Source organism: Coturnix japonica, chromosome 1, assembly GCF_001577835.2.
Source record: "Coturnix japonica isolate 7356 chromosome 1, Coturnix japonica 2.1, whole genome shotgun sequence".
Taxonomy (NCBI): Eukaryota; Metazoa; Chordata; class Aves; order Galliformes; family Phasianidae; genus Coturnix; species Coturnix japonica.
In genome coordinates this window covers 13,844,060-13,988,238 of record NC_029516.1, presented here as the reverse complement: position 1 = coordinate 13,988,238, position 144,179 = coordinate 13,844,060, and the positions used below count along the sequence as shown (strand labels likewise).

At 39.5% G+C, this 144,179-nt stretch overlaps 2 protein-coding genes across 4 annotated transcripts in view; both read right to left on the bottom strand.

Annotated features, from left to right (window-relative positions):
• Positions 1–23,930: 23,930 nt before the first annotated feature.
• On the bottom strand, positions 23,931–106,732 carry CPNE8 (copine 8). 3 transcript variants are annotated; one of them, XM_015851701.2, is made up of 20 exons: positions 106,315–106,723; positions 94,618–94,658; positions 88,101–88,147; positions 78,195–78,298; positions 75,980–76,019; positions 75,128–75,204; positions 66,206–66,269; positions 62,160–62,263; positions 61,152–61,256; positions 58,494–58,535; positions 52,850–52,925; positions 47,946–47,999; positions 45,805–45,866; positions 37,893–37,939; positions 36,988–37,169; positions 35,992–36,119; positions 34,840–34,942; positions 32,516–32,573; positions 30,458–30,531; positions 23,931–25,924 (listed from the first exon to the last, which is right to left on the bottom strand). In XM_015851701.2, exons 1-20 carry the CDS (start codon positions 106,452–106,454, stop codon positions 25,736–25,738), a joined length of 1,737 nt encoding a protein of 578 aa, XP_015707187.1. In that variant the 5' UTR covers positions 106,455–106,723; the 3' UTR covers positions 23,931–25,735. The 3 variants fall into 3 exon arrangements, with proteins under 3 accessions (XP_015707187.1, XP_015707198.1, XP_015707208.1); XM_015851712.2 differs by lacking the exons at positions 66,206–66,269; positions 75,128–75,204; positions 75,980–76,019; ... (2 more) ...; positions 94,618–94,658; positions 106,315–106,723 and adding an exon at positions 65,499–65,661; XM_015851722.2 differs by lacking the exons at positions 23,931–25,924; positions 30,458–30,531; positions 32,516–32,573; ... (8 more) ...; positions 61,152–61,256; positions 62,160–62,263 and adding an exon at positions 65,499–65,687 and having other exon boundaries at positions 106,315–106,732.
• A 14,462-nt stretch (positions 106,733–121,194) lies between these two features.
• LOC107308092 (sucrase-isomaltase, intestinal-like) overlaps positions 121,195–144,179 on the bottom strand; it is a 43,794-nt gene continuing 20,809 nt past the window's right edge. The window contains exons 10-21 of the mRNA XM_015851689.2: positions 144,125–144,179; positions 141,090–141,207; positions 138,007–138,175; positions 137,362–137,478; positions 134,778–134,926; positions 131,820–131,904; positions 130,079–130,135; positions 128,286–128,416; positions 127,693–127,781; positions 127,082–127,131; positions 124,070–124,228; positions 121,195–121,355 (exon numbers count right to left, since the gene is read on the bottom strand). The exon at positions 144,125–144,179 is cut by the window's right edge and continues 30 nt beyond it. Coding sequence (XP_015707175.1) covers positions 121,296–121,355; positions 124,070–124,228; positions 127,082–127,131; positions 127,693–127,781; positions 128,286–128,416; positions 130,079–130,135; positions 131,820–131,904; positions 134,778–134,926; positions 137,362–137,478; positions 138,007–138,175; positions 141,090–141,207; positions 144,125–144,179 — 1,239 coding nt within the window. The 3' untranslated portion in view covers positions 121,195–121,295. The remainder of the gene's footprint in view (positions 121,356–124,069; positions 124,229–127,081; positions 127,132–127,692; positions 127,782–128,285; positions 128,417–130,078; positions 130,136–131,819; positions 131,905–134,777; positions 134,927–137,361; positions 137,479–138,006; positions 138,176–141,089; positions 141,208–144,124) is intronic.

Below are 144,179 nucleotides of genomic sequence, written 5' to 3'. Positions count from 1 at the left end.
CCAGGGCAGCCCTGCCATTACACAGCACTGCTGGCTCTGAGCCCGGAGATGGGGACAGCATGATGAAGGAAAGCTTCCTCTTGCTGTTTAACCTCCCCATCTGAAATGCGGTATTTTTAGTGCTTCATTTCCAAGCATTCTTCCTTCTCATTTAGTCAAATCAGTAATAATCACTTGCATTTATGTAGCAACTTTCAGCTAGAAGAAGTCTAAAATGCTTTCCTGATCCAAGATGTCTATTTACACAGCTTTTATTTAATCCTCCGTATGCTCTGCTTGGGGACAAACCAGTATCAGTCCATTTCTTTCTGCACTCCTGAACTTTCATGATCTGTGACTGACAACTTTAATAATCTCCTTTATAAAGCCCAGGCAGCATCCAGAGGAGCACCTAAACGGTCCCCAGGAGCTGTAATTAAAATTAAGCTGCCCGTGAGTTGCTTTGATTACAATGGGGCCCGCCAGCTTAACCTTCAATTTATGCTGACTTGAAAGATGGCTCATACAGAGAACCTGTGTGCCAGGCATGGATTTGAATTAATTATGCTGATTCTCTGGTTGTATTTTGCTATCTGATTAGGCTTACAAATGAAATCACAGCCCCGTCCTTTGCGGGATCTCTGCTGCAAACACCACGTCCCAGTATCCTGCTGTGGGATGCCCACCTTCTTCCCACCCCTCCCCATATGGAAGGGCCAATTTTGGTTGGAGATGGGGACTTTTGGGCACCTGCTGCTGAGTTGTTGGCTGCAGACACAGAGCCCCTAATTTGATCCCATAACTGATGGGCAGTGAATGGGTACTGAGCATCCCTGGCATATCCCTGCAAAAACTGAGTCACAGTGCAAGTCCTGATTACCAAGAGCAAATCTTCTTTCTGGCGTTGCTTGTCTTCCAGCTGCATGGAACAGGCTCTTAATTAGAACCAACATTATCTGAGAAAATAATGAGAAAATACAGTTTCCAGTGTGAGGATTTTTTCTTGTGTCTGCATATCAAAATACACGTTCACACCAGGTGTTCTGCACACATTAAGCCAACGTGTCTCTCATGTCATGTGGTTTGAAAAGCCGTGGCTGAGGGGTGGTGGATGCACTTGAGCAAGACTGTAATTTTGCTGCAGTCACTTTTAGAAAACGTCAAAACAGAGACATGAAACTTTCTCCCTCCCAACAAGTTTCCCAAACCCACAGACAGAAGATGAGTGACACGGAACGTATCTTCCTATCAGACTTCTTGCTTCCTAACTGTTATATTTTTAGAGGTTTCTGTTCTTTTCTTTCCTAAAAGCTCGTATCACACCTGAGCCACGCTCTCCCTCAGACAGTGTTGTCTTCCCTTTGACTGGCAAAATACGTCACAAGAGCATTTATTCAAATGCCTGCTTCTCCTCTGGCAAAATAAAACCCTTTATAGCAGCAGAGACAAGGGTTGTGCTCCTGCTGCATTGTGACAGATCCAGCTTGCCCCTTTCATCGGTGCCTTTTGACACCAAACAGACAAGAAGCTGCTATGACCCTTTAATGGTAGGTTGGAGTTAGGAACAATTTCTTTCAGAAAGAGCAGTGAGGCAGTGGCACAGGCTGCCCAGAGAGGTGGTGCAGTAACCATCCATGGAGATGTTCAAGAACTGTGGAGATGTAGCACTGAGGGACTGTGGCCAGTGGGAAGAATTGGTGGGGGTGAGCGGACAGTTGGACTAGATGATCTTAGAGGTCTTTTCCAACCTTAATGATTCTGAGATTCTATGGCAGAGCACCAAAGGTTTTGGTAGGCAGGTCATGCAGAGTTCAAGTCCAAAATTCCTTTCCTTTGTCAGCTTCAGGCAGAAAAACTTCACTTCAGAAAGGCAGCTCAGGAATTCACGAGATACTTTGCTTATTCTACACTGGAACCTCTAGAGTTTTTCTGCTGTTCTTCTGGGTGTTTCAGGAAGGCCTTGTATGCATTGTCAGAGCTTTATTTTCTCATTTCCACAAATTATTACATTGCCAATCTTTATATTGCTGGTGAAATCCTATTAAAATATTTCAAATTACCATTACAAATTGAATCTTCTCTCACATGTCTCATGTACTGTGAATCCTATTTTATTAACACTGCAATATTTCAGGTCTAGAATTAAAGCCAGAAGGGTTGATAGTAATTAGTCCTTGAAATAATTATATCTACAGAGCTTTGATGCCATTTAATATTCAGTGAGTTAATGGCAGAGCTCTTCGAAGAAGCAGTTCTGTCTGCTGTCTGATATAGAAATTGGTTTAGCTGATAAGAGGCGGGGACAAAATTGCCCATGGCAGTTGAGGAATGTCTTTGGAGGGTGGTTTTAAAGGTAAGGAAAGGAGAAGTTTTTGCCTTGCTTTTGGAGAGGTGGGGGAAGGCTCCCATTCTCACTCCTCTTTGAGGACAGAGCTTCTCCATGGAGAAGGGATGGTCTAGAGCTAATATCCTGTTTTCTTAATGCTGGCAAAAGCTAAAGTTGCAGTTTTTACCATTAATTACCTGAATATATCTCTTGTGCAGGTAGGTTAAGTTTTAATTTAGTTCCTGCTGTGTCGGTGAAATGTCAAGAAGAGAAAGTGCATTATGAAGCACCACATAGAGCCAAGATAGATGTGGGAGATCAGCTAATGGTTCAGAGCCTTTTGAAAAATTTTAGCTTTTCTTTTTAGAATTCAAATTAATACTGTTTCAGGGCTGATTTTATCTTCTTACTGTGGTTTTGCTTCTTTCCTAGAGCTCTGAAGGCATCCTCAGAGTACCACTGCTAGTCTGATGCTAACTGCTAATCACAGGCTATTAAGTCTCTGTGTTACCCTGTTCTCCCCACACGGTGTAAGCCAAACTGCACAGACTCCTGCTGCTATGGAGCAGTTTTGGCTAGTGACACCTTCTCACACGCACTGTGAAGATGACATCAAACAGTCCTATCACTACAGAGATACTTCTGCAATCAGACTAATTATGTTCCACAAAGTGTATCAAACAGAGTATTTCAACCATGCCCTAACAGGATTTTATTTTTGCTCTGCAGTTTGTCTGGCTCTCCAGCCATGCACACACACACACACACACACACACACACATATAAAGATATTATATGGCAGATTTCTCCTGGGCATTTTGCAGGGTTTTTATATCAAAGTATTATTTCTCACAGTCTTGTGACCTGGAAGCAGACAGAAGTATAGGTCTTCTCATGATGTCCTTTTGTTAATTCCTATGGAAATTATTTGCAACTGATGATGTCAAGAGACAGGATAGGCTCAAACTCAGCACACCAGTGTCCCAAGAGGCATTTCTTCAGGTCCCTAGTTTCTTCAGAAGTGACCAGTGAAGGAGGATGGAGTCTGAGTAAATGACCGAAGCAATGGCTTACTGACATGATTTATACCAGCTGAAACATCAACCCCAAAACTTGTTCAGCAAGAGCAGAGAGAGAGAGAAAGGGACTGCTCCCCTATTTATCAAGGGTATATGCCCTGATTTCCAGAGAGAAAAGAGAGATAAGGTGAAAGTCTGGATAATGATAAAAGGTGAAAAAGATAATCTGAGATGCAATGAAGAACAAAGATTGTATAATAGGTCAAGTAATTAAAGAGGATGATCAAAGAATGGCATGAGACTGCAGAAGAAAATGATATGAGGGCAAAGTTTGATGACAGAGACTGAAAAATGGTAGAGTTAATAGCTCTTAGAAAAAAAAGTGGGAGAATTAAACAAAACCAAATCAACCCTTCAGAATTAAGAAACACATTTCAGTAATGAGGGACACACAGCACAACATAGGTTGCTGGAAAATGGTTTAAAAGCAGAAATAGTTCAGAATACCAGTCAGTTCATCATTCAGGATAATGTTTTGGATGCTGAATCTAACAGAATGTAGGCAGGCTGGAAATTGCAGAAAGAGACTAGTCTGGATAAATTCCTGGGCTTCAGTGAACTCATACAGAGAGAAGTACAGAGAAAATGGTCATGAGGTCAAGTGAGTGAGGATGAATATCAAAGGACAGCATTTGCTGGAGGGGAAAAAATCAAATTCAAGTGGAAAAGAAATAAAGAATAGAAAAAAAAAGCCACACAGGAGGCATTAATGGAAAGAGAAATATCAGAAGACACACTGGTTCTCTACTCAGCGCAGAAGAAAAGATAAAGGCAAATGATACTGAGGAGGCTGAATGGCAAAATGCCTTTTTTTGGCTCACTTTTCACCATGACATCTGTAGAGATCAAGCAAAGGGAAATGGTACAAACTCGGGCTAAAAAGAAAGTACAGGAAATTGAAATACGTTAGAAAGTACAGAAATACTCAAAGAGTTTTGAAATTGTTGGAGCCTGATGAAATTTGTGAATCTGATGCTGTCCGATGGCATGTTGGGAGCTGGTTGAGCAGTTCTGGAGTGTGAGATCTGAGGAACCAAGAAACTCCAAAAAAAAGGAAATATTATTTCTCTCTACAGAGAGGCAGAAGGGGGTCTGGTAAATTAACACTGCTCAGCTGAATTCTGATCTCCAGAAGAAGTACGGCAACAAACAGATTTCCAATTTGCAAGCATTTTAAAGATAACAAATATAAAAGTAATGATCTCTATAGATTTGTTATATTCTAATGTAAAGGCAGTCTAATCTGTTTCTGTGATGGGTGATTAACAACATACAACACACAGCTGAGCTATAATGAAGTTTTGATGCCATCTCACATGGGATTTTCATTAGTAATCAAGGTAGATAATTCCTAGGAAAGTGTGAAGGATGATCACAGGTCTGGAGTAAAGACCAGTGACTGTGAGTGGGCCAGCTGTTTGTTTGGGGCTCCTCACCAGGACCAGGGCCCCATCAGCATTTTCACCCATGACTTGAGTGACTGGAGAGTTTGCACACTAGATTTTAAAAGCTGCACAATGTTGGAGGAGATACAAACACACCAAAAGGAAGGGAGCAGGGCTTGATGTTTACAGGGCAAATTGTGATAACAACATCAAATTTGGAATTCAATTTAAAAAAAAAATAAAAAAAATGGGAAGTCTTTTGTATGAGTAGATCCATCCAAACGCACAGATGGATGGGGGATGCTTCAGGGCACGTGGCAGTCCCACAGAAAAGGGTATAGGGCTGAGATGAACCAAGCAGAGGAGGCTGCTGGGGATGTGAGACCATCACTGAGAGTGATGACAATGGCTTGCATTAGCATCATGCCCTGCTGTATGCCCCAGACTGCCAGAAGTTGTGGGAATGGGCTTGGGCAATAGTCAGGGCTTGGGGCTGCTATTTGATCTCTTTACCAGCTGATGTGTGAGGGATTTCAAAGGGGCAACTGCCCTGCTGGTGCACTCCCTACCTGAAGGTGCTAAACAAGATAAGCAAAATATGAGCAGTCCAGCGTGGAAGTTGGGGATGTTGAGCCAGAAGGTGTTGCAGGATGTATAGGGATTAATTCAAATCATTGTCAAGCACTATCAGTGCGATGATGGAGGGAAACACAGTTTACACGCATCCTGCTCCAACAGATCTTGACACTTTGGCTTTCTCCTAGTAGATCTTTCAGAGACACCTCAGTAATTTTAACCCTGGCTAGAGATCAGTGTCCTTCAGCCAATCTTAAATATTATCAAACACAGTCAGTTCCTTCCAAGTTTCTTTGCTCAGATGCAACTAGCAGAGCCTGCTCCACACAAATCGGTCTATGCTGTGTGAAAACTAATTCATGATCACTGTCAAGGAACTTGGGTACAATAAAAGAGAAAGAAAGTGTTTCTTGTAAGCCATTCTTTGACTAACATTAAAACATCTTCCCTTTCTTGTTCTCCTTCAAAGAACATTTTAACGGGGCTCTGTAGGTGAAAAATCCATTAAAAGCAATTATCTCTGTAATTACTATCTTGCTTCTCTTGACCTCAGAAAACACAATCTCACGCTCACTGTTAGGGAATTGTTGCAGGGAGAGATGCATATGTAAATGGGGTCAGATGCGCAAGGCATTTAAGATCTACAGATAACAGGAAAGGAGAGGGACTGGTGAGCTCTCACTTGCAGAGTAATTGTAGCATTTCTTGTCCTGGCTGCTCAAGGCACTGACAACATCACTGTGCCACTAAAGCTGAGCAGTGCAGTGACTGCCCCACTGCAATTCCATCCTGGACTGCTTCCAAATACTGCACAATTCACCAGCACGGAAGAGTGTATACAGGTAACTGTAGCTTCTGTTCCCACCTACACTGGTATATGGCACTTTGACAGACAGTCCTGGGAGCCTCTTCCTTGTCACACAGTAGATGATCAACCCCAGCCCAGATGTGCTGTGCAATCCAGCAAATCTGCTGATGGGAAACTCATGTGTAAAGAGTTGCAATCCACCATCTAAATATGATGAGAATAATATTTGTGGCAACAAATGCTGAATTAGTATTCAGTATTTGTTCCCATTTCCAGTGCCTCCTGAGCATGTCAGTGGATGTGGACTTTGGCTACTCATCTGTCTGGGTGCTGCCCATCACATTCACTTGTAGGGTACTAGATTTTGGGTACTGCCATCTGGCAAAAAGCTGAGCAGAGAAGGAGAGGCTGTCCTGCTCCCTCCTCGGCAGTAAGTGTATGGAATAGTTCCTAACACACTGAGGCAAAGAGGACTGAATGCCTGAGGGACTACTACAGCCATTACAGGGAGGCATCAGGGAACATATAAGAAAGTGTTCTCCAGGTCATCCTTCTACTCCAGGGCAGGAGGGAATGGAGGAACTGAAGTCACAATTCCCAGATCACTACAGTAGCAAAGACACTCCCAGTGGCTGCAATGGTATTTGCCATTGTTACAAAATGTGGTTTGGAGATTTGAGTGAAATATTCCCTGAAGTGCTATATCTACACTACATACTTAATCCATTGGTTACATTCTCTGTGTCCATCCTTCCATCAACAAGAAGAAAGTAGCTGTCTGGCATACTGGACTCTGAGACCAGAAAGGGCATTAGAAGTTCTATTGGGCTGGTCTCACTCCTCAGAAGTTCAGAAGGAAGTAGTATTTTATTGCTGGTTACACTTCCAGTGCCTCTTGCTTCCAGGAATCATTTCACCCTCTCCCTGCCTGGCAGTGTAATGTTCAGGACTCTCTTTGCAGACACCTTTATACATTTAAATTACCATGCAGGCATCTTGCCAGTTATTTTTCTCCTGTTTTCTTGGAAGAGGATTAGACGTATTTATTTTCCCTGTATTTGTAACTGTGGCAAAATATCTTACCTTACCTTCTCTGATGCTTATGTGATAACACTGCTGGTTTTCATTAGAAATATGTCAAATTACATCCAAATGCTTTTAAGAATATTAACATTTTTATAGGCCCCTTTCATACAGCTATTCTGTATTTGAACGATATGATCTGTTTAGAAGATTTTAAGCTTGTACTTTGCAATGACTCAAGTCATGCATTTACATGACCAAGTCTGGACGTCAGTTACTTTGGTAGTGGAAGCACAGGAGGACTGTGGAGGAACGCTGTCCTGCCCCAGGAATATATATGTTCTTCAGCAGCTCCCCACCCCCAGGGCCCATCTGCAGCAGAGAAAGATGTGGCAGTTTCCACAATGATGTTCCAATTGAAAAACAGGGCTTCTGGTGGCTGAAAACCATCAACAAAGCACAGCAAAATGGGAAGCACAGATGGAAAGATTGTGTGAGAGAATGGGTAAATGGAAGTAACACACAAGAAAAGCAAAACTCAGGAAAAGTTCTAGATACAGCCATGGTTAAAAAGGAGATATATTGGAAAAATATTGCAAACTTCTGACTCCTATATTAAATAATTATCTCCCATTAAGGTCCCCAACACAGCATATTTTCTTGCTTGAATCTGTGACCTCATTCAATTTCAACTGATTAAACAGAACTAATTCAATTTAGCACATCTTTAAAGATGGCCTGCAAGAAAAAGAAGCCATATTTCTGCTGCTTCATTATCAGCTCAGCATCTTATTTATTTTAATGTCACCCACACTTCCTGTAGTCTTTGCTATTTTTAGTTCTTCGTTTTCCTTTGGAGATTTGTAATTAATTTTCACAAGGCATGTGTGTCCTCTCTGGTGTGCGCACTTATAATCGGATCATGTAAGCCATATTTTACTGCAGAACTGGAGAACTGCTGATAGGAAAAGAGAACTGCATTGGAACGATGGGGAGCAGAAGAAGTTTGGAGTTAAACAACACTATTTGACTATTTTCTGTGACTTCCACCTCACTCTTTGCACAGGGCAGCTGCAGACAGGGACAGAATCCCAGTGGCTGAGTCAAGGGGGTTCAGCACCAACGGCATGGACAGCTCCCCCAGCAGCACCACCGGCATGGACAGCACCCCCAGCAGCACCGCCCGCTTCCCTATGGGAAAGGGTAGAGCATCCTCCACCCTATATTACTGGGCTGGTGGGTTCATGGAGTACTGCTTCTGCACAAGGAGGGGAGATGAAAAAGAATGGGACTGGCTGTCTCAGCAGGTTTGAAAGGCCCCGAGTTACCAGAGGGCCACAGCAGTCTGTGTGTGCAGATACCCACGCCTGAGCTGGACCTCCTTCAGAGGCAGCAGGGAAACTGGCACAGGCTGTGTGGAAATTCGTTTCATCCTAACGATGATGCCTAAAACAGCACTGCTAAGTTGCACTCTGCAAGAGCCTGTTTCTCACTCCTCACTAGACAGGGAGCTCGGGGTGATAGGATCATCCATAGATATTTGCACTGCAGACGTCTGATATGAAGGCAGATGAATCCTTTGATTTCTCTGTAGCTGGCTTCTGTTCCAACAGCTGCCTCTCTGTGTATTTTTTCTTGTCTTCAGAAGTATTGTGTGACTTATAAGATAAGCTTCCTCAGGAAAAGAACAAACAAAATTGATCAAAAATGAACTATACCCTCTAGATAAAGTAAATAGACTGAGATGAAATAAGAGGAGATGAAAATCTGTCAATATTTAGAGGCCATATAAATGGATAATTTTGGCATAGCTGTGCTAATTTGCAGCCTGTCTCCTGCTGCAGAGTCCAGAAGTGGCCCCTTGCTCCTGTTATTAGCAGTCATTGATTTCTGCTGTGCTTCAGACATGCAAATGGCTTTGTGATCAAAGAAATTGATCTTTGGAGAGGTGCACTCCACAAAACTTGTTGACCCCCCCAAAAGTGGAGTCCACTCAAGCAGCAGCAGCAGCAGGCTTTGCCACCTCTGGGGGCTGGAGCCTAATGAACACTCAGACTGGTATTAATAGTCTTTTGAAAGTGTTCATGCTTTGAAATCCCAGAGAACAACTTACCTTTAAGGAGGCAGTGTCCCAGTACAGAAGATTATTCTGCTTACACAAGCTCTGCTGTGTATTTCTGATTCCTTCACTGTTTGTTGCCTTTTAGCTTTGTCCAAAAGGATATTAATTAAGGGAATTGGGGCCTATGGTTTTACAGAGGCTCTGGGGGCCTTTCTCCCAGATGCTGGGCTGCTGGTGAGAATGGTTTGACATGAGGGGGCTTAAAGCTGTGAGAGAGAACAAAATACATAGTGTGATCTAAGCTCCTCAGAAAACAGATTAACAGTTATCACTCAGAAGAAGCAGTCTATGCTCCTTGATCCATGACAATTGGAAGAAAACTTCAAAGACATTTGTGATCACAGAACAGAGAATAAAAGTAGATTCCATCAGTAATTAAGGACAGACTTGAGAGATGAAGGAAAAGCCACCTTGCCCGTGACTGACCACAAGCAAGAAAATTGTGTTTACAGTTGACTAGTGGAATGGAGGTAGGATGGAATAGATCATTTAGTGCAGTACTTGAAGCCTGACGGGATGTAGGACCAAAACTTGCAGCCTGCAGAACAAAGTCTGAGATAAAGGAGTCCTGTGCATGGTGCCATCAGCAGCCAGTGGTGCTCAAAGACCTGCATCACCTGCTGGGGACAGTGGTTATCCCAGGCTGCAGAGAGTCTTGATAGCACTTTGGGAACAGTGAGCTGCAAAGATTTATTATCTATCCTATAAGGCCTATTTTCTTTCATCAGTTTTAATTTACAGAGGAGTTACATTGCGCTCTTTCACTGTATCGCCTTGTTCTTAGGGGAAAAGACTCAGAGAAGCACCACATTTATCTTTCTTCCAGCATTTACTGCTTTCTGCCTACCACTGCACCTCCCGTATTTGTCTTAGCTAAAGCCTAACTTGGTTCCTTCACATAGCAGTCCCAAGATATTGCTAATGAGAACAAATTACATATTGGGATGAAAGCTTTGAGATCCAGGGGGAGGACCATGGTACAATAATCTAGAACACATATATCAATTTGTACAATGATATTAAAATGGAACTCTAGTGACAAATATCTGATCCTAGATAAATTTAAGGTAGCAGGAACATAAGGACTTCCAGCAGAGTAATTCATAAGTAAAATGAATGGGACTGTGGAATACATTGTATACAATGAAGATCAAGTGTTCCCCTCCAGAGGCGTGAAATACTTTCATTTCTCTTCTGGACTTTAAATTTGCTGGGCAATTCCCCTTTACTGTTTCTTTTTTCCTTCAGATTTGTGTACTTCAGGAAAGGTTCCTTTCTGTTCAAACAGAAATTAGGACAGGGAAGTGCACAGGGAAGTCCTGTAGCATGGACCATGCCAAGGGGAAGTCTGAGTGGTTGGTATTTCTCTCTCAAACTTATATGACCAGTTTCAAGTCTGTCCTCTTCCCTGAATCCACTCTGCTGCTCTGCTGCCATGTTGTGTGCAGTGTGTGCGCAGCAGATGTGTCCCAAGTGATACCATTCCCTCACAGTGTGAGTAAGGTGAAGTTTGTATTGTGGGTTTCAGCAGCAGCGAAGGCCTTAGAAAGAGTTTGATGTCGACAGATACGTATGGAACAGGTAGCTGGTATTGAAGGCCCATCTGCATGATCAGATGTTGATGGAAGTGCATTCCTACTTGCCCTGTGTGCTGCTAAACTTGGGCAGTGCTGGTGCAGGAGCCACCCAACATTTTGGGCAGGGAGGCAAATGGGAGCCCAGGACTTAAACGCATTAGTGACCCACATACTCAGAGGAAGTATGTTTGTCAGTAACCACAGAGAGCTCACCTGGTGTTTGACAAGCTCATGCTGGAGAAATAGGAGCGCCCCAGCGAACATAGACTGAACCTGGGGCCTTTCTCTCCCTGCAATTTGAGATGAATGACATGGAGCAGACCCAGACATTAATTAACACTGCTGACAGATTAGACAAACCTCTTCTGGAAGTGGCTGAAACAAAGGCCACCATCCTGATGGCTTCCTGAAACTGTATCCAGCCCAATTCTTTCATAGTTTTAAGAGCAAGGTGATCTGATTTGCTTCCATACCTGGGTCACTAAGACATGGGGACTGGATTGAGCCTACTTTGAGAGCTCCCAAAATCCTTTCTGTTTTCTGAGGAAAATCTGTTTAGATTAAAAAGCTGCATGGTGGAATCCGAGCAACACCACAAGGCTTGGCAAATGAGCCAAGAACCAGCTGTCAACTCAAACGTATGGTGATGACCAAAACCAGCACAGCAAAGTGAGATTTCTCACTTGAAACCTTTCCATTCCCAGCTGACTCCTGGTTCTTCAGGCAGATCTATGAGCTCTCATCACTCCAGTAATTCACTGGAAATGGAACATGGTTTATTACGAGCTGTCTTTTGTCTATTACATTTATAACAGAGGAAAAGTCCTATCCTTCTCTGACGGTAAGTCTATGCTACAGAATAGAAGAAAAGGCTTGTTTTAGCTTGCAATCCAAGTAAACTTGACAAGGAGGGAACAGAAGGGCAAAACAACAGGAAAACATTTTAATAACGTTAAAAAAGAAACAAGACAAAAGAAAACAAAAAAAAGAAACACCAAATCCAAAGATGACAGCTGAGACGTTTGAAGTGTTAACGCTCAAGCAGTCTCACTTCTATTTTATTTTCCCATAGTCACTTTCTAAATAAATAATGCACAAACAGGCCTGCAATCACCTCAAAAGCATTTGGGAGCATGCTTGCAGGTATTAGGGATTTAGAAGAAAAGAGGAGAAATTTGTATGAAATTCAGTCTCCTAACCGTAAAAGAAACCAGCCTCACTCCAGTGACTCTGGATTGCCCTTGAAACCCAACAAAGGCCCCGTGGCACCTGCTGCACCTCATCTCCATCATCTGGGTGAACAATGAATTCAATTTTTAAGCATCTTTGCCTCCCACATTTGATGAATTGATTGATAAATCTTTCATCCCAGTTAAAACTGAAAAACATACACCTTAGGATGTGAATTTTGTCATATATACCAAAAAAATGCAATCCCTAATTTCTAACTTTGAGTTTCAGTAGGTGAAATACTGAAGTTCAGTTTTAGCATAGTTACAACACTGGAGAAGTCAGGCAGCGGAACTGAATGTTTGGATCAGGTAAGGAGATCCCACTGCAGATCTCAGATTACCCTTTGCTTAGCATACATTCTATGGCAGTGACCACAAGCACCAGGGGTCCATGCTGTACTGTACCAGCATGACATGCAGACACACACACTGAATCACTGGAATCACTCAGTTTTCGAGGCCAGAGGCTGTAGGGCATTGATCACCCCCACAATGATGAGTTGATGGTTGGGCTTGTGGTGTTTTCCAACCTTAATGATTCTGATTCTGTCATTTCACTCTGAACAAGCACAGCTGGAGCCTGCTCTGCAGAATCACAATGTTGTTATCACAAAGCCACCACCAGCTCAGCCCTCATTCGTATTGTGGTGGTGACATCTGTGCATTCAGCAAGCCCAGATCCCTGCTGAAGAGCTGACTAGGGAAGGGAGTTTACTTCCATGTTGTTTCCTTTGGCTGAAGTACCCTGTACCAGGAGGGACTAGGTGCAGATCAACTGGGGATGGCAGTGGTGCTTCAAGACACAAAGAACAGCAACAGAGCAGGTTGCAGGTGTTGGCAGAGCACCTTCTCATCTTCGATGCTGACACAACCTCTGGTTAACTCTGAAGTGCTTAAACACAGGAGGGAAGAGACAATGGCAAGGCCAAGTTTAAGAGCCAGTGCTTCTCAGTCTCCATCAGCAAAAATATCAAACAGGGATGATTAAATAGATTATGCTAATTAAGAGATATAATACACAGAGGAGAACAAGACAGCATTTTCTTAGCAGTTGCCCAGGTGACAAATAAAGTTTTCCCAGCTGATCTGTCCTGGCTAATGTCCATGTAGACATGCTGTAGAATAAATTAAGCAAAATAATTGGCTTGGGTTTGTATCTGCTCAGTTACCCCACACCCTCCTGGACTTTTCCTTTTTAAGCTCAGTCATTAGAAGAATAAAAAATATACCTAGTAATTGAGAGGAAATATAATGCTGTGCTCCCAGCCCTTGGTAACACAGGGAGCTGCCTTGCATTCAGCCCGTGCTGAACCTTGTCTCCACCAGCAGTGCATATGTAGATGATAGCATGAGAGGCCTTGAGTTGTGCCAGAGGAGGTTCAGATTGTATGTTAGGAAACATTTCTACTGAGAAAGAGAGGTGAGGCACTGGAACAGGCTGCCCAGGGGGGTGGTGGAATCACTGTCCCTGGAGGTGTTCAAGAAACATATGGATGTGGCACTGAGGGATGTGGTTCAGTGGGTATGGAAGGATGGGCTGACAGTTGGACTAGATGATCTTAGAGGTCTTTTACAACCTTAATGAATTTATCATTCTATGCTGGAAATTTTTAGCTGCACCACTCTGGCCAGGGCACCGAGGTGGCTGCTCTCAGATTCATCACTGTCCTGCATGACACATAGCCACGCTGTTGCAGGCTGGGATCCAGTTCTGCAGTGCCCTCAGTGCTGCAATTACTGACATCTGCACCATGATGGTGATTGCAGGTGCCAGGAACATCTGTCACCACTTGTGCTTTTTGAAAACACAGCAGCAGGACCTGAAGCAGGGCAGGAGTGAGAACCAGAGCTATGAAACTAAGCAACACTATTAGAAGCAAGACAAAGGCCTTGTTGGTGCATCCAAGCCGAGCACTTCTTGACTGGAAATGCTGCAAGTAGATGATACTACAGAGATCTGTTTGTAGGGTTTAGAGTGTCTCTTCAGCTGGAAACCCTGTGGCACTCCCCAAAAACACACGCTGCACTATGGGGTTAATCAGCTGTGTGGAGCCTCCCTCACCTCACCTGGAGGTCCTGCAGCCCAAAGGGCCCCACAGTGCTGTGACCTGTGCTCACATCCAGCCACCATACGTGGCCCAGCCCTGCGCTCTCACAGCAGCTGCTGCTTGTGGGAAAAGATGAATCTTCCCTTTGGTCTCTGTTCTCCCTTGTGCACTCTTCCTGGATAGTGACAGGTTTTTGGCTGCTCAGATGAGTCTTTCATTTCTATATTAACATTTTCTTTGGCCTGTTTGTTCAGTGTCCAAATGTTTTATCACTGGTTGTGCTTGAGGGTAGTCTGTATTTTTATTATCTACTTAATCACATGAAATAAGGTGCTTTTTTCTTTCTTCCTTTTTGTTCTTCTTCCTTTTTTTTTTTTTTTTTTTTTTTAATATTATTTGTTCTTAACTAAGAAGATGCCTAAACTTGTTGTTCAAGAGCAGCACAGCCTTGTAGCTCCCAGGCAGGAGCAGGCAGTGCTGCCAGGGGAAATGTCTCGCACACAATCTTCCTTTCAGATCTGGTTATAAAAGATAAGTGGCACTGACATGACCAATGTGATAAATGTCAACTGCTGACTTGCTGAAACTGAAATTGCACTTATTAGAACAGCTTATCACTGTTCTCTTTTATAGACAAATACATAAGCTATATGCCATTAATGCACCGAGACTTCTTTGAGATCAGTATTGATTTCAGCAAAGCATTAACATGTTGAAAGAGAGAAATGTGAAACACAAAAGCTACGGTTAAAGTATAAATAAAATAATAAATATCCCCTTGAAGTGCTCCTTGTACTCCCAGACCATCTGCTTCCCAGCTGGGGTGAGCTCTGCATTGCAGCAGGAACACAGCCCTGGCTGGACATCAGGCACCACTAGAAAGATCTAATTTTACAGTGGTTTTCCCACTACTGCTTTTTGGTCAGCAACAGCTCATCAGTTTTCACACTTTAATATTCTCTTCACAGCTTTCCGTGGCACCGTTATCCCTTTTGGGAACTGGTGCTGTACTCTTATTTCTTTCCCTGTCACTACATAGAATTAGACACTAATTCTTCTGCAGCTCCTCGAAGGGAACCCCTTTAACTGCACTCTTCGTGCTGTACCAATTCCTGCACCCCAGGGCATCCATTCCACATCCCTACCCTTGCACTCACCACCACATCTCTCCCATCATGCAGACACCTGAAGCCCGATGCTCCTCCAGCTGGCCAGAAGGATACAAAGGTCCTTGCCAGCCTCAGCCACTCCGTGATCCCATGAGAAGGGATTTTCATGAGCTTCACTAAACTGTCAATCACAGCACTGAGGTACTGAGTGTTTCTATTGAATTTAACCCCAGAGACTTCCTTGGAGAGGCTTCTTGGAGATCAGAGTCCCTTGTGAAATTAGTTCTGCATCCTTCAGGGACACCCAGATGTCAGTGGAGGCTCCAGGCACAGCCTCCTGTCACAGGGAGTTCATGATGCTTCCAAAATGCCTGGTTACCCCTTGCTGGGGTGCACAGCTTTGAGGCTCCATCAATTAACACCCTCCTTCCCTACCTGTTCTCCCCCACATCCCAAGTTTACTGGCATCACTGTTTCTTCATGCAAGAACTTTAGGCAGTCTGCATATGTCCTCTGCTTCACTGCAGTGCTCTGAAGAAACTTAATTGAAGGCTTGGGGCCTCCAGCACAAGGAGGATGCAGTGCTTTTTGTGCAGGTCTAGAGGAGGGCCATGGAGATGATGAGGAGTCTCCCATCCTTTGGCATGGCACAGTGATGTGTTATTATTGCATCTTCTGTCCAGAAGCTGGTGTCTTCCTTGTGATAGAAGTGACTTTCCAAAGACCATCAAGGCTCTGAGTCTGCCCTCATTCCATTCACAATGCCACAGAACAGATGAGGTTGGCGGGCCCCTCTGTGTCCCTCTGCCCAACCCCAGCAGGGACACCCAGAGCAGGGTGCCCAGGGACATGGCCAGGCGGCTTCTGGAGAGGAGATCCACAGCCCCTGGCAACCTGAAATTCAGGTTTTGCATGGGGTTAAACTGAAGTTTTGTCAGCAGCTCTGCAGGTATAACTCAGAAATAGAGCTGTGTGTGACTCACTCAGCGCTGCAGCTCATCCCATCCCACCAATTTCTCTGCTAGATGCTGCTGTCTCCCAGGAGGTAGTACAGCAGCCAGGGGTGCTGGACATTGCTCTCCATAGGGGTTTTGGCACCAGCAGTTTGGAGACCATCTCTTGCCTCCTGTAGGGTCAGGGAAATTGTTGCAGCATTGCCTCCACCCACACTCTAATGATGCCCATGAAAATATGAGAAAGCAGTGGAGATTGCTCCATTTGTCAAAGGGTGCTTTCTGTAATGAGACTGCTGGAGGACGGGGTCGTTCAGCTTCCTTAACAGCACTCACAGTTTGGATATTCCACAATCAGAAAGGAAAGAGAACAGCAATTGGAGTGGCTCACCAGCTTCTCAGACCCAACATGAGACCCGAGTTCGCCAGGCAGGCCCTGCCCTGTCTGGACACCTCAGAAATTCAGCTCATCAATCATATCTTGTCATTAAACCTTCTTGTTTGGCCCTAGCCCATCTCGTGGGGCACAGCAGTCCAGAATGTGCTGAAAGCTGCAAGGGACCAGACAGCCAGCAGCCACTAAACATCAGAGCATCTCTCATTGCATGCACCAGGCACAGCTTGGTAACACCCATCTTGCTTTCAGTGCTGCATTCAAGCTTGGAAATGTTATCCACACACTGAAAGCGTGGGGCTGAGAGCACCGCTTTCCTATTTTACAGGTAGGTTTACCCGCAACTCTCACTATAAAAACAGAGAAAATTCCTTCTTCACTGTATTGACCAGTGTGTTTGCATTTCTTTTGCAAACATAGCATCATTGGTGGAGCAGAGCCCAAGGACAACCCTGCCTTGTCTTCTTTTCCTCCAGAATCTACATTAATTTTGTATTCAGCTGCTGTCACCTTCCCCCTAACACACACGCTTTTAAAGCTCTCTCAGAAATGCCTCTGTGTAAGCTGCATTCCTGTGCCTTTTTCCCTCTGTCTCCCCTTTCTCCAGTGGTTATTTCTAGTTCTGTAGCGACTGGAGAAGTTCAGCAAGCTGTGAAACACAGCAGGAGGTTTGTTTAGGTACACAAGCAAGCACAGGCAGAGGAAGATGCATTCTCTCCCTCACTGAGAGGTCCTGGGATGGGAATAGTCCTGAATAGTCAGCTTTCAACTTACTGCTGTGACACTCAGGTGAATATCCTCAGATCTGAGCATTGTACTTCTCTTCCCAAAGCAGAGCCATACCAGTGCAGGATGCCGGCACACGTATGTGAGGCAATTGCTGCTCTCCACACACCAAGCTGTGAAATGAGGGAAAGTGGTGTTTGTGGCATCAAATGGCCTTTTGGCCCTAGTAAGGATAAGCACCAACATGGAGCCAGCTGGGGGCAGGAGCTCTGAGACAGGTTATGGAGGAAATGGAGGGAGGAGGAGGAAGGGCGGTGAGGCCCTGGCACAGCTGCCCATAGAGCTGTGGTTCCCCATCCCTGGAGGCGCTCAGGGCTGGGTTGGATGGGGCCCTGTGCAGTCTGAGCTGGTGTGGGGCAGCCAGCCCACGGCAGGAGGTGGGGCTGGGTGGGCTTTATGGCTCCTTCCAATTCAAACCATTGTGTGATTTTATGAATCTATGAGGCAGCATTTGCCCCCTGAGTACAACAACCCTTTAAATATCCTTCTGTTTCTATTTCAGTTTAACAGGTTAAAAATACAGCACCATTTTGGTTTGTTTTGCCTTTGTTAAAAAGAGCTTTTGGAAGCCTGGTACTTCCTTGGAATGACAGATAATGGACATGTCTATTGATAACAGCACAGCGCATGCATCAACAAGCATTTAAATCCCTCTGTACTGTTAAATATCTAACAGTGCCAGAAGGAACTTTGCTAATTCTGTGGGTGTGTGGAAAACGTGTCTCTCTGTTCTTGTTAATTCTTCCAGGGCAGAGGGAAATGTTGCTGTGCAGCTGACAGCCTCTCTCAGGTAATGAAATGCTGCGATTCAGTGCTTTCCCTCACTCACAAAAGCATCATCTTCTTCCCATTTGTATTCCACCAAGAGGCTTAGCAAGACGAGGAAAATAACTTCAGAAGCAATTGCTGTATGTCTGCAATTCACTTCTCGTTCTTTGTGTGTGTGTGTGTGTGTGTGTGTTTCAAGGCTTTATCTGCTTCAACACCTATTCTTATGCTGAAGGGAATTCAGTGAGGGGTAAATAGCTAATTTCATTAGCAGGTGTGATTTCTCCATAGTGTGAATTCTACTGAGTAAAATGCTAAAAAAAAAAAGATCTAAAAAAAATTCTATTCTAAGCTTCGTGAAGGGCGACCAAAAAGTGACACCTGCAAAGGAGGCTCGTATGGATCTGACTTACAAAAAGGTGACACATTCTGAGGAGGTCTAGAGAGCATAAAATGAGGATGAATCAGTTTTAAAGCCGGTGGGGTTTCTTTTGTCAAATACTTGTCACGGTTGCAACAAAAGAATGTCTGCAACTCCAGCCAGAGGAGCAAACCATTAGCTCCAAAAGAGGTCAGTGGGAGAAGAGTGTTATTAACCAGTCACTTCCATCATAAAATGATTTTCCCTCCAAGTGAAGAAGGCATTTATCTCTGAAGCTTTATGTGACAAACATGCAAAGCACAGAGTTAAGGGCATCTGACAATGTTAGTCCAATTATAGCTCTGTTCCAACGCCTCTTAAAGGCTGCTGCAATTCTTTTATCAGAGAGCTAATCCTCTATCGCAAGTGAGTGAATTAGAGATATGAGGAAAACGCCATTTGTTGGTACAGAAGGAGCAGTGTTTCAGTATCACCCGGCATTATGAGTCCTGCAGATCTAACACACTTCCTAAGTCCTCACCAGCCCATGGTAAATCCATCTCTCTGAAGCTGGATGATGGATACACTTACAAGCACACACACTTCAGATGAAACCTCATTAGGGCCCTCCATGGCTCTCCTGGTGCCTTCCTACCACCTCATCAAGCCACCCCAGCATTGTCATTCCAAGGTCCCATCTTCCCTTTTCCATGACCACACCTTCTGCCCAAGTACTTCGCGGTAGATGACATTTTCTCCTGTTGCTGTTTTCCAGATGAAAAACTGATTTAGCAAAGGAAATCATCATTAACCCCAAAGTGCATCTCATATCTCTCACTCCAACCCTCTGTTTCCTCTCCACATGCAATATTCTTTATTTTCTCTTAATTAGGTTGCCTGCATATGCAGAAGTAGCAGTTAGTTTTTGTCTGTCGTCCCACATAAGCCTTTCTGGCTGCCAAAAATGATAGCTTCGCCTGTCATCTCTGACCTTTGCACAAGCACACGCATTTATCATGGTCCCTCTGGTCTTTTGCATATGAAACATACCCACTCCATGACTGAACACAGCCTGCTCTGTTCTCTCCTGGACTTTTATATTATGGTGAGGTCCAGACACAGCACCAGGCTAAGGCTCAGCACTGCTTGGCGCAGAGAAAACTACCACTGATAACATCATCCAGGGTGATCTTTGCTTTTTATCTAACAGAATCACAATTTGATTCACATTAAGTTCAGAGTGCAACTGCAATCTGAAGATAATTAACTCCAGAATGCTGTTTATCCAGGTATTTTTCATTCCACTCATACTTATTTATTCCCCTCTTGAATGCAGCCCTCCCTAGTTTCTTTTTTCACAGCAGTTTATCTCACTGGTTCCTGACCTTCCCTCCCACTTATCTAAAACATTCTTGAATTCTAATCAGGCCTCCCAGCCTGTAACCCCGGTGAGCTGACATATTCATTGGTTTTATAAACGTAGCCTCTAATTCTTTGTTAATAGCATTAATGACAATATTTAGCAGCAATAGACATGAGAGACTCCTGCAGAACTCCCTTTCTTTCCTCCAGATTTGACAATCTATTGGTATTTTCCCTTCCTCTTGCTCACAGAAAACAATTAGTCAAGGCTGTGCACTCAATTCTGTATTTTTGGATGCTTTTTGCCAATGGAAGTATTTAATGACATGGTGAGGGGATTATTTACTCTGTTCCACTCGGCAGAGAAGTTCTCCAGCCTACAGTATCTCAGTGCTCACGGAAAGATCGGCTTTTCAGGACCTTCCCTCTCCCTGGTGATTGCTTCCTGATGGCCCACTCAGCTGAAGGCAGCCTTCATTGCTAATCACTTTGCACATGCAGTCAATTGCTTTGACTTCATGATCAGCCCCCCAAAAACCGAAACACATAAGAGCCTGAGGCAAGGGCAAGCACATGTCTGCCCTGTTATTATAACAACGGTGCTCTTCTTCAGGCCGGGTGAGATTTTGCTCCCTGGAGAATGGACCAGTATTGAAGTGATGAAATCACTCAGCAGAGTGGTGGCTTTAGAGGGCTGCTGTGACATCTGTGTGGCACGAGGCAGTGGCACCTTGTGGCACATGGAGGCAGGTAAGTCACACCATTCGCATTTCAGAGCATTCTGTGGCACGGGGTACAGATATGAACGCACAGTTGGCTCAATGCCTTTGATTTATTTGCAAAATGAATTCGTCAAATAAGAACCCCAACAGTGCCTGAATTCTGTCTAGTGTTCAGTGGCAAGTGCATGTTCAGAAATACAGTGCTCTGTGCCCTCTGTTTAGAAATCCACCCTGAAAATAGCAGTCATCTGCAATCAGATGACAGAAGACACACACTAATAGCAATGAGCATCAACACCCCGGCTTGAAATTAAACCTGAAATCATGCCATATCAAGTTAGAGGCAAAGAAACAATAATCTGTTATGCAGAGATGAAGGGAATTTGTACTACTGCTGTAAAGCGCTGTGAAAGCAAGAAAGAGCACACTTGATGTGGAAAAAAAAGGAGAGCAGTACGAAGCAACGGTCTAATGCTCTACATGGGCATGGTCAGCCTTCCTGGAAGTATGTCTGCCATGATAACACCCCTCTTCTCTCCACACAGGGCAAGTTTCGATCTCATGCTGACCCTTGCTGTGGAAGTCCACTGTGATCTTAGAAGAGTTAGAGCCAACCTCTGGCAGGGAGGCCACCCCCGTGCAGTGGTACAAGACACACCTTTGGCCACTTTCTATCTGCTGTCCCGCTGCTGATAAACCCTTCCTGGCTCCATGCACTCTCCCAGGTGCATGGTTGGTGGTTGGTGACCCTGCATATAGCAGGGGGGTTGAAACCAAGTGATCTTCATGGTCCTTTTCAGCCCAGGCCATTCCACGATTCTATGTTTGAAAGAATTACCTACAGTTAATATAACATGCTAAATTAATAAGAACTTTGCGTATATCACACCATCAATGGCAGTCACCAAACAGTACCAAAAGCAAGACAGGTTCCTAAGGTCCCTATGGAATATCAATGGGTACAGTTTCCTTTTTGCTAGCATTTCTCTGAACACAGTCTAACCAATTTGGGATTATGTAACACTTCAAATGAAGCTGTCACCTCCTGCTCTGTCTTTAAAATGTCAACTTAAAGTGTTAATAAAGTGACACGGCGGCTGTTTGCTCCTTTATCCTAAAGCTCATTACATCGCTCTTCCAAAAAACAGGCTTTTTCATTGGTAGCTGCAAAACAAGGTTTAAGCAATGATGGCCATCATTTGGAACTGACCCTTTAATTATTATTCCTCTTTTTCCTGTATCTTTTACATTTACCTACAGCAACATGTTCTCCTTTTAGATTCTTTTTGACGTCTCTGTGTAAAACTTCCAGCAGAGTCGTAATAACCTCTTACAATGCTCCCTGGTTTCCTGCTGCATTGGCATAATTTGTCACTTCGTGTCCTTTTATTACCTCCCAACGATGACAATCATGTGTCATTCTGATTGTTTCAACCATTTCTTTTTTTAAAGTATTCTGGAGTGAATTGAATCTGACTCTATTTAGCTTTGAATCTCCAGCTTATCAAAGTGCATCTTCTCAGAGAATACCTCTCTTCTCTTTCAAGTACTTCTCAGGGGACTACACTTAACAAACCTCTTTGTGTACAGAAGTAAGCTGAAGTCCATGTGGATTCTGTCGTACAGGACGTCACCTTTCCCTGCAATGACAAAATTCTGTTTATGTAACTAAAATCAAACTAATTTCTCCTTCCAGACTAGGAAACAATTCCAGACTAATCTGAATCAAGCCTAAAAGCCACTCTCAAATTCCATCCTCTGCAAGGCAGCATCCTTCTTAATTGGCAGAACATTGGTACAGTTCACACTCTGCCACAACATTTCCTGCATTGATTACAAGGAAAACAACTGGTCAAAGATGGATAGCAAAGGACACGCGCTCTCCTCACAGAGCTTCCCTGTCAGGGCAACTCATTTTGTTACCTAATTTATCATATTTTACCTTGATTAAAGACAAGAACTCTGCTACCCCATAGTCACAGTATAACCGAGCTTTGGTAGCATGCTTATGACTTTATGTGACAGCATTTCATTATGTTTACAGTTCTCACACAGACAATTCTGTTATAGCCTGGGCTGAAAAGGACCACAATGACCATCTGGTTTCAACCCCCTGCTATATGCAGAGTCACCAACCACCAGACCAGGCTGCCCAGAGCCACATCCAGCCTGGCACTGAATGCCTCCAGGGATGGGGCATCCACAACCTCCTTGGGCAATCTGTTCCAGTGCATCTAAAATTCATCACTCGTTTAAACACTTCTCTTTGATCTCACAAAGCTTCCTATCTGATGCAGTAATTCCCACCATTAGCCTCAGCCTCCTGAATGCTCTATGTTGTTTCGTTTCAGTGTTTGTGACAGAGGTATTACACATCTTTTCCGAGGCCTTTAATAGCCACATTTTTACATACAGAATAAGAAGAGAATTATGGAATGCATGGAATATGAAGTGGTAAAACAGAACAGCCCAGCCTGGGCAGTATTACCTTCAATTGGCAAGAGCCTCCGTGCTCTGCTGTCTGTCCAACAGCTGCTTCTCTGTTACGGCCAGTGGGAGGGCAAGATGCAACTGGTATTCCAAAGAAATGAAAATGACAACCATTTACTGTCAACCTTACTATGGGCATGACTGAGGTTACCCTGCGAGCCTATGAAACAGTCTCGTACACATTACAGAATGAAGATGTCAAACATACAGGGCAACGTCACCAGTCTGGAAAGTCTCCTTTTCCTTTCAAAACACAGAGTCCTCTGACTTCACCTTTTGTTTACATAACTTAACTTAGGTTTGCTCTCTGATGCCAAACAGAAGGAAAAACAGCAGTGTAGAATACAGCAGGTTGGTACTTGGGCTAGATAGAAAAAAAACATGCTGATCAATCCTTAAATTATTAATTAAACTGATTAAATCACACCTCTCTTTACAAGCTCCTTCACTTGTTAATTACTTACAAGACCAATCTTTGCATTAACAAGAGGTGCTGATTAAATGACAGCTAATGAACTTACTCTTCCTATTTCTGCCCACCTTTGAAGTAAATACCACGTGAGACAACTGATTGATATCTAAGCACTAGAGAAAGGTGGAGAAAGAAAAAGTGGGAAGAAGAGGAATTCAAGAAGAAGAAGTTGGTTGTTTTGGCTTTAGAATGAAAAGCAGCTTAATATATGGGCTGCTGAGAGTAAATAAAAATGGCAGTATAAAGATCTATCTAACAGTGTGAAGGAACAGAAGCACAGTATCAATTCAGCTCTTTATAAAATGCCAGCAACGTCAGTATGAAAAATAGAAGCAGAAGAACCACCAGCGCCATTCAGTAGATTTAAACTTATTCTTTATGATGCACTTTCATCAAAATTTGTCAGGTATCAAATGTCACCCATGCAACATCAATCCACTAAGAAATACATATTTTGGTGAGAAAATTAAAAGTCCATATTTATGTAAAAACCATCTTGAAATAAAAAATAAAACAATATTAATTTAATTTTATTTTTTTTTACCCAAAAAACACTTTTAAATTTTTTTTTACAGTCATTATTTTTTTTACTAACAGATAATTATCTTGGAAAAAAAAAAAAAAAGAAAGAAAAAATAAAAGGAATTTCCTGCATGAGACTGAAGGAATTTCAATATATTTAAAAATGGAAGATTCTGCATTTCCATAGTTATATGTCGTTAATATTGAAGATACACTTTGTGGAAAAAAAACCTTTTCATGCTTAAAAAACGCACCGTAGTTTCATAGTGTACATTACCACATACGGCAGTAAGAAACAGAAGTAGTAAACGGGTTATATGCGAATAAAAGAAGTCACATTACAGGACAGTTACAGCCGTGACACACAGAAGATTGGAAATGTTCTGTTTGAACAGGATTTGAAGGCAACTCACAATCATTTCAGGAGTTCTGTGAAATTTAAGGCCATCAGTTCTAAATAAAATATATCTGACGCAAACTCACAAAACTGTGTATTTTGTAAAAACTGTACATGCAAAATCATTTCATAATTATATATGAACAGGCATATAATAAAATTTTTGGGTAGTTCAGTACACAAAATTGTGCACAAAGCGACACGGTTGTGCAATTTTTAAACCAGTTAATTAACATTATCATTCATGCATCCTGAATGGAAATGTGATTAAATGACAATATAAACCCAAATATTAAGAGCCAGCATCCCTTTGAATGGGCAATCTAGACAAAATGTTGTAATTTTAAATTAAGTTTAAAATGATCCATTATAAAACATCTGCTGTAATCACTCCCAAAGACTTTTCTGATGCAAAATTTCCACTGCTTTAAGGAATGCATGGTTAGATTTAATGAGCTCAGTGAGTCAACTGTAACACTCAAAGTTCTGATTTGAGGTAATTTTCTTTAATTACTTATAGCAAGTAACTCTTCTAATTTGCTTCAGTATCTAGTTTAAAAAACTGTAAACTCAGATAAACTTAGAAACTGGAGAATCTCTGAAAAAATACACATCCCTCCCCCTTCAAATCTGGCCCTAGTCAGAAGTCATATGTAATTATGACACTCTCATTTTAGGAGCTTATTCTCAGACTGTAAAATGGGCAGACTACTGAGAACCAACTGAAGCGACTCGGGTATTGGAAAACACACCTATGTGTCCTTTTCTTAGCTTCCATCCCTATTTGCCTGGACAAACATTCAAAGAGATATTGCTTCTCCTGTGATCTTGTGACAAACTATTGCAAGCTTGAAGATGTGTGAATCAATATTCCAAACTTTTATTCTTAAGAATATTTATAAAAGTACTGAAATTTAAAAATAGTAACATGTAAACATTGATACAGAGGAATAGCATTCCTATACATTTATATACACACAGTATTCAGAGAGGACTTATCTTCTGAGTTGAAATCCTGACTTGTGCTTTCCCCTCCAGTAAATAGATCAAAAAAGTAGGGCTTCTGTCAAAATTAAAAGACTCAGAACATCAACATTTTGATCCTAGCATTTAAAAGCTTTCCAGTTGCTCATGCAACCATATGAAGAATTTTGGTATGTGAAGAGAATTTTTCTAGCTCCAAAAAGCTACTGCTGCATCCAGAGACTCTTGAATTGTGACAAATGCTGAGCGCTTTGGAGCGCTCATATTTGAGTCTGTAACACATGAATAGGAGGTGTATAGGGTGGTGGTGCAGGTGATGGCTTTATTCCTCTGACTCTCATGTAGGACAGAAACTGTTCTGGAATCTCAGCCAGAACATCCTTAGCAAGTCTCGCCATGCTTAACACGTGGTTTCCACTTCTATCAATGTAATCCCGGAATGGCACAAACTACAAAAGAAAAGATACGTTCACAAAGGTCGTGATGTGGATGCAAAATACGTCAAAATACAAAAATGAGAAAGTTTAATCTAGGCAGTAAAGGTACAATAATATTCTACCTTACACACTTTATATTATAAATATATTTATATACATATATATTATTTTTATACATATATATTATTTTTATACATATTATACCTCAAAAAAATCAATTTTCTAATAGAAACATATTCTCAAACCATGGCTGGCTCAGATTATCAGCTACGTGCTTTACTGACATATCCGGAATCTCTCTCAACCTCTTCCATACAAAGCAATTTTTGGCTTACATGTCTTATTCATGGGCCTCACCTACCAGAATTTGCAGGAAGAATGTTTGCTAAGTGAACAAAACAGAAAGGACGACTTTATAACGTCGATCGTTTTTCATTATACTTAGTAGGATTGGGAACCACCACTGAGAACACTTCCTTTTTTTTTTTTTTTTTAACCTAACACCATTAAACACACTAAGCAAAAAAAGATTTGATTTCCAAAAAGAAGTTGTTATGTCATACCCAAATCTGCAACACCAAAAAGGCAGCTACCAGCTGTGCCTTGGAGTTCAAACTAATAAGCTGCTCATGCTGCTGGTAAGGAAAAAAGAAACCACCTAGTCTCCTTGATTTTTATTCACAGCAGACAGCATGCAGAGATGCAGTGGGTTAAGCTATGTAATGTGTTGTGCCAAAAGTAAAGTTTATTAGGAATTCTATTCCTTGCTCCGATTTTGGAGCCTATCTTGGGAATGCAGCTGGGTGACTTTTCAAAACCAGGATCAATGTCCAAAGTTCCATCTGGTACTGATATATTAGACTATGCTTGAATACAAACCCTAATGGAGTCCTTTTTCTCTAGGGAAACAGTGAAGACTTGAATGTAAACTTTTTGCACATAATACTCCACAATATAACTAGAACTGATTGAGAAGCCAAACCCAGAGATCTCTAACCTCTTGGTTGAACTCTAAAATAAGCAGACTCTTTTGCACATTATCCCAGCCCGAAACATTTTGTCTTCTTGGATGCACACCAGCCAAGGTTTTATATTAATTTTTGTTTTTCTAGAAAGCAATGAAGCTTCCAAGATTAGGGGACCTCTGAATTACAGTGGAAGTTCAGCTTACACTGCATTTCTGAGAGCCTGACAGTTTTCCAGGAACAAAAGAAATCTATTCAATATATTAAACAAATCAAGAAACTCTTGGGGGAAGGGAAGATGAAGACAACATTTTATCAATAAAGAACTTAATTGAATTATTTTTTCCTCAGCTTTGAAAAGCAATTCTCACCCTGGACTTATGAAACTGGATGTTTATTGCTATTATTCAGGAACAGTGTTGGTTTTCTTTCTTTCTTTCTTTCTTTCTTTTTGCAATGAACTTCTGTATTTTCAGTGGAGCTGATATTTAAAAAATGCTTAAAAGAAGCAGTGTATGAAAAACACAGCTTGCTCATCTAAATTAAAATAGCTGAAAAACAAAAATTGTTCTGAGCAGACAGTATCACTACAGATTATGCAGGGATTCAACTCAGCTGACTCTGCCTATCTCCACAGATGATGGAGTGCTGCAAATTGACAGAAAAAACAGCTTCGATCCTATGTATTTGCACTATGCTGTGTTAGACTGAAACCCAAGCAGCAAGACCATGTAACTATACAGCTGGGAGAACAACTGGCAAAAAGGAACATGATTTTAGGGTATGAAGCAAAGCATCTGAGATTCCATAATTAATTAACTGTAACAGCCCTTCTATGATTATTCAGTGACTTCTCAATATAAGAAACAAGTAGATACTGTGACATTTTCTAGCACTGACTCCTTTGTTTCTCTCACACACACACAATCCCATCACCAGTTTTCAGAAGTCAGTAAAGTACTGCTCAGTTTCAACTACTTGCTCCTTCTTAAACTCCATCAACGTATTGGCAAGAATAAATCTAACTGTCCCCAGAAGCATGAAGTTAGAAGAGTAACAAACAAATGGAAAAACCTCTGTAGCCTGTAGGCTTACACACTGAGCTGTGAAGGGAAAAGCTTAGCATCTATTTCTCTCACATTTTTTCATTTCCTAATGCAGTGGCAGTCTTGTAAAAAGCATATGCAGTCTGGGTTAAGAATCAGAAAGTATTCCATTTCAAGAGATCACCGTACTTACAGACATGAAAACCCAGACCACAATTTCTGCAGCAAAGGGAGGCTATTTCAACAGTGCAGTTGTTGAAATGCAGTCACACAGTAAGAGTGGCCTAAATTAGTTCTACCCTCTCCTTATTTATAGAGATATAGAGATTAGAAGAGTCTGAGGAACTACAGCCAGAAATGTATGTACAGATATGCATATGCACTACAAGGCCTAGAGCTACTGCACAGAACAAGTAGGAGTGGTAGAGGAATATAATGAAAGATATAAGAAAGATCAAAGGGAAATGGAAAGAATGCAAAATGCTTTGCCTTTAGCTTGATAGTTTAATTTATGATTTTAATATACAAAATTCTCAACAGAAACTACATGCACATTACCACAAGTTAAGTATTTTGTCAAAACTTATTAAACAGAAGGTGGATAATGAAGCAGAAATTCAGTAAACTGAGGAAGAACTGATAGGCGTATAATTCAGAGTCCCTACAATACCCGTGTTTGTTATGAAGGAGGGAAAAGCGAAGACCAAATCTTTCCTTGAACTGTAATCAGTAGTAAATGCAATAGATACCCTACTAAAATTAGCTTTACAAACTAATTTAACTAACCTAAAAAAAGCAAAAAAAAAAAAAAAAAAAAAGGTGATCTTTTTACATTTGGGTACTTAATTTCATAAAAGCAAGTCATTTTCAACCTACCATATACAAAATAAAGGTCACACTAAACTTAAAGGGTTTGACATTATCCCTTTTTATTTATGTAGCCAGCACATAATGTATTTGTTATTATTTAGACAGATAGAGCACAAAATAGTACTGCCCTCAGCTAATCTGGTATGACTTGAGGCAAAGTTCTGAAGGAAAGATGTTCATAGCAAGTAAATGTTTTATTGCATTTCTGAGATGCAGTGAATTCTAAAAAAACGAATAATGTTATTTAGCTTTATTATTTTTTTTGTCTCAGAAGAAAACAATGTTCCTGATGCATAACATTTTCGCTAATCTTTTTTATAGAGTTTGAAGAAGTTTTGAAGAACATCTGAAGAACATTTGAAGAACCCATTATTTATGCTCTGTTAGTGTAAAGGTGGCAGCTTTTGGAACTGCTGTTGTTTGTTAGGAGGAATTATGTATAACTGCCTAGCATATATTAAAAGTGCACAGTGCTGCTCATGTTAGAAGTATCTGAATTAGCTTTAAAAGCCCAGACATAGCTCAGTGTTTGCAGAAATACTACGTTAGGGTTTGGAAGCACTTCCAGCTTGCTTATAGCTGGCTTAGCCTAGGTATCTCAGGCAGATACCATTCCTTCTAAAGTCATCAGGTTGATCTGATTTTTGAAGGTTTCCTCCTTTTCATCTGTTAGCTTTAATACTTCCTTTAGCATGCACGGACTGGTGTGCTGAGCCATCAAATGCCTTTCTCTGTGTTTGGTTTTTCTTCAGTATCCCATGAAAATACAAAAACTGCACCTAGTTTCTGATGCAATTTTTTTTAATTAAAGAAAAGAAAAAAGAAAAAGAAGACAAAATCAAGCCTGTCCAGGTGGTACATAATGAGGTAGGAAGAAAGGATGCCAGAGCAGAGAGTAAATGTTTTGGAAAACCTGTGGACTTCTAGAAATGTATTGTCCTTAGGAAGAAGGATAATTTTGGTGGATACGTGCACACGAAGCTACCATGCCACCCTGAGTGTGACTGCTTAGGCATCTATGACAAGCACAGGGCTGACTGAGTGATTGTAAAGAACAGAACAGGAACAGAACCAGAGCAGAGAAGTGGAGCAGCACATGGAATGCAGGTAAGAGCAGCGCTATCAGGGTTTGGTTCAGTCACCTAAACAGAGACGTCTGCTATCGTTTGGGGTACATTAAAGCATGAGGCATCTGCACGGTCATATGTAGCAGCCAGGTCACAGGAAATGGGAGACAACCATAGTGTTCTGGGCTGGCAGTTAGAGGAATGGAAAGATATTCTAGGCATTTCAAATACATTTGTTAGAGGCCTAGGTATTGCTGATTTCCAAGAATGTTGCAATTCTTCTTTACAGACTCACAGTAAGATTGCAATACCTGGAATACAAAGGAAACTAACTTTTCTCCTGTTGCTGTATAACCCTAAGGCTTTATTTCTGTGCTGCTGGTTAGGGGTCATTTCCTAATGAACATACATTCAGTATCTTGTGTTATATAAAGACTTATGAAGCACCACAAAGTGTTTCTGAAGCTCTTATAAACATCCCAAGATAAAGTTCATCAGTGCTATGGTAAAACGAAAGGAAGGAGGATAGACAGAACATGAATTCATGGCAAACAGGAACAGTAAAGTATAATTATTAGAGAATTTTTTCTCTCCCACCTGCACAATGTCTCTTTCTGCAAACTTTCCTCTTGAAGAAATCCTGACTACATCACCATCCAGTTCTTCCATAGCTTAAAAAAAAAAACAAATGAATTTATCTATGAGTTAATCTACTCCCCTCAAAGAAACATTACTGAGAAAAATTTTAGTCAATCTACACTTCAGTGCAACAGAATCAACAACTACTATCTTTAGGTAAATCATAAGACCATTTACATCATGCATTGTAGCTATTTTGCATTTTTTCATGCTGACAATACCCACATTCTGTCTTTATTACCATCTTCAGAACAAAACACATCACAATACGGTCCACCATATCCTTCTGACTCCCAAACAAAGAAGTATTTCTTTTCTGTAAGTCTATGTTTATACTTTCATAAGTGGATAAAAATTCATCTTCAAAAATTATTGTTACAAAAGATATCAAAGAACATGTTTTTTTTTTTCAGTTGTATTGGGAATGTAATGACTGTAATGATATAGGAATTAGGTGCTTTTAAAAGAACATTATTAACTTTTTTGGCTACCTCTTGCATCCTCACCAGGGCTGAGTACAGAGGGATAATCATGTTCCTACTTCTGCTAGCAAGACTTTCTTATACAAGCCAGGATGCCACTGGCCTTCTTGGCCACCTGGGCACACTGCTTGCTCATGTTCAGCCGAGTGTCAACCAATAACCCAGGTCCACTTCCTCTAGAGTCTTTCAGTCACTCTGTCCCAAGCCTGTAGCACTGCCTGGGGTTGTTGTGGCCAAAGCGTAGGACCCGGAACTTGGACTTGTTAAACTTAATCCCATTGGCCTCAGCCCAGAGATGCAGTTGTCCAGAACCCTCTGTAGGGCTTTCCTACCCCAAAACAGATTGACAGTTCCTCCCAGAAGATGGAAACTATATCCTGAAGTAACACAGAATCCTGCTTTAAGAAAAGCCCCAAGAACTCTATAAATACAACCTCCAGAAGTAAAAGGAAGATAGAACCTTCATATCCAGAATGAATCAAGAGGAGTCTGGCCATACCCAAGGATGGGAAAAACAAAGAGAAAGGGAAAAAGGCAAAAGAAGGATGAGAGAAAAGTAAGTAATATGGGACTAGAGTATGAATTCTCTTTGGGGAAACATAAAGCTTGCAAATTTCCCATCTATGCATTTATGAAGACAAATGGTCTCTTCCCTTTGCTTGCAGCATACAATCATCTGAAGAATAAATGCCAGCCTGGACAATGTCTGCAAGGAATACAGTACTTAATCACTAACATACCACTTGCCATACTCCTAGAATATCTGTGTAAGAATTAAAATGTACAGTCATTAATGACTGTTCACATTAAATATCTGCACATGTAAAGACATACCATCTAAACAGAAGCACTCAAATGGGAAAAAAAGGATGTATAACTTTGAGGATCAAATATACATGGAGAGTCTGCATTTCATGTTGTGGTGATACACAAGATGCCAAATGATAAATTAGTTCCAATAACTGAAGCGACTAAATCACCAGAATAGAGAGTGCTATCTGAGAAAGAATGTGTATAAATGAAAGAATATGGAAATAACCTTGGTGATGTATTTCCTGCTGTAACATTCTCCCACTGCTGCTAGACACTAAGGCTCACTTCTCTTATAAAGTGAAACCTGGTTTAACCCAGATCACTGCCTCAAATTCATTTTCCTTTGTATTTTACTACTGCGGTAAGAAGAGGTGATCAATATTTGTAGTCAACTGATACATCACAATGCAATTAAATATTGATGTTTCAGAAATTCGAAATTACTTATTTTATTCTTACCCCCTTCTCCCCTCCCCCCTCCCTTGAGCACTGTAAATGCTCAGCCCCCATATGGTTCTGTGACTTGAAGAGAGAGCCTGAGGGGCTCAACACGGTAGCTTGTAATCATACTGAGTTATCAATCAATCCAGCTGGAAACGTCAACAGTACTTACTGCTTGTTCTATATTATGTGAAGAACAGTATGTGTTTCAAAAGCCACATATTACAGATATGTAAACAAATATAAAACACTGTAGAAAAAAAAACACCAGAACACTTACCATCAAACTCTGCTGGCCCTACTCCCACTATAATTATTGACATTGGAAGCTTTGAAGCCTTTGAAAGAATAAGAAAAAGAGGTTTGATACATTACATAACCCCACTAGGATGCAAAGACAATATGAATAAAAACATAGAGAAGTGAAGTTTAAAGAATTCTTATCCTAACCTCCTAAAATGAGGAGAATAAATGATCAATTTGAGCAATACGTATCTTCTGTTTCTTCCATGAATGAAATTTTTTATTCAAGTTAGTCTTCCAAGTCACAAAGCAAACAAGATATCAAACTGTGTTAAGAATGTTAATTTTACTCAACGTTTTTCATTCAGTGAATAAAGGAAGATATGGCTTTCCCTGAATGAATTCTCTGTAAAGCCTTTAAAATTATGAAGACAGCATCATAAATACTGGATTCTCCTGCCCTGACAGCACTGGAAATCCACTGCAGAAATCTTCTGAAACTGGCTCTTTTGAGGAGAGTAACAACAAAAAAAATAAAGCATCTAACAAATGTCAGGGCTGAGAAATGTTTCTTACTGCGATCACAGAATCGTAGAATCCTTTGAGTTGGAAGAAACCTCTGAGGGCCATCCAGTCCACCTCCTCTGCAATGAACAGGGGCACCACAGCTATGTCAGGTTGCCCAGGGCCTAATCCAGCATCGCCTTTAAAGTCTCCAGGGACAGGGCATCTACCACAACACTCGGTTACCTGTTCCAGTGCCTCAACACACTCGCTGTAAAAGATTTTTTTATATTTTGATATTCTGATGACTATCTGGTAACATTACACTGAACCATGAAATATATACAGTCATTTTAAACAGGAGGCTACGCTGGCCAAAAATCACAGATGAACACTTTCTGCTAAATTAAAATCAGCTCAACTGAAGTTTCAAGTAAATTGGCTTTAGAGCAGACTTACAGTTTTCCTCTGGAATATAAAAGGCGTTATTTTGCCTCATCTAAAATACATTCGCTTTTTAAATGCACCATTCCCGCTTTCCATTCTTGATCTGTTATATCATAGAATCATAGAATGGCCTGGGCTGAAAAGGACCACAACGATCACTTGGTTTCAACCCCCCTGTTATGTGCAGGATCGCCAACCACCAGACCAGGCTGCCCAGAGCCACATCCAGCCTGGCCTCCAGGGATGGGGCATCCACAACCTCTTTGGGCAACCTGTTCCAGTGGATCACCACCCTCTGGTCCTAAGCAAGCAGCTCTGTATGTCTCTGCTTGAGAAGAGATTGGACTGGATGGACTCAAAAGGTCCCTAAAAACTTCAGCTAATCTGTGATAAAGGACAATAAATAAAGCATAACTGTAACTGTGTTGCAGAATGCTGTATAAATCATTGATAGTGAGTGCAAAGTAGTTTTTGGATATGAAGGCACTATAAAGGCACAGAACATCTCCTGGTTTTCAGATGGTTTTGAGAATCTTAGAGTTTAAATTTAAAGACAGCATTCCTCAAAAAATATTCCTAATTAGGTAGACGCAGTACTACATCATACAATGTATATGAAACCATAAGGAGCAAGGTCAGTGAAAAGGCAGAGTTCAGCTTTAGAATATAAACTTGGTGTTGGCATTTTCTGAGTGACAGTATAACCTTTGAACAGTTTGATAAAGCAGAACATATCTGACACATACGCTGTAACAAGAAGGATGCATAAAGCACAGTGTTAAGAAATGAAACATACTCTTCCCCAGTTTTATACACATCAGTCTGTATTTAACATTACTACCCCTTTTTTTCATAATTCCAAATATTATTATTACTGGAAAATACTACCAGGCAGCATTTAATTAGTGCTGTTATGGTATAATGTGCTTACATTTCAAGAGCCATGCAGAAAAATTAATGAATCTTCATCAAAGGTATTCAAAATTCCTGAACTTTTGCTCACTGTAGGCAAACAACACATCTTCTGTACCTCCAGATGTTTGCAGAACCTCAGCTATTACTCCTGGAAATTAATTACTTCTTGAAACAAGGGTTCTCTGTATTTCTTAGTGTCCAAATACTTAATCTTACAAAGTATTACCCAGATACCTGCTGTTCTCATACCCACCCCTCATACAGACTTGGGACTGAAGGGGAGTTAAATCAAAAGTTGCTCTTTCTTCCCCATGGAGACCTTCTGATACCTAAAAAAGGGCTCTATTCCAAACTTCTAAGTTAGACCAGAGGATGAACTTTTAAGATGAATGTTTGTTTATCTCCTTTACAAGTGAGAGTGGCTTTATCTTATTGTATTGATTCAGTTTACATCTGAAAGATATTTTATATTTCAGCATTTTCAGCAAAACCTACATTCACTATGGATTCTTTCGTCTGAGCCATATCTGAAATAACTCCATCTGTAATAATGAGAAGAACAAAATACTGGGAGCCATCTTTAACTGAAGCAGCATATCTGTGGGGGGAAAAAAAGGAATATTTACAATAGTAAAACAAACCTTTGTACAAGAGCAATTTACATGAGAAGGAGCTGTATGTTTTAAATTCAATGAAGGACTATTCCAAATAATTAACTGTGATAGCACGATCCACAGTACACCATGATACACTTGTATATTCTTGAAACTCAATCTTCTCCCTGTGCTATACCTAAATATAAGACAAAACACACCCAGCACCATTCCAGTCTTGCCTCAATCAAAGGATGCAAGAACCAAGCAACCATCTTTTGAAAATGAGCAGCTCTTGAAGATCTGAAAAGTTCTGAAAGATAGTGAGTCTGCAACAGTTCCACTGAACTCTATGGCCTGCACATCAGAAACCAAGACTAGAGTTAGTTTGCTCCTAGTGTCCTATATAGTTGGTGAAGAACATTTTTGGCATGGAGCATGCTGTTCCATTTGCTTCTTTATTTGACAGAAACCAGTGTAGTTACTGCCTTCCAAGAAGGCTCTTAGTGCTGTGAAGGCTAAGCAGAACTTCATAATAGAAGTGGTCATGAGCAGAGTTGAGAGCAGGGAAAAAATAAATGCATGCTCAAGTACAAAATATTCATTACCTCACTGGTCACTGGACAGGGTATGTTCTAATGATGCTCATGATGTTACTCGGAATATATTAACAGTAAATTTGCAAGCGAGTGCTGCCTATAAATAAGATGCTTTAACAACAACATTTGCAAGAGTCTGGAAAACTGAGTGAAATGGAATCTGCAACTCAGAGAAAGCCACCCCCTAGATACAGATAGGTAGAAAAACCCCATAGTCCTTCAACTTGTTGAACACTTGTTTGTACACAAGCAGTAAGAGCTGGAATTAAATGCACAATACTAGCACACAGTATTCAGAATACTAACAAATACAAGTTAATCACTTTAAAATGAGAAAAAAAAAACACACTGTAAATACCTTTTTCTATGTTTTGGCAGCATGTAACTGTTGATCTTTAATAGTGCAAAGCTGTACTGAAAATAAAAAGTTTCTGCAAAGTACTTGTTATGCTTACCTGGCTACATGATTAATTACAGGGGCAAAGTTTGTTGGTCCATAAAGCTGAACTGATTTTAGACTTCTATAATATGCCTCCATTACACCATCAATGCCATGGCAGTATGGATTTTGAGGGTTTCCATTCTAAAGAAAATAAGAAGAGATTAATCACTAAAAATAATTATGAAACAGAATGATGCATTTTAGTGAATACCACCCAGTGCACATTTTTAAATGGGAATGACCCAAGAATTTAAGGATCTGTTCAAAGTTTGCTACCAATATCATAAGTGCCATGGTTGGTTCTGACTTAGCAGCCTAGGGAAGAAGTTTTTGCAGCCTCATACTGTATGCAGTCTGGACCACCAAAACAGGTTCCCAGACATAAACGCCATCTTAAACGGAATTAAGCAGTCCTTACATGGAACAGTAAAAGGCATTTCTTGGTGTGCATTTAAGGTACAAATTATAGGGCAGATGATAAACTAGAATCACATTTAGGAGCACAGTTCTGGATCAATAATTTCCAGATTTTAGTTTTGTAATTTAACTGGCATGTGTACAAAAACTTAGATTGATTCCTGTAACCTCATCCTATACTCCACTAAGTTATCTCCGGACAACTCTAAACCAGCAGCCTGTAAAGACAGGTCACAGAAAATGACAGAGAGCAACAACAATAACAAAAAAAAAATGGGTCATGATTCAATTACTTATCAAGGTAACATTAGCTTCAAACTGAAGTATTTCAAACACCTGTTTCTCATGCTGCTTTAGATGAGGTTTCTTTATTGCTGTTTTTGGCCCACAGGGACTTCCTCACTCTGGATGTCTATCAGCAATTTCACTACTATGAGAAATTTTGAAATGAGTCTTTTAGACCTAAGAATTAGAACATGTTCTGTATTTACTTTTCCTATTAACTACTTAAGACGTATCTTACTTGCCCAAATTAGGTTGTGGTACAGAAATATAAACAAAATTGTATATGATTCTCTATATATTTGCTTACCAATGCAAATTCATGTGATACTCTTCCATCTGGAGGCAGTCTAGCTCCAAAACCTAGAGCTGGGAACATTTTATCACTGTCATAGTCCTGAATAATTTCACCTACTGCTTTCAGTGCCATGCCGTATGCATTCAGCTGATAGGGATTCATATAGTGCAGTGAAGTAGGTTGTGAAGGGTTACCTGTTGAAGCAAGAGTCAGGTTTACTTTACAAATTAATCACTCCCATTTTCCCTCCTAAAACTGACAGAAATCTAGGAAAGAAGAAATTGAAAAGGTAACAAACCTAGTTCCTATGTACACAACTGTGGTTAAAATATGTGAAAATGCAACATTCTTAATACATCTTTAATAGGTCAATAGTAGTAGCTATTAGCTTTCTCACCAATGAAACTATAGCAAGAAATTGTGACTTAACTTGTATATTCGTGCCATCTTTATAATGTGATACACACTCCTATTAGGAAATTTACTCTATAGAAGAATCAAAACTAATCTGTTTCACCATTCTTCAGCCTCACTCTACTTGAAATTCTTCTATTTTGTACCTCTCAATGGAGTCTTTTAAGTTAGCCAATTTGCTCACAGCAAGAATAAATGCACGTGAAAAAAGTATGTAAACAACCGCACATTGCAACTATTTATGGAATTCAGTATGTATGTTTTTAATAGAGAACTTCTATCTGCTCTGCTTGTCCAGCTTTTCTTGACAGGAATTGGTTTCTAGTCTGTTGTTGCTCCGCTGATTCCAGGTGGTGCCAGGTATACAAACAATTTGTAATACAAAGTAGTTAAGCAGAATCCTGACATGGTACACACACATAAACTACTTCTAAAAATTGTTTTTAAAAGTGTTTTAAAACTAAACACAGCACAAGAATATGAAAGCTTATTTTTATTCTTACCATTTGAGGCTGTGAAGTCAATAGCTACTGTGAAGTTGATTTGCGTTCTGTAAAATGAAGAAACACAGCTCTTACTAATAGCTTTACTGCTATGTGGAAAAATAAACAAGATATATGATAATGTTTTTGGATAAAATATAGGAAACTGACTTTCTAATTCAAGTAACACACACTGAAAATACCATTTCATGAACACACCAAAAACATTTACTTTATTACATCCCTCCTTTCTCATTGCTTATGAAAACTCCTCATTCTACATTTAGGTTATTATGTTATTTTTAACAGTAATACTGATATTTCCTTTGACAAGGAAGGCAACTGACAGGACAATTAGGGTTTTACTGATATGCTCTTAACACTAAAACCATGTCTTCAGTCAGAATGTGTTTGAAATCACACTATATGCAAAATCTTTGGAGAAGACAGCATAGTTTTTGGCTGGCAATATCATTCATGGGAACACAATACTTTAAAGATTTTAATTTAATACTTTAAGGATTAGTTTCTTTTACTATCAAGGAAAACTGTGTAAGATAAAAGTAAAATATGGAAACAGGAATATAAAGATGAGCAATTAGAGCAGTAGCTAAGTAAAGCCATTACTGTGCATGAATCAATTGTCAGCATACCATTATTGTCTGAAAAAGTAGCCACTAATGCACTTATGGAGTGACAATCCAATTAACGCAGTCCTGTTCCGAAACTTCCCTCAGCACAAAGTACTGTCATTCTGGAGATAATCTCAACTCTAATCAGGAATCTGAAAACTGACTTTTTACTCAGACAACATTTTTTACATATTCCTTCAAACTTCTGCCTCTCAGTGTGCGCCACTATGAACTTATTGACCAAACTGCCAAAGATTACAGCTCTTTGAAAGTTATTGCACATACTTAGCTCATGCACACCTAGGTCAAACATCAGTGATCTGACACCTGACCTTGCAGTAGAAGATTTACTGCTCAAATAACCTTTTCACCCAGAGAAAACGCTATTACTGTCATGAAAACCTATGTTCACACAAAAAATCACATGGAATCGTATTATTACATTGACCAAGGCCCACACAAACTAAGCTAGGCATGAGTGGACACCATCCTTAAAAGGCAGCAAAACCCTACCAACAACCACAGTATCAAGAAGAGACTTTGTGGTTCCTTGGAATGCTGTCAGCCCAGAATGTGTCTAAAAATGCATCAAAATAAACTTGAATGAAGAACAGTGAAAGCAGCTGCAGACTGAAGAGTTTTGAGACCTAAGATTTATGAGATATGCATCCCACTAATAATTCTGCATTCTGCTTTATTCACTTTCATCCAAAATACACTATTGTTAATGGTATGAGAAGTCAGATTTTGTTTGGTTGCTACCTGAATGTCAGTGCTTGTGGCTTATTAGCCAAAACATACTTCTACACCAACAGTAAGTGACAAGAATAAACATCATAAGAAGTGCATGTCAACTAGTTTTTATCACCATCACTACAGTGTGCAGTACGGCTGTCCTCCTCAGGCATTAACAGGATAGGAAGATCAACCAAAAACAAAAGACTAATACAATGCTCTCTAGTTTTATGCTTAGAGTTCTTACTAGCTCTGCTAAACACAACTGGTCTTGGACAGTCATCTTCCTGTACTTACTATTCACAATAACCTGAACTACAATTTTTCTCTAAGAAGAGTAAGTCTCCACACAGACTATTTATTATTTAAGCCGTACAGAAGACTGGGAAAAATGGAAGAAACTCAATTAGCACAAACATGCTTTGACTGCCCTGTGTTTTCAATGACCATTTTATACATACATATATAACATACTTCAAATGTCCCTCTAAGTATGATCTTGTGCAAAAGAGACAGGGGAGACCAGCTCACACAAGGTACTGATGTCCTACAGCAAAAGGAATGACAAACTACAGGAAGGTACAAAATGAATATCGACCCTTGTAGTCAAAACTATCAAAATGCAATTAAATCTTTTTTTGAGCACCAGGTATCTGAAGTTCAAACAACTTAACTTCAAATAAGTACCACAGAAGAAAATATTTTCAAAAGCAGCTGCACTGATGTGAACACATATTTTGTGTGAAAGATTAATTTGAAAGGTATTAATTTTGCTACTGCTTCCCAGGACTGAAAAAAAAAACCCAAACCAACAAACTGTCCATAATTAAAAAAAACAAAACAAAACAAAAAATAATTTGGGAAGGCTAATTTAGAAGCTGTGTGTTGTGGAAACATCAAACACAACTCATTTGGAAGTCAAGTCAGATGAGTAGAAAATTAATCTGAATGATATTTTAAGAAATGCTTTCACAGTAATACATGCTATTCTGGAAACAAATTAAAAGTAATGAATATATCTGACAGCTCACTGCCCTGTTTTTATTTCTACCATGTTTTATTTCTTTTCAACAGAATAACTTTTAGGTTCTATCCAGTGCACACTCTTAGGTTACTGTTGCTATTAACATATTAATGACTTGTTCATCAACAGTAACATATTTTTGATAAGATCTTTTGGCTACTGTATTTTATGTAAGGGACGATAGCTGAAAAAAAACATTAATTCAGTGTGGATGCCTACAATTTTAAGAAGCATCTGAAATCACAGCCTTCGAGACAAACTCAGATGCATGATTAAATAATCCCAATTTTAAAATACATCAATAAAATGGAAGCTTCACGTAAGATCCTTTACTGCTTGTTTTTTAAAAAGTCCTCAAAGCTTAGAGCTGTATCTGAACTAAGAAAAAACACTGCAGTAAAGCACCTATCTGCATAATGCTTAATTAGGAAGGATATGCTGAACTACCTTTGTGCTTAACTCAGGTGAAAATAAATTAAGTGGTAGACAATCTAGTTTAGACTTTTATACACAGAGAAGTTTAATATGATGCTGAGGAAAACTAAACAAGCATTCGTGTGAAACCTGTAAGTGAAGTCTGGGGTGTTTTCAAGATTAACTGAATGCTCTTAGAAGGGACATGAAGTGTTACTTTAAACAGCAAGAAAGACAGAATGGTTCTCAAAATTACACACACAAGAATAAACTGTATGATCTGTGTACTACCTGTATGTAGAATGTCAGAAAATAAATGAACCAGTGACTAAGCTAGAACCATACTTCAATGCAAGACCAAACGAGTAAGAAAAACTAAGGTTTTCAACACACAAAGCAAGCATAAGGTAAATACCCATAGATAGAAAATCCTGAAAATTAAAAATCCTTTTTTACAGAGCAACATATGAACGTTCTACTGTTATCCCTGTATGCGTCTCTAATACTCCAAAATGCCACAGTAACGCACTTAAGATGCAATATGGAATCCAAATACCTCACATACAGGGACTTTTCCAAACTGAGTGGCACAACGTAGGTTAGATTTTAGTTTAGAGAACCACAGAATGTACACCGTACTAAGCTACAGAAAATTCCAACATGCAAGACAATAATTTTGTATTTACAAACCACAGAAAACTTAAGTCAATCTAACTATGCTGGAATTTGTGTTTAAGCCACACTCTCTGGTTAGGTACAATGATGTACAGTGTTAACTATGGAATGCACCACTTGGTGTAAGGACAAAACCACTGTACTGATTGTTGTTTGATCTATAAAGGATCAAAATAAAATAACACTAATAATTTTTTAAAAAAACAAGGCTGGAAAAGTAGTGTATGTAAGAATTCAAAAATTATCAAGTTCCTGAATTCAACCCCAAATTATCAAGTTGGGTATAAAGAAACAGTTTTTTTACTGTGAGGGTCTTTTACAGTGTTTGTCAGCACAGTTCTGGGCACAGGGCTAAAGGCAGGGCCCGCCTAAGGGCTGCCCCTAAGTCCTGGGCTGGCTGGGCAGCATGGGCTCCGGGCTTTGTAAGATGCAGAGGTGGATGAAGGCAGGGGAGGAGCTGGCCTGTTCTGGATGTGGCTGACAGTGAAGCTTGCTGCACTAAGTCGTGCTTTGAGTTGTTTTCTGAGGCACTGGAACAGGATGCCCAGAGAGGTGTTGGATACCCCATCTCTGGAGACATTCAAGACCAAGCTGGACCACATTCTGGGCAACCTGATCTAGCTGAAGGTGCCCTGTTCTTTGCATAGGACATGGACTAGACAACCTTTGAAGATCTCTTCCACCTCAAATAATTCTATGATTCTGTGAAATACTTAAAGAACACAGAACAGTAAGACTAGCAGAACTTCCTACTGGGAGAGGCAAGACGGCTCAGAGAAATGGGAGAGACAAAGTACTTGAGGCTAAGGGTCAAGGCTTTTTTGCTGTTCTTTTAAAATATTTCTTGTTCCCCAGATTTTTCAAAAGTAAGGTTTTTCTGATCAGGAAATTCATTTGCTGAGGTTGTTTTTCTGCTTTCCCAGATGCACATTCCCCAAGGAGCTAAATGAGAAGCTCACAGCTTCAAGTGAGGTTGTAAGGTCACAAAGCTGTGCACAAAAGCTGCCACAACACTGCCGTCTGGCTAGGCAGGCTGGGTCACTCAGTGTCCTGACTCAGGGGAGGGCTCAGACAGAACGTCCAAGCACAGCAACATGCATTGTGGGCTTGGAGCTGCTAGAGGAAGACATGACCTCTCAGGGTGAACTCGTCACTAGCAGTAACAAAAGCATCTCACCAGCAGCAGTAACCTTTACCACAGAGCACACAGTTTGGGACTTTGGGAGAGCAAGGTAAAACTAACTGCTTTCAATCAGAATTGATGCACACATGGGAACAAGCTAAGCCTGGATGTAGCTGTTGACCAGGGCTGACAGTGTGAATTTTTTTAACAGTACACTGGAAGAACGTATAAATTTCCTCTGCGTCTTCAGGGTGAAAACCAGCTGGTCTGGTTGCAGGGGGGAGTTGGCGGAGGTTTAAGAATCACTTATTGTGCAGCAATCTATAACTGATCTAATCGAGTAACTAACAAGCGGCTGTATCATCTCAATGGTATTTACTCCAAAGTCTCCAGTGACAGTATTTTTTTCATTTCCTCTTTGCAAATGCAGTATCAAAACAAACAACATTTTCCTCATAAAAGTTCCACAGTATCTTCCTCCTATATAACTTGGGAGGTGATTTTTGTAAGAAAACATGCTAGTAAGTGGAAGGAGAAATCCTCTTTTGAAATATACATTAATTTTTAGTACAAAGTACCCTATCTTAAGGTAGGGTCAGTGTCGTAACAGGTGATTTAGCATCAAGATACAAGGAAAAGTTAGCAACTAAGATGATACTACTTGATGCACAACAGATGTAAAAGAGATATCCATCTCTTTCCTACTACTTTCATACTACAATAATATTCAGTGTTATTAAAAATAAATTAGAATGTATGAACAAATTCCTGTTTCATTTTTATGGCTTTTTAAAAAAATCACTGATTATATTTATAATGAAATATTCCAATTAAAAATATGCAGATTCAAAATACAAATCAAATCAATACTGCAGTCCCAATTAATTACAGTTAATTCTGTCAAGCTTTCCCTTAAATCACTATTCATTCTAGACACTTCAAATCAATTACAATAAAGTTTGGAACATGAAATGTTTCACAAGCATCCATTTATAGAAGAGCCAATATTGTGCCTTCTGCAGAATCAGTGTTTTCTTCCCCTTGCCGAACCAAATGGAAGAATAACGGGGATCTAAAACCAAAATTGTGGAGGACATAATTGATGGGGAAACAGACTGACAAATGAGGAAAACTTCACATCACCCTTCCCCCAAAACTCGTTAACTGGACTAAAACTGATGTGTAGTAGTATTAAATGAGATGAAGTAAGAATAAGACAGGATCGAGGAAAATGGCTGCAAAACTCACTCTCCTGGTTATGTTTCCAAAGAAGAAAATTAAAGGTGGTAAAAGGTAGTGACATTTTATATATAAAAAAAACAACCTTCACAGTTTTCACTAGCATGTGCTTAAAAACAGATGCATGAATCAGTAAACAAGATTTAGATAAAATAATTAAATGATTAGAATTAGTGCTCAGACTTACAAGCACAGAGCAGTCTACTGAATTATAGTCCACTCATACAAAAAGAGGGGTGATCTTCAAAGTAGTAATTATTAATATTGCAAGACTTCTTTGCTTTGCACTTAGAGAGAGAGCACAAAATATCAGTAGGAATTGTTGATTGTATTCAGGATTTCTATTAATCATCTATGGAATACAGATATTTAACTGGCACTGTAAACAGCCCCGTGGGAAATATGATAACTCAATCTGAAAAGATTATACATGTATGCAGTCTTCTTGTCTTTCCAAATTTAGATATAAAACTTAACAGATTCTAACACAGTTAACAAATGAATTGAATCCACTTTGAGGAGAAACAGGAGGATCTAGAGGGTGAAAACAAAGAGATGATAAGTATTCCATCAGAAGCACTTCCAGATAACTGAACTGAAATTAAGGACTGAAACTCTAGAAGACCTAGATCACTTTTTTGTCCAGAAGCATCCAGGAACAAAATGCAGGAACTTTGAGGATAGTAAAAAGTCTTAGTGGCCCTAACCATCCTCACCTCAGCCCTCTGACCACACTCTCATGGGCACAGGAGCCCCATTTCAGCTCAGCCTTCACACTTATGTAAGAGGAATATAATGTCCAGCTCAGCTATGCCCACATAGCTCATGGCTTCACCTCCTTGAACTCTCATCACAGGCCCACCTGACAATCCCTGAAACTGATCCTGCCCCTTATCTGTGGTTTGACTACGTCCATGTTTAAAATCCTGAACATTCACATTTGCAAGTACTGTCCACAGAAATGTTCTCATTGCATTTAAACTTAACGAGCCAAAAGACACTGTGTTTGGATACACATAAGTCACTATGAATTCACCCCTTAGTAAAAATACTTATTTTATTGGATGGAGAACAAACAGCTGTAAATTTGGATATCCCAATTTGAAATTTAACTTTTTGGGAGAATTTAAACATCAGAGCATTTGTTACTCCTTGAGAGAAAAAAGAAAAAAAATTACTCTCTGCTGCAGCGAATGACTTAGGTCAATAATATGGACCACTTCTTAGCAGTGACTCATTCCCTCTACCAGTTATGAGTATGGTATAGCATATAATTTTTTGCTATATTTCTAAAAACCCTGATAATAATGGTAATATAGCCAGCTTACTGACTGTTTCTCTGTAACTAGAATATAACTTGGTGGTATCATCTTAACAGAACAAACTTCAGTGATAAATGAGTTAGGAATAAATCTTCAGCACATTCTCATCTGTGGGATTATCACAGCTAGAAACAAAGATGAAGCGGTGTATTGCAAATGGCTGAACACAACACAGACTTTTTATCTCAGCTGAAGCTTGGTTAAAGACTGCTAGAAAAAAAAGCTGGGAACTTGTTTCTCTAAAGTAAATAGTGATCTAAAATAGCTATAGAAAAATAGGGAATATGCCTCAAAAATTCGTATTAAGAGCCTAGAAATGAGTAATAAATTATTTCTACTTTTTTTTAGAGAATATCGCTTTCTGGTACAGAGGTTAAGAATCGAGAATTCCTGATGTTTGATCCCATTTCAGGTATGTTCTAGGATAAGCCATTTGATGCCTCTGTCTCTACTTCCCTTTTGGAATTACGATAAATGAGAAATTGAAACCATTATAAATTTTATATAATTAGTATTGAAAAAATGCCTCCCATGGGAAAAGGCTCTAAATAAATGCTAATCTTAAATAAATCAAAGGTCATTATTTCTGTACCATTGCCTATTCCAACAGTATACATGAAGTTCCGTAACTTAAATGACATCAGTAACTTAAGTGTAGCCTCTGCATGAGGAAATAATACAGTTCTTACTGTATTAACTTAAAGTAACTATATGCAATGTGTAAATACAAACTATTACAAAGAAGAAAACTTCGCTGACTATCACATACCCGCCTTTAATGTAGTCAAGGAAGGAAACTTCTGTTTCAATGAGGAAGGAAAGCAGTGTAACCTGAAAGCAAACAAAAAGAAGAGTCAGATGTGAATTGTCCTTTCCCAGTTATACAAGTAGAGACTCATCCACAACATTTTTGGAGCTAAAACTAAAGAAGATGTAGAAAACAACGTAAACGTTTCAGAAACCAGTTTTTGAAAGGAAAAGACAAGTTTGGAAGTCTGCTACAATTTTTTTTTGGTGGTTGTTCTGTTTTGATCTGTTTTGGTATGGGTGGCTTCTTCCTTTTTTTGAAGTAAGAGAGAATGAGTGAAAGATCACTATCCAGGGCACGCAAACATACGCTTATTCTTTTTGAAGTACTTACTGAGTACTTCAGCTTTGTTTAAAGAACTCAACTACAATTTTTCATGCCATTTCTCATATCAGCAGTTGTACTGAGTGTTGATAAACACACATATGTACGAATACAGAAAAATACTTAAAGTGGAACACATAGAAAAATGAGGAGATGAGAAATTTCTTCACTATCCGTTCTGATCACTCAGGAATTTTGGTAGTCCTAAACGTAAGCAGCAGCTTAAAGTGTGGCATTTTGAGCACTCAAGTTACAGAAGTTTTAACTCAAGTGGAAAAGATTTGGTAGTCAAGATTTTCATACAGATTCACTCCATATTACTTTTGGTTTATTTGCAAATTATGTCATCCATATTCCTGAACTTAAAATGACCTCCTAAGTAGTAATGAATGGAAACAGCTACTCTGTCAGTGTATTTCTTTAAAACAGCAGTGAGATAGCAATCAATGACCAGCACCCACTTTGCTAACTTTTCCTCAGATGGCAACTTTCCATTAGTGAGAATGATGGTCTTAGATTATTTGGAAATGGAGAAATCTGTTGGGACACCAAATATCTTGGATGAAGGACAGAAAGAAGTAAAAACAAAACTGCAGGTAAACATACAGGAAAGCGACTATTCGCAGAAGCTTAAAGGAAGCCTGCACATAGCAGGGCAAATGGGACAAAAAGGAATCAATATAAAAGCAATTACAAAAAACACTAGTAAAGAAGAAAAGAGGTAAGAAATTTACCAATACCAAACCACTTGTTGATTTTCTGTTAATTTCAGGCAAAAAATACAAAACCCACAGTTGATTCTGTCTGCCTAAACATGAGTAAAAAATGTTCTTTCATGTACAGAAAGCCTGAAAGAACTTTTTATTCTAACACTTTAATAAGCAATAAATAAATAAATAATGAATTAATCAGATCTTGCAAGGTAAATTTTCACAAACTACTTTTTATGTTTTAACACAGAAGTACAAAATAAGTGATAGTTTCCCTACTGATGAACAGACTTATACAAGAATGAGAGTCTGACAAATCGTTTCTTCAAAGCCATACAAGTTCAAAGTGAAAGTAGTCCTCCTGACTTCACTGGAACTTCCCATGAGCAAAAATACCCACCATGCTGGATGTGTTTTCAAAAGAATATATCTAAAACCTGTTTTGATTTTTCAATATACAGCTCTTCAACATTTATCTTCATTTTCTCATAGATGATCTGAGTATCATGGGTGCCAGAACACAGAAGATGAGAAAACGCTGAAGGGAATTATTTGCGTTGCTAACAAATGTTTCATAGCAGAATATGAACAAAAGGACATAATATTCTCTTCCCAAAATAGCCTTAACAGAATTTTCAAGGAAAATTTACAAAAAGCTGTTGGTAATAAAAATTTATGACTCCTCCTGTTTTAGCATGAAAGGTATGACTTAGCAGCTTTTATTGATGCTAGGTGAGTGGTTAAATTTAAACATAAAATTGACTTTTGAAAATATGTTTCAGACAAAATCGAACAGTGTCCAATCAAATAATTTCAAGAATCTGCCTCCAGATTGGTATAACTCATTTTTAAGACCATTGGCAACTTAAGAGCACACTTGAAAACAACTTCTATCAACTTAGAAAAATAACAACAGAAACATCAGAAAATAAATGCTGTAGTACAGTAAGTAGTTTATTATTGTAGCTTTCACAGATGGTTCTATTTCAGCTCTGTTATATGTCACGTCAACTGTTCTGTATTTCAAGAGAAAAGCATACAGTAATATTATAAATTATATCTACTTACTGTTCCAGAGTTAACATATTTCTTCTTTTTTCCCTTTTTCTTTGGATTTATTACCTAGAAACACAGACAAAAGAATTAACGCACAATCATTTTAGCAAACACAAAGATAATTGTTAAGATATTTTCAATGCACAAAACAGAATCCGTAGCATCTAAATTAATTCAGCGTGCTTTCTACTTATGCACCTCAAAGCTGGGATATACACAGATTTCAAAACCAGTGATTTATTTTCACAGTGCTAGGTAAGGCAGTGTTGTTACTCATATTCAATAAATAAGGGACTGAAACAACAAAGGCGAGAGCGTTCATTACATCTGAGTTCACAGTGGATTTGAATCTACACAAAATTCTGCATTTTTCTGTACTCCTGATTCCAGTGTTCCAGTGTTCTGGGCCATCACTTCTTTGTCTAACAGTGCACCTCTTCAATTAATCTGCTCCCATCTTCATAGTATTACCTATGAAAAACAGGAGTTATCCTACTCCTAGTTTTTGTATTTGGTGCAATGGCAGGTATGGCAATTACAATGAAAGAAAGGCCAAGGTCATAGAGTCTCAAAACTAGCTTGTTATTTCATGAAATCTGGCATAGACCATCAACCAGATGGCAAACACTCTCAGGGCACAAGAATCTTCAGAGAACTGGACTACAAAGTATTAAATCATTCTCTCAAATATCTTGAACCTACATTCACACAAACTCCCTCTGCAGACATCTAAAAAAAGGTTGTTTCCCTTCTCAGTACCTGAAGGTAAGTCTCAGACGGTTTCACTAAGTGCACATAAAAAAAAAGTACTCCTATTTATTACTGCACACAGGACTGGAAGCAAAACATTATTTTGCTAATTATGTTGATCAGCCGTCTCCTATATGACCAGGAAAACTCAAATTCATCTTACTGCCAAGTTCTACTGTAAACTATGCACAGATGTTCCATGAATGAATGCAAACATTCCCAACTGAAATCTCAGCGACTTAACTGCTATAAAACATTGCAACAGTAATTCCAGAAAATGGGAAACAGAGCAAACCATCTTCCAAAAATTCACCCCCAACCAAAATGAAATCACATTCAAAAACTGCATTCATTTCACAGCACACAACAGCTCTGAAATGCAGATCAGAAAGAGACAACTGTCATTGAAGATCTTCCCAAACTGGCCTGAGTTAATGACTACAGACAAGAAATATGCTGCTAAGTGCCCAAAAGAAGATTCATAAGAATCTTCTGTTTCACATAACCTGACAATGGGCACCTTAGGAATTGCTGGGAAATGCACTAGCACTTGGAATGAAATGTCATGGGAAACAAGGTATCTTCTAGGGATCAAATGTCAATTAAATCACAGCTTCTCTCTCTCTCTCACAATTCCAGGTACTATCATAGTAACAACAATGTGTAGGTTTTGCTCAAATTTCAGGTAAATGTAAAAAGGCCTCCAAAAGCTTTATACTCCTGCAATAACCAAGGAAGCTACTTGAGCTCTTATGTGTTTAAAAAAAAAAGTCTATTGAAGAGAGCTTGTTATATCAATGTTTCTAATTCAAAAACACTCAAACAAAAATTTCTCTATCTGCCTTGGGGCAGTCTAGCTGTAACACAATTAAAAAGAATTTGTTCAGTCTCCTTTGTTCTGATATTGCACAGACTGATCATGTGGAAGCAGTGGGAAAGCACAGAGGATTGTCATATGGGGAGGGAAACACTGGCTGTTCAGAAAATGTATGCTAATGCTGGGAATAAGATATTGACATTGTATTTAAGTAACTACAAAATCACTGTAAGAAGTTATGACAGAACATTCCTGGTAGGGTAGGAGTCATGTCAGTGATACAATAAGAAAGGACAGTTTCACTGCACACAGTACTCTGCACTGTGACACTGTAGAAAGCTGCTGCAAATTACAGTCACTCTATAGGGTAGATTCTGGATCTAAATAAGAAAAACATGGCTGTAAGTTATCTTTGTCCTGTTTCACACAGCAGCATCAGTGCTCGTCTTCAAAATAAAAGTGCAGAACATAACTGGAGCACACTCCTTCCCTACTTTGCATTAGCGCTTGCACAAACCATCATGTCAGCATTTTAAGGAATATGGTACATTACAAAATACTGGTTTAATGGCAGCAGACCAAGACCAAAGGATGGCTTAAAGAATAGCAAAGATCTGCATTCCACACAGAAAACAACAACAAAAGAGTAAAAAACAGCCAGCCTATAGTGGCATAGGTTTGCCTTCTCATTATTAGCAAAGCTATCTTTTCACAGAGAAGAAATAACACATTTTAATTTTGAGACACACTAAGGAAGCAAACCTAAAGATGTTGTAACTCACGGTGTAAATGGAGAAGCTAACCTAAATCTTTCAAAAAGTGTACTTAAAACCTGGAAAGTCTCAAGTACTCATGCTGAGGGACAGAAGAGTTCTTGAAATTAAGAAGTCTATTAGTAAGACTATGATTCAATTAGATTTGTTTTACTTCTAAAGCACTCTTGGGTGAAACAGAAATGAGAAAGTTTTCATCATGGGATTAAGACTGAGTTCAAGAAAATCTTACAGACTCATGAGTTTCACCAGTGTGGATGCATGAGAGTCTAAATGCAGGAAAAGCCTCTGCTATCAGAATGGACAAAGAGAGAACAAGAGAACAGTCTTTGAGGCAGCTCATTGTGGAACCATTCTAAAAGCAACAACAGCGCATTTGACCCCACAAGTCATCATGTGGCATCACACAGAAGTGCCTGAATTACCTGTATTTTAATTTGAAGGCAACGTAATTGAAAGAGGAGATGCTCAGTATTAAGACTACACTAAAGGAGATTTGGTTGAAAAACAGTATTTCTGTTTTCTGAATGGCACCTATGACCTGTGATATTGATGCTAGGGAGCTTTAGATACTGCTTCCTCCTGAGAAGATCAAAAGCTTGGCTTTTGGTAACAAATGGAGGCCAAGGATATAGGCACTGAAGAAATACCAAGAAAAGGATCACACACAAGGTCACATATCTCAGTCAGGAAAGAACTCCAGAAACAAGAAGACAAATACTTTCAGGCACTTCCAAAACAACAGAAACGTAAGTGGAAAAAAATAACTTACTTATTTTTAATTCAGTTCCTATACATGGTTTCCGTGGACTAGGGTTTGCTGACTCATTTCATGACACCACAACTCTTTTAGAGAATGGGAATTCTCAACAACATTTTCCATTAGAAGACTGTTTTTAATAAGAATAATCCTGCTGGTAAACAGACCCAGGAAGGGGATGCATTACTGCAGTGTGGTGACAGCAATATATTGAGTCAAGGTTGATCCAAATGATCAAGGCTCCACAAATTGAGACAAAATAAAGGCAATTTCCAGGAGGATGCATGGTTGCCTTTCCTGTATTTCCCCCAGGAATTCTGCCAGATGGAATTCAGGGCATCTTTCTGAGTTACGTTCATTACTCAGTTGATATAAACATCTTCTAAGTTCATGAGAGAGGAGACTGCAGCCTCTATGAAAGGAAAACAACTAAACTAAAAAAAGAGAATGGACCGTTCTTGTGGTTAGCAGTATTTATAAGCTATGAAAAACTCCTATTTTATCATCAGTTAATCTTCATAAATGATATGTTGAAAAATTAGCAGAAAGATACACCTGGAAACTGAAAAAAAGAATGCACATAAAAATGTCAACCTTAAACACTGTTCGTTGGGTCCTTTGTGACTCCATGTCATGAAAGCACACTCAGCACTTTCTGATGTTCCTCTTTCCCCAATATATACCCACCATGGAGCAATAAACAAAGCACAGACTGTGAACAGTTTTCTTGTGTTGTACAAATGCTTATATTCATAAATGAAAGACAGAAGGAATGAGAATAGAACTGACCAAGGAAGAGAACAAACAGCGAGCATAAAATTAAAAAGAATGTTCATTGCAAATCTCTAAAAGTCAGTCTATGAAAGGCCTACAGAAGAAAACCTTCAAATTCAGCACTTCAGTTTACAGAAAGCATTGGGCACAATCCGTCCACTTTGTCTATAAGCTTATGTGAAATGGAGGATGCTGAAAAGCTTTCACAGAACTGGCTAGACAAAAATGGTAAGGAGAAAAAATCTATTCTGTTTTCCAAATCTTAGTAATCTCAGACATAATTAGGAAAGAAGTGTTAAATCAGAGATTTACCAGCTTTGAGATACACAAACCTGTACAATTTCAGCAATGGGGCCCTGAGAAGACAGTGACTGTAGATGTGGCCTACATTTGCCTACAATATAAGGGAAAGTCATACAGCAGTTAGAAGTACTTGAATTGACTGCCTAACAATCCCAACAGCTGGTGGATAAATTAATCCCAAACTGCAAATAAGAAGTGTATTTTTAAGCAAAGATGGTAACTGACAAAAGGCAACAGCAAACAAAGAAAGAAGGTAAATTCACTGTTGTTTGTAATCCTAGCATAAAATCTCTAAAAATTCTCACATCTGCACCAGAGGCCAAACACATGTCTCTGCATCTGAAGTAGGAATTGTTGTTTATTTAGGCAAGAGAAACTAGCATCCAACAAACAACATGTGTTATGGTTGGTAAATAAAGAAATAAATGACAAATTGCATACACAGAAATGGTTTACAACCCAGTAGTTGCTCCAGATTATGTCTAACAACCCAGCCATCTGCGTCTGAAGTTCTCTTGTCACCCAGTGCATATATACATGCACACATACCTACTAGCTCTTAAATGCATTTATGGAGCAACACTTTCAGATTTTCTGCTCTTCAAAAAGGAGAAATGTGAACTAATTCCAAAGTTTTAATTTTGACAAGCACTGTGCAGATTTAACCAGTTTACCATGAACACTGGAAGTTTTTTCACTTATTTTCTGAAGGTGAACAAATAAGACTCAGAACACCTACCTCATACACGTTGAACTGAGACTGCCCTCTTGATAACTCCCTGTAACTTGTTGTGAATTCTCCAATGAAATCATGACTGTATAAGCAAATCGAAGAGACAGTATTACTACTTTAAACATCTAGTACACATATTTGTAAAAAAGAGAAGCACAACCAGTATGAACAAACACTCAAGAAAGCAGCAACAGCAAAACATGAATCTGCTTAAAAAAATCTATTTTCATTTTGCTGTGTCTGTAGCGATAACAATGAAGACTTGATTTATCAGGTTAAATCTTTCTGATAGCTTCTGCTTAGCCTAACTACACAATGAAGGCTAAGTTGTAAATTGTTTACATGTGAGGCAGATCACGGAAGAATTTAAAACAGAAAGGGTTATAAAATATTATCACTACTTTCTCACTGGATCACCACTGGCATCTTGCTCTAACACTGAATTAGTGGCTACAAGCTTTTCCTTTCTGAATACTACTTCTGTTCTAAGAATAAATTCCACATTTCCATGCTCTGTCACTCACATTTTAAAAACTGCTTTGTCAGCTCTTAGTCAGGGGAGATCACACTGCAAAGTAACCACTATGGGCAGGGTGGACAGAGGGAAAGCACTGGATGATGCTCCACTGTGAATGGCTTCTGAGGTCAGGGAGCAGGACCAGAGAAACCACATGGCTGCCAGATGGGAGTGAATGAAACATCTGGAATGGGCAGCAAGCACAGAGCTGACTGCCTAGCAGCCTGCTACACAACTTCCAGGTGTCATGAGACCTTCTGCGCCCATCTCTGGCCTTGCCAGCTAAACTTTTCTCACTGCTGATCCAACTCCCACTCCCTCCTGATCCTCACTCCCCCTGTTTTCACAGTTCTTCCCAAGCAAAGCACCGTACCTCCTCTACACTCTGCTTTCCCAACCAGTGAGATACGATAATAACCATTTTTTTAATCTTTCCTTCAAGCATGAATGAGAATAGAATGTCAGTTTTATGATTTTATTGCTTGTAAAACTTGCTTTTAAGAATTACAATGCATTTCCAATTAAGCTGTTTCCAATAAAAGCAAAGTTAGAAATTCCTGAGAAGTGCAAGGAAAGGAAAAATAGAAACAATCCAAAGCAACATGAAATTTCTTACTTTATTAATAACAAAACAACAAAACAAACACAAAGTTAAAATCTCCCTATCTGAAACCAGCAGGAATTCAAAAATATCTGTAAGCCATGCAATTAAAAGGTTCAGTCGTCACAGCAATGCCGGTGAGTCAAGTAAAGCATCCCAAAGAAGGCTTGAGAAATACTATATAGTGAACCTATTACCGACTACTCTGATTCAGAGTTGAGAAACAACCGCCTTCCACCTGGAAACTGGAAAATTGCTTCTGAGACAGACAAAGACTTTTCTTAAGGAACACATTTTAAAGATATTGTCTCCTTTTTCTAAACACTCCCTGGATTGCGACAACTGCTGTACCAGGGGAATAAAAGAAGGCAGCATACCAGCAATAGAACTTGAGAGCTATAGAGACCGCGGCACATAAAATACATTTAATTTTGAGTCACCACAGTTTTGGAAAAAACATGCACCTTGTTAAAAGATGAATTTTTACCTTTTATAACAATTTCTAATAACAACTGTTAATTTTCAAGTCATCTGTTTTTTTTTTTTTTTTTAAAGCAGAAAATTAAGCAACTGCTCATTGACTACATATGAATATGCCATAGGAGAGGATAAGCAATTTCAGATAGGGTTTTTCTCTAGGAAAATTACTTTGAAATTTGTACTGCTTAAAAGTAACTATTTCCATAATTCCGAAAGACACTGGAATGCTTCCTTTTCCTTGTGGCAACATACATGGACTGGTAAGAACTGAGCCAGAAAGATTTAATTCCTCTAAGTAATCTTATTAAAAAGGTGTGGACATAAATAATCAGTCTCCCAGCTCTCTGCATTTAAAAGACCATCAGCTTAGACATGAGCAGTCCCTATTGAAATGGATGCATGCCATTCAATAGACTGGCTCTGAAAGATGAGTGACTGCTGGACATTTGCCTTTGCTGGAAGTATAACTCATTTAGAAAAATATAACATCAATCCTTCCAAACATTCATGATTGCACATCACCCTATAGATTTCCTTATTAGTGTCTGAACAGAGAACCAGAAGGAGTTGTCTTTGATAGACCTTTGGCTCCTAACACCAACCATTCCTAGACTTAGACACTTCTGTCCATGAACTGCATGTCAGAACTGTGAATCAGAGACTCTCAGTACGTCAAACAATCACTTGAATCCCAACTCACTAAAAGTGCCACTTCTGGTACTGTGCTTTGAAGTGCTGAAAATCACTTTCAGAAATGTCATTAGCTTTGTTGTTTTTCTTTCTTTTTCTTTTTTTTTTTTTTTTTTTTAAATAATCTAAAGGAAAAAAAAACAAACAATAGAGAAAATGTCAATCATCACCCCTAAAATATATCATTGGGAAAGATGAGAAGTCCAACAATTTAAAAATCAACTAAGCAGCTGGAGAAAGAGGTCAGAGATGGAGGACAAGAAGAAAGAGGAAAGCAGCCGGGATATGAAATTTACAGCCTCTCTTGCAGTCTTCAGATTCTCAGACAAATTTTTACCCCTTGCTGTCGTTAGATTCTCCAATGCTTGTTTTGGAGCCCCCAGTTTATCATGGTGCTACTTATTGTTTTATATTTTGAGAAACAAGCAAACAAACAAACATTTTATTCTGTATAACAGACTGTAAAAGCCAAGGTTGTGGAATGGCTTTTGCACCACAAGGTAACAATTTCTCTGAAGTTAAGGAAAAAGCCTTCAGAAAGAAATACAAACACCCGAGTATTGCTGATATCCTTCATCTGTGTTCACACAGGCTGTAAATCAGATAAAGCAGATAAGCCCACTAAATTCTTACATATATTTCAGTGAAGAGCAATCTGTGGTTGCACCTCAAATCCCTGGTTTCTTCCTCAAACTTTGCATATGTAAAATTGAGCTGCTCCAGTGCTAGAGTTTATGAGAACGTCTTTCTTGATAAAATAATGACACTTCAAGAAATGCACACCTACACTATTAAACTCCTTAACCAGAAATTGTGAACAGTTGAATTATTCCCTCTCAGATGATTTCTTCAAGTGAAGGAAAATAAAAGAATTATCTGCAGATCTATTTATTTATTTATTCATTTGTTTATTGAACTATTAGTTGCATTCTACATCCATTAGACTACTTCAGTACTCCAGTTTTTATGCCATGGATTTATATCAGTGCCACATATCCTGATACAGAATCTTCCAAATATCTTCGGAAATAAATGACGCCAGAACTCAGCACTGCAAATAGCACCAAGCCAATATTTCTGTTGGAGGTGCATGAAATATAAAAGAAGAATCCAGTGCAGTTAACTACCCATATCAAACCTTTTTGCACTGCTTGATTAAAACCATGGAAAAACAAATTATTTAAGTTAGAAATGTAAGCTCACCTAAAATACATAAAAAGAAGCAAAACTTCTAAACAATTAATGTTCATGTTAAGATGGTCCAGTTAAGAAAAAAAATCTATAACTCAAGGCTGTTGAACAAAAGAACACTAAATCACAAATCAAGCATATGTACGGTAATGTTGTTTTACTGACTGCAGAACAACCTGCAACATTCAGTGTAATTTGCTATGCTCCCTAGCAGGCTCCCTGATGATCTTTCAAAGGTTGTTCTTCCAGGACTGCACATCTCTGGAGCACAAACAGGCAGTCCAGGGAGGTAATCAGCTACTGTATCAACTGATAATTAACCAAGATTTCAAGAGAAAGGAAAATTAATGTAATCTGTTTAACAGTGGCATTGTACAAAACCTTGATAGACAAATTAAGCCAGTCTGAATAGGACTCACTTCAGATCCATTTTGCTAACTCCAAGTCAAATTAAAAATGAATGCTCTTGCTATGATCACTAGTAAGTCATAAGCGTCACCAAATGACAATTTCTTTCTATTGAGACAGATTCAATCAGAATGCAGAATACCATTTTCCTTGGTTTGATACTGAAATAGCTTAAATGATTAGCTCAATCTAGCAGCTTGATTTTCAAATTGTCTGAAGTTACATGAGATGAGTGCTGTCTCATCTTCGAGGAATTGAACGTGTAAGAAGTCAGTGCTTTGTGTGCTTCTAAATTTAAATAAGGTGGAAAACAAGAGGCAAAAAACCATACAGTTAGAGTAAGAAGGAATACATGTAAGTAATATTCTTCACCTTTTTTTTTCTTTTTTTTCCTTTAGATACTCATTTAACAGGTATTCAGAATGAGACGTAAGCAAAAGCAGACAATCTTTCAGTGTCTGGGACAGCAAAGGCTAATGATGGCCTGAATTCCACAGCCTGGTGACATCTGCACTCAAAATCACATCTATACAATTATTATTGGTCAGATTTCTTCCTTTCTTTTAATCATATTTCAGATTCAGATTTTGAAGGAAGTGAGTCAGCACACGGGGTTTAACAAAGATTAATAAAATAAGATCCTTCTTTTTTATTAACTGGGAAATATTGCCTAATTTTTCATTTTCAGAATATTTTCACAAAATATTCTATCTTGCCTGCAAATTGAAAGTATGTCACATTTTTAAGATAAGGCAAATTTAAGTATAAACTAGAGGATGTTAATGTAATTAAATCTTTATGGTGATGCAGCAACTTTTTTTCTAATAATTTTAATCATATTTTTAACTGCTTACGCTATAAGCAATTAATATGTTTTTTTCTGTCTCTCCAGGAATTATCTAATCAAGAAGGATGAATTTTTTCTACTGGGTGATAATTGCAGATCATAAGTATGCGTTAAGAATGCTTATAAATCAACAGATTTCATGATGAAATAAAAAAGAGAAAGGTGTAACCTGAAACTAGTCAGCAAAGAAAGGAATGACAGCACAGGGTAAATTTCCCTATTACTAATGCAAGATCTATTCTGGCCACAGAAAAACTAGAAACAAATAACTTTAGTAATATTAGAGACATCATATAATAAATAATATACTCTTAATTACTCAAATGTAACTGCATATTCATATATTTTAAAAATATAAAATAATAAGAAACTATTAAGGCAGGTCAACTGAGAAAGAGATCAGCGTATTTTTGTATTACATGCAAGTGCTAGAACCATGATTTATAAATAAACTTTCTCTCCAAAGCATGAAGACAGAAACTCAAGCATTTTTTAAAGAAGAGGACTCAACTCAGTCTGACCATAAAGAGGGCATGCTAAGTAAAGTCAGTAAGGGTGAACAATTACATAGTGCCCAATTTTAAATTAGCTACAGAAAATCCACATCTATTTATTCCACCATCCTCCTCTTGATGATATTTAAAACCCTTTTAACTTAAGAAAAAAAACAAAAAAAACCACTAAACCAAAAACACACCAAATACAACCCTCCCCCTCTACCCCCCCCCCCTCATTTCATATGTATACAGTAACATTAGCCCTAAGGAGATTCACAAAACATTCCATCTTGTTCCAGGTATGAACCTCATGTTTGAAATATGTTGGTGTATCAGCACTTATCTCGATTGCAAAACAACAGAACTGTAATAGAGCAACTTTGAAAAATAAATAGAAAACAATAGAAATTATGTCTTACCTTCCATCTCTATCCCAATCATACACCTCTACTTTAATTGTCCTAAAAAATGTGAGAAAATTATTAAACTATTAAAATTCATATTCAAATGTACAAAATATGCATTTAATACTTATATTTAAGTGCAACATGATACCTCAGCTATGCCAAAGCTAGAAGATGAAATTCTCCAGTCATTTCTTATTGTGAAGAAGACAGCAAGTCACTCAGGTTACTCAATATAAATTCATAAATTAATAGTAAAATGCAGTGAAAGCTAACGGAACAACTATATCTGGGGGTTCTGTTGTTGTTGTTCGTGTTTTTAATTGATTTTTTAAACCTTAAAGTGCTATCAACCTTTTAAAGAAGGTTTATGAAATGAGACTCATTGTGACAGCTATTGGTGTATGCTGCTATGTGGGAAAGGGATATCTAATGTGAGGTAGTGACGCCTTCCAGAAATAAATGAATAAACAAAAAATATGCCTATATTTGAGAAGGTCTTCTTTTGAGAAGAGAACTCAAGCAGGTCATTACATAACACAAACTCTTTGATAGCATAGAGCAGGTTAAAAACAGTACATTACCAAATAAAGCAAACTTCTACAATTCTGCTCCATACATTTTGGTTGTTAAAAGAAAGTAACAACACTAGAATAAAAGAAAACTTCAATTCTGTATGGCATTAATCTCTGCTAAACATTCTGCAATAGTGAAAAATGGAAACTGTGTGATTCACCCAAGATTTGGCAAAGGCTCTATATGTGGCTGATGACAAAAGAAATCTGTTGTGCTTTCAACCTGTGAGCTCACTCTTATTCCACAACAGAGGAAGATGCTGCTTGGTTATCTGACCAAAGAGGAAATTGCAGCATCATGAGGGCATGGGTGGGTACAGGAACAGAGTTCACTCAGTTGCATTAGCTGCAGAGAAATTACTCTACCTAAAACTAGAACAGATGTTTAGTGTGGCATATATTCTAACCAATTACATTACTCTCACTTTTCAACACCTTTCACATAACTGAGAGTACCATAATCTGATCTATGAAACTATCACTATCTGAAAGAAACCAAGCTGATCGTAGGAAACTAATCCTCACCTTTGGAAGGAAAAGTTTTCATATTTAAAAAAGCAAACAACAGAAACAAACTTTGGATGCTTTTGCTGAATCATCAGCCAATACTAATTTGAATTTGATACCTAAAGTATATTTCCTGGTGTCAAATATGATTATTATAGGGAGGACTGTAAAGTTCCATTGAGTAATTTGTTTGTAAGGCATTCACAGAGCACATTATGTAGAAAGAATTGAAAACATGATCAAAATGGGAAAGTAGTTGCACAACAATCTGAGGCATGCCATTATATTTTTAAATTCCCTTTCAGAATGCTGGAGTTGTTTTAGTATTGCATTTAATGCATCTCTTTTATAGCATTATTATAAAAGACTTTTAATTTATATGATAAACACTGCAGTGTACAGAGACTAGCAACATGAGCATTACTTTGCTTTGCATTACGCATATAAATCCACATACAAGGTAAAAAATATACCTGACTAGAACACATTTATTATGAAATCAATGCAACTTTTCCCATCTAATTGAAAAAAGAAACACAAATGATAATAACTGTAACAAGTATTTCTCTAGGACAGTATTAGGAATGCAGGAGAACCCTTTTTCCTTAAATTTGAAGCGAGATGATACCGAGTACTGGAAATGCATGACAGACAGAATAAAGTAACTGTGATCCAATATGAAATGCTAAGAATGGAAATTCTCAAAAAGATTGATAAAAAAAAAAAAAAGTCCCATTTCCCTAGCAAAAAATATGAATTAGCTTTTGACCTTTCAGTTTTTAGTAAGTGGTTCATAACAGAACTTTATTACTATGCAAGCATTCTAGTGAATATAAGCACTTCTTACTCTCCTACTTCTTCAGTCTTAACTACTTGGACTTAGTCAAGTGAAGCACAGACCAGTACAAGCAATGGTTTCTGTTTATATCTCGGTATTAGCTAGTAAATCATAACTTGATTTGCTTCCCAAAAGGCTTGCCTTCATGGTAACAGATTACAATAGCTTTACTCCATACATTTCCTTGAATAATTACTGTTGTAGTTTCCATGAAAATAAGTAAGAGACATTACTTTCAGAGCAACCTACATACTATGCACATTTTATCTACTACTCATACTGTTCTTCTAATCCTCATATTTCATATTTTCTTCTTTATTTTAATCTAAATATTATACTATCCTATTCTAGAAGAATACAACTAATGCTATGCCTATACTTCCTTTGAGTACTCCAAAGTATACTCCAAAAATACTCCAGATTTCGGATGATAGGGATAGACAGTTTACTAGACATTTATTTGGCCATATAATTATAACAGCATTATCTTGATTTATATCAAAAATATGAGTAGTGATGACAGAATAACAAGTCATCATCAGTGACTTAAACACTTACTTCACTGATACCGTTAGAAGTTAACAAGTCAATTTTTAAGGACCCTAAAATCATCCACAATTCCTCAGCTTAACCACCTAACTTGCTAGTAAAGCACTGGTAAAAACACAGTTTATGACCATGTTTTTCAGAGATGCACCCTTTAGTATCAGATCACTGAAAACGTATGCTAGGAAAACTTAACCTGTAGCTTACCGGTCATAGTCTCCGTTACACAGGGCTCTGACAGAAATCTTGAATGCCTGCCACACTGGATTTAATGTATTTTTTACGACTTCTGTTTTGTGGCAGATTGTAAAACTGCAATTAAAAAAAAAAAAAAAAAAAAAAAAAAGATATAATTTGCATAATTTGCATTATTTACTTTTTATTTTGAGTAACCAAATAGGGAATAAAAAGATCTATAGTGTCTGCACTGGTGCAATGTCTGTATAAAGTTTAAGCTAAGAAAACAAGCCCAGGAGAAGAGAGGCAAGGGGAACTGATGAGAACAGATCTATTTGTGTGTGACTACAGATGAAGGCGCTATATAATTTTACACCTAAAATTTTTTTACCTTAGAAGAATTACAGTCATTCAGTGAGCTAGTTCAGAGAAGAGCAGGATATGATTCCTGCTTAACAGGTAAGAAACTCAGTCAAAAGAGTCGTGACCTTCTCATGCTTGTTCACTATTTTATGTATTTTTAAAATATATATATATATATTTTTTTTTTTTTTATCCAGGGTTGTCTCAGACAAAACATATAAACCTCCGTGAGATTCTATGATTCCCTTCTCTCGAATGAAATATACATGCAATTTATATGAAAGATAGTATGTTTTACTATATTATGCTTTCTCTAAATGATGCAAAATGAAAATACTTCTTTTGAATCCTCATTTTGGATAGTGAATTGTGCAGAAGAAAATAGGAGGCAAGGTCACTGTTGAAATCAATATTGAAATTCCACACACAGATGCAACTCAAGTTGCCCTTTGAAAGAATGTTTCTCAAGTTCTGAAGATGTATATGCTTATCTGAGCTATTACTGAGAAGGTATTTAACCTTTGTTTTATTTCTGTGTTGCATAAATTAAAATTCAATACATGTAAAAGAAATACACCTTAATCTGACAAATATTAGGAAAAGAAAACTATTGTACTATCTGCAAAGCAATAAGCTGCTACTGCTTAGAAGCAGAAATATTTAGCAGGTATCTACCTGCCATCTTCATTGCTTCGATGAAATACCAGGAAAGGGTCAGATTTCCCAAAGAAGTCCTTCTTGTCTAGTTTGTTCGCACAAAACTGCATTAAAACTGAATCCTGAAATTGATAATACAGAAAAAATTAAAAACAGCATGCAGTTTGCTTAAGGAAAATTAAGAATATAATTGACTATAACCATACCAACTGAAAACAAAATGAATGTGATGTGTCTGGCTTCTAGATGCTTTCTACTTATCATATTCTTGCAAATGTCCTTACAGTGCAGCTTGAACTGCTAAAACAAAGAATTCATCCACAGAAGCGTGCAAATGAAGTTCTATGCTAAATACCTCACAATGTTTCAAATACTTTCTGACAGCCAGCACTGCATTTTCTACGAAGTAGATGCACAGCTAAGGAACACATTAATTCTAAAAGCTGCAATGACACACAACTAAGTCTTGTTCCTTCAGTGACTGAAACCTGTAACTTTCTGCTCCTGCTGTCCATAAAGCAAATAGCTTAGCAAGTTGCTACTAAGATGCTAGAAGTTTCCAGAAAATAAGATTAGAAGGAACTAAATAAAACCATTCTCATGCTGTTGCGGCCAGGCAAATTGATAGATCACACAATGCCATGTCTTCAGGTAGAGTCAAGAGTGCCAGAAGGATTACAATGCAAAGATAAACCTGCAAACTAATTAGCTGACTGAGGCAGGGCCTACTGGATGACTATATTCCATTATCAGGCCTACATGTGTAGAAAAAGCAAGATGAAGACTAGAGAAAACATGGTCCACCATTGTATGGGGCAGGGCAGCAGGTAGCAAAGGAAATGGAAAATTTGTTTCCTCAGACCCTTCTGTCTTGGTCTTTACTGCTAAGGCTTGACTCTGAGAATCTTGGGCACTTGAGACCAGTGGGAAAGTCTAGAACAAGGATGACTCCCCTGGGGAGAAGAGGACCAAGTGAGGGAACATTTAAACAGACTGGACACACACAAGTCCTGAAATTTGTAAGTGCTGGTGGAGTTGGCAGCGTGGCTGTGAGGCCACATCTTTATAAAGCTCCGAACTGCTGATCTTCAAGGAATTGGGATTAACATATGAAGTTCAGCTGAGGATGAGTATGTAGAGCAGTCAGTAATGGGGTGAGTAACAACTACCACCTTTGTTAATGAAACAGAGCAGACCCTCAGCAAGTTTGCAAACAACACAAAGCTAGATATAGTGTCTTTTCCATCAGTTGCTTGTGACACTATTCAGAGGGACCTGCAGGAGCTGAAAAAACAGGACAACATGAACGCCATGAAGTTCAACTATGGGAAATGGAATTTGAGGACACAAATACAAGTAGCAGGACAAACATCTTGAGAGTAGTTTTGCAGAAAAGAACTGGGTGGGCTTAATGGACATGGATCATGAGCCATCAATGCATACACAACTAAGAAGGCCAACAGCCTCTTGTGCTGCACTAAGTAGAGTGTTGAAAGGAAGCAAGCTTAGGAAAATGACTCAGTACTAGTGATGGCATACCTGGAGCATGGTGTTCAGTTCTGAACTTCCCAGTACAGGAATGATAAGGACAGATAGCATTAATCCCAGAAAAAGGTATACTAAGATGACTGATTGAGGGATTGGACTGCCTCTCATATTAGGAGTAGCTAAGAGAAATGAGATTCTCTTTGTCTGGAGAGAAGGTGGTTCAGTGGCTGAGTAACCTGCTCTGAGAAAAACAGGAGGGCTGGACTAGACAATCTCCCAAGGCTCCTTTCAACCTCAGCAATTCAATGATTCTAAAAATCTTTGCCATTTTAAACATAAGCTATCAAAAAAAAAAAAAAAAAGAAAGAAAAAAAGAAAATCTCAGATCACTTAAGAATTAATCTAAATAATGAATAACCTTAGACATGAATATATCCCAAAGGAAGGATGTGACAGTTCATGAGGGAGAGCAAGAGATTGTGTCTGAGGTGGCATGATGGAGAATGGAGAAGAGACTACAAGAGGAGGAGAGACTGATTCCCAAAATCACTGTAAGTGATTTCACACAGAAGTCATAATATATGCAAGCTTTGAATGAGGTGAACATGACACGTCCATTTTGTCTCTGATGGTTTTGATCAGGTACTACCAAAACTTTGAGCCAAAGTAAAACAAAAGACAGGCATTTTCCATGATTGTACATCACTTGTGCTAGTAACACAAGAATCTCCTGTTAGTATATAAAAGAGCTATCGCTTACTAGCATGTTTTGTATCATCAGGTTTGACAACACTTAGTGTTTACTGATTTATTCTATGGCAATGGAAGGAGCGTTGTGAACGCAGGCTGAAAGACAAAGTCACTGCGTAGAGCAATTACAAAGTTAGTACCCACTCCCAAGTAGGTCAGACATTCATGTACAGAAAAAAAATGCCAGAGCAAGAAGCCAATCTCTTGAATTTAATTAGATTTTTCTTCCATTTAAATCTGACAGATAAGAAAGAAAAACATTAGGATACTCCTTAGCGAAGGACAAAAACAATACACAAAGACTAACTAAAAGTGACAGACTTAGGAATAATTTAGTCTAACAAATTCCATCTCAAGGACATAATTTTTTCTGGTTCTACTTGCTATCAAATCTGAAAGAAAATTAAGTGTCCACTGCTTCTCTCAGAATCTCAGCAAAAAAAAAAAAAAAAAGGCACACTTTTAATAAATCTATTGTTCCAACACTCATTATTAGCAGAGAAAAGGTATTTTGTACAAGAGCACTCCCACAGATGCTGTTAATGGCAGTTACATGAAACTGAGCTGGAGCACCCTATTAACATAGCTGTGCAGGACTGGTAGGTTGTCTGACAAATAAGATTTTAGTTTGTGTGCTGCACAAATACACCAAATCTGCAGAGAAATGATACAAACTTAACTAAGCTAGAAATAAGGCAGAAAATTAAGGATTGCTTTCTTATAAGAAGATATTTCTTTGAATGAACTTAAGAAAATAAGACCTAAACAGACTAGCTACTGGATATATTTGTAATAAGAGAGAAATATAATTATTACAATAGAAATAGAATAATTAACAGCTTATTGCCCAGTATGAAAGTTAGAAGTTACACAAAATGTGAAGCATTAACTTCAACAGCTGTTAAAACTGAGCCTCAGAATCATATCTCTTCAAGCCTTAAGGTATTTCTGTAGGTTTACATATCTAATCTAATACTGCCCAGATCCCCTGGATCTCACCAAATACCTGATATTATTTCTTTCCTCATTTAAGATTTCATATCTTGTCAACATAAACTGTTCTATGATACATACTACAGCCCCATTCAATATACACCATGCTTTGACTAACTCCCTCACCTTCAGATTCCATCCCTTCTTTATCACCCTATATACAATCCTTCCTTATTCTTCCTTCCAGTCTCTGTTTCTGCATGATTTCTGCTTGCTGCTGGCTCATTCAGTGATGGGAAGCAAAATAGCTGGCCTGGCTCCAGGTACTTCCTGACCAATACGACTTCTCCTCTGTCCAATCTACTCCATGATCCCCTAAGAGGAGGAAAAGTGGTGATATAGTTTGGGAGGGTCATGATCACACCAGGTCTCTCCCCTTAACCAGATAAATTCCCCACTGTCTATTCCACGCTGTGAAATTGTTTTGCTTTCTACTAAATAAATAGGCATTTGCCATTAGTATTTGCATTTCCCCAGGCAGCCTCCACTTTAAAGGAATCTGTCTGAACCCTTTTTTTTAATGGAAATTCTTTTAAATATCTACGTAGCCTTTTTCAATAAACATTAACATCACATTTCTTTAAATAATATGACTCACTATTAGCATGTTTTTTTTTAAAGACTAGATTAAGACTCAAGAATAAAAACTTTATGTTTCAAATTGTCTTTTGCTTCTTTACTACATAAAGCGTAACTGATTGAGAAAAAAAATAACCTAACTTCTTATAGAAGTCATAAAATGGAAATTTATGCATCTTAGTTACAACAATCTGGTGCAGTGCAAATCAACTATTTTCATTTAATTTTTCATAAAGCAATGAACACACACTTACTCGACAACAGCCCAGTTCCTCTGCTGTTACGATGACAGTTCCACACTTTTTCCCAGGGATGCCTCTACAAGAAAACGAAACCACATCACCTTAATAGTGTGAATGGCACATTTAAGAAACTTACAGCTGACGCAGATAAACACATTTTCAAGTGACAAAACTGATGTCATGCCATGAAATTTCACTCCTCAGCGAGAAGGACTCACCTGTCTGACTAAAAAAGTTGGTTAATTTAAGCGAATGGTATATTCCTTCTGATTTGCTTTAAACAGAATAGTTTTGGTTTTAATGGAAGTAACATAGAAAGTTTAAGTGGGATGAAATGACAATACCAGAAATTGTTTTCATTAATATTTCATTTAGAGATGATGACTGCAAAACTTATAAATTCACAAAAATGATCCTGTCACAGATTTGCCTTAAAGAAAACGCCTATAATAAATTTAAAGCTAGACATGAGCCTCATTTTTACAACCATACTAAAACTGGAATGTTTATGAAGACATATAACAATTTCCCCATAATATTAGATGGTTATGCAATAAATCGTAATTCACACAAGCAGCAATTAAGCACATGCTGTTGCAACATCAGAAAGTACAAAACAAATCCTCAGCATAAAGAGCAATACAGGAACAGAAAAGTCACATAATCTGATAGTATTTGTTTTGCAGGAAAAAGAAGTACATATATTTAAGTACAGCTTTGCTGCCACATCCTAGCATCTAATAATGTGTCCGTTAGCACATGCCCTGGTAATTACCACTGGATTTTTTTTTCCCCAAATTGAATGTTGCTGCTTATGCTGACTTTATTTCTAGTTGTTACTTCTATCTTTCTTCCTTAGCCCTTTTGAGATCTTTCACAGTGCTCTAAAGCCTTAAATAGTGCAGCAGAACTGGTACAGCACTGCTTTGCAGAAACAAGTACAATGATGAAAAGAGAACAACATCATTTTAACTTCTAGGCAACACTATGCTGTATCTGCAAGTGGCAGAAATGGGAGATGGGAGAGAGCAAGGGACAGACCTGGAAGAGAAACAGACACAGGAAGAGGAGGGGGGAGGAGGGAAAAGAGGGAGGACAGGGAGGAAATAAAAAGAGAGAAATGGTGGGAGAAAAGTTCTCACAAGCAGATCAAAGTTTAGAAATTATGAATACAGGAACAAAGATTGACGCAAACACTGTGTAAAGATCTTGAAAGCTCACTGAAAGTCCTTTGTAGAATGTGATGCTTACGTCTATAAGGAATACATCAGGGAATGCTGCTCTTATGCCACTGCAGCCATTGACCGGTAATCACAGAAATGTGTGACTCCTCACCCTCAGTGCAACAAAGTAAGTCTGATTTCACAGACAATATAGTAGATAGGGAAGCTATGCAAGTTCTTGATAATAAATTTTAACTGACACTTTAAGTACATACAAATCATCACAGAATCTTAGACTGGTTTGGGTTGGAAGGGACCCTTGAGATCATGAAGTTCCAACTCCCTGCTATAGGCAGGGACACCTCCTTCCAGACCAGGTAGCTCAAAGCCCCATCCAGCCTGGCCTTGAGTGCCTCCAGGGTGGGAATATCTGCAACCTCACTGGGCAACCTGTTCCAGTATCTTCTCACTCTCACTATAAAAAAAAAAAGTCTTTCTAATATTTAGTCTAAATCCATTCTCTTCTATTTTAAACCCTGAGAGACTTCCATGTAACGTGGCTTGATTTATAAAGTACAATACAATACAATCTAACACCAAGCATGAAAATTTTCTTAAAAAAAAAAAAAAAAAAAAAAAGGAAAAAGAAACTACCCACTGCAAATGTTACACAGTATGATTTATAGTTCAATCCACTTCTTGTAATGATTTGGTTTTAAATCTGCCACCCTCCAATGGCTCAGTGCCTGAAAACTAAGGGATATTAACTTGTAGTCTCAGACTTTCTAAAGATAAAAAAACTTGTGTTGGTTACTTTGGAAGGGTACCTCCAAAACATTTGAAATTTGGTAGTAAGAGAAGCAGCAGAAATGACTTAAGTTATAAGAGTGATGCTGAAATTACATGGAAAAATGTTTCAAGGAACAAATGACCATGACCCATGTTCTGATGGGTAAGAAGAAACAGAAATCTCAGAAGTATAACTAAAAATCCAGAAGGTCCCAGTACCACAATTCTGTAGGCTATGTTACTCAAATAGAAAGAACCATTATCAGAAGTAGCATTACCTGAAGCAGAACTCTTGCTACACAGACACCTGGGTTCAGGATGGACTTGAAGCAGTGTAAGGGATTAATTTGACAGGTAGTCCACACAGTGACAGTGCTTATGAACAAAAGCAATATGCAAGTCCTTTGGTGTGAAAAGACCAACAGATTTATTCCAGTCTGAAAAAGTTGTTGTGTCACATCCTAGATCATAAGAAATAAAATTCTGACCACTTCCTGAAGAGCTGGAGGACTAAAGCAAACTGCTGATAAGCAACTTTTTCTAACAAACTGATAACTGTACAATGATATAGGAGAATTTTGTGCCATTCTGTACCAAAAATACTCAACAATGCCTGTACATCTATCAACTGGGTACAGCCTTGAAAAGCTACTGTCTCCCTGGAAGAAGTGATTCCATGACCGAGACACTGTATTAGCAGCACCAAAATAAGCTTGAAAAGACACTCTGATTTAAAAAGAACTGAAGGGGAGGATCTAGCTAGAGTCGGTGGAAAAGTCAGAGAAAGATGACAATTAATTTTGGAATCTGAACATCTGAGAATAAACAGAGCCTTAAATTTGGCCAGCTGAAACTACAGTGAGGCAGAAGATTAATTTTTTTAGTGATCTGAAACCGTCCTCTTCCTGAATTCACAGAACCTAAACCCTGTGGCCGTAACTGCTACAGATAAGAGTATAGGACAGATATATAGGAAGTACCTATCCCAGGGCTCAAGTACATTTTTTCTATCAATTATGTTGACAGCAAGATGACAAGAGAAAGAACTTCCCCAAACAGGCCAGCTGGATCCAGTACAGCTTCATTAACAAGCAGCGGCACTCAGATGTGAATAACTAGTGTACAGTGCTCATTAAGCTTTGCAGCGGATCTGCCTCATCGTTAAAGGGAATCCTGACAGGAGTGCACTTTGTAGGTCCTGGAAGGAACATTTCTCAGAATTATAAATATAGTTAGTACAAATCTTCTCTCTGGGAAGATAGAATGTCCAAATATCAATTTGTGAAAAATTTCGAGGAAAGCGATGGTCACTTGAGGGAAAAATAAAGCTGCACCAATTCTGAAGTAGATATACTTGCATCTCATTCTTTCATATTCATACAAATGGGGCACACAAGGTCAGTCTGAGTAATTCTTACACAGAGCTTGAATTGAGAAAGCATTTAATGAATTGAGAAACCCAAAAGTTAAAGGGAGTAAAAATTACTGTGAAGATGGCAAATTACCCATTTCACCTGCCTTGTGAGACTAGATTTATTTCCCAGGAGAAACGAGCCAGAGGAAATGTTCACATTTGTTCTTGTCCAGTTTGTAAAACAAAGTGCAGCAATAAAGAACTGTTTGTGAACTGAAAGGCTCATAGACAGTCACAGGCACAACAGGGTAGGACACTAGTATACTGGAAACAAGAGCGCTCTGCTACTGACAGGCATTAATGGGCTTCGAGAAACAGAAATGGAGGTTGAGGAGATATCCTCATTCTTGCCAATAGCAAATACTATTAAATTCACTTCATGGCATAATTCACTGGAGCTCATAAAACCAACAGAATTGCAAGTCATGCCTGTGATGAAGCCAAAGAAGAAACGTGTGTATGTTTATCTTCATTTTTGCTCTCACCGTGAAGGACAGTACCAAGATATGCATTTCAACCTGCCGGACAGATCACTGTAATAAGTGACCCTCTCAGCTGGAGATCTATACTTTCATCTTGATGAGGTGGAGAGCAGAGGTATTTTACCCTGAAAAGGCAACAAAGGGAACTTTTCCTTGTGATGAGCAGTCTGACTTAGCCTTCATGGGAGCCATGGGCTCTCAAATCCCGTAAGGTTTTTGTAGATGTTCAAAGTGCAATCTTCAAATCCTTCTAACTTTCATTTTGGAAAAATGTCAGAGTTTACTTGAATGTCAGTAAGAGGATGGAATTCAACCTTCTCAAGCTGCTTAACTACAGAAAGTGGTACTTCTGTAGGGCAGCTGACTGGAACTCTAACAGCACTGCGCATTCTCTTCTTTGTAGAGAACAGAAGAGGAAGAATTTTAATGAGCTTCAGCAATTCTGTAAGAGAAAAAGCTCTTTGATCTCAAGTGAAAGATTGTAAAGAATGTTCAAAATATGTAAATGTGGACTTGACTTTGTAAAGAGAACTATAAATTCAAAGCAGAAGATATCCTTAGGAAGGAAAGACATGCAATATTGTCAAAAGAATCACAGAATCATTTAGATTAGAAAAGACCTGTAAGATCATTAGGTTCAAGAGCACTGAGACATTAACCACACCTGTATAAGCAAACAACCATAAAAAGAAACGAAATGAACAAAATAAGACAACAAATGTCTCCAGACATCATTGTAACCAGACTCCAGAAAGTCTAGAGCCAGAAATCAATTAGCCACAGCTGTCTATGGCACTGTCAAAAACTCCAACAAAATAAAACACCAACACTGAGAAGAGACGTAAAAAAGTCAATATTAACAAATACATATGCACACCATTTATACAAAAGGGAGACCTAAACAACACTTGTTTAGCCAAGAAAGAATGTAACACAACCATGAAATAATGATAAGACAGAGAAAGATATCAGTGAAGATTCTTTCTGATAGCCAATTTCAAACTTTAAATTTTATCTGCTGCTCACTTCAGTCTTGACAAACCACTGAACAAATTCTTTTCAGCCTAAATGTTTAAAATAAAATTCAGGAGCTTACTCAGAAAAATGTTACAGTGTACTGAAGAATTTACCACATTTAAGACAGAATGAATTAGAAAGTCCTTCAAGAAATCAGAAAGATTTCCCTTAGCAAATATGGGTGTCTTCAAAGTCAGCCGCTGCCTCTGACCAAGTCACCGCAGGCTCCCTCCCTCCCAAGTGACATCTAGTGCAAACAGTTAATGGCATTCAGAATGCAGCATGTGATGTAATTCACAAATTCATACCATAAGTTAAACTAAATTACCACAGCTGTTAGCGTAAGTCTGAGAATATTTGTTCTAGTACTAGGAAACAAATTAAGGCAAACCCCTTGTCTCAAACACAGGGTAGTGTTCGAGTGAATAGACAAGCAGACTGCACAACCACCCAGTTACCCCACCTTTGGGAAGGGTTTGAGAGTAGTCTGATCTCAACTTCACATACTCATCCTCAAGGCTACATCTTGGACAGGTGCTTAAAAGTTTCATATCCAGGATGGTTGAATCACAAGCCCTTGTTGTCAAATAACCAAAAAGGCTGCTATGGTAAACCACCTCATGTAAGTTGCTTTTTCTGGGTAGTTTTTCAAGTTACTTAGGGAAACAGTCAAGTGAACATATATTGTGTTGCTGTGTGTGCAAGTCTGTTTTTAAGTTTAAACAATACGTTTGTAGGAGTTACCCAGAATTTTAATGCAGACACTGACACCTTCCACACCTTGAAGAGGTGATTTGAGGAGCTGAAGATTCTCATTACCCTTTAAGTACTTTTCAGGGTGCACAATCCTATTTCTACAAATAAATGAAATAATCACAAATGTGTAGTGACACTAGTGGAACTGTTTAGGTATAGGTAAATTAAGCCCTGATTTAAAAATAAACTGTGTATAAATACTGCCATTGTCCTTGGGTGGAATGGCATGTGGTACAGGAGTAGGAGTTTAAGAGGGACTAGTCATAAAAATCAAGTCTTTCAATATAGCTGTTGACTGATTGAGCTATGCATATTTGGAACCCCTTGAAATTCAACAGAAACACATTTGTGAACTCAATTTCCAAGCACTGAAGAGAATGTGAATTATATTGCTAAAGGATGTTACAGCACTAATGATAACAGTGCTTGTGGATTTTAGCAAGAGAACTAACAGCTTACAATAAATCAATTTGAATCAGCTGCAGTTGGCTGTAAATTAGGGAAACTAAACCAAAGGCTTACTTTGAAAAAAATACTATGTGAAAATGTTTTGCAAACACTTTTCAAGGTTTTCATTGTCACTCAATTTCTAAGTGCCAACAATACAGGGAGAGCTGCTGAACAGCTGATATCTGCCTTTGTTAAAAAAAAACAACAAATGATTGGAAGTAAGACCTTTACAGAAAAAAATGAGTCAAGGCTCATGGGCTGGAAAGGCATATCAGGAGTGCCTACCTACAATGCATTGCTAGCCAACCTCTCACGTGTTATTTCATCCAGAAGTGCTTCCAGAGACAGACAGAAATTAACATTTGGCACAACAAAATTATTTTTTTGTACATGATACGAAACCTCAAGTTTATTTCCAAGCTTACATCTGTGTTGGAATTGTAAAAACTTGACAGTTTAATTGGATTCAAGTACTGAGAAGGTTTGGGGCATGGCATACTTCAGTATTTCAAAGTTATTTAAAGAAAATCATGGCTATCATATGCAATTCTCCTTGAAGCTGGTCACTGTTTTCATGAAGCTGAAAAATTCAGGACAAGCTCCATACAATGTCAACAGGATCCTTCGATACATTTTACAGAAATGTTCGTTTTCCTTAGTATTTTATTAATGACATTAAGCTCTTCACATTAGCAGAATCTAAGGGAAAAGGCTACAATTGATGTGAACTGTACTTCATGATGATTCTGATTCTTGGTATCTGAATACAAAGTCAGAATTAAGTTGCCATTTGTGGTGCTTTTAGCAAAGTTTGATCCAGACCAATAGTTTTCCATAATTGACAGATGTCAGACACAATATCTTCAATGTACAAATGTGATCTCTTCCCTAAGGAATCGCACAGAAACAACTCAACCCACACAGTTTGTCATTATTTATATGTACGGTTTCCTAAACCTGGAAACTTCACTTACATTTGCAAGGAAACCTGCATTGAGGAAATTATTCATACTGAATCCAGTAAAATGAGATAAGAGCACTGCAGCACAAAAAACAAATTTGTGATCATTCACAGCAGTGCAACTACTGTTTAAAAAACAAAAACAAAACAAAAAACAGAACAAAATGAACAAATATACTAAATTCAAAAAATATTAATCATGTAAAGTGTCCAGTTATACCATAAAATATTTGCTTCTAGTTTGTCACATACCTGAATTTGCAATTTACATTAGGAAAAAACCCTGTTCTTTTCAATTACTACAGCGTATTTTTTTAGGAATAAATAGTGCAGTTATTCCTCAAATCTTTTGCACCTTAAGTATCTCTATATCCCTATGAATAGTGGTTTGTAAACATAAAATCCTCTCAGCTGCAGAAAAATCCATAGATCGCATAATGTTTTTGACAAATATTATTGGGTAAATAGCAAATATTTGTCTTGTTGTTTGGAAACTGTATTACTGCAATTAATAAAAATGGAAATAGGAAAGTCCTGCTTTGAAACACAGGGTCTTCTTCCCTGATGCTTGAACAAAAGGCAATACAGATTTATGATGTGTTAATCTGCAGGCTAGGTGATCTTTTGGTTGGGTTATGAGGACATTCTGATATGGTATCTTAGTGCTTTGGTAGTTTTATAATGTTTTTTATTGCTCTGATAACACTGTTCCATGCTATCAAAAGGATTCTGATGAGATTCATTAAGCACAAATGATTCTGTAAATGCTGAGTGATGGCCAACATTAAATCCATGCTTAAATCAATGCAATAAGGTGCTATGCTTGTATTATAGGAGTTGTTAAAATTCTATGATTCTATGAAAAGGTAAGTTTTATTACCTGGATTATAAATGGGCACACCTAAAGAAGGGTTCTTTGCAGATTTATGCAACATGGCAGTTTCATATCCATGGACAGGACAGGTGCTTAGTAAAAGTCCTACAAAGGACTCAATACTCAGTGGATTTCAGAAACAGAAATTCTTCGCAGTTATTATTTCATCTGGCACTGAACTATAGTTATAGCTATTTATATAAAATAAAGATGATTATGAAAAGGTATGGGTATCTGGTAGACATTTATAAATATATTGGTAACATCCCTCAGAAAACAAAGGAAAGAAAACATCATTTAAGAAAGGAGACAGAAGCAGAACGTAAAATTAAAGGAACATCAGGGTTACCAGACATTTCACATTTTTAAAGAAAGGTGATGTACAGAATTACAGAATCACAGAATTGTTAGATTTGGAAGAAACTTCTGGAGGCCATCTAATCCAGCTCCCCTGCAATGAATGTGAACAATCACAGATAGGTCAGGTTGCCTGGCGCCTTATCCAGCCTTACCTTGAAAGTCTCTGGGGATGGGGCATCTACCACAGCTCTGGGCAACCTGATCCAGTGCCTCAGCACCCTCACCATACATTTTTTTCCTTATATCTAACATAAATCTACCCTCTTTGAGCTTGAGCTTTGTATCATAAAGAATTATAACTTCAACTATTTAAAGATTATGACATAAAGTATAAGGATATCCAGAGAATAAGTGTTGATAGTAAAACACTGGAAATGTTTCCTTAAGAAGCAGAAATCAATTATTTAATCTTATCAATGTTATGAACTAAATAAAAACTTCTTCTACGTCAACCATCATTCCTAAGCATAGACTGACAAGAATAAACTATTTACAACACCAAAAAAGAAAACATTTTTAAGATCATTATACTCAAACTATCTCCCATGCACAACATAACCTATTTGACAAAAAATTCTGCATTAGTCAGTGAGAACTCACAGTTAAAAAAACAACCCTGTCACCTCATGAAGCAACATGTTCAAACAACACTGAAGAATGACACTTACGTAATTGGTTTTTCCAGTCTGCTCCCCTGTGATCCAACTATTTCTCCAAGTGTACAGAACATTTGTCCCAAAAAATCCTGAAAAGCATTAACAAGAGAACTCAGAAACTGTGTTTTCGACTGAGAGAAACAAAAGTCTTCCCATTTATTTAGGCTTTTCTTTAGAGTAAAATACATTCTACTGAATATTGTGTCTAATTAGTAATTGTGTAATAATATTGTTCTTATGTTGCCTTTTTCATCAACAAAAATGAAACTGAGATGGAAAAAAAAACCTAAACTCTCCTCTTCAAAGAAGGTTTTAAGAATCTTAAGAATCTTCAAAGACATTATAAAGCCTTCTGCACTAAACTGGAGCATTTCAATAGATTGCTCTTCTATGAAGGACTGTACAATGATTCCACCAATTTCTTGAAAGTTAATTATGTTGGCAGCAGTTCAAGCCTGCGCAGGATCTTTGTGAGAATCCTGGATTGACAATCCACAATTGCTTTAATGACAGACATTATTTTTTAGTTTTTACAATTTCACTCTATCAAGTAATTTTCATATCCTGTCTCCTTGTTACATAAGTAGCACCTTAATACAAATGGATTTTCAAAGCGTTGGATGGATACTGAAAAAACATTGTGTTGCTGTCCAACTCCTGAGAAGGTAAACACATGTGCTTAAATGTGCCCTTTATAGTAATATATCCCATTAAAGTTATGAGCATTATTCTTGTTATCAACAACAGGACAAGCTCTGTAATTCTCTCTAAGCATCTGGTATTAATTACACTCAAAAGTAAATAAATTAAGAAAGCTAAAGCATTTCAGCAGAAGAAATTGTAATAACCAGGAAATGAACTTACATGTTTTGATAGATTAGGACTCTTGGAGTCAACATCGTAGCTTTAAAAACAAAAAAGAAAGTTATATCCAACTTGCCAGATGACAGATCTGAGGACAATGTAGAAAAAATGAAAATCAAACAATTCCTTCACCTATTTCAGCGTGAAATTTACACAAAAAGATCCATGAATGGAAGTCTCACCAGTAAGAAAGGCAAATCCGATTACATTACCGATTACAAGACTACTGTTCATTAGCGATCTAAAATAAAATCGTTTTCAGAGTACAGGTTAGTAAGAGAAATTATTTCAGTACTCCTGTTTGAACAATGTAAGCTAGAAGAAAAATCAGAACAAAATTTCAAAACTAATCTTTTTAACAGAAATCAAACTGCACTGTGAACTACTTTCTTAGTCAAATGAATTGAAAAACTACCTAACTAAATAAAAATAACTGACAATAAATCAAATTACTTTTAGCAAGCGTTTGACTTGCTCTTTTCAGCTTTTACCATAATCTTCTTCCTCCAGCTAGAAAATGTCATTGTCTTCTTTTCATTATCATGTCAGATTTAAAAAAATAAATAAATTACACTGCAAATTCAAGAAAATTTTAAAAATATTTAATACAGTAAGTGCTCTTGGAAATACCAATCTTTATACTAACAGTCTTTCCTCAACGTCAGATAATACTCATTAGTAGCTGTACCATTTGACTCAGTAACAGAATTGAAAGAGTATTCTCAGTCCCCACTGCACATTTCAACTCCCCCCACTGTAGTACACCAGCCATTTGGGCTGCCAGAACTGCTTATCGGGATGCACCGTGGACCAGATCAGAAATCAGGAGGACTGTGGTGCAGTGCAACCAGTTTTACAAACATATTTTTAAACAAGAAGAAATGCAATAAAAAGAATGACTACAGGAATCACTAACAGATGGTTTTCGAAAAATAATAATAACTGCACACTGTCTGGTGAAACTGAAGAGAAACAAACAACCAAACAAAAAAAAACATCTGTGAGCCTGACCTCAGGGTAGCTATGCTACTGGAACAAAAAAAAAAATACTTCACTGGCAAAATCAGTAACAAAACATCAAAAAGCAATGGAAAGAAGGCTGAGACATTGGTCCTATATGATGTATGCAGGGGCTTATACTCATTTATCAGTACCCTCCTAAGAACAAGAATCAGAGATACGCCTGCCTTTTCTTTTTTTTGCTCCCAGAACCCAAAATCTATCAGGAAAATAACATTTTGGCCAACTCTAATATACAATTTTATTGAGGAATTTTAAAAAGAAGCTTTCTAAAGATGCTTCTGTCTTGATCTATACTGAAGTTCTAATCCATCAACAGTTATGAGTCACATTTTTAACTACATTAATTCATTTCCAGTCTGTTATAGGACTTTGAAGTGTAATCACAGGCTGGCTATACAGTAAGACAAGCATTAAAAAACATTATTTGGCTTTGAGTTCAGACTTGTGCCTGTCAACAGTAGAAAGCAGGCAGGTCTTTCTTGTAAGTGCAGAATATGATGTTTACAGCTTTTTGTAAGAAACAAACAGAAGTCCACTTCTCTGAGTACAAGAAGAATCAAATAGGAGATTAACTTTCCCCTGTCAGCTCCAAGTACTTTTTCAGACTACACTTATCTAGGAGTTCTTCATAGATTTCTCTTTCTTTGTTTCGACTGAGCCAAACATTCTTTTCCTTAGTTCATTTCTTTTGCTCTTCTATTGCACTTTCTCCTCCCATAACACATATGCAGCCTACAAAGAACAACAGATAGCCAAATCAGGATTCCTACACAGCCCCAGCTGTCTCTTCATTTCTGAAATGCTTCATCTGAGTTTGGAGGGGAAACCTCTATTTCACAGTGACTAACTCATACTGAAAGAAAATATAAACAGCAGGAAAGTTATACTCAGCAGATTTAATTATACTGCATCCCAATTCTTAAAAGCAATTTAAAAAAAAGGGGGAGGGGGGAACCCAACATGAGATTTTCTCAGTGAAGATGAAAACAACCACACCTGGCCACCTAGAAGCATCCTGCAAACTATCTTGGCATTCACTTAACTCCTTCAACAGTTGAAGAAATGCTAAATTGTGTTTATTCATTCATTCAGTGTCAAGGGGAACTATTTCTTTTCAAGTTAACTTTGTGCTTTATAAAACTCAGTATGTTTACAGATATTGTAATATTAGAGTCGAAGACTGTTGACTTACAAATCAAACCGCAGATTCTCTCTTTCTTCAAAAAAGTAGTCCATTATAAATTTTCTTACAAAGTCTGGATTTAAAGTATTATCAATTACTTCTGTTCTTCCAAACTGTAAAAGAAAAGTCTCAGTTTAAGGCAAGTAATTTAAGGTGCTGTAATTAAACAGACTTCCAAAACCTGCACTATGATATGGAAAATCCTATAAATTATTTTCATAACCAAATGTCAACAAGAAAATGATTGCATTCACACAAATGGACCAGTTATCCATGGATGAAGACAGACTGGCAGAATAACTCATAGATCAACATGAAGGGTGCTGCATGCCCTGTGTCATATGGTAAAAACTTGATAAACATCAGCTCCTAAGAGTCAACCAGAATCCACAAAAAATGGAGTAAGGAATTCAGTAGCACAAAAACCCACTTTTCCCTCAGAAAAGACAACAGTGAATAAAAGCTTACGCAGACTGCTTATTTTAGGTAGATCTAAATATTAGAGAACATTAGAGTTCCTCTGTTAGAAGCATAGTAGTTTTGCACTATCCTACTCCAATTTCACCTTTCTTTAGTTCTCCTTTTACAACTAATCTCTAAGCTTTCTGGAAAATGCTTTTTTTTTTCCCCGTGGTGTTTGCACCAAGTTTGTGACGAGCTGAAAATATTTTAGATAAAGAAAATAACTTCTGATTGACTTCAGTTCATAAGCACCACAGATATAAATAACTGATCATTAAATTACAGTTCTGTGTTGTAGCTGTTCTTCCAAGACTTCGCATTTTTGAAACAGAAAGCAAAACAAAAAAGAGTGAGATAATGACATGAGCATTTCATTTTGTCACAGAATCACAGAATCACAGAATGACCCGGGTTGGAAGGGACCTCAAGGATCATGTAGTTCCAACCCCCCTGCCTAGCAGGGCCACTAAACATACACATTTACTAGATCAGGTTGCCCAGGGCCCCGTCCAATCTGGTCTTGAACACCTCCAAGGACGGGGCATCCACAACCTCACTGGGCAGCCTGTTCCAGGACCTAACCACCCTTCTAGTAAAGAACTTTCCCCTAACATCCAACCTAAATCTTCCCTCCTTGTCCTACACATTAAATATATCAAGACCTTCTAATAGAGCCGACTGAAAAGGTCATGACACTTTCCTGAAAGACCATCATTACTGACTTCTAAAACTACAATTTGTGACTCCAATCTTCCAGCTAGTCAATGACTGCCAATTGCTTAATTGACAGGACTGAATTAAACTCAGAAGCAGAGACAAGGAAGGAATAAAGTCAATTATTTTCTTCTAACTAACTGAAGGTTTTGAGAATTTGTTTTGAAGCTTCCGTATCACAGGTGTGAATGTAGTCACCACACAGAGCCCAGGTTCCTAACTGGAGCCCTGAATATTTAAATTAACATCTACATAGTATGAAAGAACAAGAGCATACTCTGCTGTCACTTCCTCTCAAAACTCAGGATTTTCCTTTCATTACTTGATTCTCATTAAAACAGAATAGTAGAGAAATCCAGACACATTATTTCTGTGATTTAAATAGATTCAATTACTTTCAGGAATTATTTTTCCTCCTATAATGCCCCCCAACAATCTTCCAACACCACTCATCCAGGCTGGCCATCTGGAGAAGTGAGTCTGTATCCAAGAGCATGACTGCCTTGTGAAAAGCAATCACCCACCTCTGGTACAATGAAATATGCAACAGAAGCTGACACATCTTCAAGACATAGCATTATGAAGTCTCAGAAACAGGAACAACCCTCAGAAGTGGCACGGTGGTGATTTGCATCTTTCAATAGCACGTTCATATTCTCTCATTTAAGTTCACTTTGTTATGCTATGAGATGTTCAGTCGTGACAGTATTATTCAGAAAGATTAATATTCCAGCACTTCCGATGAAAGACAAAGATGTAAAACTATCTTTACTACAAGCAATATCCTCTCAAAATTAACAGATGAAGGAAGTATAACACACAGTGTCAAATAGCATTCCCTTCTGCCAGCACTTTACCTCAGTTCTTAAAAGACAGATAAAATGATTTCCTGATCTCACTGGAAACTTGAGAGCCCCTGCAAAAAGGCTTCTAAGTCCTACAGCACCATTTCGAAAGCAGCATTAAGAGCAAACACTGCATTTCTTCAACTCTTCTAAGCCAAAGCAATTGTTATGAAAGGGGTAAGGCCCTGTTTGGAAGTGTGTCAATAAAATTCCAGAGTGGTGAAGATACCAGATATTCAACTGGAACACCCAGAATCTCTTAAAAATGGATTGGCATTTCTGCTCAGGATCCTGGAAACAGATCAGAACAAGAACAAAATACTTTATACAGTTTGCTTCATAGGGAAAAAGTCAGTCTCTTGAGAATACTCAAGGTATTCTTTGAAATGCTAAGTATCAATGAATGAGAAATGAAAGTAGTACCAGAAAGTTGGCATTTCTGTGGGAACAAGTAGGGCTAAAGTCCACTTTGATTCAATTTGTACGTATGTAAGATGAAGTTTCTCATCAGTTTTCAGGTGAAAAAATCTCAATATTTATACAGAAAACCACTCTCTGTCAACTGCATGCTTTAGAGCATTCAACAGTACTGGATGCCAGGAAAAACTGGAAGCCAGGATGGCTGGCTAAATGAAATATGCAGCAGTATCTGAAGGTGTGCACTGAGAATGAGAAGCCACTCTAACACGAGCTTCAAAGCAGGAATGAGAAATGAAAACACTGGGGCATGAGGACCATCACTTTTTCCATTCTGAGCAGGAGTAGATCTCACCTGAGGTGTGTTTTTTCCACTTCAGGTTTCCTACTTTCTTGCATTTGCACTCTCAGAGCAAGTTAGACAAATACTCTCAAAAATGGGAATCAGCTGCAAGTGGAAGAAACTCAAACTGAAATCTGATGTTTACTCAAGAAGGAAAGAACTCTGGGCATTCAAGGTCCTAGGATGACTACGCTGTAACTAGCAAAGCTACCTGAGGCTCACCAGGTAAATTAATGAGCTTATTTATTACAATAAAACTATCACGTTATGTCCAACAGAATGAGATGCACATATGCAAAAATATCAATGAAAACATCTCCCAGTATGTGTGGATTGAAGTAGTAAACTGTCCTAGAAAATTCCAAAATCACCAAGTAGAAAAGTGGTACCTTCAGAAACTGATCGTGCCTCTCGAATACTGACATATGTGGAACATCAACCACCTCTCGAAAGCCCATTTCAGTAAAATTTTCTCAAAATTCTCCCTCCTTGTGAAGTTTAAGAAAATAACAAGGTCACCTCTTAGCCTTTTTTTCTCCAGACTTGACAACCCAAGCATCCTTAGCCTCTCCTCACAGGACATACCTTCCAGCCCTTTTACCAGCTTTGCTGCTTTCAAGGACATTAACATCCTGTTTTCATTGTAGAGCTCAGAACTGTACAGAATATTGAAGGTGAGGCCACACCAATGGCTAAATACAGTGTCAGGAAGCAGCACCATCTGTTTTGACTGGCTGTCTATGCTATGTTTAATGCACCCCAAAGGACACTGAGTTCTCTTACAGAGAACTCTTAAGAGAAATAGTAGGAGGTAAACAATTCTTTATCTGACTAACTCCATAAAAAACTGTTCTCAAGAATTTCAGAATATGTCATTCACTTGGGGGATAGTAAATGGACTCATAGAACAAAAGAATGGAAAAAGACATGTTAAAATGCATGGACTTTCACTGTCTGTAGACAGACTGTCCATTCTGAACATTCAACTCTCAAACTTAGGGTTGTTCTTCACCAAAAGCTGCAATCCTCAAGCATATTCCACACTGCTCCAAGCTTCAAGACTCTACTTTGGAGACCCAAGTTTCACTCATCAAGAAATGGCATACAATGTTCTTACAATGCTTGTTAAACACTTAAGAGAGATGAACCTCAGGCTTTAATGCAAAGCTCTGCTAGCTACTCTACCACTTACTGGATGCTAAGAAAACTGATCAGTAAGCTGGAACGTATTCCATGAGAAAAAGCTAATGGAGCTTGGCTTGTTCAGCTTGGAAACGAAAAGGATTAAGGAAGTTCTATTGCCACTGCCATACCTAGGCAGCATCGTAGAAGACAAAGCCATAAAGTTCGAAGAACATAACAAAAAGACGCTTGTATGACAAGTGAAACCAAAGAAAATTATGATGGGATATAGTGAAACAAGCCTCCAAAATGAGTGATTAAGCTCTGGAATAGGTTACCCAGAGACTTGTGTAGTCTCTGCCATTTAAGTTTTTCAAACATGATTTGGGAAAGGCCCTGACATAATCATGAAGATGGCTTTCCTTTAATCAGGAGGCTGAACTAAACACAGTAGATGATTTGAAGGCTAAATAACACAAGGGTTATTTTCACCTAAAATATTTCATGACTATGTCATATTTCCTGTATCGGGTTGCTAAGTTTTATAGTTCCATTAGAAATAGCTCTATGTATGAATCTGAAAAGTTACTTCAAAAGGAAAAATACTTATTACTTATAAAGTGGCAATGGCAGTTCATTTTTAAAAACAAGATAATATTAAAAAATATATGAGTAGTTTCAGTCCCTTCAAATTTGATTTTTTTTCTTTTCCTTCTAGAAAACAATATTCCATTTAAACCAATACTCCTGTTATATCTGGGAAATGCTTTGGTCTTCATTTGAGAGACACGACAGAAGCCTATAAGGAAAAGAGGAAAGAAGATAAATATGCAACATGCTGCTGATTAAACCACTGAGACTAGAGGAGGGCTGACAATGTGTGTTATGCAACTGCCTTTACAATGAAATTCTTACAGTTCTCAGAAGATTGAATTCAGTACCACAGCTAACTTGCTACTAATTTTAAATTAATTTTCTTATATTAGGCTTCAGTTTTTTCAACTGTTTACTTTTCTTCCATGGGCTACTTAAATGGTTCTGTCATATTAAACTAATATAATTAATTACTTGTAGGATGGCTATTAAAATTTATCTTGTAGATGACATCAAAATACTGGCCTCTAAAAACCATCAGGCTCTATTTTTAATAAGAAAGCATCATCTTTTTAAATCTCTTTTCCAAATTAACGATGGCTCTTTAAAGCAGAACAGGTTATTTCTATAATCCAGTAACTTACAACTATTAGCATAGCAGCTAATTAATTAGTTGCCTTCATGGCCTAGTTTCCCCATTAACAGTTGGGCAGATCTGAAATCTTAACATGGCCAACAAGCAAATAACTTCAGAAACATCATTCAGGAGAGTAAGAAAATCAATTTAACTAATTAAATGGGGGTGGGGTGGGGAAAGTGAAATAAATAAATAAAAGCATTCACTTTTTGTATTAGGAAATATGAAAGATGAAGATTCTCTGCCCCCTCCTAATGCAAGTTCTCCATGTACAAAGGGATTTTATTTATTTAGTCATCTTAATTTTTATACCATCTCAATTTAGTGATCCATCCAAAAGGGCTTTGAAGTTAACGGAAAACCATAAGCTTCATTTTGATATCAGACTTACAGAAGGCCAGCGAGTGTTAAAACCAGTATCTATTCTCTATTTCCCAATCAGAAGATATGAAGGAACTACAACGACCTAATCCAGCCAATGGCTGGCAACCACTTTCTGTAAGAAGTCAGAATCCATTCTTACTTCAACCTTATGGCTGTAACTGAACTTGAGGATAACATTTCTTAAGACATCTTTTATTTCATTCTTAAAGATGAATTAAGTTTCACTACAACTGCAATAAAGTTGATTTAATAATTACATCTATGCTGAAAAATTCCATGTGTATTTTTTTCCTCCTGATTTTATCTCATTTCTTTTCCTGTTTCTTCGATCTTTTATTTCTTTTACAGATGAAAATGTTTTCCTTAATGAAATTTAAGTGTTTATATTAATAGTTTACATTATTCTATTAATAATAGATTAAATCATCTACTCCTTCATTGGTGAAATAATTTGAATTTTTTAGTGTATTGTATCCAGTCCTTTGATAATTCATTACTTTTCTGTCTAGTCTTTCATCTAAGTGGTTTCTAAGTAACACTTCTTAACCTATTGTCATGCAATTGTAAGCATATAGAACATAGAACCGATCCTTATTTTTCTGTGCCTTGGCTTATTTAAATGAACAGTTTGCCCTCAAAGGACACACATCTTTCTTGAAAAGATTACTTCTTTTATTCCCTCAGACAGCTGCTTCTTTCTAGAAATCTGCCCAAGAAAGTTTTTCAGTGAACTGAATATCACACAAAAGAAGAACTTATTCTTTCTTCTTTATTGGGATAGAGTAGTCTGCTCCAATGCTCTCTATTGCTTGCTTCTATGTACTAAGACTTTTTCTATGGGGCTTCTAAAAACCACATTCCCATTTATACTTTGGCTTCTGAAGAGGATACAAATTCTTGTTGCAAAGAAACTTTCACTGGTACTCTTTAAATAAATAAATAAATAAATAATCCCAATAAATGTTGATCATAAAGCATCTGGTCTATTCTTTCCATTAAGACAGCCTCTGACTTCTACTCATGGAAGACTCAAAAGTGTACGTTATTAAGGTGAAAACAGTAATGAAACTGTAGATGCTACAGTGAAATACATAGTTACTAAACATATGACTAATTGTCCACTTTGAGCACAATCAAAAGATCACATAAAATCATATGGTACAAGGGGAGAATATATGCATCCTAAAGATCAATTTATTAACGTAATGGTTTAATGGGCATTTACTAATAAATAATTATTTATATTATTCCAATAATTTACTGCATTGAAATTATATAGGGAAGGAAACATAAAAATAAGACTCAATTTTGTGGATGAAAACCTCTTGCAAGGTCCCAACAAGTTTCCATTGCTAAAATATTTCACCAATTTCTATCATTTACTTAACATTTAACTTTAAAATGCTCTGCTTTTCACAATTAACATCCTCTTGGAAGTGAAGAAATTTACATTCTTCCAAAATATTATTAAAGCATTTTATAGACAGCAGTAAGTTATACTTTGCCATATTTCGAATGTGTCCTCACAAAATAAGGTAAAGTGGGTGTTTTTAAACTTGAAGATTAGATTCTGATCATGCATTTGTTACTAATTCTAGGAGTGGGAATACCTGATGATCACATTTCAAGTAATGACAGAAAAACTGCTTGAAAAATAACAGCATATAAAATTGAGAAGTAAATATTTGGTTTGCTGAAGATTTGGTGTACAAGAATAAAAGTGAGTAAAACACTGGAATCTGTACAATAGGCAAACAGGAGTTGATCCCAGCAAACATCTACTCAGAAATTAAACGGAGGACTTGATTTAACTACTCTATTGGATCAATTCAGATCCAATATTCAGAGCAGTTGAGGGGGAAAAAAGCACATTGGTGAAATAGAGCACTACAGAAATCAACAGAGATTCTGAAATGATTTAGTAAGTTTATGATCCCCAGGCATCTTCTGCAGTCTTTGAAAGAAAATCATTAGGCAAAAGAAGCAAGATAACTTGAATAAAAGGATAAAGAATGGAGAAAAAGTAAAGAATGCTGACATGACTGAACACCATCCTTTCATGTCCACATATATCATTAGGGTCTTATTATTTGTCTTGTAGTTTTCTCCGTGTATTTCCAGGTGGTTTCCACCTCCATGAGCTAATGAAATACTAAACAAGTGTTTTAACGTAACAGTATGACACATACAGACACTGAAAACACAGCATTACTGTGCTCACCACAGCAGACAGAAAAAACACAGGAATAAAGATACGCGGTAATCTATCCAACGTACATTATCAACTAATTTTCTACCTACTGCTATATTCTGTACCACTGGTATACATCTCATACACCATAACATACAAAATGCAATCCTGAATCAGTCCTTTTACTGTGACAACCTCTGAATTTTGACTGTCTTAACAGCTACTAGGAACAGAATTCTATTCACTGAACTTTACATCCAGTGTAGTAGAAGTGTTGGCTTTTGATTATCACTTGGAGGCATTATGAAAGAATGATTCATCTTATCTACTGTGGACATCTAAATTAGATACGATTAACTGCCCTAGGGAAGTTATCTTCTTTCACTAACTATAAATACTTTAAACAGTCAAAGGATGTGTAAATAGCTATACCTAAATGATAGACAAGATAATTATGTTTTAAGTGTGGAAAAAAAGAAGGTAAGATTTTCTATCAACTGTCTTGTTGAAAGTCTGTTTTAAATGATGTAATTCCTAAACTGGCACATGATACCATAACCGCATGCACTCCCTCATCACTGAGAAGGTACAATACAAGCACACCATCCTATTTTGCTTTAATTAGGAAAATGAAATTGCATAAAACAATACAAAGCTGTAAGATGGTAGCGCACTTCAGCCATTACAAACCTGGATCTATTAAAAAGGAGAGCAGATGGAATTTTTGTTAAGTAAGGTGATAATGTTATAATTTGACTGTCAGCACAATTACAGTAAATAAAACGATTAATACCTATTACACATTAAAAAATTAACAGTTAACAACAGAACAGAATGAAAATTCCACAGAATCATACATCAACTTTAGACAACAACAACAGAATTTCCCACAGATAAATGCTAGATCAAGAAACTACCCGGATAACTTAATGACTTCACTACATAACTGCACTGAACTGCTTTAGGCACTTGAATGCCTAAAGGCTCCTCCATTTTCAGAGTTAGCTATCCAGACATACAGAACTCTGTGCACATCCATTACTTCTGACAATTTAGTTAAGATTAGAGAGTTCCCACTTAGATCTTCAGTCTGACATTTCTTTACAGAAATCATGAGAGGAATGTGAGATCCCGTAGGCATACTGAAAGCATGTCAGGTACACAGTACAGAACTAGAGAGAGCAGTAAGTTAACTACAAATGATGAGCTTTTGTCCAGGACAGAGACAAATTCAGTTCTCTAAGGCTGACAGAATGGAAATCCACATCCACCCAGTTTCATCCCAAATTATGTTTCTCCAAACAGCTAACAAGGATGCCAAAAATAAATGAAGAGGTTTGATTTCTGTACCCCGAGCCCCTTCAGACAGTAGTAAACACAAAGAATATCAGTTCTGAAAACAAGAATATCACAGCTGCTCCTTCTTACAGTGAGCAACAGCAAGACAGTTCATTCCTCTCATGGCTCTTTGAGTAACCATCAATCCTCCATGTAAGGCAGCTAAAAAGCAAATTCCATCCAGAGAACAGAAAGATGACCACCCTTCCTCCAATGCTTTCACTTCTTTCAAAGAATAACATTAAAGGAAAAAGAATTTGATAACTATGTACAGGGAGACAGTTATAGGACATGCATGCTGACATGCTGTGTTTATCTAATTTAGAGATATTTGATTTACTGTCTTAAGATATGACATATGCCTGCAAAATTTACATGGATAGGCTAAGATATAGTACAACCTATGCACATCACTCTTCCTCCCTTTTTGTCTGATGAACACATTTTCAGTAGGACCTAACTTCTCTCAAACCCTGTACCAACACTATGCTACCACACTTGTAGGTTACTTTTGCTGATCCTAGACATCACAACAGCTGTATCTTTCCACAGATCTTGTACTGCTTGAGTTTCCTTCTCTCCTGATATACACAAACCGTGCTCTGACTGACAGTTTGACTTCATATACCTCACAAAGGGTGTAAAACAGAATAACTGCATATTTTATTTTACTTCACCTTTTGATGAAAAAATGGGATACAGATATGAAACATGAGAATAATGTGACTAGGTATTCCTCACTGGAATATAGGATTCCTACTGTTTAGCATGGCAATCAAGAGGCAATGACATCCTCTCTTCGGGGCAAATGGCAAGCATAGTATACTACAAAAGTTTATACACATGTGTATATATATGTACATCTTACCTCTCTCCATTCTTTGTTTCCAATGGCTTGTGTGTACAAAACGCAGACTGTGAAAGGAAAAAAAAGAGAAAAAAAAAGAAAAGAGATCATTTTGAGAATTGAATGTTGTTTTATTTTAATTAAATATGTTGATTTTGTAGTCTATTTTGCTGTCAAAACTACTAACTTGGAAAATCAGGTATTAGTGTTTCCCCTCAGTTTTGAGTATGTCCCCCCATATAAGTGACAAGATAGTCTGGTTGTTGACACAATGAATTATGAAATAGAGTGGTTCTAAAATGGGAGGCAACAACTAAAACTGGCCTCCAGAAAATCACCTACAATCCTTAGGAGCAAAACTGGATAAAAGCAGGTTTTCATTAAATGTGGATAGTCTAACTATCCTAGTTAACCCAGTGCATAATTACACTAAATTTCTTCTTCTTTCAGGAGATGAGAGAATTAAAATAAAAACAAATGAGGTCCCCACTGCAGTGAGACAGGAAGTAGAAGTGGAAAAAGGAAAAAAATTGTCAGGTATTCTTTCTTTGTTCTGCTGTAAGTTCTTCTCATGTACTTAAGTATATTGCATACATATCTCTCTATATTAAAACCTAATACAAATTGAATCAATTACATCTGCCTATGTAATCTGTGTTTGAAACATCAAGAAGCATCATCTCTCTGGTTTCACTGCACTTACAGACTTGTTCTTCTAATACAGAACCCACTTCACATGAATCTTCAGCTTTCATCACAGAGGCACAGTTAATTAGGTCTCCCATACTCTAAGTACGAGTATAAGCATAAATCATTTGCACTGAATGAGTACTGCAAACTTCAACAGTTTTGAACTACTGTACCTAACAACTGTAAAGCAATGATATCCTGAAACTCTCACCATTTCCTAAATAAGGGAAATACAGATGCACAAACATTTCTGTCTGTCAAATTCTTCTCCTGTACCAATCATTATTTCCCAACAGAAGACCACTATTACAGCACTATTTTGAGTTTCTGTTTTGAACAATAAAGGTAGAAGGCTGGTTTTGTTCTCAACCAAGTCAGAATCATCAACTGATCTAAGCAGAAATGAAGTCATGCTTCAAACTATGCTTTCTTCTTACTTGGAAGGTAATACACACAAAAAACACATTAGGAAGAGCAGGAAAAAAGCAAGTTCAACATTTCAGCTTGACACAGAACTTAACAGTTCAACTTTATTTTTTCCCAAGAAGATACTTGTAGAAGAAAAAGCTTTCATACAAAAAATAAATCAAAATCAATCTCTGTCTTCCTTCATTCACTCTAAATGAAACCTCGGACAATCACACTACTGGCTTTGGTTCCTGATTATAGTAGGATGAACCCAAAGCAATGAGCCTATTTTTACAGCACTCTTTGGAGAAGATTGCTGAACTATATCATATATAAAGAACGAAGCTAAACAGGAAAATAAGAGTGAAATGGAAACTACAAAATCAGCTATGGAGACATCTAAAGGTTACTAAATTTCCAACTAACCTTCGTATCTATTGAGATCTGTGCCAAGTTAATCCTGGCAGATGTGGGAAATGTTGCCAAAGGAAGTTTCCACATATAAAAACAAACTAAGAAATATTCTCTGGAAATACTCCTGGTGCTAACATGAAATCATGCACTCTCTCACATTTCCCTTCCACTTTCTCCACTGGCAACTCTTTTTTAACTGAATACCATGAATCCAGCAATGAGAAACATTTTCTGTCTTCAGTAGTGGTTTCTGAGAAGGCAAATATCTTACTAATTTCAAAAGTAAATTACGGTAACAACTGTGCACCATAGCTGTGAAACAAAAAAAGAATATAAAAGATGAGAAATTTAATGTTAAGGAGAAGAAAGCAACAAAACAACTGTAAAATACCCGTTACTATCAAAGTTTCAGAAAAGAGGCATTCTGGCACTACTTTATCTCCTCAGTTTATGAAACCAAATGAAAGAGTTACGAACAAAAAGGCTAAAAGAAGATAACTGTTAAATAATTTTAGTCTTCTACTGTGGTTGAATAAGATGGAAGTCATGCAATATAAAAAAATCAGTAAAGCTCCGCCTTAAGCCTAATTCAGTCTCTAATTCTTTTTCCACCTTTTAGAAGGCTGCTCATACCTCTGCTAGTATGAGCTTCTCTGTAGTCAGTTCACTATAATTTGGGTTTTTCTCTTTAGAGGATATTAAGTAAACAGTGCCATCCTTCTCACCTTTTCATTGCTGAGTCATTAGTGGACTTCTTTTCCCCTCCATTCCCAGTGGCTTCCCAGTGCTTCCGAAAGAACATTTCAGGACTGGGACCACATCTCTAATATAAGAATCACTTATATATTATACATACGTTTATAAACTTAAGGGAGGAGAAAAAAAAGCTAAGAATCAATAGTTTGACTTGCAATTTTCTGCTACTTAGCTGGTTGTATATACGACACATGAGGGCTGCTCTGAAAGTAATGCCTCTTAATTTATTACACTGGCCTGCAACATCAGAGGTGGATGTTGGCGGTATGGCAGTGGAGGCTGAGCCTTCTGCCCAATATTCCATTATATTCTGCTGCTGTCAGTAAAGAGGCAGCCTGACAGAATGGTGTCTGACATGGAAGTACATATGAAGCAAAGGTGAGGCCTCACCTCAAGTACTGTGTTCAGTTTTGGGCACCTCAGAACAGGAAAGACATGGAGGTACTGGAGCAGGTCCAGAGAAGGGCAACGAGGCTTGTGAAGGGCTTAGAGAATCAGCCCGATGAGGAGAAGCTGAGGGAGCTGGGGCTTCTTAGTCTGGGGAAAAGGAGGCTGAGGGGAGACCTTATCGCTCTCTTCCAGTATCTGAAAGGTGCTTACAGGGAGAGCGGGGCAAGTCTCTTCTCACTGGTGACAAGTGACAGGATGAGGGGAAATGGCCTCAAGTTGCGCCAAGGTAAGTTTAGGTTGAATGTTAGGAAACACTTCTTTACAGAAAAGGTAGTTAAGTACTGGAATATGCTCCCCAGGGAGGTGGTTGAGTCACCATCCCTGGATGTGTTTAAGACCCGTTTGGATGTGGTGCTCAGAGATATGATTTAGCAGAGGGTGCTATGGTAAGGCTGTGGTTGGACGTGATCTTCAAGGTCTTTTCCAACCTGGGTAATTCTATGATTCTATGATCTAATAAACAACATTAAAAAAAAAAAAAAAAAGACTTAGCTGTAAAGAAAAAGGCTCATGAAAGTCACATACTTTCTCATAAAAACTTTGCAAATTTAGAATAATTTAAAAGGTTCTTCTTTCTTTCCTATTAAAATGATTGCCCCCCAGATTGTCACGTATTTGTCCAAGTTACTGGTCTCCACTGGTGGTATGATTTATTACTCTGATGGCTTTAGGAGAGGTTTCATAAAGATCCCGGTATTATACTAATTACAGTAATCCTCCTAAACAACCTTCTCAAAGTCATTTCCAACTGGAGAGATGTGCTTTTCCAAATGAGCTCTTCCAAGGGAAGATACCAATACTCAAAAATGTTAACATTTAGTAATTTAATTAACATTTAGTAATTGGGGCATTTAAGATAGTGTCAAATTCTGGATAGATCAAAGTTTCACTGAAGAAGAGAGCAGATGTTTCAATGGTTACAGATTCAGTTCACAAAACACGGCAGTCTCCCACCTCTTATTTTCCTATATAGTTTGAGCATCCCTTACCTTACTCTGGTCCTCTCTCACTGAATTCTTATACACTTATCCTTTAACCTGGAAATTATGCTAACTCTTCACCTCAGTTCTTCCAAGCATAAAAACCTCCATTCCCTCACAAGAAAGTGACACCCACAGTAAAGTCGGCCCTTTCTCCATGGTAATCCTCCCACAAACTTGTACCCAGTTCCAGCAGGCTCTTTGCTGACCAGCTTCTACACCTTTTAGGCAGAGCTTTCCTGAAAGTCCTTTTACCCCAAGTGCCATGAGATTCTTCTCGTTACTTTCTTATATGGGTCCATCCCCCCCAGGAGGATCTCGATTCTACCTTTCCAGTTTTTTGTAAGACACTCTAATTTCTATTACACTACTGAGTAGTTACACAAGAGAACATTCCATCCTAATTGGTGATGCTGCCACAGTGTACAGTGGTTTGGAGTGGCTGTTTGGTCAGTCAGTGTATGGGAAAAAAATTTTACCCAACTGCCTAAAGAAAGACCACACTAACAAATCTGTAGCTCCATGGCAGAAGGTCTTCTCCCTGCCTCATCATGTAATCACTGCTTTAGCTCAGACTCTATGAGAAATATAATAAATAAATAAGTGGATTTTCTCAAAAATTTTGCTAGGGTTTGAAATGCATATCAGAAATGGCCTCAAAGCCAGTGAGATCTTAACATACACAGCAACTTAGGGTAGTTCTATCTTTTATGAGATCTGGTGGTGGTAAATCCAGTTGGCCTAAAAGTAGATTGTCTGAAAGCAGTGTGGTCTTGGATTTGACACCTTTTTTAGCTAACAGGGTAAAGTTCCTGTATTCAAGACTAGTGCAAGAATGGTCTTTGTCCAAACAGAAACTGAGGAAAGATATGCTGCTACACTTCCAAGTACATAAAAAATAGCATTTTTCACATTACACCCTTCTAACTTCCACAGTTATATTATAGCCATGTATCTGCATTCAAACAAAGGACACTGGCAGCAAACTAATTAGCTAATAATTCAGAATACAAAATCTGCACTGCTTGCATCCACCATCAAAGCCACTTTGCCAAATAATTTCCTAAGTGCAAACACAAGTATGAGCATTTCTAGACGTAAGTTTTCCCTTTCTTTCTTTACCAAGTAATACTGTATTCCATGTTTTTATATAGGCCTGACTGGCACAATAACTGGACGTTCACAATGGGAACCCCAACTCTGAAGTGCATCACCAATCTGAATGCTTTAAATAAACCGTTTACAAGAAACAAGAAAACACTGTGTTTTGAACTGATAGACAAGGTTATAACACTTTAAAAAGTGTATCCAAGTAACTTAATTTAATTCTATAAAAATATCACCGCCTTACATCTCAATGATATTATAAACAGCAAGATTTCTTCAGGTTTTCCTGTCCCTTCCCTGCTGTGGGCCACGCAACAACCCTGCCCCAGCATGGTTTGCCCACAGACCACATCCTCTTTGGAAGTCTTTTGCATGGAGTGTTGCCTTTACAGGTTGCATTCCAGAAGCGTAGTTCCAGGAGTACCTTCAGCAGCTGTGTTTCTAGCTCCTAGCTGCTAACACTTTCCTTCTGAAATGTGTTTGGCAGGGCCTTGTGTGCTCCCCTGGCTGGCAGAAGCTCTAACTAGTGCTGGTTATTTACGTAGCTTTCAGGGCTGCCTGGAAGAAGCTGCGACAGTCAGAATGGATTATGGCCTCCTTCTACACAAGTCACATCTTAAAATTTATGCCTAATACAGTTTCCTATCTGATAAAAACCTGACGTGCTTGCCTAGTTTTTAAGCTTAAATGCTGTTAGGGACATCTCATCAATTTTGTTTAAAGACGTCTTAATTCAACACAGAAATCCCTGAATTTAAGCCATCAGGGGTAACAGACCACTGAACACTCTTCTAAATTGCTTAAAAACAGTTTGCAGTACACAACATACTCTGCTTCTTCAAAAACTCCCTGTATCAGAGACATGATATTACCTATGTCTTCATTTGAAAAACAACAACAACACCTTTATAGCTTAAGAATTTCAAAGGCACTCCTACCTTCATGCATCTACTCCCCAGGAAGCAGAAGTAATCAAAGGTCTACTGTGAAACCTCTCTTGAGAAACATTTGATTAAGATCCAACAAATAAACACTCAGAAAAGTACTTTTATATTTCATACTGCCTCACAATTCAGTATTCAAGTATATCCCACCAGGACACGGTTACGTGCCCAAACACATGATGGAAGCATGTCTGTCTCAGGGCTTATTTCCAGTGCCACTGAGTACAGTACATGGTATTCTAAGGAAAAAAAAAAGATTAGGCTTACAAAAAAGAAAATAAATCTACAGATAAAAAGATACGGAGAGTTGTAGAGGGGGCCAAATTGACACAAGACAACATAATCTAAGCATTAATCGATAAACAATACAGGAGTACTTTGATTCACCGCTATCAGGGAAAAAAGGAAAAAGAAAGAAACATGTAAATATTCTGTGGTCTCAGTTCCTTGATAAGCTGTTATAAAATGTTTGGTATGGGAAGGCATCGATTTTAAATCAAAAGTCCCCCCCACAGCTAAATTCATTGGAAGACTTTTCTGCAGTCATTGACTTTGAGAAAATGTAGCTGGACTGCTTGACTAAGGGGCAGCACAGTTCAGGAATGCAGCAGTGATCACAGAGGCTTTAAAATTCCAGTTCCTGTAAGAGGAGCTATAAGCACAGCCAGCACTTCATTAAAGAACTGTCACAAAGACAATGTAAACCCAGCAGACATCAAACTAATGCACTAATCTCATTTTATTTGAAATATATGATGAGGAATAAACAGTAAAACGCTCCATACTTACTTGGATCAGATTTAGAAAATGTATCTCTGTCCAAAAGATTTCTGTTCAAAAGAGAGAAAAAAATCTTATTAAAAAAATCAGATACTAATGAAGATATTTTAATGATATCAATCAAGAATCTGCTCAGTTTTCCACCCTTCTAATTCACAACCTTTCCTTAAAGTCTACCAGTACTACCAGTTGAGTCTTCTCACCTTTCTTTTTGTTATGTAGTTCAGATTTGAGCAAAGCTTAGCTTATGTAGTGTGGTGTCTTGAAGTACAAAGCAATACATAACAAGCACATTAACATCTATAACATACATCAGAAACAAAAATAACTACAGAGCAAAAACTTCTATCACTGACTAACATGGTAGCTGAACTAAAAATCTGTGTGCTTTATTTAAAAGAATGGTTATGAAATCTCAGAGCCATTATCAAACATCTAAAAAATGTAAATAAATAAATGTTAAATTATTTTGACAAGCCAAAAACTGGTCTGAAAACAGGAGGCCGTTGAACAAGAAATATCTATTAAGCTTAGACAGCTAGTTTAGGTTTGGTATTACTTAAGAACAAAAGAAAATGAATGAAGAAAAGGTGGAAATACAGCAGCAATGTTGACATGGTTCTAGGTATCGCAACAGGACACTAATTGAATGCAAGTGAAAAATCTTGTGCCTCTGTGAGGAAAAAAGGAATAAACAAATGAAAACTACATTTCGGAAACTTCTCAGTCTAGTCACCTTGCCTTCTTGATACTCAATGCTCAATTTAAGCAATGACATAATTAAGTTTTAGGCAGAAATAATGAGAAGTCTGGAATATACCTATGAAGAAAACACTGCTACATATTGATGCTGACCCCCATGTGGACAGAACAAGTAGAAACAGGCTTGACCATAAACTGAATTCTCTGCACTTCAAGTGCATAAGTTGAACTTCATTCCATTGCTTTACCATCTTTCTTGGTTATAGGTAGCCAGACACGAGATCTCTATCACTGTGTATCTTTAGGAACAAGTTAGGAAGCTATAAGTCCTAACAGTTCTTTGATCTTACCCTGGAGCAAGAGACAGATTAAATAACCAGGTTACATCACTTACAACTTACTATTTTTAATAATTAGTGAGCCTCTCTAAAGGTCACCATTTATTACTCTCATTCAGATCTAAATCACATTATTTTCATGCCACTGCACAGTGCAGAAATGCATACAAACATATCGCTAAATACAGGTTTTCATAGTGACCGCTGCAAACAGCTTCAAAATACAGTAGAGGAAGTTTTGCAATATCAGAATTGCCAATCTCAAACAAAAATTTCCTTTTATTTCTTTTTAATTTATACTAACTATTTATGTTATTAATTCATGTTAACTGGAATTTTCTGTATTATCCAAAACTGAATTCCTATAAACCTAGAAAATTTCAGGCTTAAGTTACATGGAAAAAACAGCACTTCAGCTTATAGGATAGGCCTCCCATGCTCACACTTCTCTGAGCCACCAAGCGTTTGTTGTCAGGGACCTGATGAACTAAGAACACTTCCACAAAGTCAGCATCCCTGAAAGGACTGTAAGGATTGAAACACCAAAGTCTGACATCACAATTCAGGTCAGTAAGCATCAATAGTACGTGGTTTTCAACTGATATAGCTTATATAATCTTCAATTTAAGGAAAAACCTTTTCTCTCAGAGAGTGGTCAGGCACTGGAATAGCCTGTCAAGGGAGGTGGTGGAGTTGCTGTCCCTGGCAGTGGTCAAGAGGCGTCTGGATGAGGAGCAACGAGATACGGTTTAGTGGTTTTTGGTAGCAATGCTAATGAAGGACGGCTGGACTTGATGATCTTGTAAGTCCTTTCCAACCTTGTGATTCTGTGAGTCTATGATTCTATGATAATTTGACCCTACACCTACAGCAAAGAAGACTGGGAATATCTGTGCAGAAAGTGCTGTCCTACAGTCAGAGCTCCTGAAGGAATTCATCTTACACCTTCCAAAACACTTGCAGGAGCACAGATGACTAAGGGAAGAAAAAACAATAGGAGCCATGGCAATAACACCTACTTAGTCTGCAATGGAAAGTACAGAGGAGATTAGAAATACTGGAATAAAGATTTCTTTATCTGTATAATGAGAGCAATTTCCCAGGGGGAAAAAAAAAGGTAATCAGTAAAGAAGAAAAGTTAAAATGCCTTGTGTGGAATCACTTTGTTCATACAGCTTCATGAACTCCATAAACATGTCAGGATGTCTGTGACACCTTCAAAAAACTCTGTACTATGTTCAGTGTAAAACTTGAAGATCTCATTTATACAACCAACTCTTTAAGATCCACCAGTCTAGTTAGCAGTGTTTGCTGGACAGAAATCATTACTATGTGGCTTTGTATGATCTGAATGTAATATACATATGCTGTATTTATTGAGAAAGACAGATCTACCTTAAAACACTACAGTATTTACTCATCTCACTCACATATAATTTGCTTCTAATCTGACCTCTTTACATGATCAATATACTACCTTCCTGTCCTGTAAGCTTTTACATTGAACCCTTTGTTATACTCAACTGCTAAGCAGAAGTGAATTCAGTTCCTCCACCCGAAATTACAGAAATTTGGCACTGAAGAACAGACCTCAGAAACTACAGAACTGAGTACTTAAAATGTGTGTTCCTCTAGCTTCAAAAACTATTTCTATTACTGGACAAATACATGTTTACATACTGTTTTAAACTGAAACTCCTGATGATAAAATCAAGATTTACTTCAGATGGATTAGTTAATCTCTCCAGGTGCTAACGTTTTGTTTCTCTTCATTTTCAGATTATATATAAGAAAACAAAGTGCCCTGGGTGGGCAGCCAGGATGGAGTTAATTGCCTTCACAGAGCCTTGCATGGTGCTGTATTTTGGATTTTTCATAGAATAATGGTGATAACATACTCATGGTTTGCTGCTGGGCAGTGCTTGCACAAGATGAAACTATTTTTCAGCTTCTTGTGCTGCCTGCCAGTGAGGGGCTGGCGTTGCTTAAGGAGCTCATGTAGTTCTGTGCTCTGCATTTGTCGCCAGAGCAGCAGTGACACCATAGAGATGTTTTGGCTACCACTGAGCAGTGCTGGCCCTGCATCAGGGCTGGCTCCAACCCAAAGCCATAGGTTGCAGATGGCCGAGAGGTGGGGAGGGCACACGGCCACAGGATCTTACCCAAATCTATCGAAGGGATTTTCCATACCCTCTGATATCACGCTCAGCAATAACAGCTGGGGGGAGGTGGGAAAGGAGAATTAAGGACTCTAGTTACGAAAGCATTCATCTTTCCAAGAAATCAGTGCACATCCTGAGGCCCTGCTTCACAAGAAGTGACTAATCTTTGCTGACTGGAAGTACAGAAAAACTTTTTCTTTTGCTCACATGCAACTTTTGCTTTCTTTTTCCACTGAAATGCTCCTGTCTCAAACCCACAAGGCACTTTTTTGTTTTGCTTCTTTTTCCTCCACCTCAATCCCCACCCATGTAACCATGATGCGTGACCAGCCCTGTTTTCCTGGAAACGCCTTCCTCCAGATGGGACGTGGTGAATGAATTCTTTATTTTGCTTTGCTTGCATGTGCAGCTTTTGCTTTGTCTATTAAACTGCCTTTATCTCCACCCACCAATTCTCTCACTTCCACCTCACTCCCCCCACATCCCACTGGGAGGTAGAGGAAGTGAGCAGCTGTGTGGTGCTATGCTGCCTGCCGGGAAATACAGCATTCGGTGGTTTGCAAGCACAACATTTAGTTACCCATAGAAGACTGATGTTTAATTTTTAGAAAGCATATATTTCAAATATCACATGCTCTTATGTGAGCATACATCACTTTTCTTTTTCACTTCAATTACTCCATGGGGAAGCTTGTATGATGCTGTGTTTGGGAATTTTAATGAAAACTGTGGTGATAACACACCCATGGTCTGTTGCTGAACAGTGCTTGCACACAGCCAAAAACTTCTCAGCTTCTCACACTGCCCTGCCAACAGGGAGGCTGGGCATTTGTCTTCCCAAGGAACCACCAGACACGATGATCCTTGCTCCCCCATAAGCAGAGAACACCTGCCTGCCAAACAGAAGTAGCAAATCAATTCCTTGTTCTGCTTTGCAGCTTTTACTTTGCCTAATGAATGGCCTTTATCTCAACCCACAAGTTGTTTCACTTCTACCTTCCCAACTCTCTCCCCCACTCTGGGTCAGGGGCAGCTGTGCAGTACTGAGCTGCCAGCCAGGCTTAAACCACAACAATTCATTAAACAAACTCATTTTTGTTTCCTTCTTTTAATATCAGACCCATATATCTTTTTTTTTTTTTTTTTGCAAAGAACATCCTGACAAACAAATTTCCTTTTTGTTGTTGTTCAGAACTGTATCTATTTCACTGCTAATTTTAATCTGGTTTACATCACAGTAGTCACGGTCTCTCAACCTTAATTGCTACCACTGGACTTCCAATGGTCAGCCCTACGTAAGGTGATACACAATCCAAAGAATCTACTTGAGTGAAGAGTCCACTTGACTTCTTGCAGGGTAATTTACTGAACGTTTTTTTTTCAGTTGTAACACTAGCTTGAGTAATCATCCTTCCCCAGCTATTTATATTCTCCTATATTCTGTCAGAACACAATAAGAAAGAAGCTATTAGCCTCTAGATTCAAAATGCCCTGGACCTAAATGTAGATTAGACAATTTCTCAGAATTTTATCTCCTTGTCAGAATGACTGGTTCTTTAGGAAAAGCTCAGAGGAGAGAAAATGGTGGCTCTCCAGACTAAGGCAGTTAGGATGAGCTGTTCTGATTACCTCCACTCATTGGGGCACGTGAAGGTCTGTGAAGAAAGCAAACACATCTCTGAGAGGCAAGAAAACATCCACTGTACTCCTCTGGAGAAATATCTGACTCTTCTCGTTCACAAGAAGATGAAGAAATAATTGTCAGCCTCCGGAGTAACATTAATCATCAAGTTACAAATATACTGATTCAGGAGTCTTTCTCTTTGGAGAAAAGAGGGAAGAAAGGAGCACAACTAAAGCAGCACAGCTTATCTACATTTTTATGACTACACACAAAAAATATTATCTGAATAGATGCATAAAAACAGCGTTAGGACAATACCTCTATTAAACTGCTGACTGCTCTCAGGGGTTAAGCCAGCAACAAAAATGGAATTGCCAGATTTCTATACTTACGTATACAGTAACAGTGGTTTTGCTGTCTGTGGAAGCTGACAGGAACAAAGAAATACTCGTGCAGATGAAGCAGGCCTATGTGAAAGCTGAGTTGTTCCATTTTAAATAAATAAAAGCCCATTTATGAACAGTCCTAGTTTTGGCTGGAGTGAGCAAACAGCTCACATCACAAACTGGTTGAACTTCAGCACCACATCGATTATTACTTGAAAACAACAGAACGAAGCTGCTACGTTTGTATTTCTAAGGCTCAGCATTTAAACAGTCTGGCTCTGAGCTTCCAGAGACGTATCATGAGGGATGGCACTGAGGACCCCTGGCAGTCCAAAGCCCCGTCAGCTCAGTCTAAGGTCAGCTGTCTAAGAACCTGTTCGGTTCTTGCTCTTCGGTTCCATTATTTCAAATAATAGCTGTGCCCATATCCCAAGTCTGCTCTTCTTTACAAACCACTGGTAAGGTCTGCACAGGTATCCCATATCCCCTCTGTTCCATCCTCTGCTACTCTGCCTTGCCCCCTGTGCTCCCACGGCGCTCCTCTGCACAACACCATTCTGTGAGGGTCCCAGACACCTTATTCTGCACTGAACTACTTGATACTGCTATCTACAGAAGAATAATAGCTGTATCACACCACTTCACAAGCCAGAAATAAACTATCTAAGCAGTAGCTGCATGTTCTTTAGAAAAACTGCTTTTGTAGCCAAGGAAATCCATACAAAGCACCAAGCAGGCAAAGACAAGTTCAGACAAAACCTGACACGTCCTGAGACTTCATATGATTCAAAACTCCCTAACTGTTCCTAACAGTGACAAGGCTGCACCCGCAGGGCCACAGATCTGCTTTAGATTTTGTAGTTAATGGGTGCTTGCCTAAAGTTCAAATAACACCTGCATGCACAGGAAAATCAAACTATATATTGTAACTATACAGAGTTACAAGCTCAAATAATTTACCGTACCTTTTATCATTTTATCTTTCTGCCACACAGATTTCTAAGAGAAAACAAGAAGGTAAATGTACTGGCTGGAAAGAAGAGAGCTTACTAGAAATCAGTCCTTACAACCATCAAAGATAAAGTTAAACATGCTTTGGATACCACAACCACTAGAAAGGAACTCCTTAGGACTTTCAGACTGTCAAACAAACGGAAAAGCGAAAAATCTGATGCAGAGCATTTTGTTCCTCCATGCAAGAAACCTGAAATTAGATTATTCTCATAAATGAGAATAGGATTGGTTTAATTCCATTCATCCCATTTGTTAATATTAATTTTCTGTACGAATTGTGAACCTGTATAGAACTGATCCAAACCAGGCACAGGCGACCAGCTACTTCTCAGCCAATCCCAAGGAGTCAATGCTGCCTTCCTGCACATTATGCCTAGCATGGGAATACCAAAAGTGCAGAATCAACACGGAATGATGAGGACAGTCCACCTGATCCTGCATAAAGCATAGCAGACCTGTGTCAGTGTTTTACAATGATTTTACCATCTCTCAGATAACTATAGCATCACTGACACACATCCTGGTTTCGGCTGGGACAGAGCTTGTTTGCTTCACAGTGCCTGCTATGATGCCATATTTTGACTTGAGACTTTGCTTTATGACAGGAAGTCATAAAGTGATTAAAATTCTTCTTCACTTTCCTACAGATATGCAGAATTTACCCTTAGGAAGATAATTCTGTTTGACACCTCCTCGGTAGGTAAATAAACACTAACACGAGGCACAGTGAAACTCCTTTCTTCCTTGCAAGATAAGGTTTCATAAAGGCTGTGGTTTAATCAGGAAACTCCAGATCAGTGCACCTAGTAACCACCAGGAGCAGAGATAACCACTACATTGATCATGACTAAAACTGAAAAGCTCAAGATCCCACTGTGTACGTAATTTCACTGATAACAGAGAAGATGAGAACAGACTGTGATACTTCTCCAGTGTTTAACTTGATTGTAGTCAACGAAGAATATGACCAGGCAGGATCACGTTCTAGCAGATGCATGAGGGCACGCCCAGACACAAGATGAGCAATCTCAAATGTTCCTGTTACTTTCTTGCCCTTAACACAGCCGGTAGCTGACCTCAAGCTCACATGAGACCACAAGTTTCTACCTGCAGCTGGTAAGTGTAGATTCAAGTCTAGGCACAGGCCTATCAGCAGTGTGCTGTGCACACTGGAGTAAGAGAAACTTTTTGGCTGGAAAACAATAGCAGAGTAAAAGGTAAAAGCAGGTCTTCATCAGACCGTGGGCACAGGTGGAGGGAGCTAGTGGGTACAGAGGGAGATGGCTGCAAGAACTGACCAAACAACCCTGTATTTCTGCCAACACCACAGGATCCTTCCAGGTGTCACGTTTAAGTTGTTCTGCTACATTAAATCTGGCCCTTGAGCCAAAAAATACAGATCCCTGATCAAGTAATCTTAGTGGCTTATAAATCATATAATCACAGAATGGCCTGGGTTGAAAAGGACCTCGATGATCATCTGGTTTCAACCCCCCTGCTATGTGTTGGGTTGACAACCACCAGACCAGGCTGCCCAGAGTCACATCCAGCCTGGCCTTCAGTGCCTCCAGGGATGGGGCATCCACAACCTCCTTGGGCAACCTGTTCCAGTGCGTCACCACCCTCTGTGTGAAAAACTTCTTCCTAGTATCTAACCTAAACCTCCCCTGTCTCAGTTTAAAACCATTCCCCCTTGTCCTACCCTCATAAACAGTCATTCCCCTTCCTGATTACATGCTCCTTTCAAGTACTGGAAGACTGCAATAAGATCTCCCTGGAGCCTTCTCTTTCCAAGCAAAACAAGCCCAGTTCACTCAACTTTTCCTCATAGGAGAAGTGCTCCAGCCCTCTGATCATCTTAGTGGCCCTCCTCTGGATCCGCCCCAAGAGCTCCATGTCCTTCCTGTACTGGGGGCCCCAGGCCTGGACGCAGTACTGCAGATGGGGCCTCACAAGAGCTGAGTAGAGAAGGACAATCACCTCCCTCTCCCTGCTGGCCACTCTTTTTCTAATGCAGCCCAGAATTGGCCTTTTGGGCTGCAAGCGCACACTGCTGGCTCATGGCCAGGTTCTCATCCATCAGGATCCACAAGTCCCCTTTGGCAGGGCTGCTCTCAAGATCTTCCTCCAGTTTGTATAAATACCTGGGACTGCCCTGACCTAAGTGCAGCACCCTGCACTTGGCCTTAGTGAACCTCATTAGGTTTTCATGGGCCCACTTCTCCAGCCTATCCAGGTCTCCCTGGATGGTTTCCCTTCCCTCCAATGTATCAACTGAATCACTCAGCTTGGTGTCATCTGCAAACTTGTTGAGGAGCAATGTTTCCCTCTTTCCAGTCATCAGGGACTCCTCCAGACAGCCATGATTTTTCAAATATGATGGAGGGCGGCTCGGCAACCACATCAGCCATCTCTATCAGAACCCTAGGATGGATATCAATCAGCCCCACAGACTTATACACATTCAGTTTCATGAGGAGGACTCGAACTTGTTTCACTGTTACAGTGGGACAGAAACCACTCCCCACACCCTCACTTAAAGGCTCATGGTCCTGGCAGACACAAGAAGCCTGACCAACCATGAAGACTGAAGCAAAGCACTAACTGAGTACCTCAGCTTTTTCGCTGTCTGAGGAAGCCAACTCCCCATTACCTTTCAGCAGAGGGGGAACACTCTCCTTGGCCTGTCTCCTCCTACCTATGTACCTATAGAACCCTTTCTTGGTGAGGTCCTGGAACAGGCTGCCCAGGGAGGTTGTGGATGCCCCATCCTTGGAGGTGTTCAAGACCAGGTTGGATGCAGCCCTGGGCAACCTGATCTAGTAAATGTGGAAGTTTGGTGGCCCTGCCAGGCAGGGGGCTGGAACTTCATGATCCTTGAGGTCCCTTCCAACCCAGGTCATTCTGTGACTGTCATCTTTCACATCCCTCACCAAGTTCAGCTCTGTTTGCACATTGGCACCAGATCCAGTAAGGCTTCACCTCAGGTTGGTTACCTGGACCAGGAAGTTGTCCTTGACAGACTCCAGGAATCTCCTGGATTGTCTGCCACCCGCCATGCCACTATCCCAGCAGATATCCAGGTGGTTGAAATCCCCTATCAGGACAAGAGCCTGTGAGCTCAACACCTCCTGCAGCTGAAGCAAGAAGGCCACATCAACAGGCACCCCTATTCAGGTGGCCTGTAACAGACCTCATCCACTTGATGCCCTTTACTGGATCTATCCTTGATTTCTACCTGCAAGTTCTCAACCTGATCACAGCTGTTCCTCACACACAGCCCTTCTCAATCTATCCACTTCCTAAAGTACACAGCAACTCCACCACCCCTCCTACCCTGTCTGTCCCTTCTGAAAAGCCTGTAGTCCTCAGTCAGGGTATTCCAATCATGGGATTCATCCCACCATGTTTCTGTGATAGCAATTAGGTCATACTTTCCCAATTGTACCATGGTTTCTAGCCTGGGGTTCTGCCTTACTGCCTCCCAAGGTGACAGCCTTCCTACCTGCTTCTCTGTCACCCCTTCACACATCTATACCTTAGAAGAGCTGGAAAAACATTGAACTTTTTCTTTAGAATCATAGAATTACCCAGGTTGGAAAAGACCTTGAAGATCATCAAGTCCAACTGCAGCCTAACCAGTACCCTAACTCTAACAACCCTGCACTAAATCATATCCCTGAGTTCCACATCCAAACGGCTCTTAAACACACCCAGGGATGGCGATTCAACCACCTCCCTGGGGAGCCTATTCCAGTACCTAACTACCCTTTCTGTAAAGAAGTTCTTCCTTTACATACAGAAGACTGACAGTCACCTTACAACTACTGATGTAAACTAGCAACCAAATTGGCTCTACAACTCTGTAGGTACCAAGGGAAGATCAATGGCTCAAAGTGTTTTTAAAGCATTTCTCTGCATACATATGAAAATAAACAGGAAGAATTTCATCATTTGCTGAACTCTGCACTCTTGACTCTCACTGTATTTCACAATTTACCGTATCCTTGCTTCCCCAGAGCTTTAGCCTAGGAATGTTTTTACAGATGAATCACGACCATGTGTTAACGATTAATCTCTGCCCCAATCATCTCACACTCAGATCTGAAGCACGATTTTGCAATCGAAAGCTGTCAGTGCAGCACATCAAGAAGGGAATCGCCTTGGAAATTCCTACCCTACACTTGACATCAAGAGTTACCAGGATGAGAAAACACTTCTAAAAGTTTGGGGCTTTTTTCCCCCCCTGGTTTAAGCAAAATAGATGCGGCTTTTGAAAACATATCCAAGATACATACAAAGAAATTAACATGCAAACGATGTCCTAAGGTTAGCTATAACTAATGGCAGATATGATCATCTATGCCATACACCCGCAGTTATTAACTATTGGATGTATTTTTGAGTAACTTAGGCTTGAAGAAGGCACTGCAGGCTGATCCAAACAGCCCTTGGAATAAAAAGAAAGCTGCCTTTATACACGAACTGGGTCAAAAGCAGAATGAAGACTTGCAACATCTGTAATTTTGGTAGGTTATCTATAGAACCTAATGTCACGTTTGCTTTAACACCTCACAGCTTCCATTCTGCAAACACAGGTTCTATGCTTGCTGCAGGTAAGCTCTGTGCAGATGGGCTGAACATCAGCACCTTCACATCTCAGCTACTGGCAGCTCCAGTAATGCAAATTCAACCCTACTATATTTGTCACTGTGTCAGCTTTTCTTAGTGTTAAAACACCAAAAGATACTTACGAAGGGAATATATTTAGTATATTTACTACAAACAAACACAAATCCCTTAGTAAATACACAAAGGGAAGAGAAGGAGTGGTCTGACTGAAGTTCCGAGCCCTGTATGTCTGCCCTCATAGAAGCAGTGCTAACAGCAGTAACTCCCCAGCAACCACAGCAGAAAATGGAGCGGCGTGGCACAAACTTTGTCTCATTTCCCATCAGCAAATAACATCGACAGTTTGAGTTATCTGCCAGAAGCTGTCAGCTCTGCTGGCCAGAAGAACCACTGCTCTTCAACTGCTGTGGCAGAGTGAAAACAAACGTAGCAATTCACAACAATAATAATTCCATACCGCTAATGGAAATATCCCCGTGTTTCACAGAGAGGGAAAGGATTATTTCTGAAATCCCAGCAAACAAACCGGGGCCAAATAAAGGTGGAAGAGCAGAACTGCACACACTGCACCCCGTGTTACGGGTCGGCATTTTTAGCAGCAGCAGCGGTCGGGTAAAACGCGACGAGGCTCCGCGCCAGGTTTCCTAAGAGTTTTGCAAGAGAGCTTTAAAAATATATTGAAGGATTACTCCGGATGGGAGTTATTTTCCTTCCCCTCCCGCGGTACTTGGGACAGCTCCAGAAGTTAAACGCCCGCTGCTCGGACACGGCTCCACCGCCGGGCGCTGCCCACAGCCCGGGCGGGCAGCGCAGCTACAGCGGAGCCCCACAGCGCGCCCCCGCCTCACCTGCAGGACACGGAGAGCTCCACCTTGGTGGCCGGGATACTGGAGCTGAGCACGTTAAAATCCCCCACAGACGCCATATTCGGGAACCCACCGCTCCTGTCCAGCTTTTGCTGCCCCGGCGGCTTCTCCAGCCCGAACATGAGGCAGCTCGGAGGGCGGCAGGCACTGAAGAAGGGAGGGACGGAGGGGAGGAGCCCCGCAGCCGCTCACAATCCCGGGATCCAGGGAGAAGATCCCCGCTTCACAACAGCTCCGCACAGCAGACCTCTCCCTGCCCAGCCGGCTCCTCCGCTCGCCTTAACGCGCTACCAGCCCGAACTCTTGGCTCAACGCAGCCAAACCAACTTAAAAGGCGAAGCCCTCTCCTACAAGGAGTGCCCGCCCCCTCAGAGCGCTCCACACCGCCAGGAGGCGCCTCCCCGCCCGGCGCTGCCCCTCAGCGCTACGCGCCGCCCTCAGGCGGGAGGGAAAGTGGCGGGTTTGCGCCAAAAAAACGGTGTTTTAAGGCTCCAGAGTGGGAAGGTGTGTTAATACCTTGGCCATTATATACACTAAGATGTGAACGTTGTCTTCTCGTGCCTCTGTCTTTCCTTAAAAGGCATTAATTTCACCCTACTGTTTACATTGCTGTTTAAAATAATTGTAAAAGTTCAATTCCCATATGCCTCACATCACTTTATGTTTGGTTTGCTTTCAGTTCCATGGTACATAAGTGGCTCCAAACACTCATTTCTCACGGCACTTCTATGGGAAAGAAGTGGTACCATCCCCGCCTCAGGTGGAAGGTAAGGCACGGGCATGGGAACTTCTGTGTTGCAGTCACCTGTATTTACACAACAGACATGCACGTGTTGTAATTAGATGATATGTCATATTTACACAACATGACTGCAGAACTACAACATCTGCAGCTACATGATGTGTAGGTCAAGTCAGAGGTCACAGGATATCAGCTCAAACCCGGTACAAATGTTACCTACCTTGGCTGTTTGTGGCTCTATGCACAGAAAAAAGGGAGTTTTGTATGTTTATTTGTAAAAGGCAGTGGGTTACTCTGAAGCCACAAACATTTCTTTCCCCCTCTATTCAGTTCTGATGAGGCCACACCTCACCTACTGTGCTCATTTCTGGGCCCCTTGCTGAAAGAAAGACATTGAGGTCCTGGAGTGTGTCCTGAGAAGGACAACCGAGCTGTGAGGACATGAAAAAACAATTAAAGGCAAACCTTTAGCCTAGACACCTCCTCAGCTCCCAGCCAACAGACAGAACAGTGAGCACAGAAAGCAGTAACACAGTCCTCTTCACAGGACGCATCTGATGGCAGAAACCCAAGGAAGTTACCACAGACATCTCCACACCCTTCTCAGTCTTCTGCCTTTTTGCTTTCAGGAAGGTGTGAGCTGAATTTCATGTCTTCCTCTTCCTTCTCTTGTCCATTTGTTGAATGCAAAGCATTGCTCATCAGATATCACCACGATATTTCCTCATAGATCAGTCTGTTGAAGGTATTCAGTGCAGAAAAGAAGCCACACACTTTCACACGTATGCTAGGTGTGTCTACAGTCAGCTGTGCCAGCAAGACGAAAGCCAAAACTGCCAAGAAACAAAGCAAATTTAGCTCACTCTTTTTTCCTTTGCCCAAGGGATTGTTGAAGGATTACTGATACTCTGAGAGACTAATGTCAAATAGGAACAGGGTGCCAGGTGACTAAGAACTAAAAAGCAGTTCCTAAAAACCTTTAGGGCTGTTTGTTGCATATATTATGCTACATTTTAATAAGGTTATTGATTCTGAGCATTTTGGAGTGGAAAGCAGGACATTTTCCTCTTTTGTAATCATCAATTCATTGCTGTCAGCCATTGCTTATTATCAGACAGCTATCTTGTTTCAATACATGCAACCTAATTTTAGGAATAAGGAACTCACTTGAGGTAATTACATGATGAACAAGATAGAGATTGCAAAGTAACTCGGATGTGTAACACTGAGTAATTGCTTTAGAGCATTGCTGTTTCCAGGTTTCAGCACTGTAACAGGATGCAAATGTTGACTGCTCCCCTCTACTTCCTCATCATCCTGCCTTGGAGATTCATAATTTGACATCACTGTACCATTACAGGTAACACTACTGGTCCACCAGTAAACCATGTCCCAGAGCACCTCATCCACATCTCTTAAATGCCTGCAGTAATGAGAAGTCCACCATCTCCTTGGGCAGCTCATTCCAGTGTTTTTGACCATCCTCTCTGTGAATAAATTAATCCTGATATCCAATCTAAAGCTCCTTCCTTCCACATCCTGAGGAAAGCATTCTTCCATAGAATTAGCACAGTCATGCTTTGTTTAATAGCAGTAATATCAGCTCCTGTCACAGCTTTCAGTCTGTTAAAAAGCTCTTCAAAAGAGCAAAGGCCTCTGAAGCACTCTCACAATCATCTAGGAGTAGTTGTGTAATCCATTTAATATCTTTCACTTGGTACTGAGTAGTCATCTCTCTGTATGTGAATTTCAGGTCTAGAAAGCACATTTTCTGGATCTCGTCTCAGAATGAAGCATGCACTGTGCATCTCAAGTTCTAATAATGTGCTTTGGAGTATTTTTATTACCAGTTTTTAGTATCCAGTAAGGTCAGGTTACTGTTTAGATTGCGACATAAAGGATGAGTAAGTATACTGATTAAGTCTTTTTTAATTAAAAAATACATTGATATACTCTAAAATTAACCAGTTTGTCTTTTGAGGTCTAAATAACAGTCAAATGCATTTCTTTCAATAAAATCAGGTAGTGCCAAAATGATATCTCGGTGTATTTATCACAAGATCAACTGAGCACTAGAAGTATCTTGACTCCAGAAGAGGAAACCCACTTCTTCCTCTATGGTCACCTTATTCTCAAACTACCCTTGAAAGACTGGAATTCTGTTTTTCCACCCTTCTGTGCCATGCCCACTCACTTACAGACCTTTCATATTTCAAAGAAATATCAGCTGGGTTTGCAGAACGCATGTGAGCACTGCAGATCTTTTAATAATAATATACTTCATAATTTCTTCCTCTGCTTAATCTCTACTCACATTTTTCCCTCAGATTGCTCCCAGGGTATTCATAAAATCACTGCCACCATTAGGAAACATGATTTTGGAGGCAAAGCCTTTGTATGTAACACTTGCTCTGAGAATTAACTTATTCAGAAGAAATTAGCACACTTAGCCTCTACAGCTAACCAGTGTGTTCTCCAGTTATTTTATTCACTGAAACTAAATAGAAATGCGGTCATTTCTAGACAAAAATAAATATAATAATAATTTCAAAAAATCAGTGTGGTTATTCTGAGCCCAGAAGCAGCAATACCGAAAGTGCTACATTAAAACTTCAGGTCCTGCCTTTTATTAATCATGCACAGAACTTCACGTATTTCCTAATACTGTTGATAAGACCTCAGCTTACACTGAAGAAAACAGTATCTCTGCCAAAACTGGCACTATCTGTGTCTATGAGTATAGACTCCACTATAGATTTCATCAGGGAGCACTGGCTGCTGGTCTGTTACCTTCTTGCAAATCATAGAATCATAGAATTAAATAAGTTGGAAAAGACCTGAAAGATCATCAAGTCCAACCACAGTCTAACCATAGTACCCTAACTCTTAACAATGCTCTGCTAAATCATATCGCTGAGCAAATATTCAGACACATGTATGCAAAGTGAGGGTGATAACCTAACCCAGGTTAAGTTGTATCCACTACTTATCAATACTCACACACAAACAGATAATCAGGGTTATAAATCAGATTGCACATCATTTCTGCTTCCAACAAGGATCTCATTCAGGATAGCAATGTATATTCAACATACAGAGCGAGAAGCAAAACCAAACTTTCATGACAAGTGCTTTTTAACACTTTCTCTCATGAATTTCTTCTGTAAACCAACACAGTGGATTTTTTTAAAATACCTCCTGCCCTACTGGCTCGTGCAGTATTTATTGCTTCATCATCTGGGGGGAAAATAATAATAAAAAATAAAATAAAATGGAATTTAAGCTTGTTGCCAAGTCCCTCTTATTTTTCAAGTACTTGGGCTTACAGTAAAGGTCTGTCACAAATTCATCTTGAAAGCTTTACTGCAATTTTGTATTTATCACCTCATTCCCTTCTTGATTCTTTTCTTCCCAAGATAAAACTTTTTTTTTGTCTGTGGGGGGAAGAAAACCAACATATGCAATTTTTGCTTAAATAGAACATCCTCACCTGCCACTTTCTTAGAGGAAAACTTCACAGCTTCTTTAGGTCCTTTGTCATATTTGATAGTCTACTGTTAGACGTGGAACCAGAAAGCTCACACCACCCCCACGCTATGGGATGCTGTCATCTGGAGCCTGGGGAGGGAAGAAACTGCATTAGGAAAGATTTTGCAGTGTTAACGAATGGTCAAAAAGACATTGTGACTTAGGGTAGTTTCAGCAACTCACTGAAGTATCTGGAGAGGAAATAAGGGAGAACTTCAAAGAGTTATTTCTCTTTCTTCCATGGAAACCAGAAAACATCTAAGATGGGCAAAATGAGATTTTTTACAATATTACTTATTCCCCATTGCCATTTACTCCATCTTCCATGAATTGTATTATTTTCTATGACATTGAAATACCTAAAACAAACAGCTGGCAGCATGTGGACCGACTTCTGAAAACGCTGTCCGTCAGAGTTTCCTAATTTCATGGCAATGTTCAAGCAATTAGGATTTTAATGAGGCTGAAAATTTGTAGCTCTAACAGTGTAAAGAGTTTGACTGTCTTCCAGAACAACTATGGCATTAATGTAGGAATGCATTTAACCATATGCTTAAAATTCATGACTGATGTTGGGCAGTACCCATCCTCATGACTAAAGTATAAGCCCACATTTACTGAGTTTGAATGATTTATCGCCCTCTTCCAGTACCTGAAAGGTTCTTACAGTGAGAGTGGGGCAGGTCTCTTCTCACTAGTGACAAGTGACAGGATGAGGGGAAATGGCCTCAAGTTGCATCGGGGCAAGTTTAGGTTGGATGTTAGGAAACACTTCTTCACAGAAAGGGTAGTTAGGAACTGGAATAGGCTCCCCAGGGAGGTGGTTGAATCGCCATCCCTGGTTGTGTTTAAGAGCCGTTTGGATGTGGTGCTCAGGGATATGATTTAGTGTAGGGTTTTTAGAGTTAGGGTTCTGGTTATGCTGTGGTTGGACTTGATGATCTTCAAGGTCTTTTCCAACATGAGTAATTCTATGATTCTATGATTTCTTCTATTATTTCATTGCCTGTATGAAGAGTACTAATTTGATATTTGTTTCCTCATATTGCTTCCTATTATCTCAAACTACTATTCACAAATTATTCAAATGAGCCCTGATACATTACTTGTTTTCTATTTCAAAATATCACTTAAATTTGCACAGTGTTTTTCAAAAGGGAGGTAAATTAGATTCTATTACTTAACAGAATATGAAATATTAAACAGTACCATAGTCTAAATTGTGCTGTTTACTGTTACACCTTCTAATTGTGCATCTGCAATTAATGAGAACCTTTTGTTTCTCTTCATAAAGATTGTCTTCTGGTAAAAATATGCTTCTTCCTGAAGTGACATCATACACATTGTTTATCTAACTGTGGAATAAACATTCATCTTCAGACAACTTATTAGTATGGAGTGATGACCAGATATCAGCAGTACACAATCCAGTTTCACAGTAGCAAGGATTCATAGAATCATAGAATGGCTTGGGTTGGAAGGGACACTGAGGATCATCAAGCTCCAAACCCCCTACCACAGGCAGGGCTGCCAGCCTTCACATTTAATATTAGACCAGGCTGTCCAGGGCCCCATCCAACCTGGTGTTGAACACCTCTGGGGATGGGGCATCTACAGCCTCTCAGGGCAGCCTGTTCCAGCACATCGCCACTCTCTTGGTAAAGAACTTTCCCCTGATATCCAGCCTAAATCTTCCCTCCTTCAACTTAAAATCATTTCCCCTTGTCCTGCCATTATCTACCCTTGTAAAGAGTTGACTGCCCTGCTGTTTGTAGGCTCCCTTCAGGTACTAGAAGGCTGCAGTGAAGTCATCTCTCTGCCTTCTCCGGGCTGAACAAGCCCAGCTCCCTCAGCCTGTCTTCATACAGGAGGTGTTCCAGCCCTCTGATCATCTCTGTGGCCCTCTGGACCCTCTCCAACAGCTCCCTGTCTTCCTTGTAGTGGGGGCCCCCAACCTGGATGCTGTACTCCAGATGGGGCCTCACAAGGGCAGAGCAGAGAGGGACACCATTTAGATAACTGCAGCACACTTGTGTGAAGCTATTCTGCAAAAAAGATATTATCCAGCTGCCAGGATAACCAGCATTTGTCAAAGCTGAGGCAGTAACATCACGAACACTTCTCTTCTTTGTGAAAAAATGCAAAGCAAAAATAACTGGCCGAATTTAAAATATTCACATGGATTGCATTATTAATTTTGCTCAGAGCTAAGCTCAAAACTCCATAAAATAAAACTATATATAATTTATTTGCGGAGTAGTGGCTTGTTTCATATTTATGTATTAGATACGTGTATCAGAAATTAACTGCAAACATTGAAAATGAAGTTTGTGAATTCTGAAGCTCTAAAAATGTAAATGAATGTTACTTTCTATGTTTAAGAGGAAAATTAGTGAAAGATTTGTTCATAGATGTATCAGATATATAAATCATTGCAGTAAATTAACCATTATAGGTCAAATTCATCCTTATAGGACCTCAGCAGAACAAAAGTGAACAATGAATTAATTAACCTTCATAAATTTAACAGATGCTTCAGTACAAATTAATGTTTTACTTTGAATATTAACTTCAGGTGCTTAGGCCTTTACATTTTTCCTGTAGATTTTCATTGTAATATAGTTAGCATAGTTGCATAATTATATAGTACGTTTAGAAGAAGACTAATTACAAACTGTACTTTTACTCTTATTTATGTATTTCTTAAGAAAGGTAAACAACACAGTGAGAAAATTTCTCCCTAACATCTATACAGATGTTCTCCTCTCCTAGCTTAAAACCATTCCCCTTTGACCTATCACTGTCAGACTGTGAAAAGAGTTGGTCTCCCACCAGTTTGTAAGCTTCTTGTTAAAGTACTTGAAGGTCACAGTGATGTCAGAAACCTCAAATTTACCTTCTACAAGACCTTGCCTTGAGTTAGCATTGCCCACTGAGCCTCTCTGACCAGAGACATTCAGTATGGCAAGGAAATGCTAGGAGTCATGCTTCAAAACTTACCACCTCTTTTTAAATGAAGGAAAAAATATCTTACCTCAGTATTCTACGATTCTAACACATTGCTGTGCTAACCCTAATCTATCCATGGCCTTGAATTAAGAATCCTTCCCTCTCAAGAATCTAAGTGATGTTCATATTATAATATATAACAGGTAGAACTCGCTAACTTTTGTTACTTACTGCTGCAGAAGCGTGTCCAAATATAACCTAACACAAATCTGAAATATAACTTTACGTCACGAGGCCATCTCAGCATGTCAGCCAACCTAGCAGGAAAATCATTATTTCCTGTTATCCAAAGAGTGGCGACCCGCTGGTTTTATCACAGAATTATGGGGTCGTTTAGGTTGGAAGTGACCTCTGCTTTTCATGCAGCCCAGCCTCCTGCTCTCAGCACGCAGCCACTGCTTGCCTCTCTAAAAGCAGCTGGATGTCACAACACAACCGTGTGACATGTGAGATGTGGATTTGAGTGTTTCTTACAAGCTGACTCTAAATAGCAGTCTTTTCCAGGTGTCTGTGTGCTCCATTTAAAAAGGGTGGACTTCTAGTGCAGGCTTTAAAACTCTTTTTAGGGACAGAATCCTACCATGTGGGCACTTTAAGAGGTAAGTTTTAGGTGTCAAAGGCTTTTCAGGATCTGGTACATAAAAATCTGTCCTGACTAAAGTAGTGTGAAACAACTAGATCACAGCAGAGGGCTGGAGAAACCAGCATATAGTTATTATTAGTAATTCTCTGAATTCCCTTTGTGCTTTGCTCTGTCTTAGCACTGAAATCATTCCTGCCTCAAAGGGATTAAATTAGGCTAAGGTTCAACATGTGGATTTTAAAGATAACTGCAGAGTATGGGCAACAAAGAGCACACAGCAAGCAAATAACAGCAGATAATTACTTCTGTTGATAAAAATCAGCAAACAGGGACGATGCAAAGAAATTCATCTAGATTTTACTAAGGAGATTGGTCTAATTCCTCATCAAATGATATGCTGGTTAAAAAGTAGCGCTATACAAAGTGAATGCTGCACGTGCTAAAAAGATTTCAGCTCAGAAAATAATGCTAAAGAGCACTTCTAATGGCACGGTTTGGGATCAGTTCTGTTCAATGCATTTCTCATTTACTGGGAAACTTCACAGATACAACGTAATGGAGACCATTAGTAAGGAAAATAAGTAATTCTATCAAGTGATTGTTCTATCAAATGATCGGGATGTTATGGTAGAACAGGTTCCCTAGAGTAATGATGTAATAACTGAATGTAAACGTGTTCCTCTAGGACTCAAAGGTACAGATTACACACATGATGTGCAGAGCTCTGTTCTGCAGGGCAGAATTTCAGATGTGGAAATAGAGACTGCAGCTGAAAAGAATGTATGGTGTGGTAGAGTAGGAGGAGAAGGTGAACGCAGCCCCAAGCACTTAAAATGGGAAAATGTTTCCTCTTGGTAAGCAGTATTTTGCACACAGTAGTTTTAAGAATAGAAAGCTTTAAAGGGCCAAGAGAGAAATAATTTGCAGCAAGCAATACACTGGCTGCACACCAGCCACAGCCCTCCTTCCCTTAGTCATACCCATATCTCACTGTATAATCAGAATCATAGAATGGTTTGGGCTGGAAGGTACATTTAAGATCATCTACTTTCAGCCCACCTTACAGTGCTGGAACTGGTGTCCTCAGCCTGGCTGGTGCCATGTTAGCTTGCAGAATCACCTGCCAAAAAGGACTTTGCAGTGTCACCTCTCTGATTTGGGAGAAGCCATAAAGTTCCCTCGCGCCCTGCACTTTGTGCAGCTGGTTGCTGCTCTGCCAGCTGTGCTCTGCCAGCTGTGCCGCGTACGGGTTGCTCCTCCCTGCCACCAGCTGGCACAGCAGCTCCGCCAGCAGTGGGCTGCTCTGGTGTCTCTCTGGATTATTTCACAGAGAATTCCCTGAAGTGTCTCAGCTCTTAGGAAAGGCTCAGCGGTGCGTGGGGATGCAATAAAGCCATTGCCACTGAGGGGAGATTTCTCAATTACTGCCTTAGTGAAAGCTTCAGTCCCTCTCCTTGGGTTTCTGTCAAGTCTCCCTCTTAAGCAATTTACTGTAAATGTGGAGGTTTCCCAGGCTTTTTGTTTCCCTGTGCCTTAGCTGATTTTAACAGAAATTCTCTAAATATCACAAAAAAATAGTTTGAAATTTTAAATCTGTTAATTCATGTCATGTTGTCTGTCATATTCATCAACTCCTGTTTCCTCACAGGTGCTCAGAGTGGGCACATCCTGCACAAAATCCTGCTGCTCCCATGTATGGCCTCTCTGCTTTGAACAGCTTCAGGCTTATCCAAGCACTGTAGCAGGTGATGTGTCCTTATGTATGTATATAACAACAAACAGCAAGGATATTGCTTCAGATTACAGAATTTTTCTCATGTGAAATATTCTCTCTGCAAGGAACACTCACAGATAGGTGGTTTTCCTGAAGCATCAAGGAAATAGCTAAAGCTTCAGAGCATTCCTGTGTGTTGCACCCACTGCAGGAATAAAGCAACAGGGAAGGAGCAACCGTGTTAGGCTGCATCAGTAAGACTGATCACTTGCCTATTTTTGGCTTTTTAGTTGTCAGAGCAAGATTAAGGAGCCAGTTTGCCCACAAGACATTATATACATTACCTTTAATCTGCACTCTGTGGATCCCTTCCTGTCTTAGGGAGCCTTTAGCTGAACCAAACCAGGCAGACCGGCATTGCTGTCATATATCTAGGATGTGAGGACCTCCCCCATGAATTTTAATGCCTTACTCTTCTTCAGATCACTTCTACTTAACAATTTCTTTTCAAAGGAAACTTCAGAAGACAGACATCACTCTACTAGTGTAATGGATCATATGTTGTTACATGTTTGGTTCCCAAACCCATCGTCCCATCTACAGTTGGTCTACAGAGCAGCTGTGTGCCTGGGGCAAATGCTGGCAATGGCATCTTTTGAGATGGAAGAATCTCACTCCCTGTACCTTTATTTCCCATGTTCAATAAGACCACAGAAAATACAGCACTCACCAATAAACTCATAGCAGTTTCTAGTACTAAGTGGTGCAAAACAAATAGCATTAAGAAAAGCAACTGTAATAGGTTTGACTTGTTAAACACATACAAGCATTTGTTGCGTAGGAACTAAACATAAAAGTCATTGTAATTATGTCAGTGATAATAACAACTACATGGAAGATTAATTTCTTACTGTCTCTAAATTAGCATCTTCAATTTTCTAGAGGTGGCAAAAGAAGAAAGCATGGAGAAAGCATTTGTTCTTGAAGGGGTGGATTTTGAGATCTACTTCTAATAAGATAATTATTGCTTTTTAAGGTTCAGCAGGAGATATACTTATTGTGCTTAATGATGGCTCTATTAAGAACACAGAGCCAGATAAACAACAGTGTCTTGCCTCACAGGATGTATAACTAAAGGGTGCAGTCTGGAGCAGCAAAAGAAGGAACGGCAGAGTAGGCGAAAGTGAGAGATAAACTGCTCTACTGGGAGGCTGAACACAGTAAAACAAAGGGCTGCTAAAGAGCATTTCAAGTAGGTTAATGAAACTATGTCACCAGTACCTGTAGCACATACGGTACTGTATACTTTGCAGACCTGTGAGCATTGTTAAAGCATAAGATAAGTCATGTTTAAAAGGGTATCCTTCACAAAGCAGTGTCTCAATACTTGCTGATTTGACCTCTGCCTCTCAAAACAAAGTACCGTAGTGATATTATAGACGCAACATTAGGAATCATAAAATTTGATATGCTATCCCAGGGAAATTAGAATTAGCAGGCTAAGTTAATAAAGGAGAAGCACTGTTTGAAGCAGGAGTATGTAATACTCTATTGGAAGCTCTGGGTTCACCTCACCTCTCCCATAATGGGGCTGAAAGTTGTTCAGATTTCAGAAGTGAGTTTTCAGAAGGGAACAAGGAGGTGCATTTTGCTAGTACTTCCTAATGGATGAGAAGCTGCTCAGACAAAATCAAGAAGCCCAAACTTCTCTGTAAATGTTTTTTCTGATTTCTTCCCCACCCCCTCCTATCATTTTTATTAATGTGTAGGGAAAACTGCAGACCGAATTTTTCAAGCTGTATGAGCTGCTGGGCTCAATTTAGCCTGGAAGCTGATGTTTACCTTTGAAATCATTATAATGCAACAGGAGCAAATTGAAGAGTTGAGGCTCGGGGCTGAAGAGCCAGTATCTACCCCATAGGCTTCATGGCAGATTTACTTCCATGTAGCCCAAATGCTCTGTGATGGCTGCAGTGCACTGTGTGCTGTCCTGGAGTGCCTGTTCTGGCTGAGTTTCATGTGAAAGAAATTCCCTTCATACGCTGCTAGGTCCAAGTGTGGTGAATGGGGACCAGCAGGAGGTTCACTTCAAAAGCTCATCTGAACCAAAATGCTGATACGCGTGAACCTACGTCACAAACATCACATGCAGAGAAGTCACTGAAACTGAATGGGTGACTCAAAATATTGAATTTAACCCTTCAGACAATTCCAAGTTACCAACGCAGGCAAACATTTTATATAATGTCTGTTTCATAATTCCTTTTAGATCCCATGTAAAACTTCCTGTTATTCTATTTTTATGACCAGCTTAACAAGAACATTTAATGTGCAAGTGTATTTTATGAGTATATAAATAGCTGCTTCTTCAAAACAAGGCTCAAATGTGTAGCTGTGGGTGATTCACTATGAAGGAAATTCAGAAGCACTTATAATACATAAAAAATACGGTTGTCTGGTAAGTGCACACGAAAGAAGGTTTATCCGTCCATAGAAGAGCTCTTGAAGACATATCAGTCCTCTTCAAATTGTTGTTTCATGGTTTGAATTTCCCTTTAGATGCTGAAAAACAAAAGGGGCTCATGGAGATAGGCCAGCAGACCCCGGCATCTCCATGTAAGCACTGTTTTTACTTCCATGGCTTTTCATCTCCACGGTAATTGTACACATTGTGAGCTGGAGTTTCTCTAACGCCTTCTCTTTTTCTACCCTCTAAACCTTTATTATCACATGAAACAGATCGAGAAATGCGTGATCTAAAAACATTTCAGCCTCAAGGAAGAGCTCTTCTGTCTTTACCAACTTGGCAGTGGCTCCTAACTGTTATACTTTCAGACTTCTCCTATTGAAAAAAAATATATAGGGGATTATTGCATGTATCTTAAAAATTACTGTGGGAAGCTTTATAAGTATACATATAGAGACAGCAATTATCATGCTTTTTATCCCAGTTTTCTCAGAACTATTCTCCAGTATGCATCATCAATGACGAATGATGAAAGAAATGATCAATACCGATTCAAAGAGTGGAGAACTGTCAGATAAACATAGAGCAGGAAACAATGGCAAGACTGAGCAGAAGCCAGTGATCATGTAGGGATGAAGACAGGCTCTGGAGAAGGCAGCTAGCAATTGGCAGGATATTTCTCATGACAGTTTTGTTGTTGCCTATTTGTAGATGACAAGTATCTCATGAAGGAAACATCTCACTTGATGGATGTTGTCATCTAATCTCTCCCGGAGATGAAAAGCTCAGCCAGGAACCAAGGGGACACCAAAGAGTAGAAGTATGGGGAGTGAAATCCTGGACAGCCTTTCTGCTGCAGCCAGGTGTGAGTTTGATAGCACCCCAGAATGTCTCGCTCTGCAGCACTCTGAGGGCCTTGCTCTGCCAGCAAGCACAGTGATGGGAAGGAGAATGTTTAATTTCACAGCATTTTCCCATTTCAGAAGGAGCTCCTTCATCCTTATCCCTGGATTTGCAGCAGTTTGTACAAGGTCAGTGGCATGTATAGTTTGAGCACATTTCCACCATCACCCCTCCATACATGTGCTCCCAGCAAAAAACAAAGCCCTGAGGGTCTCCTTTCCTCAGAGACGTGCTCACCTCACCTTCCTTTCACAATCCTCCAAGCAACAGAACCTTCAAAATGAATTAAGCATTCAAAATACATCGCACATCTGAACTCACCAAACAGCTGATTATACCAGGGGCATTTTAACATCTTCATAACTGTGCACAGGTCTCTCAAAGTGATGACGTGTCACAGAAATCCTTAAAGGCTTTTCCAAGACCTACAAAACGGCCCTCTCGTTACTCATAACTGCAAAGCCAGGAGAGATTGCTGCGATCAGTTGATCTGACACAGACCCTGGACTATTGAGCAAGAGTATTTCTTTAAGAAAAGCATTTGTTTCTCATTTAAAAATCTCTGCTATGAGAAAATTCACCACAGCTCGTGATGATAAATGTAACCCTTCCATGCCAACACTTGGGAAAGCTCATTTTTAATCTAATCTAATCTATAAGGATGATGAAATATTTGGTTGCAGATTCTTGGATCCAGCTCACGTCACTTGTAACACCTACTCTGCTTTTTTCTAGTCAAATTCTTTATCCTTTTCTCAAAAGCAGGAAGAAATTGTTGGGATGGGAAAGAACATGAAATGCAACCAGAACTACAAAAAAAATAAAATGTAGAAGATCTACAATTACACCTTCAGCTCAGTGCTCTGAGAGCATAAAAAGGCAGATCAACACATGCACACATGCACAAACACTACTTTTCTCTGAAGGTCCTAAATCAAATGCCAACCATTTGCTGTCTTGCCTACTTTTATGAAATAAACATGTGTAATCAGTGCCCAAGGTGGGTGGTTTATAGACTGGTGATTTCCTGATGTGTTCACTGATGCTACAAGGAGTGAGAGAACAAGAAAGGAATAAAATCCAGGTTGTAATACAAGACTGAATAGCACATCGGTGCTGCTAGGAGTGTTTTTTTCAATGCTTATTTCATTAAAAAGTATATGAAATTGCTAGGTTAGTCACTGGTTTCTCAGAAAGCCAGCTAGCATCAGCTACCGTCATGTAGTTATGCTGCAAGGGATCTCAATGGAGTTGACCTCTTCTCTCAGCCACATCAGTGCTCGAGTTCCTGCACCGGTCTCCTCTCCCAGCATTTGTCACCTTTTACCCACACTGTAAAAGCTCTAATCGTTGCAAAGTGAAACTTGAGTTTACTTGAATAAATATCAACAATGGTAAAAATAACACTTTAACTTAGAACTAAAAGTGTTGCAACAGTGGTGTTTGTGAAGCTCAGACCCAGCCACAGTGTGGATCCCCTGTCAGATGACGTTGGAGGTGTACCTTGAAGGGACAACAACCATATGTGTGGTAAGATACCTCAGTACTGGAAAAAGTCTCTAGAGAGAACAAGATTCTCAAAAGAAATCCCCCAGGTTTTCAACCAATTCTGTCTGTATTGTACCAAGACGTACCCAAGCAACATTTATGACAATACAGGTCCTCACAATGTTGGGAGATTGTTCCCAAGCAAGCCAGAAACAGCTGAGGCACGAGGCAGACCCATGTGCCCCAACCCAAGTAGAGATGTGTTTCACAGAGTCATCCTTGGCCTCCCCAAGGGCAGGGCTGTGTGAGTTAAGCTGGTGTCCTGCTGTTTGGGTTTTTGTTGGTTTGTGGCAATGCTCACTAATCACTATTAAAAATTGTATTTGATAAATACTGAAATACAAATGAGACACAGGAAAACAGCAGACAAGAGGTGCATCAGTTGCATTTTAATGGCCAAATGCTTCTTTACATTAAAATCGAAGGTCAGCACCCAAGGGCCAAAGATGGTCAGCATTTTCTAAACATTTTAATAAATTGCCAGGTTCAGTTCCTGAGTAAGTGGGGCAGAAATCCCCAAAATGAGTTTCTGTGGAAGAAAAAAAGACAAAGAAAATAGTGAACAATCTTAGGTTAACTTAATAAAGACCATCAAAAAACAAGAAGAGACACTGGGCTTAGGCCTTTGTGATTCCCTCAACAGCATCTGATAGGCAAAACTCTGACCTGTTGGCAGCTTCCAATCCAGCATCCCTTATAGAAATTCAGCAACAGCTTAATATTAATTAGTAACATGAATTAGCTATTAAATTGTGTATATGATACCTGTCTCTGTTCTGTGTTAAATTTGATGTATTTTATGCTACCCACATGATTTCCATTTTCACTTCTTCACCAGTTTTCATCCTTCCATTTCACAATTAATAATCTCTTAAAATGCACGATATCCATTTGAACCTCTTAGCTCTTTCTTTGCCCGCCCACAAGTTCACATTAACATGACCCTAAGAGCCCATGCTTAGATCACTTCTTCAAAGTGTGCAGCATCTTCATCTTCCCTCCTTCATCCACCCCTACTTGGCCAGCAGGAAGTCCCCTTCCTGAATTATTTGCCTTGTACTTAAACTCAGAGCCAGATTCAGACAAAAATACTGCAGCTCCATCCAAACCTTAACCAAAAAAGCACCAGGAAGACAGAAAGGCTGCCCCAGCCTGGGCTTCTGCTCCTCAGCAGGTGAAACACAGAAGAAAAAGGACAGTGTTCCTATACAAGGGTCTTTTCGTTTATGGCAGGAGTCTGATTCACAGAGCTGCTCCTCCAGCATCACTGCTGTGGTGATATGAGAGTTCCTGTGGCTTCCAGGGCACAGTACTACCAGGGGGAAAAAAGATAAACAGTCCTAATAATAGGAGGATTCCGTGATATTACAAATGTCAGGGTAGCACTGCATGAACCAGAGAGAAAGAAACAGCTTATTACTAAGCAAACTGCTTCTATTTATATACAAAAAACTATGGCTCAATTATGCACTTAAACACTGCTTTTAGGCAAATTTGCTTTCTGTACTGCAAAAGCAATACAGCAGAAGCACTACTTCCTACTATCCCCCTTCAAACAGTACAGTCTTTGTGCTTGTTAGACTATTATGCAGCATGTAATCTCATTAAGCCTGTAAGAAAGTGGCAAATTTGCCATTTAGAATTCATTGGGTTTTTTTAATCTCAGGAGTTGTAAGTTTTCATATCTAAATGCAGGCTGCTAATGCTCTTTGAGTTTCTTTGGTTGGGGTTTTTTTTTTAGAGAGAGAATTTCATATGAGAGGCTGTAGACAGCAGCGTTACAATGGCTATACAGGAATGATGGGAGAGGTTTGACTACATCTCTTATAACTCTGAGAACTAATCTGAGTTACTGTTTAATTTCAACGTATTAAACTTTGTTCAGGTTGGACTTCTCCTGCTCCAGCAGCCTGGTGGCTTTTTTCAGTGGTATTTAAAGTAATCACACAATGTCACAAAGATCACCTTTTGTGCTTTAATCAAATTTTAAATGATACTTCTGTGAGAAGCTTTATGCTCTTTCTTAATCATCTTTTTTATGTTCTGCTGTTACTGTGCAGTTATCATCTGGATCTCTGAGATTGGTGCTTTCCAGCATGTCTCAATGGAGTGTTTTCTTTACCCTGCCACATTTATGTTGCTTTCAGCTTGCTTAGAGGCAGTTTGGCTGTTAAACAGTTTCTTCCCTGGAGGTAAGACTGATCACACTTATTTTATGGCATTGTCTCTGAAAGTGAGTTTTTTTTATCATTTTCCATGGCAGAAATTTATTCAGCAATTTTCCTCTTTTACAGATTTCTTCAATAAAATAAATGCTAGAACCAAGTTCATATAATGAGGATCACTCTTTGATTACAAATAAACTTGAATTGTTAGGCCTAATAGAGTAAAAGATGTGATATCCATACAGCTTGTTGCCTCAGCTCTGCATCTTACAGGGATGAGACAGTGATACAAAGCGCTAGTGCTGGGAGTTCCCTAAGCTCAGAGCTGAGCACCACATGCATTTCAGTTTGAGAGCTGGGAGACAAGTGACCAGAGACAGGGATTGCTCTTTTTCTCTATTTTTCCATGGTAAAGGAAAATGGAACTGTGTGTTAGTGCAGTCCTGCCCATCCCCTCTGCAGCATTTTGTTGCTGACACTACAGAAGTGTCACAGTACAAGCAAACCATGCACAGTGTCCTGGGATGCTGAGGCTGGACAGGTAATTTCTCACTTTCAGACACTGAAACTGCAGCTGTTGTCTCACAGCTGTAACAACTTCCTTAGGAACTCAAACACGTGGCAGACGTTTCCCTTTCTTTCCTCTGATGGTAGGGAGGTGCTCATTAGAGCCAGACCCTCTGCATTCATTTTTGGATGCTAAGTATTTGTACAAAGGTATCTCTGCCAGCTCTTTTCAATAACTGGTTAAAAAAAAACCAATGAGTTTTTTCATTTTATCAGAATGATAATAAAACCCGTAAAAAATGTGACATCTCTCCTAGTTGGTGGAAGTATATCTTCTTATCATTATTTTTTAGCTCAAAGACATGAGAAGGAACGCAGATGTAATAACAAAGATTCAAGTTTCCCATAACAATTTTTTCTGTATTGGTTCTTTTTTTTCCCTACAATTCAGACTGTTGTGCTTAATCTCCGCTTATACTTGAGAATGTAAAAGTTGTTGATGAGAAACTGCTAGGCATTGACTATTCCTGCTCCCCTAAGATTGATCGTAATTCCTCAGCACAGCTCTTACCCCATTCAGCTCAAAGGAGAAAGAATCACCACGGACAGCCCTTCCGTTCACAGCAACAGCATGAGGTCTCAGTTTCAGGCCAAGAATGGTGATTTTGTTGTACTTCAGAGAGTCAGCCCCTCGGTAACCATTCTTAAGTATTTCTGTCGTCAGGCGTCCCTTCAGAAAATAACACAGAACATTTCAGGACCATCACGCCTCCTTGGAGGTGACCACTACTCTTGCAGTATCACTTTTGTCAGTCAGTGTATAGAATGTCTTCCAGTATAGAGAAAGATGTCTGAGAACATGAAGGAAAAATTTCACATAGAAGGGTTTTGTGTATCATTGTAAACTAACAAAGAAAGAAACGAAATAGCATTTCCAGCATTCATTTGGAATCTTCTTCAGCCTGTTTTCCTACTTGTAATCAATGCAAATTTGGTTCTTGTACCCAATTACAGGGTACTGTAGCATATGCAAAGCCAAAATCCATATACAGAGATTCAATTTGTGACCTTGAGATAGATTTGATCAACATCTGCAACTGCTTTAAGTGATTACCATCTTCCACAAACATCACTTGCTAGATTATTTTGCCTCTATTCTATGTCCTACATCTCCACAGTTCCTGCTAGGAATTTTTGATGTACATATTCCAGACCTAAGGATACTGAAAGAATACAGCATGTTCACAGAGCTCTGTTTGTTCTGCTTCTAATTCGCTTATATCATGTGTTTAGGGATGAACTAAGAGGATGTACAAAGTTATTAAGCAAATTCATTTGGATCACCAGTGACAGTAATTTCCCATACAAGCAATGAAGAGGAATCATTGCATTTGTTACGTGGTCAAAGTTGTTAAGGAAATAAAGATGAACTGCACTGGTCAGGAAATGAAGAATCGCTATGCAATCATGACTTTTTAAAAGCATGCCAAGGAGAAATCCATGATGGAATCTTTTGCATAAAATAGCTTGTGTAATTTCAGTGATGTATGGTTGAAAGGGTGAGCAGGTCCAGGTCTACCCTCCTTCAAGGCCTTGGAAAGACAGAGAGGTGGTAATCCAGGATATCTAGTGACTTTATCCTCCCTAAGCACCAAGCATGATTAAAGCAATTGCCTTGGCTTCAATTTGGAGCAAGGAACCTTGTGGACATCACTCAAAGCCCTGTAAATGTAGAACACAAGCAAGTCCTGGAGCTGAGGCCAGAAGCCAGGACTTTCTCCTGCCCTTCTGAGCACCAATCATGACTTCTTTTCTTGCCATCTTGCTCTAGTGCTATAAAATCTACTTATCTATTCATTCTTTTCCCTTAAAATTGGACCTGTTTTTCAAAAAGAACTGATGTATTTTTCTGGGCCAGCAGTTTTAACACATGAGGCAGCCTGACTCAGGTCACTTGGCCATCATGTGTATCGAAAGGAAGGAGTCAAGTGAGTTAAAGCACTTACTCCAGCAAGGCAGTACATGAGAGCAGGAGGCTGGAGCCATTCTCTAAGGCTTAAGTGCCTGCACCAATCCCAAGTTCTCCTTTGCACTTCTCAATTGTTTCAATGGAAATACAAAAGAGAGGCTCTAACCCTGCAGCTGTTTCCCACAAAACGCTGAACAAATCCAGAGTAAATGTTGTCGAGTCAGACCTTATCAGTTCATCTCTGAGGGACCAAAACCTTGTGGTTTTCTAAAAGGAGAGGTCATTAAACTATTCATCCATAATTTATTAAGAATATAGAAGTGTGCAACATGCAGTGAGATGTTCACACATTCCTCCTATTTCTGCAGTTTTTGTTTCAGATGGACTTTTTTCTTTATAAACACATAATAAAAAATTGACATTCGAGGTGATTGGAATGCAGATGGGGACTTCAGTCTTGGATTTACAACAGAAGTCAAATATGAGCAGTGAGAAATGGGAAAGCCAGTGAATCAACAATCTAATTTGCACAGACCAGAATTTAATATAAAACTGGATATTGTGGTTTTTTTTTCTCTGTAGCCTCCCTGCAATAAATTACTACACACAGACTACAGAAAGCTGGTGACTTTTCTTCCTTTTTGCAGTTGAAAAATCCACCCCAACCCTTTTCTTTTTTAAGGGGAAGAAGTGCTTTTTCACTTTAAGTCAAGAAGAAAATAGATATTAAAAATGAAATTTAAATTCCAAACAAGCCGCATTACTTCCCCAAAAATACCTCACGTACCTACCAGACTTCATAACAAAACCCACTGGCTTACTCCTACTTGTTCTCTCCCCCAGAGAAGACACGTTCTAAGAGCAATATCATCATAAGTATTTACATGATTTTACTCCTCTGAAGATTTCCTGTAGACTACTTAGGTGAAAACTGTGCCACAGCGTATGCAAACACTGGAGTTGCAGATGAGATATAATTTGTATAGATTGCTGCAGTAGGTTAAGATTTTCTTCAGTAACTCCCACAACTTGCTGTCATGCACCTAATGAGCTTCCAGAGGGTTCATTTTACAGTGCTTTCCTGCATTGAAGCCCAGGCTGATGGGTTTTTCTATTCAGCTTTCTCAGGATGTGTCTGAGAAGTGAACAATACACAGAAGTCAGTGCTGCCCTGACTATGGGCTTCACAAAGTATCTGCCAGCACTGCAAGCTGCTGGGGTAATCCATGCAACAGAAAATACAAGCTTGGTGTGATGGAAGGTAAACAATTGATGCCCTCTCCTACCCATAAAATAAAAAGTGCTGGCATCAGGAAGGCAAGAAAAAGGTTCCCCGCATCCAGAAGGTACAACTCAAGAAAAGTATCTGAGCTGAAAGAGTAGATCTTCAAATTCAAATCACACCAGAGATGTTAATGGTGTGTCACTAGGACAGGCAATGAGGCAAACACAAAACTGCAGCCTCGTGGTTGTAGCTGTCTGCAAAGGAGAACATGAGGTGGGTTACCAGTTTAAAAGGCTGAGCTATAAGGAAAATGCTATTCAGAGGAAAGTTAAATATCAGTGCGTTACAGCAGCTACAAGTACGTAGGTACCGTGTGCGCTGCTACTTACTGCGCTGAATGTGTATTTAGCCAAGAAGTAGTTTTCGTTTTCAATAGTACCTGTCAAAACATAGAACAAGACAAACTGATATCAAGAAAGAGAGAAAAATCCATGAGCATTTCACTTTAATTGTAGTGAGTGGCTGATGTCTCACAAAAAGGTCTTGTGGGTTGTTTAATCTCCTCTAGTCTTCTTGTCAGGTTTGCTGCCCTTTTGAACACAGCAGCCATTTCCAGTGTTGAAACATCATATGGGTTGGAAGGAACCTCTGGGGATCATCGAGTCCAACCCCCTGCTAAAGCAGGTTCCTTACAGGAGGCTGCACAGGTCAGTGTCCAGGTGGGTCTGAATATCTTCAGAGAAGGGGAACACAGCTTGTTCCTGTGCTACATTCCCTTAAAGTAAGGAAATTTTTCAAGCTCAGGTGGAACTTCCTGGGTCCTCCCTTTATGTGATGTACTGTATCTCAGCCTTCCGGAGCATTCTGCTGGCACCCTGGACTTTCAGCCCCAGTACAGCTCCCCGGCTGTGTGCAGCAGTGGTCAGTGCTTTTGAAAAGCTGGGAAGGCAGCCAAGAGGAGCCCTGTGTGCAGGCCCTGTTCATGGGAGATCAAACTCACCGATGGAATCACCATCATCCCAGAAGAGGGACCCAGAAGCTTCTCCATTCTCATCCAGGGCGATAATGAGCCCAAATGGGTTCAGACGGCTGTTGGCAAACACATAGAAGAGACTTCAGTACAAGCTTCTGACCACCATCATTTACACGTTATTTAACAAAAACTTCTTGACACAATTATCTCTCATTTCTAGGTTACAAAAAGGGCTGAACAGACAAATAACCTAAAACACTAGTATTGGTGTGGGGAAACAATCTTCCTCAAGACAGATTTGAACATTTCCATCTTGCCTGTGGCATTTGATAATTACATCCGAGGGCAAGAGGTTTACATTTTCCCCTTGCATGTTTCCTGTGGATGGCTGACAGCTGGTCAGTATAGCAGGAAGAGATGCAAAGCTCCTCCCAGCAAAGCTGTAGAGTTTCAGCTGTGCAAGCAATGACGTGAATCACTCGCAGGGTGACTTTAATCCAACAGAGCAAGGAGTGGGATAAAAATACCATGTTTATCAGCTGGGAGGTCATCTGGAAGTTGCACATAGCCTCACTTTTGGCTGGCTGTGGGTCTGAAGTTTCCAAGGATCATGACTTTACCTCTTGGTAGTTGTTGAGGCTGGAGCCTGTTCTGGCAGAATATGGCCCCCACGGATGAACAGAGGGATCTTGCTCAGTGGGGCATAGACAGTAGCGTAGGTCTTGTGCCAGGAACTTGGTATCTTCTTTCCCTACCATAAAAATTGACACAGTTAAAAAATGCAAAACTGGGCAATAATGTTATCATATTTTGCTGGGAAAAAAAAAGACCAAGGGATATATTTTCGTCTCAAATACACCAGTGTGTCTCAAATAGAGACAAAAGGAGATTTCAGGAGTGTTATTCCAGTTCCTTTTTTTTGAACATGAAAGAGAATTTAGCCCCTGCAGTGATGCATATGCATGAAGACACAACCATCATGAATGAAAGACAGCAAATCGTCTTTAAACATGGTATCATTACTCTGCATGCTGTGGAAAGGAAAAAAAAAAAAAAAAAGGAAAAACTCATCAAGGCACAAAGGAAAAAGCAAAAGAAACCTTTGCTTCTTCTTTTTATGCATACAGAAACTGTCACATTTCAATGTAAGGTGAGTGATTCATAATCACTGGGGAATGTAAACTGTAGGCTTTTCTTTTTAGGACAAGTCTTTACTATTACATTCAAAGATGGAAACTCATATAGATGTAGGCAACTGGAATTAATTCTCTCCATCATTTCTTTCTGTTTTAGTCCCTCCAAACCAGGTGTCGGTAGAGTAGGTCACAAGAGGACTTGGCTCCTGCCCTCTGTTGATGGTACTTACAGCTTATGGTTATATCCAGCCTTACTTCTGGACAAGAATGGTGGGTACAGCAAACAAGTACCAAGTGCTGGGAATTGCACTTTGATAACACGTGGGGCAGGCCCCACAGGCAGGGGAGTACATCAGGACAAGTCCCCCTGCCCTCTCCAGCACAGGGAGAACAAAGCAAAGAGGTCTGAGCAAACTGCTTGACCCTACAGCAGCATGGCCTTATGAAAGTAGAAAAGGGAAAGAGTTGGATGAACATCCCTATGAGGACACCAGCCAAATGCTGCAGATGCCCAAAGCAACACTCGTTAAAAAACAAGCCTGAATTTCCTCCCAGAACATCTCTGGGAGCACAGCTCAAGGTAGCTAGCAGCAGCCTGATGCTCCTGGGCTCAGATTTCCAAAGCTCTTACCATCAAACTAACTACTGCTGAGCCCAGTGCTGCTTTCACCCTGCAGATTTCAGCAGAGCACAGTTAGCTCAGAACTGAGCCCTTTGGGAACCACAGCACTGAGGTTGGCATTTGAGCGGTCAAGCTGTGCAGGCCCTGGAGCTAGAAGGGCTTCTTCCATGGAGCAGCTCATTCTGCACCTCTTGAAGCATCTTCTGGAGGGAGCCCCATGTTGCTCTGTGAATATGCCTTCTGTCAAGAATGATGCATGTGCAAAATCCTGTGCACAAAACTGTTGGCAGCACTTTCTCAGGTTTCTGTCTGTTTCTACACAGGGGAGGATTTGGGTACAATAATTTCAGCATAAATTGAGGGTGAACAGAAAGAAAAGAAGCCTTGACAGTGTCATGAATTTCTAGGCTGTTCTTGAAAAGTCAGCTCTCTGAGTCTTCAGAGCTTTGAAAACCAAAAATAGAAAACAAAACGCTACTGAAAGCTGTGCAATTTGCTCTCCCAGCTACCTTGGTGCCGATTCTGTGCTCTAGTTTCCTTAAACACAGGTGCTGAGGTAAAATTACCGCTGAGCATTGCTAAAAGTTACTGGGCTGGAATTGTGACATCTAAAGTTCTGTACAGATGTAGGAAACTGAATTTTAGGAATACTTACTGTGTAGTAGTCAAACCAGGTTGCCTCGGGGAAATACACATCCACTGATCTCGCTCCCTGTAATGGTTATAAAATGATTGAAGTCTGTCTCTTTTTACATTTCTGATATTACATTAGCTTTATTATATTTGAGCATGGGTAGATGTACACTCAGTCCTCTAATAACATAAAATCTTGGCTATGAAGGCTGAATTATTATCGCAGCAATGGACTGGTTTCTGGCCAATCTATAATGCTAAATTGATGACCTTATCCTGTCTGGGGGGTTTTACTGCAGTTCTGTGGGATGAGTCAGTGTTAGAGGGTTATTTCAGCCTGGAACACAGCTCCACGGCCTGCAGACATAAGATCTGAGCAATGCCAGCAGGCCCTGCGGCAGGCTCTGCAGGGCAGGGCTGGGTGGCAGCAAGGCCCATTGCCTGCAGGAGTAGGCAGAGAGGAAGGTCCACAAGGAAGGCGCACAGATGCTCTCCTTATTTGCAACCATTTAAAGTTGTAGATAAATTATATTAGAGAACAAACTGCTATTTGCACAATTGCCGCGCTTTATTTGGCTTCATGAAGGGTATCGTCTTCAGATATAAAATGATGCCGAAGGCACTTTAAATTAATGGCTCTAGGAAAAGTCAGAATCAAAGCAGATTTCTTTTCTGTGCTCATTCTGAGCTGCTCATTCTCACAAACAGATTGGCTTTGTTTCTTGAAGCAGATGCTGCTTTACAGAGTTATGGTCATTCCCCGCGAGGAGATGAAGCATCAAGGAAAAGAGCTGTGAGATAGTCACTGCTCAGCATAATAGGGATTGTTTTCCATATTAACCAACAGAAGGACAAAGAAGTGTCTGATTTATCAATAAATGCAAATCTCATATTAGAACATGGCAATTGCTAAACTGGAAGAGTGTCCTGTCCTGTGGCCTGCTTCCCACAGCAGCAGCGCTGGATGTTTGAGGGACAGTGTCTCAGCTCTGCAGCAAGTAGTGTGGGGTAGCGTACCCTGTCTGCTGAGCAACTGACAGCTGACTGTATTTGTTAAGCACCTTGAAAGATGGAAAGAAATCTCCATAAATTCAAGATGCTCCTCCCCCCAGATTTGTTCAGCATTGTTACAGTAGCCATATACCCAGCTAGGTGTCACTCCCAAAACACTGCTTCCTCATAAGGCCACCAGCTGCAGGCCTCCTTTTGTGCTGCAGTCCTCCAAAAACATGAAGAATTCCTAATCTAGATTCTCTATCATTTTACATTTCCTTATAATGATCCTTTTCATTCATTAATTTGCAGGAAGCAACCTCTGTCTCATCACCCTCTCTTCATGGGAAGGTTTCTGCCATATTTTTCATCACCTTGCTGGTCTGAGACCCTGTGAAATCACCATGTTAGTCACAAGGTATTAGAAACCTGGGGGAGCCTGGAGATGAAGGACTGATGAATGAAGTGCCACAGGGGAGCTGGAATGGTTACACATGAAGGAACTAGAGTTGCATTTTAAATTCACAGACCTGCAAGGGTTATATTAAAAAAAATACGGCAGGGAAATGCTGTGCCCTCACCTGCGCCCTCCCACTTCCAGCACCAGGCAGCCCGACATTACTTAGGCTTGGCTTGAAATGCCTTCTGCAAGCTGACAGAGCAAGGAAGAAATGGGTAGACATGAGGAAACAATCCCTGAATGTCATGGAATGCCCTAAGCAGATTGCTTTTATACTTGTGTGATGGCATTTTTAAATTATGGTACTTGCCTCTTGAAGAACAGGAGCAACCATAAATGCAGGTCCCCAAAGGAAGGCAGTATCTATCCCGTGAGTCTGCTGATCAGAGGTAAATCTGGTGTCAAAAGAGAAATAAATACACAATGTTAAATCTCATTTTTATCAAACTTGCAACATGTTTCAGTATTACTGTGTGCCACGAGAAATCTGCTTCCTTAATGCAGTGTCCTCTTCCGGGCCTGGGAGGATGCAATGCATGGATGCAGCTGACACACTGTGTAGGGGAAGGCTGGATTTGGGCTCGTGGAAGCCACAGACTGGAACCAGAAGAGAGAACAAAGAAGAGGCAGAACACTTTGCTATAGGATCTAACGCATGTGGAAAAAAACAGCTTGGATTCTACAAGGACAAGAACCCAGGGGCACACACTGGCACATAGAGGTGCCACCTGAACACTGGGAAGCACAGCTGCCCAGAGAACGTGGATCTCCTCCTGGGATGTGCTCAGAAGTCACCTGGACTACAGATATCCGAAAAGCAATATGTTCGTTTTTCTGTCCTCTCATCAACTTCTCCCAGTATTTTTAATTTCACTGTAATAAAATCAGAATATTGTTTCAATTCATTTTGTTGTGGGAGGTTTCGGGGAAAAATCTGATTGAGAAATACTGACAGCAGGGAAGCTGATCATCTTACTTGAGCTTGGGAAGAAGCATCTCACCATCTCACTAAGCGCTGCTTCCTTTTGCAATTACAGCAACCACAAATTCAGCAAACAAATGAATTCTCCCATTTTGAAAACATAAGCCATTAAGCGCAGCGTGTTCGTGATCTATGAAAGACGCTGCATTCCATCTCCATGCTTCCCACGGTTAGATAGCAGCCTCTCTGCTGTTTTACTTCCCCCCTGGTAGGCTATTAAGCAGAGCTCTCCCCTCCAGGAGCGCAATAATGGATTATTACCCCCAGGTCTTTTTGGACAGCCAAGCTGCCAGCATCTCTGGTTCACCAAATGAAAACCTCTGCATGAGACGCTTAAAACATACAAAGGCATCTGCTGGGATTCTGTTCCTGTTTGTTGTTTGAAGTGAACACCTAAACGTTTGAAATGAAATGAAAAGTCTGAAATGACCGCATGAAATAGGTATTGCTCGGAGACTCTCTGCCTGGCTAGAGTTGTTTTTGTGGTGAGGGCTGTGAACTCATTACAGCTTTACCCAAAGAGCTAATACAGTTTTCTTAGCTGTCCTCTATGTTTGTTACAAGAAACAGAAAGATTTGATGTAAAATTCCATCACCTGGACCTCAACAATTCTGTTTCTCTAAAGCCCACATTTCTCCACATGTTAGCATCTCAGTCACTTTCTTTGCTTGAACAGACACTCAAAACCAAGGAGCCTTAATTAGAAATAGTAAGAAATACTTACTAAGTAACAATAGTAATCACAACTAAGTAATTACAGTAGGAAATATTTTAAGCAGTTTCAGGTTCCAGCTATGGCAACATCAGCAAGTGATACGGCCACTAGGATGGGACCTGGGTAGGACAAGTCTGCACTGATCTCATGATCTCTGCATTCCCTTCCTGCCTTTTAGAGGTTTTACTTCCAGTAAAAATCTCAGTCTGGTACCACAGCTAATGGCAGCTAATGGTCAGTTAATGGTGGGAGTGCATCTTCTGGCTTAGCCTCACTCAACAGGAGTTTCAGCTGGTGCCTCTGAGGCTGTTCTACAATGGAAATAAAAACACATTTATAAATTCAGTAATTCAGATGAGCCCAAGTAGAGTACAGATAAAATAGACGGGGAATGGACAGATGGGCAGCCTTAACATCACTGAAGTCATGCACTATTAGCAGAGATTAGTTAATACAATTCCCAAAGTAACGTGGTCATTCCCAATATTCACATAAATCTGATTAACCAAATATACTATTATGAGTCCTTCAAAGAACATAAAACCTCTCATAAGACAGGAGTCCCTACCAAACTGCTCTCAGATGTTACGCTCTCAAATAAGGTAGCAGACTGAAAAGAGGAAGGATTCTGACTTTAAAACCAATCAGTTTGCCATTACATTGAGTAGGCAAAATAGATTTCGTGCATTATCATTCTGTATTAGCATGATCTGCACTTTAGAGTAATCTCAGTTTAATTTGCAAAACTGCCTTACCCTTTAACCAAAATGTTTTTAACCCAAAGGGAAAAGGAACATTAAATAGATCAGAATGTAACTTGCACTGATATGACTGAACTGTGGCAGAGCTCTGGGCAGTTTCACATGCATTATTTGCACTCCTTTTGCTCACGATTTTGCATAACATATTCTGAAATAGAAAATTTACCAAAGGAAGGTAGAAAACCAATTAAAGGTGCCAAGAGAAAAACTAGACCTCACATTCTTCCAAGAAGAAGGAAAAAAAGGGCTGTTCCAAAAACTGAGGTTGCATTTTCCCAGTGTTTTTTCAGCACGTGTTTATTAATCTTCTCAGTGCACCTGCTTCTATGTTTTAATGTCTCTGTTTTCCCTGTGCCATTTGTGGACACAGATGCAGGTATCATACATAGCATGCAGATGCAAATGAGAAACTGAAAGATGATTGGAAAATGGAGCCTTCTCTTTCCTGACATTCTGTGCCAGAACACAGATGTCACAGATCTGATTCAAGTACAGAAAATATAAGTATGCGACTCCTAAAAGAGAAGACTGCATGTCTGCCTAGAACTAGAACTTTCTTACTATTTCACTAAGCTCTTTTTCAGTAGAAGAATATATAGGCAATATTTTAATTCATAGCCATCACCTCTATTAAAAGTTATTTCTGTTGCATATATTCAGATTAGATTTCCTTTCTAAGTTGCTCTTTTTAAGAGAGAGCATGCAATGATCTTGCCATCATTATTATCAGGCAGGCGTCAAGTTGTTAATTCACAGAAGCTCAACTACTGTGAGTAAAACGGGATAAGAAAGAGAGACTCCAAACTTACTCATGCATCAGTGACCGCACCACCGTGTTGCCATGGACGTGAGACTCGAAGAACAAGGTGTAGAGGTACGGTAGCAGGGAGTATCTGATCCGGAGCGCAGATCGAGCTATCTTGGCAAACTGTGCTCCAAAGACTGCTGGATCTTGAGCCTGTGAAGGAAAAGCTTTGATTTGCAGTGAGAGTTATAACAATGGATGCAAATTCAACAGAGGAAGCCGAGTGCATCCAAAGGGAAGCTGTTGCTGGTATAATCCCATGAAAGTGAATATTTATATAAGCAAAAATGATGATTTGGAAGATGTATTAGGAACTACAACTGCCCTTTGGTACAGAGAAAGAGAAACAGAGGAAAAAGAGAAGGAAGAGAGCCTGCAAACAAAGGCAAAAACATCATAATGTTATAAATATTTGTATATACAAATATTTGTATATACAAGGATGAAAAGTGGGAGTAAACTCATGGCCTTGCAAAAGTTAATAGGAAAGACCAAAACTGCTTCCTTCAATGGGGAAAAATCCTCTCTGAACACACAAACCTCAGCTTCGGATCTCCTCCTGTGCCCATCACTTTGCATCCCCCATGCACGGAGATGCTCTCCGGAGCAGAAGGGGCGTGCATGCTGGATCCCACCATCAGGCAGACATTTTGGATCCATTTCAAAGCCAAGCTGTCTGTCCCCTGCAACTTGACATGGAGCACACAGCCCATGGTAGTGCTGGGGCTTTATCTCTTCCAATCCCTTTGTCTTAAGTTTACCAGCCCTAAATTGGCCTTAGCAATAAGGCATCAAGCTCCCTTTTGCCTGCACAAAATTCTCCCATGAGATTCGGTTTTCTCATCCAAATCACAGAGTGTATAACATATTCCAAGGAAAACGGAACAGAAGAGGAACAGAAGCACTGGAGCTTTTTATACTATCCAGTGCCTTTCAGTCAAGAAAATATTAACCATTTGAAATCCCCAGTGGAATAGACAAAGTAGATGTTTACAGTTTGATTTTAACATCCAACTTAATGCTAATTAAACTCAATATTTAGATTAAATTTCTCCATTACTACGTTTGCATTGGAATTATCTTTCCTGCTGTCTCCGAGCTCTGGAACACCCGTCTGCTTTTTCCAAATTTCCAGTGTATTTTTGCTGTAGCAAATCTGACACTGTACAAATATTGCCAAAGTTCAGGAAAAAAACAGACTTCTGAGGTGGTGCTGAGTCACCAAAATGCCGTGTTCATCTCTGTCAGAGAACACGATGTTTTAAATGGCTTTAAGTGGTCCAATAAAACCCAATGTATCCTCTGATACTCCTGTCATTAGGTCAGAGCTGAGTCGCAGCTCTCCTCACTTTCCCTATTAAATTGCCTATTAAATCCTGCGAATGTTAATAACGCTCACTCACCCGGGTCACATCCCAGTTTGCATGCCCAAAGGGACAAGTGGACCTACACAGATAAGGGTCCTTTGATTATAGTAAACAGCAGTAAATAGAAAATAGTTATCTGTAACAGCACCTAAAGCCCTACAGCCACTCATCCTCCTAGAGAGAAATACCAGCACATCTCAGGAATTATTGCAGATGACAGGTGCACTGGAACTGCCAGGTCATGGCCTGAAACAGTGGTTGAGCATGAGAGGTATGGCTCACCCATGGAGCTAAACCCTCCTTACTCTCATTTAGGAGTCAGCAGCATCTCTGGATAGAGATTACACTCTTCTTGAGTTGTCACAACTCATCAGGAAGGGTGAGCTCCTTTTCCTTTGTCATCTTCCCTGACTCCATAGTGCTTATACCCCAGCAGAAGGCACTGCTCCTGCCTTCCTTTGCTCCACAACAGAGTAAATTCTGATTCTCTTAGGGACATCACTGTAAGCTATTATTCCTGCTTTGCTCCATTTCTGGGTGGACATCATACTTTCACACAGAAAAGGTCTTTCTGGGAGATATAAATGTTACAACATTTTGATGACAGGACTGTAAAGAAAGCTGAAGGTTAGCTAATAACCTTAACCCCAATATTGCACAGACCAGTTTACAGAAGGAAAAAATAATAATAAAAGGGCAGTTATGGAATGAGCACAGACATTCCATCAAAGCTGCACATAACACAGCGTGCTTATAAAGTTCATAGTTAGAAACAAGACAATACTTCTGTCTGAGACAAGTCTTGAAAGGACTCCATGATAAGTTGAAGCCACAGCTCAGGTCTGAGGCTGCATTATTTCATGCCACGCAAGATGAAGAAGATGAATCGTAGAATCATAGAATCACCAAGGTTGGAAAAGACCTAAAAGATCATCCAGTCCAACCATTCACCTATTACTAATTGCTCCCACTAAAATCTTACCTCTACAGGGCTTTCAGATGTTAGATACTACACATTTTCTCAGAATTCCTAACTAATGTTTGAATTATGGATAGGAAAAATGTACTTCACTGTGTAGTTCCTCTTTGCATTGCAGCACTCCTTATAACCCAGTTAAGCTTACCCATGAATGACAGGTTAATTTCTGAGAAAGTAATACAGATCATCTTTGTCAGTTTAGCAATCATGGACTACAGCTCTGTGTAACTGCATTTACTTACAGCATTTCCCTCTGCGTTGTGGTTTCTGGAAAATGGGTAGAAAGAGCCAAGCTGTGTCCAGCGCAAACAGAGCTCGTAGGTTGTGTTGGAGTTAAACCCACAGATGTCGGCACCAACCTGAAGAGAAAACACCATTGTGTAAGTGTAATTGTGGCCCAAACTGAGAACACACAGAAGATTCTTAATAAAAATAACATGTTGGAAAGAGATACTGATTTCTGATGACTTCCTGAGAATGCTTTGGGATGTGATGACACAAATTTTGCTGGGACTGAGATTTCAGTGGCTCCTTGATCCATCACATCACCGTAGAAGATCTGAAATATTTCAGTAATTATACAGATCCTCCAGCCCAGCTTGCACAGTCAGAAACCTACAGAGGTAGCTCAACGATAAAACACTTCATGTAATGAGGTCTGTTTGGGGTGGCACACGGTGATTTAATCTGAAGCTGGCAGTGCTATTTTTGTTTCTTTTCAAGCAGCCAAGATTGATGACATTTAGCTTTCCCTAATCCACAGTTCCTTACGCCACGCAGGCTGTTACTGCTGGCCATCTCAAGCAGCTTATTTTAGAAAACATTTGAGTTAATTTAAAGTGATATTGGGGACGAGCCAGCAATTGCCTGAAGGACTTCAGACTCACAAAGGGGATGCCAAAGAGGTTGAACTCCAGCATGCCGATGATGGAGTAGTGCATGTCCTTCCACTTCGAGTTGTTGTCACCCAGCCAGTGAGCAGCGTGCTTCCCGCTGCCGACAAAGGTAGACCGACTCAGGACAAACGCCCGCTTCCCAGTTGCCTGCTGGACAACGCTGTGACAAAATGCAACAAGGTGGTTAAAAATGAGAGCGGTAACCAAAAGGTCAGATGATCAGCCTGAGCTTTCCAGCACAGTTTCATCTGAGATGGTGTTATTCTTGAAACGTTCACTGCTCTAACATGAGTCATGTGAAAGTGTGGCTCCAAAGCTGCAAACAACGAGAAGTTTTACTCAGTGACCAAACAATTAAAATCTATCTGATCCATGAAACGCTTTGTGTCAGATATGCCTGGGCTTCCCAAAAACTATTTTGCACTTCAATTATTCTCAGTATTGTCTCAAAGTGAAAATTTAAATCGAAATTATTTCTATATTAACTCATTTTATTTAGTGACCAACCATTTCTTAAGAAGTAAAATATACACTTTTTTTTTTTTTTTTTTTTTTTTTTTTCCCAACATAAGATTTATCTTGAGAATTGTATTGGCAAATAAAGTCCTAATATCCTGGACTTAAAAGTTAGAGGGAAAAAGAAAGAAATATCACCAAACCAACATTTAAAATCAATACGGAAAGCAAACACATAATCTTTCAAAATGTCATCCCTTTCTTGTACTTTTTCTTCTGACTTCCTTCATCATTTGATTTATGAGGTTTCATTACAGAATTGCTGCCAGAATGAATTTTTCCTCACCTTTTAGAAGTGATTTTGCTGCACTATCAGATGATGAATGAAGTGAAATATGCCTTATTAACAAACCTATTTAAAAGTTGATCAAGATAGGATAATCTCTGCATGGAATTAGATATTGCAATATTATAGATTGCCATAACTCTGGTTCAATTCTGCTTTATTAGGATTTGGGAAACAAAACTCCTCAGGTCATCTGAGAAATCCCAGTCTGGAATATTAACCGTGCTGCTCACCATCCACTTCCTTCTCACTTTGCTTAATGAGATCTGTGCAAGAGCTCTCACCCGTGTTTGTGATGGCCAACATTTGTCTTTGCTTCTTTAGTGGCACAGGGGCTTTAAAATGTATCAATATTTGCTTCCATAGGAAAAAAGAACACAAATAATATACAAAACCACACTAAACTCAACTTCTTCCATATAGGCTTACAAAGATGATACTTATGGGCTGAGTACAGCAAGAGATCCAATTCTTGACCAAGTGGGACCTGCTTGGTTTGTGTTGTAGGGCCACCACGGAGCCCAGTGACTGCATGAAACTCCATGTTGTGCATAAACTGCATTTTTAAGCACTGCGGGGGCAGGAATCTCTCCTGAACCTTTTTAAGGGTGTCCTGCATACCAGTCCTCTGCTCTGTCTGTACAGTACAAATTTGGCTCTGCCTGCAAAAGTAGGTGCTAATGAGGGTAATATTGGATCAATGCAACTATGACCCAGATCTGCGCAAAACAATTTAAAGCGCGTAATTGATTGGATAATTTTCAATCTATCATGAATTATTGCTGAAGTGATTCTAATGTTCTCAAATATATTTGTGGACTGAAATTACTTACAGGATATTATGTGTGAATAGCTCTTGGCCCTAAGCTATGCACAGGCTGATTGTAGTTAGTTTGTTGTATACAAATTCAAGCCATTTGACTGCAGACATGGGTGAGATGACACATTTCCTATTCTCTGGCTTCATTAGCATAATTCTTGGAATTGTTTTGTATACAATTGTGAATGTGTCATTTATCTCAGCCAATATCCTACAGCTGATGCTGGTTTGCTAAATATTTCTATCAGTAATTTAATTTACTATATTAATGGTGAAGAGTGAGTACAGAAATGGTATACAACCAGCCGTGAAAGGAAACTCAGATGAATATGTAATATTTTTCATCAGATTTCCATAGCTCTGCAGCAAATCCTGTCTCTACTGGTGCTTTTCATGGCTTTCTCTGCTCCTGAAGGAAGTAAGGCTGAATAAAATAAGCAGCACGGGAACAAGAAATATTCACCACCTTGGAAGAGGCTGAAAGACAGCCCCGGTGGAGGCTCCTGTGATGGGAGAACCTCTTTGGATGTTGGGAAGCCTGGGATGCGTGGCCAGCAAGGGTAAGGGCTGAGAGCTTTCTGCTCTGCTCAGTGAAGCTGGGCTGCACAGGAGTCAGCAGATTGTTTCTGGCTTCTTCCCAGAGCTCTCCTTCCCCCAGGCTTGGCACAGAGCTGCAAGTGCATCAACACCTTAAATAGGTTCACTTAGCCACCTCCCCTGGATGCCTCCACAATACAATTGGTGCAAATGTGCGCTAAGTGCTAAAATAAACCAGCCCAAGGACCCCTGCTTTGGCACTTACATTCTGTCATTAAATATATCCATGTCTTAGCTCTCTGCTGGAAAAAGCGTGATTTGTCCATTTGATTTAATCAGTCAGTTTCCGTGTCACTCCAGCCTGGCAGCAGTGGAGTCTGACTGTGCAAGCCCATTTTGCGTGCTTCCCCGTAGCAAAGGGTCAGCTTTACAGTAGCCTACAACAACCCTGCTGCAGTGCAGCTCAGCCATGTACCCACAGAGCCCCAGGCAAGATGCAAAATGCTGCCTGCCAAGATCAGAGGTGGCTCCAGCAGCAGCTGGGAAGCTGAGTACAGATCCTTCACCAGCAGCCACGAAGTTCCTCCGCTTGGGCCACGGTAGTGAAGGGATGGAGGAATCTCCCTGGTGCTGCTCTGTGATGGGAACAGCTCTAACACTGGATGGGAACATCTTGCTTTCCTTGCAGGAAAGAAGCAATTGAAGAGCTGATTATAGCTGAGAAAAATAGAAGTGGAAAAGATTCCACTTCCTCTGCTGTCTCTTTTCTTGAAATACTTAACGACAAACAGCAATGTGAAACGTGTAGCTGCTTCTTATTAGTTACCATTACAGACTTCTCAGGTAACAGCAGCTGGTTTTAAAATGTCTCACCATCAGCTGAAACCCACTCACTGAAATACTTAGAGAACTTACTGGAAAGTTGGAGCAGTCTGTGACCAGCCAAACAGAGAGTGCGTGTTGTAGTGCTCCCCCAGGTACGTCTTGGAGTCGGGGCACAGAGTCTTTTGAGACAGGGAGCGACCAGTAATGCCTGAGAAGGACACAAAACATCGCATGTCACAGTTCAGATCTCTTTGTGTTTCTACGCTTTTAGGAGTGAAAATGTCAAGGGACCTGGAAAGAGGGAAAGCTGAAGAACTGTGGGATCTTCACCAATTGGAGGTTAGCATGCAGCTGTAGGCAAAAGTGACCTGACAGTATGGAGTAACCCCTACTAATGAGGTTTGAATTCTATGTTCTATATAATTTGGAACATCTGTACAGGCATCATGTACTCAGTAATAGCCAGAGAGAAAACTTCTGCATTGCTAAGGTAAGAATATGTATGTATATTCTTCACGTGGTTACAGATTTTCCATAATAGCAAGGAAAAAAGAAATAACTAAAAAACCAAATCATCACAGAAATTCAGATGCCAACAGAACTTTGTGTGTTCACATAAAATCATGACATCCAGGCTTGGATTAGTGCTCAGCTGCACATGTAGGTAGGCATCATGACCCTGCCCTGCTGTGGCAAAACTCATGGCTCTTTTTTCCCTTAAGACTTAGAAGGCAGCAGGACTGATGTCACAGCACCAGGCAGCACGTGAGCAATGAGCAGGGACTGACAGGGGAGGGAATAGCATGAAATGCAGCAGTCCCTGGGAGGCCATCTGCTATGGTTTGATACTCTGCACAGAAGAGAGCAAGGACATCATAATGAATGTATTCACACATGGATGGGTTATGCAGTAACTCTCCATCAGCAGATCACAAGCAGTGGAAGCAGCAGCAGCTTTTTGCCTTCAGTAACAGTCAGGGGCAGCCCTGACCTCGCTGGCACAGCTCCGATCCAGCTGAGCCAAAGGGAAGAAATATGAATTGCCTGCACAGATTCTGCCAGGTCTTTGATCCCACATTAAGGAGATGCTGGCAATACCCATTTGGTGTGGAAAATGTGATTCTCATCTCTGCAGGTAGCCACCCTGAAAATGCCGTATGCAATTCAGCAGGAATTGGGCAGGTCAGATGTTTGGGTCATACAGTGGCTTTATTTTTAGAGATGGGGTTGCAAGTGTTACAAAATCCTCTACCACACAAATAAATAAATAAGAGGTTGTCAAATAGATCTCCTTTGCATACTTAACTGAGCTCAAGCACTATGGTAAATACTTATCAATGAGCAGGAAACTTTGATGCCAAATCACACTTTGTATGTTTGCAGTTCTTTACTACAAAGTGCATTTCTCTGCACCTGAAACCCCATTAGCCTGTCTGCTCTGCTGGGCCACCAATGCTGGAATCCTTGTGCTTGGATCTTTAGACAAAAAGGCTCCAGTGTGGCTGATCTGCATCAGAAATACTTTACTTTGTAGGCAGTTTCCAAGAATCCTTTACTGGAACAGTATTAAAGAATACACTGAGATTCCAGCAAAAGTTACACTTAATGTCCTAGTGACACTCAGTTATGAGCCCTGTAAAATGGTGGCTGAATGTGAAAGCAAATGCTGCTGCATAAGTCATATCTTTGTGTTTCATTCTTATTCTGAATACTCTCCATTCTGCCTCAGTACCACAGACTGCACATTAAGCTCCACTTTGAAGTGTTTTAAAGAAAATTGATTTGAAGGACTTTTGTTTTCAGAAGGTCAAACCATGGGTCCAAGTGATTGTGGTTATGATATAGAAAAGGAAACTGAAGGCTGCATTGCCAAACACCTGAGGCACTGAGTGGGACTGTTGGAAGGTCAGGTGCCCACCACAACAGTGAGCTCCAAAAGCCCCACTTAGGGAGCTTCTAACTTCTTGTTGGGCTGAGCTGCCCAGGTCCCACCACTGTACACCTGCACCAGACAGAGTTGTGGACAACTGAGGGCACACACAGTGTTGGCATAAAGTGGAAAACAATAGGAAGCACTTAAGTATTGATAGAAAACATCAGGTAACAGCCCTCCTACACCTTGGAATAAATGCCTCAGGCTTCTGTCTGCAGAATGAAGACCAACACTATGAACTGTAAGAAGAAGGAGGTGCATCTGCACAAGAGAACTTGATCAAGACCTACAGTGCTGAAATATGGCCATTACAACCAACAGCTTCCCCCAGAAGGGAACAAACATCAAACTTGTATTTCAAAGCTCTGCTTCTGGTTTCAATAATTTACGATGTTTTTATTATTTTATGTCATGCTTTTGTTATGTTTAAGGTTTTTTTTTGTACACTGAGTGAAATGAGCTTTCATAAATTACAGGAGGAATTCACATGACATTACAACAGTCTGAAGAGGAAAAGAGGACATTTCCTGTACTTCACTGTCAATACCTCATTTCTGTCCCAGCTTCCTGCTGTACTTTAGCCTTGATCAGGAAGCAGGGCTTTCTTGGAGTAATGTTGGCTGGAGCACTGGCACTAATTGTAAGCACTCAGGGCTTCCAGAGGGATAATGAGCGAGCCATTATCTCAGCTACTGGAAGAGGTGTTTCCCTTCTTAACAGACTCCCATAGGCCTGGGCATTTTAAAATTTAATTTTAGCCTATAGCTCGTGTCTAATAAAGGACTGGATTTACTTATTTATTTATTTTTTTTCCTGAAGGAAAAAATAATGAAGGCACTGGGGATATGCAACCTTTCTTGTCATGAGTTGTAGAAAAGTCAGGGCCTGCCCAGCCCTGGGACCCGCAGAGATGATGGCAAGACAGAGGAGTTACTCCTTCCATCAATCTCCATTTAAGTCTATAGCTATCTCTCCCTTTCTATGGAGCAGACCTGTTGCTCATCAGGGAAGGCTGTTCTTCTAGTTCTGTTGCAAGGCTGCCCTGGTGACCAAAGAAGGTATTTTTGATACTCTGCTGAAGCTGAGACAATTGTGTCCTGAATGAATCTGTAGCAATGCACTTGGAAAAAGAAAAGAAAGAAAATTTTCCCAAGGGTTTATGAAAGAGATTTGCAAAAAAAACTTTACTCACTAGGAATGTAAGGAGGGTTATTGATATCATTAGCAGCACATCCAGGAAGCTGGCC

Bases quoted from the DNA above. Each gene is read 5' to 3' on its own strand.
- CPNE8 (XM_015851701.2), bottom strand. From the start codon at position 106,454: ATGTTCGGGCTGGAGAAGCCGCCGGGGCAGCAAAAGCTGGACAGGAGC. The intron at 94,659-106,314 runs GTGAGGCGGGGG...TCTTTTGAACAG, and splicing joins GAGCTCTCCGTGTCCTGCAG to AAATCTTTTGGACAGAGATA. The intron at 30,532-32,515 runs GTAAGTGTTCTG...TTTTTTTTTAAG, and splicing joins AGGGCCAGCAGAGTTTGATG to CTATGGAAGAACTGGATGGT.